Source organism: Mytilus edulis, chromosome 3 (assembly GCF_963676685.1).
Source record: "Mytilus edulis chromosome 3, xbMytEdul2.2, whole genome shotgun sequence".
Classification (NCBI taxonomy): Eukaryota; Metazoa; Mollusca; class Bivalvia; order Mytilida; family Mytilidae; genus Mytilus; species Mytilus edulis.
In genome coordinates this window covers 14,713,572-14,857,750 of record NC_092346.1, presented here as the reverse complement: position 1 = coordinate 14,857,750, position 144,179 = coordinate 14,713,572, and the positions used below count along the sequence as shown (strand labels likewise).

Below are 144,179 nucleotides of genomic sequence, written 5' to 3'. Positions count from 1 at the left end.
ATTATCTGTCCGTGTTCTGAAGTTTCAGAGTGACCATTGGCCTGCAGGATAGTTATGAAATTAAAAAAGCGTTCATTCTTTGAATTTGACAAAAATCATACAAATCTGTGTCAAGCACTTAATCTATCTTATCGGAGGGGGGATAGGAGGGGTCCTGATACCGAAATCCCGGACTTAAAAACACTAAATCCCGAGGTCCCGAATTTAAATAAATTTAAATCCCGGATCCCGAAATTGAAAAAAAAAAAGAATTCCCGGATCCCGAAGGAGTAAATCCCGAAATCCCGAGCTTAAAAACACCCGATCCCGGAGTCCCGATAAAGCTCTTACCCCCTCCTCCTCTTATTGGTGTTCATAACCTGAAATTTCGATTTTGTCTCAAAAGGCACAAGTAGGAAAGGAAGTTTTGTGAGCTCAACTATTATCATTTTCTTGTTTTTTCAAAAATACAAATACAGCAGTTGATATACTATGATTCAAAATTCATAACAAATATACCAAAATCAATTTTCACATTATCACATCTATATATTGACACTCGCTGGTTTTTTTTATAACAGGATGTTTTTCTGGTACTAAATGATTATCTTTTTACCTCATAAATTAAACCATTGCAACTTATTTATTTGATTGTGTACAAAGTGCATTAAAGTGGAGTTTGTAAAGTGGATCAGTGTTTTAATACAAATAGGAGGTACATAGCTATCGGTATGCGTTTGGGTAAAGAATATAGGGTTTTTTTTTACATTAGAGTTGTCTATCTTTTGCCAGAAAAGGGTAATGAAACCGAAGGCAGCAATTCTTGTTTTATTGAAATGTTTTCTATTTTGTATTTTCAATGACCAGAATGGTTTTAGAAGGCTTTAGTAATTTTATGTATTATTCATTTTCCTCATTTTACTTGTTCATTTTTTAGAACTTCACATATTTGTAGGCGGAGTACGCCTATTAATATTTTAAATATTAATAAATATTGTAACTACTGTTGTTTTATTGCTTGGCACTATTGGTAACGATTTCAAGGTAACTTTTATATATAGTATAACAATCAACACAAATTACAACTAAAATAGAGTTACTATGCATATAATGTTATCGATCGTTACCATATGAAAGTATAATACACGACGAAAGCAACAGACTAAATAGATCTAAATAGGTTGGTTAAAAAGAAGTTTAAGAAGTTGCTATGCGAATATAACATAACGTACCCGCCACTATTTATGTATCTATAGGCTGTATTTGTCACAGGAACACATCAACTCTCCGTATATCAACCGTGTATTGCCAAAAGTATTCGCCACTTGTGATTTTTCGCTATATATTTCATATCAAACTACGTTAAAAAAAATTATTTAGAGTTATTTCTGGTAAGATTTTTATCAACTTAGTACCTTAAAAGCAAGCGTATTACTGTCCCAAGTTAGGAGAGGGTTGGCATCTTCAAATGAGTGTAACCCCGTCACATTCTGTATGTATCTGTCCCAATTCAGGAACCTGTTATTCGGTGGTTGTTGTTTGTTGCAATGTAACATTTGTTTTGTGCATAACTACTAGGCCGTTATTTTTCTGGTTTGAATTGTTTTGCCTTTGTCATTTCGTGGCCTTCAATTTGCTGACTATGCGGTATGGACTTTGCTCATTTTTGAAGGCCGTACGTTGACCTATAGTTTCAGTGGTATTTGGTTTCTTGTGGAGAAATGTCTCAATGGCAATCATACCACATCTTCTTATTTCTATGCTATTTGTATATTTGGTTATATTTTTGTTGTGGAGCGTTTTCAATTTGCTATGTATATTTCAATGAAATAAAATTGTAAAAAAGTTATTTTAAAGGATGTAACCTGCTCATATCACCAAAAAAATCAAAACAATTTACGACAACACTAAAACCAAATATGGACAATTCTGTGTATTACGTATCACACATGGTTTGTCGAAATCCTACAATACATGTTTTCGAAAGCATGTGTTTTTATGACTATGTAGAAAAAAGAACAAAGATGACAAATACTTTTAGCCATGTACTTTAGGTCAGAGACATCCAGGAAAGAAAAACAAATAAACGATGATTAAGGAGGCGACCATATTGAACAAGTTGAGAATTCAATGATTTTTTTTTCTAATAGAAGGTCATTTGATACAACGTTTACCAGCACTATGCCAATTAAATATTTTTTTTAATACAAAGTCATTTGACAACAACACTTTTGTCAAATTTGATTAGTTTTGATTATATAAGAAGTTTTCAAAAGGAATATTTTCAATTTTTAGCAAACGCAACTGCCTTACTTGACCAAGAGTTAATTCAACACTCTCTTCTAATTAATTTTAAAACACTTGTATGGCAAGCCGTTCTCGTCAAAACTATGTTTAAACCCTTTTTTCGAAAAAAAAAAAAAATACACACTGAGATTTTAAAAACCTAAAATAACACACTGAGAAATCGAAATTACACACTGAGATTTAAAAAACCTAAAATAACACACTGAGAAATCGAAATTACACACTGAGATTTAAAAAAATAAAGAACACACACTGATAATTCAAAATTACACACTGAGATTTTAAAAAGACGCACTGAGATGAAATAAATTGAAAAACACACACTGAGAATTGTTAATTACACACTGAGATTTCAAAATACACACTGAGATTAATATGCAAATTACTAATGAATATTCATGAGATGAATAATTCAACAGATTAATATCTTGATCTGAAGAACTCTTGTCATTATAATGAAATGCGATTCTTTCAACCAACATTCGTAATAAATTTCAAGACTTAACATCGCTCATATTCATAAGTTTGTTGCCTATAATTCAGATCATTACTACCAGTAATTAAACATGTGTCCCTTTTCAAAATTCTTCCAACTGTTTCCCTGATTTCGCTAGTTTTTAAAATCTTTTATATTTTTGTTACGTTTATATGCTATAATAGACACTTGAGTCAAAATTTCACTGCATTCTTTTGCAGATTGTTCCAATGTTTTCTTATAATTTTAATAAAGTTTTTCACCATTTGGTTATTTTGTAATAAGAGTAAGTGGGTATTTTTCTTGTTCTTGTATTTCTAAAGTTTTTTTTATAAATAATTTGGAACCAAATCGAAGGACTAACGAGTTCTGTCCCCTTGTTGTTTTAAGCTTGAAATAGATTCAGATTAAGTATGCTAATTAGATATGTGCGCATAAAAAGTGCGCACAAATCTCAGTGTGTAATTTTAAATTCTCAGTGTGTAATTTTAAATTCTCAGTGTGTAATTTCAAATTGTCAGTGTGTGTTTTCAGTTTATTTATTCTCAGTGTGTCTTTTTGAAATCTCAGTGTGTAATTTTCAATTCTCAGTGTGTAATTTTCAATTCTCAGTGTGCGTTTTTCATTTTTGTTATCTCAGTGCGTCTTTATAATGTTTATGAAATCTCAGTGTGTAATTTTTAATTCTCAGTGTGTAATTTTCAATTCTCAGTGTGTAATTTTCAATTCTCAGTGTGCGTTTTGAAGTTTTAAAATCTCAGTGTGCTTTGTTGTAATTCTCAGTGTGTAAATTTTTCGAAAAATGGTTTAAACATAGTTTTGACGAGAACGGCTTGCCATACACTTGCCATTGTGTGATTAGGAGCTGACATTAACACTTGTTTATGGACGATTTAGAATTTGACAGTAACACTTGTCTTTTGGTGTTTCACAACTTGACAGTAACACATGTGTTAAAGACTTGACGGTAACACTTGTCTTTTGGTGATTCACAACTTGACAGTCACACACGTTTTCAAGACTTGCTATGGTAACACTTCTCTTTTGGTGATTCACAACATGACAGTAACACATGTGTTTAAGACTTGACGATAACACTTGTCTATTGGTGATTCACAACCTGACAGTAACACATGTGTTAAAGACTTGACGGTAACACTTGTCTTTTGATGATTCACAACTTGACAGTAACACATGTGTTTAAGATTTGACAGTTACACTTGGCTATTGGTGATCTAGAACTTGACAATAACACTTGTCTATGGTAGAACTTGACAGTAAGACTTGCCTATGGGTGATTTAGAACTTGACAGTAACAGTTGTCTATGGGTAATTTAGAACTTGACTGTAACACTTGTCTATTGATGATTTAGAACTTGACAGTAACATTTGTCTATTGGTGATTCACAACTTAACAGTAACATTTGTGATTTTGACTTGACAGTAACACTTGTCTTTTGATGATTCACAGCTTGACAGTAACACATGTGTTTAAGATTTGACAGTTACACTTGGCTATTGGTGATCTAGAACTTGACAGTAACACTTGTCTATGGTAAAACTTGACAGTCAGACTTGCCTATGGGTGATTTAGAACTTGACAGTAACAGTTGTCTATGGGTCATTTAGAACTTGACTGTAACACTTGTCTATTGATGATTTAGAACTTGACAGTAACATTTGTCTATTGGTGATTCAAAACTTAACAGTAACACTTGTGATTTTGACTTGACGGTAACACTTGTCTATTGGTGACTCATAACTTTACAACAACACTTGTGATTTAAAACTTGACAGTAACATTTGTCTATTGGTGTATAATAGCTTGACAGTAAATCTTGTTTATAAGTGATTTAGAACTTGACAGTTACACTTGCCTATTGGTGATTTAGATTGACTTGTCTCATTGACAATAATACCACATCTTCCTTTGTTTATGCTATTTGTTTTTTGGGTTATATTTTTGTTGTGGCGTGTATTAAATTGTAAAAAGTTATTATAGCTGTAACTTGTTGATATAACGAGAAAACAAAAACGATGAACGACAAAAGTATGACCAAACATAGACAAATATGTGTCTTTAAACACATGGTTTGTCGAAATCCAACAATACATGTTTCTGAAAAACACGTGTTTTGATATGACGATGTAGAAATAAAGAAAAAAGACAAGTATTATTAGCCATTAACTTCATGTCAGAGACATTTATGAAATGAAAAAAATAAACGATATTTAAGGAGGTGACCATATTTGGCACTAAGTCTCTTATAGCAAAATTTAAATCAGTATCTCTTTCATTTTAAGGTGATACCTAACACCTTGACTAATATTAATTTGGCTCGTTTAATTTTTCATAAAGTTTTGACAAAATGTTACTTTGAACCTTTGACAAAAATATAAAAATTTCAAAAAATGTGAACCAACCACTTTATCAGAAAAATTTCGTTGGTTATATTGCAGTTTGGCAAACACTAATTTTGATCATTGAGAAGCTTCTCAAAACAACATGGTTAAAACGTTCAGCTGATTTTTAAAGAGTTATCTCCTTGTAGTGTTAGGTACCACATTAGTTGCATATTTCTTTTATATAGTCTTTAATGGTAGTTGTTTGCATGTCCCCCCCCTGTTTCTAGTTAATTATAAATTTTTCTTGAACGAATGTCGGATTTCGAATCCACGAACGCTTGGGTAAAGCATTTCGGTTGAGTAATTGGTAGTTTTTTTGCACTTAAATGTCCATTTCTATTTTTAGGAGGGTCTTTTAGACAATGTAGCATATATTGAATGCAAACTTATATTTTATGTTCAGATAGTTAACAAAGCAGACAGTGGAATTCAACATTCGTTTTCCTTAGCCCTCGTGAAATGTGAATATCATTGGGTGAACAGATCTTCATATCAACCTCGGGCATAGGAAATAAATGTATAATATTATATGAAAGATAAAGATATTTCATATTCACTGGGGTAAAGCTGATGACCGTAACTGCATTCACGGTCATCCCAAGATGTCGGATGAAAAATTTGGTCAGTTTCTGTGTTGTCTGTTAAAGTGTTTCTATATCATTTTCTTTACAAATCATACATTGAAATGATGTAAATTTATAAAAGAATCACTCGGAAATCACTAATTACTTCTGAGAAATGTGCATGAAACGGGAAATTCGATTTGAAAAAATCGCCAAGATGACCGTAAATCACAATCGAGATGACCGTAACAGAATCAGCGATTCATAACAAGGCTGACCGTAACTGCTTTTAAGATGACCGTAATTTGTAAATGATGACCGTAACTTTTAAAGGATGACCCTCAATTCTAAGAAATATCCGTAATTATACAACTATCTTTTTGTATGAAATGATTGCCAAAAGACATGCAAATGAACAGGAAGGGAAAACATGCCACAAAAGCGCGATAAAATGACACCTTACAAGCATATTTAAAAACAAAATGGGGTGCACAGCCTTCAACTGCTCGACAAAAGATTTTTGTTTGTTTCTGGGATTCCTTTTAATGACATATAATAAATACACATTTTTAAAAATGCCAAAAAATTGCATGTACACCCATTGATATTATATCGTCTTTCATTTTGTCGTGCAAATAAAATAACAGAAACATTTTGAAAATATCATTCGAATAAACTAGTGAAGGTGAGCTCCAGCAAAGTAGATCCTTAAAATAGTATTGTACGAAAAGCGTATCACAAGGCGGAACGTTGTCAATTTGTATATATGCAGAAATGTTATTCATACAGTCAGGATTCTACTTCTTCAAAATTATCTCCCCATTACGCCAGTTCATGCCCACAATCGTAGAAATGGAAGCCATTGTAGGGATGACGCTCTGCCAATTTTGCTCTTGAAAACTGATAAATTTATCCACATAGCACCATTACGATCGATCGTTATATGTCAGTTATATTTTAAAAGACAAATGTATCTACTAGCTAATGAGCATTAGTTAATGATCTTGTCTGCATTGATTCAACTTAAAAATATTGTCTGTTCGGATGTCAGATGGAATTTTTGAAAATTCTTAAGCATTTAAAATAATTCTAATTAAATATTTCGTGGAAGGGCAGACTAAACATTTTCAGTGGTTGAAGATTATAAACCCTAGTTATCACACACAAGAAAATCATATTTTTTCGAAGATATCCATTTTCATCATCCAAATTAAAAGACTGTCGTCAAGTACTTTTAGAAAAAATAGCTATTCGAACACACCTACTCTGTTTTTGTGATTTTTATTAGATAGGTATCTCACTTGACCCATATATTTCATCTTTTCGTACTGTCATTTTTAACCAGATTTTTGTGACAAAAATGTCGGTTATTGATTTGGGGATGGCCGGGCGGGCGGTCGGGCTGTCGGGCGGGCGGCAATCAAATGTTGTCCGTGCATTAACTCATGAACCGTTCAACCAAAGCTTTTAAAATTTTAATATGTTATTACTGACAACGACAGCAAACCGGATTTATTAACATTTATTTGTGTCCTGGCAATATCACAAGAACCATTACTGATGAATGGTGAAAGTGAAAATCGTCAATATCAAATTTGACCTCCATTTTGTCATCAGTATCAACATATTAAAATTTGAAAAGCTTAGATTGAATGGTTCATGAGTAAATGCAACAACATGAATGGAAACGCCATTTTACGATCTTTCAAGAACCATAACTCCTGAACGGTAAAAGTCAAAATCGTCATTATTGAACTTGACCTCTATTTTGTCATCAGTAACAACATATTAAAATTTGGGAAGCTTAGGTAGAACAGTGCATGAGTAAATGCACGGACACGACTGGAAACTCATTTTTCAATCTTTCAAGAACCATAACTCCTGAACGGTAAAAGTCAAAATCGCCATTAATGAACTTGACCTCCATTTAGTTGTTAGTAACAACATATTAAAAATTTACAGTCAGTCTTTACAAATTACGGTCATCCTTTACAAGTTACGGTCATCTTTTTACCAATCACGGTCATCCTTGTTTTATGTTACGGTCATCTTGAAAATATTTTGATTATGATTTACGGTCATCTTAACGATTTTTTCAAATCGAATTTCCCGTTTCATGCACATTTCTCGGAAGTAATTAGTGATTTTCGAGTGATTCTTTTATAAATTTACATCGTTTAAATGTATGATTTGTAAAGAAAATGATATAGAAACACTTTAACAGACAATACAGAAACTGACCTAATTTTTCATCCGACATCTTGGGATGACCGTGAATGCAGTTACGGTCATCAGCTTTACTCCAGTGATATTAGACATTTGCGGAAACTAGGCCTATGCATAGGATTACACTTTAGACTTACGATTACAGGTGACAAAAACAATTAAGGGGTCATCTCAAAATACAAACAACAAACCAACAATACATATAAAAATAGCAAACGGTGTCTTCTATAAAAAAAAAGAAGATGTAAGCAACACGTTAAATTGCATTTCCGATGCGCTTTTCTGGATTTCCCATGAGGACCGCACAAAGCCGAATATTTGAAGACAAGGATTTATAAGGACCGAATGTGTAGATAGATGTATGATATTTATATATGTCTCATGTCTATCTCTAGATTAGCCTTCCGTGACAAGGTAACACTACGACTATTGAAGTTATATTTAAATATAGCGGATGTGGTCGAGTGGTCTAGAGCGCTGGACATGAGGCTAAGCGATTGGTGCTGTAGTGTATCAAAGGTGTGAGTTCGAATCCCGCTGAGGGACGAACAAAAAATTGTCAGTAGAAAATCTAACTCTAACACTGTTTGGAGTAATTTCAGACTTATATATATATATATATATATATATATATATAGCAAAAGTAAATAAACACGGTGTACAGAATGTATATAATAATATTTTTAAATTTGCAAACTACATTTCACATCAAATAATAACAGTTCGTTAAAATATTGTCACTAGCGCTTTCATGCCTTCTGGCAATCTTCAGGCGACGTTTTAACAATGTCCTTGACGACACTGCCGTTGGTAACGTTTATTACGTTACAATAACGATAAGGGGAGATAAATCAAACGTGTTTAAGTAGATCCGTTTAATTTTGGCTGAAAGTCCTTTATAAAGTGTGCTTCCTTTGCCAGTCTTTTATATTTGTTCGATTCGTTCATTTTATAGAACGGATATACGGTAAATTTTCCACTACTGCACGTTTCGAAATGTTCGCTCACATCTTGCATTCGTGTGGATGGATCTCGTATCTGTTGTCTGTGAACACGAACTCTTTGACAAATTGAGTTACCAGTCTGTCCGATGTACCATTCCTTGCAAGTGCTGCATACAATACAGTAAATAAGGTTTACCGTTTTGAAATTCATGTCTGCATTTGGAATAATGGTTTGGCCGTTTTTCAATGTTATTTGCGGGCCGGTTGCCATGTATTCACAAAGACCACATCTAGGGTCATTACATTTTGAAACGTTGTATTGTATTCCATTTGGGTCATAAAACTTAGCCCTTGTTAAAATCTTTTTAAGATTTAAAGGCTGTCTTTTACTTTTCAGGAATTTTTCTGTAGGGAAAAGCTTTTTTAATTTTTTCGTTTTTTGTAAAACTGGCAAATTTGCTTTTATGACGTTGAATATGTCAGGATTGTACGGGTTATGAGTGCTAACAAACGGGATAAGTTCTGTATTACTCTCTTTGCGTGCTGTGGACCTGAGTTCCGTCATTGGTATAGCTTTTGCCTTTTCTATTCCCTTTTCTATTAGTGGGTTTGGATAGTTTTGTTCTTTCAAAAACACCTTCAGTTCATTCAAACGTAATTCCTTCGTGAAATCATCACTCACAATTGTACATACACGTCGTGCTAGACAAAACGGGATGTTTCTTTTCGTATGTGAAGGATGGCATGAATGAAAATTCAGGTATTGGTGGGTGTCCGTCTTCTTATAATATATATCTGTGGTTAAGGTTGTTCCATTCTTTAATATTAAAATATCTAGAAATGGCAGTCTTTGTTCGCTAGATTCGATGGTAAATTTAATCGAAGGATGTAATGTGTTTATCAGACTATGAAACTTCTCTAAATTGTGACTTTTGTTTAAAATGATAAAACAGTCGTCTAAGAATCGCTTCCATTCCGATTTTACGTACACTTTAAAAGCTGTATCAAATTCACTTTCAACTTGTTGATACATTTTATCCTCCAGAAATCCCATCACGAGAGTTGCGTATGTGGGAGCAACTTTTGTTCCCATAGCTGTACCAGAGATCTGTAGATAATATTTTCCATCAAAGAAAAAGGTGTTATTATCTAGTATGATTTTCAATCCCTCCAACAAAAAATTATTCGAAAATCTTTGGTCGATAATGTGCCTATATGACTCTAGCCAAAATTTTACAGCATCTAATCCTAGTTTGTGCGGTATATTGGTGTAAAGACTTGTTACGTCGAAGCTTACCAATATTGCATCTTCTTTGACTTCGGCTGGTAAATGATTTAAAAAATCAAAATTATCACGGATAAAACTAGGTACATATTGGCATAAAGGTTTCAAAATTAGGTCAATGAAATGGCTCAATCTATGAGTTGGACACTGCGGTCCAGCAACAATAGGCCGAAATTTTAAATCTTTTGGTGAATTTATTTCGATATATGCGCAATTTTGTTGTTGAACTGCTGTTTCTACTTCCTTACTTTTGTGGATTTTAGGTAGTCCATAAAAGTTGCTTGTCTTTACCTCAAATTTTGTAAGATAGTCAACTTCCTTTTCAGTAGTACAATGAGGAAATTTTGAAATAAGTTTGTTTATATTTCTCTTAGTTTTCTTTTCCATATTGTCGTTGAGTTCCCGATAATATTGTTTATCATTGAGCTGTTCCTGAATTTTGTCTCGGTAATATATTCTGTCCATTATTACTAATGCACCACCCTTGTCAGCTTCTTTTATAATTATCGATTCATCTTTTTGTAATCTGTATAAAGCTTGCTGTTGTTTAAATGGTAAATTATTTTTTACTTTGTCCTGTGGCTTCGGTATTAATGGAAAGTTTGACAGATGATTAATGTATAAGTCTAAATCTTTATTTTTTCCTTTTTCCGGTGTAAATGTAGATTTATTTCTTACAATTGATTCGTCAGCTGTCTTTGATTCTTTATCCCCAAAATGATTTTTTAGTCTTAATTTTCGGCAAAATTCTTTGATATCCACTGAGAGTGTATCAGTGTCAGCTGGAGGTGTTGGAGTATATTTCAATCCTTTATTATTTAACACTTTCATTTCATCGGAATCAAGTTTGCGATTAGACAAGTTAATTATTTTTGGGTCGACCCTGTTACTTGTTTCAGATTGGTTTCGGAACGTTCCTCTATTTGGTAGGCGGTTTTGTTCCGACCCACACCTAAAAAATGAATCCGTTTTGTTCTCCGTTCCACATCGTTCTTGTCTACATTTTTGTTCTTAGATGGTAGACTTTTATTTCGATTGTTTGGAGTCTGGTTTCTATTAGGTTTCAAGTTAGGTCTTTTCATATTTGGTTTCGAAGTTGGTTTTTTATCACGATTTTTAACCACTTCGGAATACAAGGGTTTAGTATTCTTTGTTTTTGGTCGATTTTTACTCCTGCTTCTTGACCGACTTTGTGATTTGTTTTTTGTCCACTGTGTTCTTAGTGGTGTTTTACTTCTCTGCCTTTGTTCGGTAAAATTCTTAGGTTTCCGTTGTTTTTGATTCTTGGATTTTTGTTGCTGGTTCTGTGGATTTTCTGGCTTTCCATAATTTTCTGCATATGATTCCAGCCACTTCTGTTTTTCACTCCAGCGTTTTATAGACTTTTCCTCTTCATTAGAAATTTCTTTTGACCATATCTCCCTCAGTTTATCGGCAACACTGTTTGTTGAAATTTGGTCGATTTCTTGGTTGATAAGATTTTCACTTTCCTGGTATTTCTGTTCGTATCTTTCTTTTTTCGCTATTAAAAGAGATACTTCCGTATGGATTCTTTGAATCGTAAGATCCCATCGTAATTTTGTTTCCATTTCTGGTTCTCCTTTTATTTCCTTTATTAGAAATTTTTGAGGAATAATTGGTATTTCAGCGTTAATCCAATCATTATATATGTTAGCCTGTTTTTCACAGTTAAGAGAATTCCAAAAGTTTTGCTTACGTGCATTAAGAAGGTGTTTCCATATTTTAGAAATTTGTTTCTTTTTTCTGTAAGCTTCTTTTTCAATTGAACTTCATTTAATTCTAACCACATTGGTGGTGTTGATTCATTAGACTTACTTGAGTTTCGGATTGTTTCCGATATATATATTATCAGCAGGAGAAATAGACTTTCCCCGCGAAACAGGGTACTTTTAATGCAATGGTCAGTATACGAAAACCAGCAAAAATATTTGTCAGATGATACTCTACTGCACGATTACAACTTTGTATCCGCAACTGTTCCGTTACCGACTTAGATAGATTGTGATTTCTTTACACAATTTCTTCTCGTCTACTACACTTTTGAATTTTTTATCCCTAACAATCAATTGAATAGATTTGGGTATAAACTTTGTGTAGAAATGAACAACGTCGCAGTGAGAGATCACGGGCTGTTCCGGGGGTTGGAACACCCTTTTCTTGCCGATCAATGCTTTTGATTAGTGACATTTGGTCGGACAACCACCCCCCCCCCCCCTTTCCACCCCTTTATCTTGGGTTGGAATCCTCTTTGGAAAATGGCTGGATCGACCCTTGCGTCGTCAGGGCCCTCTATATTACAATTCCATGAAAAAAGTACCAGTCTCGGAACAGGGGTTAAATTTAGCTCATCTTTCGAGCATACCAGTTTCACCTATGTTCATGGAGGATAATTATCGACACCAGGAAACAAAAACGTCCATACTTAATGATTCCCAAGATTTTTTTTATAATAATTGCATGAAAGAAAAACAACTTTTGTTTGTCTTTTTCTGTTTGTTGCTGTTGAAAACATAGATAGCAAAGTTTTAACTATTTGAATACACCTATTCTTACATTTGAACTGAGTCTGGCAAACAGTCTAAAATATATTTCCGACACAGAAAAGCTCGTCGATAACTGTTTTTTTTTTGGGGCCCCGGGGGGTTCTCGAATAGTTTTTTTCTATTGAAACCAAAACGTAGACAAAAGTGTTTGTCCTATTAAGGAAAAATAAAAGATTTCAAAATTATACCGAACGGCAAATGAAATTTAATGAAGAATAAATAGCTCAAAAACACCCGTCCGCTGTATTTCCTCATTCTCTTTAAAACAAAATAAAAGAGAAAGTATGTATTAGCGCGTCTGGCGTATTAAATTATAATCCTGGTACCTTTGATAACCTTTTTAGCATAAGCATGCTAACATGTTCCGTTATTGATTGTACCTTTTTTAAACTTACACAAAGTATTGCTGACTTTTTGTCAGCAATTGTCCCAATCTATCAACAGCAACGACAATTTTTGTGTCTCATGTGAAATTTTCTAAAATAATGTTAGTTCATTCTATCATACTTCGTACAATTTCAGCATTTTCAACCTTGGATAACAACGTATACAATAATTAATGTTAACACATTGCTGCAAATATATTTGAAAAAAAATCATTGTTCAACTACAGAAAAACATCCCTATCGTTAATACATTGTTTTGGATCGATGGTTTATTTTTACACTTTGAGAAAGCCCAAGATTTAAATTCCACCTGTAAGTGTTATTGTAATCGTAATCGTAGGTGTATGACAGGGCGTGTTTTATTGGTCTCTTCTGTACATCTCCAGAATGTATTCTGGTGAAGAGTTCAAAAAAATGAATCTGGACCTCTTCTGGAGATATTCTACGGAAGATCAATAAAATAAAAAAATTTAATTGCCGTCGAATACAGCAGGTTCTTGTTATGTTGGATGAATTAAATTAAGTTTACGATTTTTTAAAGAAAATTAAGATACGTCCAGTAGACATGACTGTGAAATTGTGCTCTGTTCGTTACAATTTTCTTTATGCTTTTCTTCAATTCAATGTTGCTAAACAAATCAGGCTTTATCCCCCACTATTTGATTTTTAAGAACAATCTTATCCTGCACAAGAATTCGTTAATATTTGTCTGGAATATGACTCGGATCAATTTACAAAAAGGACATCTTAGTCTATCTATTTATTTTTTAAAGTAACCGAACTGGATTATTTTTGTATAAAGCAAAGCTTTCAGGAAGTTCTCAAAATCATTTTTTTCTGGTGGTCCTTGAAGAAAATCTCCTCAGGTCCTAACTATTATTTCTAATGCAAAATTTCGATGGTCAAAACCTTCGGACTACCACTTTTCAAATGCTTTCATTATATATCGATCCATATGTTAGTAAGCAACGTAAACCAGACGTTTCCTATACTTTTCTTATTAATAAATTTTAACAGTTGGTTGTGTACTGATTGATACTTCAGTCTGGGAGAACAAGATTTATTTCAGAACTAGTTGCAACTAGCTTTGAACAAACTTCCAGTAATTGCAAATACTCTTTGTTCGATGTTTTGAGTCTATAGTCTTAATGTTAGTTGGCCGGTTTCTTTTGAGTATCTCGTACCGATCTTTTCAGTTAATCAAATTGCAACTGATTTGCACAGGTTGTTCTTATATTGTACTGCTACACTACTGTTTCAGCTTCGAGGAGGATCGAGCGCTCACAAACTAGTTGTTGTACTGTTAAATCACTGTCCCTGGATAGGAAATGGTTGGGATCCCGCTACTATGTTTAATCCCGCCACATTCTGTATGTATGTGCCTGTCCCAAGTCAGTAGCCTGTAAGTCAGTGACTTACAGGCTACTGACTTGGGACAGGAACTCGGTGGTTGCCGTTTGTTGCTGTGTTACTTCTTTGTTTTTCGTTCACTTTATTTTATACATTAATAAGGCCGTTAGTTTTCTCCTTTGAATTGTTTTACATTTGTGATTTCGAGGCCTTTTATAGCTCACTATGTGGTATTGGCTTTGCTTATTGTTAAAAGCCGTATGGTCAGGTGACCTATGGCTGTTAATTTTTGTATCATTTGGTCTCTTGTGAAGAGTTGTCTCATTGGCAATCATACCATATCTTCGTTTTTATATAATCAACTTCTGCCATATTCTTTATGAACCTGTCCCAAGTCAGGAGCATGTAGTTTAGTGTTTGTCGTTGGTTCATGTCTCAACTCATATTTGGTATTTTTCAAATTGTTTTGTTTTGTATAATTAGGCCGTATTAGTTTTATCGTTTGAATTGTTTCACACTTTCATGGCGTTTTATAAACGGCTTTACAGTATCGGTTTTTTTTATTGTTGAAGTCCTTACGGTTTCCTGTTATTGCTTTCATCCACTACTTCATATTATGATAGTTGCGTCATCAGCAATCAGATCACATCTCTTCGTTTTTATATTATATACCCGACTTTTTCTCTCGTGTTTTCCTGAACATGCATGAAATATTTGTCACTGGGCGTTAAAAATTAGCATCAATTTTGTGTTAAATAAGAAAAAACCATCTGATATTTATTTATTTGTTGGGATGGGGGACATGAGATTTTCGTTTATGAATATGGTTGCCTGGTAAGAGCAAAACAAAAATAGGCATGATTAGCGACAAATTAAAATGAATAATGATGTCCTCTTTCCTTCTTCATTCCTCATCTATTGATTTAAACTGACTACTAACCCAATCATGAGTATTGAAATTAGCGTTAATCACTAATGAAAATATAATAAAGAAAATGTAAAAAATTAAAAGTTCAATAAAATTGTAAAGTTTAATAAATAAAAGAAAAATTGAAATGAACTAGCAACCTCAATCAGGCATGCGCCGGAAAGTAATCTTCAAAATGTTGATGGTTTTCTGTACCTAAAGAAGAATCAAAATCCCGTCTCTAGAATTTCAAAGAGTTGTCCCTTAACTGTTACTGTCCGTGTAGTTCTTATATTCATCCAGCTTATCGTCCTACAGATATGTCCTACTAAGGCTGTCATACCATAAAAACGTTTATAACAAAGCTCACATTCTAGTATATCTTCATTAATTAATTTATGAATGTCATTTAGACTAAACGACGCCATGTTTGTTTTGTGCCTCTGCTGTCTAAACCACCTATTTAAAAAGAAGAGGTGGAAGAGAGCCAGAAGATCTTCCCAATGCAAAAAAATAGAAATGGACCTCTTCTGGCTCACTACCGAAGAACAAAAAAACACGCCCACAGTTTCCGCAAATGTCTATTATTGTCGATGTGACAACTATCACTCGAGTTCAAATGACGTAGATGTCAGCATTTAAAGGTTAACATACAACATTTAACAAGTAGCAAAACCGATTCCGAATAATCAGCCATAAAAGGCAATGTCATGACAACTTGTGACATAACGCAAAAGAGAGAACAGACAATTTTGTTTACAAAACAATAAATGAAAATCAAATAAGACAACAGTAACAAACGACATCCACTGAAGTACAGGTTTTTAATACTGACCTTTTTTTAGGCAATTTAGAAGCATTATTTCAAAATTAATAATCTGAACTGGTTACTATCCACTACACTTGACAGTAAAACTTGTCTATTGTTGATTTATAACTTGTCAGCTACACTTGTCTATTGGTGATTTATAACTTGTCAGTAACACTTGTCTATTGGTGATTTATAACTTGTCAGTGACACTTGTCTATTGGTGATTATAAACTTGACAGTAACACTTGTCTATTGGTGATTTAGAACTTGTCAGTAACACTTGTCTGTTGTTGATTTAGAACTTGTCAGCTACACTTGTCTATTGGTGATTTATAATTGTCAGTAACACTTGTCTATTGGTGATTTATAACTTGTCAGTGACACTTGTCTATTGGTGATTATAAACTTGACAGTAACACTTGTCTATTGGTGATTTATAACTTGTCAGTAACATTTATCTATTGGTGATTTATAACATGACAGTAAAACTTGTCTGTTTGTGATTTAAAACATGACAGTAACACTTGTCTATTGGTGATTATAAACTTGTCAGTAACACTTGTCTATTGGTGATTTATAACTTGTCAGTAAAACTTGTCTATTGGTGATTTATAACTTGTCAGTGACACTTGTCTATTGGTGATTATAAACTTGACAGTAACACTTGTCTATTGGTGATTTATAACTTGTCAGTAACACTTATCTATTGGTGATTTATAACATGACAGTAAAACTTGTCTGTTTGTGATTTAAAACATGACAGTAACACTTGTCTATTGGTGATTATAAACTTGACAGTGACACTTGTCTATTGGTAATTTAGAACTTGTCAGCTACACTTTTAGAACTTGTCAGTGACACTTGTCTATTGGTGATTTAGAACTTTTCAGTAACACTTGTCTATTGGTGATTAAGAACTTGACAGTAACACTTGTCTATTGGTGATTTATAACTTGTCAGTAACACTTGTCTATTGGTGATTTAAAACATGACAGTAACACTTGTCTATTGGTGATTTAGAACTTGACAGTAACACTTGTCTATTGGTGATTTATAACATGACAGTAAAACTTGTCTATTTGTGCTTTAAAACATGACAGTAACACTTGTCTATTGGTGATTATAAACTTGACAGTGACACTTGTCTATTGGTGATTTAAAACTTGTCAGCTACACTTTTAGAACTTGTCAGTGACACTTGTCTATTGGTGATTTAGAACTTGTCAGTAACACTTGTCTATTGGTGATTAAGAACTTGACAGTAACACTTGTCTATTGGTGATTTAGAACTTGACAGTAACACTCGTCTATTAGTGATTCAGATCTTGACAGTAACATTTGTATATTGGTGATTCAGAACTTGACAGTAACACTCGTCTATTGGTGATAAAGAACTTGACAGTAACACTTGTCTATTGGTGATTAAGAACTTGTTAGTAACACTTGTCTATTGGTAATTTAGAACTTGACAGTAACACTTTTCTATTGGTGATTTAGAACTTGACAGTAACACTTGTCTATTGGTGATTTAGAACTTGACAGTAACACTCGTCTATTGGTGATAAAGAACTTGACAGTAACACTTGTCTATTGGTGATTAAGAACTTGTTAGTAACACTTGTCTATTGGTAATTTAGAACTTGACAGTAACACTTTTCTATTGGTGATTTAGAACATGACAGTACACTTGTCTATTGGTGATTAAGAACTTGACAGTAACACTTTTCTATTGGTGATTTAGAACTTGACAGTTACACTTGTCTTTTGGTGATTCACAAGTTGACAGTAACACAAGTTTTTAAGACTTGATATGGTAACACTTCTCTTTTGGTGATTCACAACATGACAGTAACACATGTGTTTAAGACTTGACGGTAACACTTGTCTATTGGTGTTTCACACCTTGACAGTAACACATATGTTTAAGACTTGACGGTAACACTTGTCTTGTTGGTGATTTACAACTTGACAGTAACACATGTGTTAAAGACTTGACGGTAACACTAGTCTTTTGGTGATTCAAAACTTGACAGTAACACATAAGTTTAAGACTTGACGGTAACACTTGTCTTTTTGGTGATTTACAACTTGACAGTAACACATGTGTTTACGACTTGACGGTAACACTTGTCTTTTGGTGATTCACAACTTGACAGTAACACATGTGTTTAAAACTTGACGTTAACACTTGTCTATTGGTGATTTTGAACTTGAGAGTAACATTTTTCTTTTGATGATTCACAACTTGACAGTAACACATGTGTTTAAGATTTGACAGTTACACTTGTCTATTGGTGATTTAGAACTTGACAGTAACACTTGTCTATGGTAGAACTTGACAGTAACACATGTGTTTAAGATTTGACAGTTACACTTGTCTATTGGTGATTTAGAACTTGTCAGCTACACTTGTCTATTGGTGATTTAGAACTTGACAGTAACACTTTTCTATGGGTGATTTAGAACTTGACAGTAACATTTGTCTATTGGTGATTCTCAACTTAACAGTAACATTTGTGATTTTGACTTGACAGTAACACTTGTTTATTGATGATTCAAAACTTAACAGTAAAACTTGTGATTTTGACTTGACGATAACACTTGTCTATTGGTGACTCATAACTTTACAGCAACACTTGCGATTTAAAACTTGACAGTAACATTTGTCTATTGGTGTTTAATAACTTGACAGTAAATCTTGTTTATAAGTGAGTTAGAACTTGACAGTTACACTTGCCTATTGGTGATTTAGATTGAGTTGTCTCATTGACATTTTTGTTGTGGCGTGTATTAAATTGTAAAAAGCTATTATAGCTGTAACTTGTTGATATAACGAGAAAACAAAAACGATGAACGACAAAAGTATGACCAAACATAGACAAATATGTGTCTTTAAACACATGGTTTGTCGAAATCCAACAATACATGTTTCTGAAAAAACCACGTGTTTTTATAGTACGATGTAGAAATAAAGAAAAGTGACAAGTACTATTAGCCAGAGACATTTAGGAAATGAAAAAATAAACGATGTTTAAGGAGGCGACCATATTTGGCACTAACACTATTGAATGCAAACAAATATTTTATGTTCAGATAGTAAACAAAGCATAGACAGTGGAATAAAACATACATGACGTTCATTATCACTGAACTAGCATATATTTGATTAGGGGCCAGCTGAAGGACGCCTCCGGGTGCGGGAATTTCTCGCTACATTGAATACCTGTTGGTGACCTTCTGCTGTTGTTTTTTTTTCTATGGTCGGGTTGTTGTCTCTTTGGCATATTCCCCATTTCCATTCTCAATTTTATACTACATCTTCTAATTTCTATATATGCTATTTGTTTATTTTGTTTTATTGTTTTTGTGGCGGATTGTCAATTTCATATCTATATTTCAACCAAATTTGCTAAACAAAACATTGTCATTTCGGGGGCTTTTATTGCTGACTATGCGGTATGGGCTTTGCTCATTGTTGAAGGCATTACGGTGACCTATATTGTTATTTTCTGTGTTATTTTGGTCTCTTGTGGAGAGTTGTCTCATTGACAATCATACCACATCTTTTATCATTATACATCTTATATATATGACCAAATATAGACAATTCTGTGTCTTTAAACACACGGTTTGTCGAAATCCAACAATACATGTATTTGAAAACACATGTTGTGTTTTATATGACTAAATGGAAATATAGAAAGGTGACATGAACTTTTAGCCATCTACTTTAGGTTAGAGACATTAAGGAAATGGAAAAATAAATGCTGTTAAAGGAGGCGACCATATCGAACAAACTGTGATTCAATGATTTTTTTTATAGAAGGTCAAATGATTGAAAGTTTATCAACACTATAACAAATAAATTATTGTTTTTATAGAAGGTCATTTGGTCCGAGACCACAATTGTATAGTCCCTAGTGTTGACAGTGGGTTACTTGCCATTAATTTTTATACCCGTTCTAAATTTATTTCTCCATGTTTAATGCCTCATATTGCAAGTAGAGGGGTGAAATTACACTGTAAAAAAAATTGGGTCCAGAATTTTAAAGGAAAGTAGTGATTTGGTCCAGGTGAAAAAGGTTCAAAAATAGCACTTCGGAAGCTGTCAAAAGATTTCAAGACGCCCTAAAGATACAATTGTCCATATTTTGAGTTAGAGGCGATGAAGTTTTGTATAATTTTGATATAATTTGTCCCAAAAGTAGTACAACACACTGTAAAAGTTTCTTTGAGAAAACGCAGGTGGGATTTTTTTTACTTTCATTTATGTTCTAATAGAAATGCACTACGAAATAATTGTGGTCTCGGACCATTTGATAGAAATTTTACTAACAATGAGACAGATTAGATTAGTTTTGATTTTTCCAAAGAATATTTTCAATTTTTAGCAAATGCGAGCTGTCTTAGTTGACCAAGAAAAAATTGGCACTTGATCTCTTTAAGTTAATTTCAAAACACTTGTCTATGAATGATTAGGAGGCTGACACTAACACTTGTTTGTGGGTGATTTAGAACTTGACATTAACAAATGTCTATTGGTAGTTTAGAGCTTGACAATACTTAGATATAAGAAGATATGGTATGAGTGCAAATGACACAACTCTCCATCATACTTGTCCTCGGTCTATCAAAAACTTGACAATAACACTTGTCTATGTGTGATTTATAACTTGACGACGGCACTTGTCGATTGGTGTTTAAGGACCTGATAATAACACTTCTTAATGTGAGATTAAGATCTAGAACCAGACAATAACACTTGTTAATGGGCGATTTGGAACCTTGTTAATGAGCGATTTGGAACCTGACAATAATACTTGTTGATGGGCGATTTAGAGTCAGATCATAACACTTGTAAATGGTTGATTTAGAACCTGACAATAACACTTGTCAATGAACGATTTAGATCCTGACAATACCACTTAAAAATGGACGATTTAGAACTTGGCAATAATTATTATTAATGTGCCATTTGTAGCCTGACAATAACATGTTTTAATTGGCGATTTAGAGCCTGACAGAAGCACTTGTTAACGGGCGGTTTAAAGCCTCGCAATAACACTTGTGAATGGGCGATTTAGAACTTGACAGTAACACTTGTTAATATAAAATTTAGAACTTGACAGTAACACTTGTTAATGAAAAATTTAGAACTTGACAATAACACTTGTTAATGAGGATTTAGAACTTGACAATAACACTTGTTAATGGGCGATTTATAGCCCAACAATACCACTTGTCATTCGGCGATATAAAGCCTGACAATAACACTTGTAAATGGGCGATTTAGAACTTGACAGTAACACTTGTTAAGGGGCGATTTAGAACTTGACAATGACACGTGTTAATACTTTATTGAAAAGCACTTTACGCCCATATGGACCAATGGCTTAAAACATTATACATAATATACAGTTTACATAAAACAATGAAAATAAACAATGGACACACTTTGAACTATAATTTGTCTTTTTTTTTAAATCAAGATATATATATATATATATATGAGAGATTCAAATTATATCAAGGACTCCCTGCCCTCAGTCTTAGTGACTTTTTTAAAAAGGAGCCTAATTTGCAAGTGTCCTGTTTTGTTTCAGGATTGAGAATATGTTTTAATTTATCTATATCATTTAAGTTATTATATTTATTTTCATTTAAAAATTCTTTTCTTAATTGTTCATTTATTTTACATTTAAAAAAGAAATGAAACTCATCATCTAGTACATCACAATGTGTACATAGTCTTAAATCTCTGGGAATTTTCCTGTATCTTCCAGTTTCTATTAATAAGCAGTGGTCACTTATTCGAAATTTAGAAATTAGTTGTCTATATTCAAAGTTTTGAGAAAGTAGGTATGGTTCAAAGTTATAGCTTTTCTTTATTTTTTTAAAAAGTTGGAGTTTGCTATTCTCTTGTAAATTTAAAATTTTATCATTATATAAATTTTCATAGGAGTTTTCTAGATTTTGTTTGTATATTAGCCTATTATTTTTATCCTTATTTTGGTTAACAATTTCTAAATCATTTTGACTTCTGACATGATTTACATAGGAGTACCAAGAATAAATACCTGCATTATGTAAAGTTTTTGCCAAATTTAGTGTCTCTTTTAGTAAGGGACTAGTTTCTTCCCTTAATAGTCTATCATGAAAAAGAAGAGTTTGTCTTTTTATAAAGCAATCAATAGGGTAGCTGCCTAATTCAGATCGAGCAGCTATATTGCAAGAGCATTTTTTTACTCCTAAAGTTAACTTATTAAATTTATTTAGTACTTTATCAGGTGGACTTTTGTCAATGAAATTTAGAGTATCTACTTTTTTGTTATTTTTATCTCCTTTAATTGAAGCTTTATAAAAGGATGAGTATGCATCCATATACCATATTTCACTGTTATAAGTTAATATTGGTCTGACGAGAGAGTTAAATAAATGGTTCGACAAATTAACAGGAGTCTGATGAATCGAATTACAATATGTTTTTATAGAATACATTACTTTCATAGATTTTTTGGCTAATTCTTGTGCTGAATGAATAAGATTTCCATTCTGACTAATGATATTACCAAGAAATTTAAACTTTTCCATTTGCTCTAATTTATCACCATTATAATTAAAAGAATGGTTAAGATTTTTCCTATTGTTACTTGTGCTTAAAATCATAGTTTTAGTTTTTTTACAATTTACAGTTAACTGCCATTTATCACAGTATTGAGACAAATGGTTTAAACTTGACTGAAGACCCTCTTTAGTTTCAGACATTATCAAAATATCATCAGCAAATAGGAGGCTTCCAATATTTGTCTGTTCTATTTTCAAGGGATCACAGTCATCCTGTTTAAAAATTTGAGGTAGATCATTTATGAAAATATTGAATAGGGTGGGACTTAAAGAATCCCCTTGTCTTACCCCTCTAGTTACTTCAAACCAGTTAGTGAGTTTATTATTAATCTTTATTGAAGATTTAGTGGTTGAATACATATTTTTTATTACTTGATACATTTTACTGCCGATACCCTGGGACAAAATTTTATATAATAAAGCTGTTCTCCAAATGGAGTCAAATGCTTTACGTAAGTCAACAAAACAAATATATAATGGTTTCTTTTTTAAATTTAAATATTTATTAATCAAAGTTTTAAATACAAATAGACTATCTGTAGTTCTTAATTTAGGAAGAAATCCAAATTGTTCCTGGCTAAATTTGTTTTCCATATATTTAATTATTCTGTTATTTAAAATTGAGCTAAATATTTTGGCAATACCATTTATAAGAGATATTCCTCTGTAGTTATTTGGGTCTTTGGAATCTCCCGACTTAAATATTGGCACTAATAGAGAATATTGCCATGTTTCAGGGGAACATCCTGAATCAAGAACAAGGTTATATAATTTTGTGTAGCATTTAATAGTTACTGGACTACAATATTTAATCACCTCATTTACAATGGAGTCTGGTCCAGGGGATTTTTTCATTTTAAGGGATTTTATAACTTTATTTACTTCTGATATAGTTATTGGGCTATCAGTTATTTCATTAAATCTATTTTCACTCTCTTTGTTTTTCAAAAAAAGGTTTATCTCATCTTCTGCTTTGTCGCAAGGTTTGTTCCAAAGACCTTGCTTTTGAAAATGGTTTGTTAGGTTATCTGATTTCATATTAATTTCTGTGGTATTCATATTATTTCTTAGAGATTTAAGTAGTTTCCAAAATTGTTGAGGGTCTTTAGTTTGAAGATTTGATAGTTTTTCAATCATTTGTTGTTGATATTGGATTTTTTTCTTTTTACTTGCTTTTTTTAAATATTTTGCAGTTTCAAAAAATTGCTGTTTTAAATTTCTATCAAATGGTTTATGTTTTAGTTTTTTACCTAAATTATTGATTTTACTTTTTAAATCTTTTAATTCATTGTCTGACCAAGGGTTCTTTTTTATTTTACTTTTCTTTTGCTTTATTGGAACTTTTATTATACATGTTTTAGAGGCTACATTATCTAGAATTTCTGTTAATGATTTTGAAGCTTCATTTATGCCTTTTTCATTTCTTACAAAGTGGGTGATTTCAAAATTTAAAATCTTATTTTTCACTTCATCAGAGTTTAATGCTTCATACATCTTACCATGTGACACATCAGTCCATCTGTATGTTGTGAATTTTTTCATATTATTATTATTAAAGTCCTTTTTATTTATATATTGTTTTATATCACATTTTAGTTTAAATGAGATCTGTACATGGTCCGATAAAAAATTCAGATCAGAGGTACAAAAATATTCTACTGAGGGCAGGAGATCCTTGCTCAATATTGCATAGTCAACTGTGCTACAGCCATTTTTAGAAAAATATGTGTGATAACCCAACGAATCTCCTAAATATCTACCATTTAAGATCCTAAGTCTTGAGGATAAACACATGTTCAGTAAATTATTACCTTGTTGGTTTAAAATATCTAAATTATTTCTTTTAATAGGAGAATCTAGATCATAGTCTTGGGGTAACATATCCTGTAAAAAATGGCTACTATTATTTTCATTTTCAATGTAGTCAGCTTGTTCCCCAGTTCTGGCATTAAAGTCCCCAATTAGGGCTATATCCCCATATTTTGAATAATTTGCTATCTCAGCCTCTAAATTAAGTAAATCATCTGCAGTGTGTGTTGAATTTAATGGGGGGATGTACACTGCACAGAGATATATATGTGTTCCTGTCCCAAAAAATGTTTTATTCAGTTTAAGCCACATTCTATTTGGTGACTGAGAGCCATCCTTTAGATATTCTATTCCTGGATATATTTGTTTTTTTATATAAACTATAATGCCCCCGCTATGTCTCTTAGACCTTTTTTTTTTTTCCCTAGATTTTGAGATTGATACAAATCCATTTATTTGTGTATCTGCACTTTCTCCTTTCCATGTTTCAAGAATTACATTTATATCAGATTTAATATTTTCAATAAAACTAGGGTCCATGTATTTATCCCCAAGACCATGAATATTCCAAGACGCTACTGATAAATGCTTTTGTTGAAAAGTCATAATTACAAAAAAAAGTGAAACAAGTTTTAAATTCTGGTGGGATAGTTCCAAGAGTTTTACTAAAGTATAACAGTTATCTCCCTTTGTACATAATGTGAATATATTACACACTTAATGTTATTCAATAGTATACATACAAGTGAAAAATATTTTCATTTAAATATATATGTCAATTATATATAAATATTCTTAAAGTTTCAGAAAAAACTTTCAAGCTGTAACTATTTTCAATTAAAACTTTCTAGATGTACTTGTACATTCAAATGTATTATTTAAATTTTAGTGTAAATATTGTTCTCTAAGTGCTTAGCTTATATATATCTATGTAAACCGAACAATGTAAATAAATTCTTATAAAATACAGCAAATGTATTTCTTTGTCCTTATGAACCATAAAATATGAATAATTTGAAAGGGATCCTATTGATCCTATATACATGTAGATGAAGGAATTACTACTATTAGCTACAAATGTCAAAATAATACAAATGTATTGTCTTTGTTTTCTTTTTGTTTCAACAAACATATAAGCATAGGTCAAGCAAAACATATTGTACTTCCTGTACTACTAAAATAAACAATTCAAAAATAATTAAATCTTATGTTTTCTTTCTTTCTTTTTTCTGTATAAAAGAAAGTTAAAATATTAGAAGCCTTCAGCACCTCATCGAATCTTTCGACATCAAGTTATCATTAATTCTGAACAAAAATTTAAACAGTACCTTTCAAAATTTGATAAACTGTACATGATAAATACAAAACAATAAATTGTTACAAAGCAAATTTAATTTTCAGAGTTATTCATGTTGTTTATGATTTTGCAAAAATATCTAATTAAAAGACAATTTTCTTAATAGTTGTTTCATCAGTATTTCCATGTTGTCATTTTCATGATTCACATTGTTTCTCTCCTCTGATTGGTACGGGTAGTTTTGATCCGTTTGAATGTGTCTATTTTGGTATTCCCTCTCATTTGGGTATCTTTGATATTCTTGTCTCAGATGTTCCCTCTCATTTTGGTAACTTGGGTATTCCCTCCCATTTTGATATTGGTTATCATTATAGTTTGCATATTGGTGTCCATTAGAGTATGACTGATGACGGTTTTGTATACCATATTGGTGATTATATCCTCGGTTGTACTGGACTCTTTCTCTCCTTTGTTGATTGTTACCGGAACTGATTCCTAATATTGGGTTCAAAATTTCCTTTAAATTTCTGACGTACGTAGGGACCCCCTTTTCCAATGACAGATGTATTCCATCCCTGAAGTCATTTCGTGTCATGTTTTTCTGTCTAATGATTGTAAATCCATATTCTTCAGTGTGATTTTCAAGGATTTTATTAAAGTCTAGCCTTTTTTCATCAAATTTTCGTGTTTCTGTTCTATTTTGGTAGAATCGAGGCAAAATTTCTCCTACAAAGATGTTGCAGTCAGGGGGCATACTCTCTTTTGTTTCTTTCAATAATTCCATAAAAGGAGGAATAACTTGTTCTACACTGTCCTCAAAATCTAAATCATTAGAACCCACTTGTATAACAACATTGTTGATAGGTGTTTTGTTGCTTTGTGATTGAATAAAGCTTCTAGCCCCTTTTATTGTTTTTTCTTTCAGTGTATTAATTTTAACTTGTTTATTTCTGTATATTTTTCTTGGCTCTAGATCTTTTACCACTGATGTTCCTATAATCAACACGTCTATATTTCTTTGTGGTTCGTTTGATTTTGATGAATTCAATCTGTTGATATTTTCAATCCTCTCACTTTTATGTTCTGACAGTTCAGTTTTTTCTTTTGTTTTAGATTTATCACTTTTTTCCAATTTATCAATTATTTCTTTTAAGCATGTTTCATCAATTTTTTCAGTTGAATGTAGAATTTTGGCTGTATTTTTATCCTGTGTGGTCAATATTGTTTCACACTTTTCTTTGATACATTTTTGAGTTTCCATGGTAATATTGTCAACAGCTTTAGAAATATTTTTTTCTGTAAGTTTTCTTGTTTCTTTGTGTTCCTTTTCAACTTTTTCAGAAATTATAATCATTTCAGATTTAATTCCTTTTGTTATTGTTGACATTTCTGTAATTTTATGACACATGTTGTTATTAGACATTTCTATAGATATCAATTTATTCGCAAGTTCATTTACTTTGTCAATTGTTTGAAATTTTTCAATAAAGAGCAGTTCCATTTTATGTAATGTTTCTTTGATTTTATCAATATCTTTTTTACATTCACAATTTCTTTGGTCACGAGTTGATTCGTCTTCCTTACTGTTTGTATCATTTGGGATACATGTATAATTACTTCTTGTAATGTGTTCATCCTCTACTTCACTGTTCTTTTCTGTGTTGTCAGTATCTTTATCATGAACATCAAGTAAAGTTTTGGGATTTGTTTCCTCAAAGTCCTCATTGTCATCACTACTATGATTGGTAACTGATATTTCTTTTTCTGAGTTTTTATTATCAATAATTGTAAAGTTCGGGGGCCTCATGTTTTTGATTTTCCCATCTAGAATTTTTGGATTATCTCCCTTTAAACACATGTTGGCCCGAGACCACAATTAATTCCTCTATCATTTCTTTATAACGTTTTGTCGCATTAAAAAAAATTTGCCTATTCTTTTTGTCTAATTTTTTGTGTGTGTAATGTACAGTACAAGTCCAAAAATATGTCCAAGTTTCAGAAAAATTGCACGTATAAAACTTACAAATTTAGCCAATACACATCCATACCCCTATGGACAAGTCAAGAGATGTTCCGAAAACTGTAAATATCACCTTTTTGCACCTGACCTAATCACTCTTTCCATATCAAAATCAGTTAAAATTAAACATCTAAAAATTTATTTCACCTCTCTTCTTTCATTTCCACCTTATAAAAGCTAAGAAATGTTTGAGAAAAGGAAAGAAAAAAATTTAAGAAGAAATACACTATAATTAAAGGGAACTATATTCGTGAACAACGAAAAGCGGGGTCATTAATTGTGGTCTTGGGCCTATTAGGGGCCAAAAACTTGACCAATTCCAATAAAACTTGGCATGATTTAAGCTTAGTGTATTATGAGTCAGTTTACAAAGTTTCAAAGCCATATGATATATATTATAGAAAATGTGGCATTTTTTATATCTCAACTTTTGTTGCTGAATTGTGACGTTGAAATAGAACAATTTCAACTTTCAAATTTTGGCTTCAAAAATCCCCAAAAAACACCAAATTGCACTTTTTAATGTCTCAATGGATAAGATATTATCTACTCAAAGTACATGATAGCATACTTAATGTATGAGACTTATAAAAATTTGAAAAAAGTTAATTTTATATGTGCCTATGCCTAAAAATAGAGGTTTTCAAATGAAGTGAGGCCTTATATGAAATGTAATATTTTCCACTTACAACAATTTTCTGAAGTTGTTAAATTAAAACAAAACATTTTACATATCATAAATGTTCTTTTGATGTAAATATAAGTTTCAAATAGCATAACACATGAGTTTTACATGGTCTTAAGCAATGTCAAGCTTAAAATAACATGTTGTCAATTTGGGCCGTTCCCTATATTTCCATATTAAATTGCATATAAATGATATTGGAGATGGAAATATGCTTCTTTTTGCTCAAATCCTTGCTGAGATATGATCAAATATGAAGCCTGGATGTTACAAGACTGTTGCTTTTAACTATGTATGTAGACAGTATGGTCTGATGCAAAGTTTTTTCAATTTACTGTTCAAAACCTGCATGAAATTTCAATCTTAAAATGCCAATATTTTAACCACCAGCCATCCAACAGAAGAAAATAAAGGTATTCTGTGAAACAGACAAGTTTAAACAACCAGTAATAAGTGCTTTTGATATAGATTCAGTGCAATCTGTTTAAAGAAATACAATTTTTAAGTGCATAGAACTTCATATTTCACTTGCTTCGTACGGACCGTTAGACCTAGACTATTAAAACAGCACATTTTGCACTCTTTTAATGCTTTTATCCACTTTTCTTTGTGTTCAGAGTTCACAAATGAGTAAAACACATGAAATAAATACCACAAACACAAATAGATATCAGAAACAAAATTTCAGAGAAAAATTAAGGATGCTGCTTTTGCAAAAATATTGAAAAAAGTGAAAAAGCTACTTTTTGGGCATATCAGCTGAAAAGTGACTTTTTTTACAAATTTCTATGAAATAAAAGTGGAAATCATTTCTTCTCATATAGTTTGACAAATCAATACCAATAGATCATTCAGAGAAGTTGTCAAAGTATAAATTCAAAATTTGCTGAAATGCACCTCTTAGGCCCGAGACCACAATTAATTCCTCTATCATTTCTTTATAACGTTTTGTCGCATTAAAAAAAATTTGCCTATTCTTTTTGTCTAATTTTTTGTGTGTGTAATGTACAGTACAAGTCCAAAAATATGTCCAAGTTTCAGAAAAATTGCACGTATAAAACTTACAAATTTAGCCAATACACATCCATACCCCTATGGACAAGTCAAGAGATGTTCCGAAAACTGTAAATATCACCTTTTTGCACCTGACCTAATCACTCTTTCCATATCAAAATCAGTTAAAATTAAACATCTAAAAATTTATTTCACCTCTCTTCTTTCATTTCCACCTTATAAAAGCTAAGAAATGTTTGAGAAAAGGAAAGAAAAAAATTTAAGAAGAAATACACTATAATTAAAGGGAACTATATTCGTGAACAACGAAAAGCGGGGTCATTAATTGTGGTCTTGGGCCTATTAGGGGCCAAAAACTTGACCAATTCCAATAAAACTTGGCATGATTTAAGCTTAGTGTATTATGAGTCAGTTTACAAAGTTTCAAAGCCATATGATATATATTATAGAAAATGTGGCATTTTTTATATCTCAACTTTTGTTGCTGAATTGTGACGTTGAAATAGAACAATTTCAACTTTCAAATTTTGGCTTCAAAAATCCCCAAAAAACACCAAATTGCACTTTTTAATGTCTCAATGGATAAGATATTATCTACTCAAAGTACATGATAGCATACTTAATGTATGAGACTTATAAAAATTTGAAAAAAGTTAATTTTATATGTGCCTATGCCTAAAAATAGAGGTTTTCAAATGAAGTGAGGCCTTATATGAAATGTAATATTTTCCACTTACAACAATTTTCTGAAGTTGTTAAATTAAAACAAAACATTTTACATATCATAAATGTTCTTTTGATGTAAATATAAGTTTCAAATAGCATAACACATGAGTTTTACATGGTCTTAAGCAATGTCAAGCTTAAAATAACATGTTGTCAATTTGGGCCGTTCCCTATATTTCCATATTAAATTGCATATAAATGATATTGGAGATGGAAATATGCTTCTTTTTGCTCAAATCCTTGCTGAGATATGATCAAATATGAAGCCTGGATGTTACAAGACTGTTGCTTTTAACTATGTATGTAGACAGTATGGTCTGATGCAAAGTTTTTTCAATTTACTGTTCAAAACCTGCATGAAATTTCAATCTTAAAATGCCAATATTTTAACCACCAGCCATCCAACAGAAGAAAATAAAGGTATTCTGTGAAACAGACAAGTTTAAACAACCAGTAATAAGTGCTTTTGATATAGATTCAGTGCAATCTGTTTAAAGAAATACAATTTTTAAGTGCATAGAACTTCATATTTCACTTGCTTCGTACGGACCGTTAGACCTAGACTATTAAAACAGCACATTTTGCACTCTTTTAATGCTTTTATCCACTTTTCTTTGTGTTCAGAGTTCACAAATGAGTAAAACACATGAAATAAATACCACAAACACAAATAGATATCAGAAACAAAATTTCAGAGAAAAATTAAGGATGCTGCTTTTGCAAAAATATTGAAAAAAGTGAAAAAGCTACTTTTTGGGCATATCAGCTGAAAAGTGACTTTTTTTACAAATTTCTATGAAATAAAAGTGGAAATCATTTCTTCTCATATAGTTTGACAAATCAATACCAATAGATCATTCAGAGAAGTTGTCAAAGTATAAATTCAAAATTTGCTGAAATGCACCTCTTAGGCCCGAGACCACAATTAATTCCTCTATCATTTCTTTATAACGTTTTGTCGCATTAAAAAAAATTTGCCTATTCTTTTTGTCTAATTTTTTGTGTGTGTAATGTACAGTACAAGTCCAAAAATATGTCCAAGTTTCAGAAAAATTGCACGTATAAAACTTACAAATTTAGCCAATACACATCCATACCCCTATGGACAAGTCAAGAGATGTTCCGAAAACTGTAAATATCACCTTTTTGCACCTGACCTAATCACTCTTTCCATATCAAAATCAGTTAAAATTAAACATCTAAAAATTTATTTCACCTCTCTTCTTTCATTTCCACCTTATAAAAGCTAAGAAATGTTTGAGAAAAGGAAAGAAAAAAATTTAAGAAGAAATACACTATAATTAAAGGGAACTATATTCGTGAACAACGAAAAGCGGGGTCATTAATTGTGGTCTTGGGCCTATTAGGGGCCAAAAACTTGACCAATTCCAATAAAACTTGGCATGATTTAAGCTTAGTGTATTATGAGTCAGTTTACAAAGTTTCAAAGCCATATGATATATATTATAGAAAATGTGGCATTTTTTATATCTCAACTTTTGTTGCTGAATTGTGACGTTGAAATAGAACAATTTCAACTTTCAAATTTTGGCTTCAAAAATCCCCAAAAAACACCAAATTGCACTTTTTAATGTCTCAATGGATAAGATATTATCTACTCAAAGTACATGATAGCATACTTAATGTATGAGACTTATAAAAATTTGAAAAAAGTTAATTTTATATGTGCCTATGCCTAAAAATAGAGGTTTTCAAATGAAGTGAGGCCTTATATGAAATGTAATATTTTCCACTTACAACAATTTTCTGAAGTTGTTAAATTAAAACAAAACATTTTACATATCATAAATGTTCTTTTGATGTAAATATAAGTTTCAAATAGCATAACACATGAGTTTTACATGGTCTTAAGCAATGTCAAGCTTAAAATAACATGTTGTCAATTTGGGCCGTTCCCTATATTTCCATATTAAATTGCATATAAATGATATTGGAGATGGAAATATGCTTCTTTTTGCTCAAATCCTTGCTGAGATATGATCAAATATGAAGCCTGGATGTTACAAGACTGTTGCTTTTAACTATGTATGTAGACAGTATGGTCTGATGCAAAGTTTTTTCAATTTACTGTTCAAAACCTGCATGAAATTTCAATCTTAAAATGCCAATATTTTAACCACCAGCCATCCAACAGAAGAAAATAAAGGTATTCTGTGAAACAGACAAGTTTAAACAACCAGTAATAAGTGCTTTTGATATAGATTCAGTGCAATCTGTTTAAAGAAATACAATTTTTAAGTGCATAGAACTTCATATTTCACTTGCTTCGTACGGACCGTTAGACCTAGACTATTAAAACAGCACATTTTGCACTCTTTTAATGCTTTTATCCACTTTTCTTTGTGTTCAGAGTTCACAAATGAGTAAAACACATGAAATAAATACCACAAACACAAATAGATATCAGAAACAAAATTTCAGAGAAAAATTAAGGATGCTGCTTTTGCAAAAATATTGAAAAAAGTGAAAAAGCTACTTTTTGGGCATATCAGCTGAAAAGTGACTTTTTTTACAAATTTCTATGAAATAAAAGTGGAAATCATTTCTTCTCATATAGTTTGACAAATCAATACCAATAGATCATTCAGAGAAGTTGTCAAAGTATAAATTCAAAATTTGCTGAAATGCACCTCTTAGGCCCGAGACCACAATTAATTCCTCTATCATTTCTTTATAACGTTTTGTCGCATTAAAAAAAATTTGCCTATTCTTTTTGTCTAATTTTTTGTGTGTGTAATGTACAGTACAAGTCCAAAAATATGTCCAAGTTTCAGAAAAATTGCACGTATAAAACTTACAAATTTAGCCAATACACATCCATACCCCTATGGACAAGTCAAGAGATGTTCCGAAAACTGTAAATATCACCTTTTTGCACCTGACCTAATCACTCTTTCCATATCAAAATCAGTTAAAATTAAACATCTAAAAATTTATTTCACCTCTCTTCTTTCATTTCCACCTTATAAAAGCTAAGAAATGTTTGAGAAAAGGAAAGAAAAAAATTTAAGAAGAAATACACTATAATTAAAGGGAACTATATTCGTGAACAACGAAAAGCGGGGTCATTAATTGTGGTCTTGGGCCTATTAGGGGCCAAAAACTTGACCAATTCCAATAAAACTTGGCATGATTTAAGCTTAGTGTATTATGAGTCAGTTTACAAAGTTTCAAAGCCATATGATATATATTATAGAAAATGTGGCATTTTTTATATCTCAACTTTTGTTGCTGAATTGTGACGTTGAAATAGAACAATTTCAACTTTCAAATTTTGGCTTCAAAAATCCCCAAAAAACACCAAATTGCACTTTTTAATGTCTCAATGGATAAGATATTATCTACTCAAAGTACATGATAGCATACTTAATGTATGAGACTTATAAAAATTTGAAAAAAGTTAATTTTATATGTGCCTATGCCTAAAAATAGAGGTTTTCAAATGAAGTGAGGCCTTATATGAAATGTAATATTTTCCACTTACAACAATTTTCTGAAGTTGTTAAATTAAAACAAAACATTTTACATATCATAAATGTTCTTTTGATGTAAATATAAGTTTCAAATAGCATAACACATGAGTTTTACATGGTCTTAAGCAATGTCAAGCTTAAAATAACATGTTGTCAATTTGGGCCGTTCCCTATATTTCCATATTAAATTGCATATAAATGATATTGGAGATGGAAATATGCTTCTTTTTGCTCAAATCCTTGCTGAGATATGATCAAATATGAAGCCTGGATGTTACAAGACTGTTGCTTTTAACTATGTATGTAGACAGTATGGTCTGATGCAAAGTTTTTTCAATTTACTGTTCAAAACCTGCATGAAATTTCAATCTTAAAATGCCAATATTTTAACCACCAGCCATCCAACAGAAGAAAATAAAGGTATTCTGTGAAACAGACAAGTTTAAACAACCAGTAATAAGTGCTTTTGATATAGATTCAGTGCAATCTGTTTAAAGAAATACAATTTTTAAGTGCATAGAACTTCATATTTCACTTGCTTCGTACGGACCGTTAGACCTAGACTATTAAAACAGCACATTTTGCACTCTTTTAATGCTTTTATCCACTTTTCTTTGTGTTCAGAGTTCACAAATGAGTAAAACACATGAAATAAATACCACAAACACAAATAGATATCAGAAACAAAATTTCAGAGAAAAATTAAGGATGCTGCTTTTGCAAAAATATTGAAAAAAGTGAAAAAGCTACTTTTTGGGCATATCAGCTGAAAAGTGACTTTTTTTACAAATTTCTATGAAATAAAAGTGGAAATCATTTCTTCTCATATAGTTTGACAAATCAATACCAATAGATCATTCAGAGAAGTTGTCAAAGTATAAATTCAAAATTTGCTGAAATGCACCTCTTAGGCCCGAGACCACAATTAATTCCTCTATCATTTCTTTATAACGTTTTGTCGCATTAAAAAAAATTTGCCTATTCTTTTTGTCTAATTTTTTGTGTGTGTAATGTACAGTACAAGTCCAAAAATATGTCCAAGTTTCAGAAAAATTGCACGTATAAAACTTACAAATTTAGCCAATACACATCCATACCCCTATGGACAAGTCAAGAGATGTTCCGAAAACTGTAAATATCACCTTTTTGCACCTGACCTAATCACTCTTTCCATATCAAAATCAGTTAAAATTAAACATCTAAAAATTTATTTCACCTCTCTTCTTTCATTTCCACCTTATAAAAGCTAAGAAATGTTTGAGAAAAGGAAAGAAAAAAATTTAAGAAGAAATACACTATAATTAAAGGGAACTATATTCGTGAACAACGAAAAGCGGGGTCATTAATTGTGGTCTTGGGCCTATTAGGGGCCAAAAACTTGACCAATTCCAATAAAACTTGGCATGATTTAAGCTTAGTGTATTATGAGTCAGTTTACAAAGTTTCAAAGCCATATGATATATATTATAGAAAATGTGGCATTTTTTATATCTCAACTTTTGTTGCTGAATTGTGACGTTGAAATAGAACAATTTCAACTTTCAAATTTTGGCTTCAAAAATCCCCAAAAAACACCAAATTGCACTTTTTAATGTCTCAATGGATAAGATATTATCTACTCAAAGTACATGATAGCATACTTAATGTATGAGACTTATAAAAATTTGAAAAAAGTTAATTTTATATGTGCCTATGCCTAAAAATAGAGGTTTTCAAATGAAGTGAGGCCTTATATGAAATGTAATATTTTCCACTTACAACAATTTTCTGAAGTTGTTAAATTAAAACAAAACATTTTACATATCATAAATGTTCTTTTGATGTAAATATAAGTTTCAAATAGCATAACACATGAGTTTTACATGGTCTTAAGCAATGTCAAGCTTAAAATAACATGTTGTCAATTTGGGCCGTTCCCTATATTTCCATATTAAATTGCATATAAATGATATTGGAGATGGAAATATGCTTCTTTTTGCTCAAATCCTTGCTGAGATATGATCAAATATGAAGCCTGGATGTTACAAGACTGTTGCTTTTAACTATGTATGTAGACAGTATGGTCTGATGCAAAGTTTTTTCAATTTACTGTTCAAAACCTGCATGAAATTTCAATCTTAAAATGCCAATATTTTAACCACCAGCCATCCAACAGAAGAAAATAAAGGTATTCTGTGAAACAGACAAGTTTAAACAACCAGTAATAAGTGCTTTTGATATAGATTCAGTGCAATCTGTTTAAAGAAATACAATTTTTAAGTGCATAGAACTTCATATTTCACTTGCTTCGTACGGACCGTTAGACCTAGACTATTAAAACAGCACATTTTGCACTCTTTTAATGCTTTTATCCACTTTTCTTTGTGTTCAGAGTTCACAAATGAGTAAAACACATGAAATAAATACCACAAACACAAATAGATATCAGAAACAAAATTTCAGAGAAAAATTAAGGATGCTGCTTTTGCAAAAATATTGAAAAAAGTGAAAAAGCTACTTTTTGGGCATATCAGCTGAAAAGTGACTTTTTTTACAAATTTCTATGAAATAAAAGTGGAAATCATTTCTTCTCATATAGTTTGACAAATCAATACCAATAGATCATTCAGAGAAGTTGTCAAAGTATAAATTCAAAATTTGCTGAAATGCACCTCTTAGGCCCGAGACCACAATTAATTCCTCTATCATTTCTTTATAACGTTTTGTCGCATTAAAAAAAATTTGCCTATTCTTTTTGTCTAATTTTTTGTGTGTGTAATGTACAGTACAAGTCCAAAAATATGTCCAAGTTTCAGAAAAATTGCACGTATAAAACTTACAAATTTAGCCAATACACATCCATACCCCTATGGACAAGTCAAGAGATGTTCCGAAAACTGTAAATATCACCTTTTTGCACCTGACCTAATCACTCTTTCCATATCAAAATCAGTTAAAATTAAACATCTAAAAATTTATTTCACCTCTCTTCTTTCATTTCCACCTTATAAAAGCTAAGAAATGTTTGAGAAAAGGAAAGAAAAAAATTTAAGAAGAAATACACTATAATTAAAGGGAACTATATTCGTGAACAACGAAAAGCGGGGTCATTAATTGTGGTCTTGGGCCTATTAGGGGCCAAAAACTTGACCAATTCCAATAAAACTTGGCATGATTTAAGCTTAGTGTATTATGAGTCAGTTTACAAAGTTTCAAAGCCATATGATATATATTATAGAAAATGTGGCATTTTTTATATCTCAACTTTTGTTGCTGAATTGTGACGTTGAAATAGAACAATTTCAACTTTCAAATTTTGGCTTCAAAAATCCCCAAAAAACACCAAATTGCACTTTTTAATGTCTCAATGGATAAGATATTATCTACTCAAAGTACATGATAGCATACTTAATGTATGAGACTTATAAAAATTTGAAAAAAGTTAATTTTATATGTGCCTATGCCTAAAAATAGAGGTTTTCAAATGAAGTGAGGCCTTATATGAAATGTAATATTTTCCACTTACAACAATTTTCTGAAGTTGTTAAATTAAAACAAAACATTTTACATATCATAAATGTTCTTTTGATGTAAATATAAGTTTCAAATAGCATAACACATGAGTTTTACATGGTCTTAAGCAATGTCAAGCTTAAAATAACATGTTGTCAATTTGGGCCGTTCCCTATATTTCCATATTAAATTGCATATAAATGATATTGGAGATGGAAATATGCTTCTTTTTGCTCAAATCCTTGCTGAGATATGATCAAATATGAAGCCTGGATGTTACAAGACTGTTGCTTTTAACTATGTATGTAGACAGTATGGTCTGATGCAAAGTTTTTTCAATTTACTGTTCAAAACCTGCATGAAATTTCAATCTTAAAATGCCAATATTTTAACCACCAGCCATCCAACAGAAGAAAATAAAGGTATTCTGTGAAACAGACAAGTTTAAACAACCAGTAATAAGTGCTTTTGATATAGATTCAGTGCAATCTGTTTAAAGAAATACAATTTTTAAGTGCATAGAACTTCATATTTCACTTGCTTCGTACGGACCGTTAGACCTAGACTATTAAAACAGCACATTTTGCACTCTTTTAATGCTTTTATCCACTTTTCTTTGTGTTCAGAGTTCACAAATGAGTAAAACACATGAAATAAATACCACAAACACAAATAGATATCAGAAACAAAATTTCAGAGAAAAATTAAGGATGCTGCTTTTGCAAAAATATTGAAAAAAGTGAAAAAGCTACTTTTTGGGCATATCAGCTGAAAAGTGACTTTTTTTACAAATTTCTATGAAATAAAAGTGGAAATCATTTCTTCTCATATAGTTTGACAAATCAATACCAATAGATCATTCAGAGAAGTTGTCAAAGTATAAATTCAAAATTTGCTGAAATGCACCTCTTAGGCCCGAGACCACAATTAATTCCTCTATCATTTCTTTATAACGTTTTGTCGCATTAAAAAAAATTTGCCTATTCTTTTTGTCTAATTTTTTGTGTGTGTAATGTACAGTACAAGTCCAAAAATATGTCCAAGTTTCAGAAAAATTGCACGTATAAAACTTACAAATTTAGCCAATACACATCCATACCCCTATGGACAAGTCAAGAGATGTTCCGAAAACTGTAAATATCACCTTTTTGCACCTGACCTAATCACTCTTTCCATATCAAAATCAGTTAAAATTAAACATCTAAAAATTTATTTCACCTCTCTTCTTTCATTTCCACCTTATAAAAGCTAAGAAATGTTTGAGAAAAGGAAAGAAAAAAATTTAAGAAGAAATACACTATAATTAAAGGGAACTATATTCGTGAACAACGAAAAGCGGGGTCATTAATTGTGGTCTTGGGCCTATTAGGGGCCAAAAACTTGACCAATTCCAATAAAACTTGGCATGATTTAAGCTTAGTGTATTATGAGTCAGTTTACAAAGTTTCAAAGCCATATGATATATATTATAGAAAATGTGGCATTTTTTATATCTCAACTTTTGTTGCTGAATTGTGACGTTGAAATAGAACAATTTCAACTTTCAAATTTTGGCTTCAAAAATCCCCAAAAAACACCAAATTGCACTTTTTAATGTCTCAATGGATAAGATATTATCTACTCAAAGTACATGATAGCATACTTAATGTATGAGACTTATAAAAATTTGAAAAAAGTTAATTTTATATGTGCCTATGCCTAAAAATAGAGGTTTTCAAATGAAGTGAGGCCTTATATGAAATGTAATATTTTCCACTTACAACAATTTTCTGAAGTTGTTAAATTAAAACAAAACATTTTACATATCATAAATGTTCTTTTGATGTAAATATAAGTTTCAAATAGCATAACACATGAGTTTTACATGGTCTTAAGCAATGTCAAGCTTAAAATAACATGTTGTCAATTTGGGCCGTTCCCTATATTTCCATATTAAATTGCATATAAATGATATTGGAGATGGAAATATGCTTCTTTTTGCTCAAATCCTTGCTGAGATATGATCAAATATGAAGCCTGGATGTTACAAGACTGTTGCTTTTAACTATGTATGTAGACAGTATGGTCTGATGCAAAGTTTTTTCAATTTACTGTTCAAAACCTGCATGAAATTTCAATCTTAAAATGCCAATATTTTAACCACCAGCCATCCAACAGAAGAAAATAAAGGTATTCTGTGAAACAGACAAGTTTAAACAACCAGTAATAAGTGCTTTTGATATAGATTCAGTGCAATCTGTTTAAAGAAATACAATTTTTAAGTGCATAGAACTTCATATTTCACTTGCTTCGTACGGACCGTTAGACCTAGACTATTAAAACAGCACATTTTGCACTCTTTTAATGCTTTTATCCACTTTTCTTTGTGTTCAGAGTTCACAAATGAGTAAAACACATGAAATAAATACCACAAACACAAATAGATATCAGAAACAAAATTTCAGAGAAAAATTAAGGATGCTGCTTTTGCAAAAATATTGAAAAAAGTGAAAAAGCTACTTTTTGGGCATATCAGCTGAAAAGTGACTTTTTTTACAAATTTCTATGAAATAAAAGTGGAAATCATTTCTTCTCATATAGTTTGACAAATCAATACCAATAGATCATTCAGAGAAGTTGTCAAAGTATAAATTCAAAATTTGCTGAAATGCACCTCTTAGGCCCGAGACCACAATTAATTCCTCTATCATTTCTTTATAACGTTTTGTCGCATTAAAAAAAATTTGCCTATTCTTTTTGTCTAATTTTTTGTGTGTGTAATGTACAGTACAAGTCCAAAAATATGTCCAAGTTTCAGAAAAATTGCACGTATAAAACTTACAAATTTAGCCAATACACATCCATACCCCTATGGACAAGTCAAGAGATGTTCCGAAAACTGTAAATATCACCTTTTTGCACCTGACCTAATCACTCTTTCCATATCAAAATCAGTTAAAATTAAACATCTAAAAATTTATTTCACCTCTCTTCTTTCATTTCCACCTTATAAAAGCTAAGAAATGTTTGAGAAAAGGAAAGAAAAAAATTTAAGAAGAAATACACTATAATTAAAGGGAACTATATTCGTGAACAACGAAAAGCGGGGTCATTAATTGTGGTCTTGGGCCTATTAGGGGCCAAAAACTTGACCAATTCCAATAAAACTTGGCATGATTTAAGCTTAGTGTATTATGAGTCAGTTTACAAAGTTTCAAAGCCATATGATATATATTATAGAAAATGTGGCATTTTTTATATCTCAACTTTTGTTGCTGAATTGTGACGTTGAAATAGAACAATTTCAACTTTCAAATTTTGGCTTCAAAAATCCCCAAAAAACACCAAATTGCACTTTTTAATGTCTCAATGGATAAGATATTATCTACTCAAAGTACATGATAGCATACTTAATGTATGAGACTTATAAAAATTTGAAAAAAGTTAATTTTATATGTGCCTATGCCTAAAAATAGAGGTTTTCAAATGAAGTGAGGCCTTATATGAAATGTAATATTTTCCACTTACAACAATTTTCTGAAGTTGTTAAATTAAAACAAAACATTTTACATATCATAAATGTTCTTTTGATGTAAATATAAGTTTCAAATAGCATAACACATGAGTTTTACATGGTCTTAAGCAATGTCAAGCTTAAAATAACATGTTGTCAATTTGGGCCGTTCCCTATATTTCCATATTAAATTGCATATAAATGATATTGGAGATGGAAATATGCTTCTTTTTGCTCAAATCCTTGCTGAGATATGATCAAATATGAAGCCTGGATGTTACAAGACTGTTGCTTTTAACTATGTATGTAGACAGTATGGTCTGATGCAAAGTTTTTTCAATTTACTGTTCAAAACCTGCATGAAATTTCAATCTTAAAATGCCAATATTTTAACCACCAGCCATCCAACAGAAGAAAATAAAGGTATTCTGTGAAACAGACAAGTTTAAACAACCAGTAATAAGTGCTTTTGATATAGATTCAGTGCAATCTGTTTAAAGAAATACAATTTTTAAGTGCATAGAACTTCATATTTCACTTGCTTCGTACGGACCGTTAGACCTAGACTATTAAAACAGCACATTTTGCACTCTTTTAATGCTTTTATCCACTTTTCTTTGTGTTCAGAGTTCACAAATGAGTAAAACACATGAAATAAATACCACAAACACAAATAGATATCAGAAACAAAATTTCAGAGAAAAATTAAGGATGCTGCTTTTGCAAAAATATTGAAAAAAGTGAAAAAGCTACTTTTTGGGCATATCAGCTGAAAAGTGACTTTTTTTACAAATTTCTATGAAATAAAAGTGGAAATCATTTCTTCTCATATAGTTTGACAAATCAATACCAATAGATCATTCAGAGAAGTTGTCAAAGTATAAATTCAAAATTTGCTGAAATGCACCTCTTAGGCCCGAGACCACAATTAATTCCTCTATCATTTCTTTATAACGTTTTGTCGCATTAAAAAAAATTTGCCTATTCTTTTTGTCTAATTTTTTGTGTGTGTAATGTACAGTACAAGTCCAAAAATATGTCCAAGTTTCAGAAAAATTGCACGTATAAAACTTACAAATTTAGCCAATACACATCCATACCCCTATGGACAAGTCAAGAGATGTTCCGAAAACTGTAAATATCACCTTTTTGCACCTGACCTAATCACTCTTTCCATATCAAAATCAGTTAAAATTAAACATCTAAAAATTTATTTCACCTCTCTTCTTTCATTTCCACCTTATAAAAGCTAAGAAATGTTTGAGAAAAGGAAAGAAAAAAATTTAAGAAGAAATACACTATAATTAAAGGGAACTATATTCGTGAACAACGAAAAGCGGGGTCATTAATTGTGGTCTTGGGCCTATTAGGGGCCAAAAACTTGACCAATTCCAATAAAACTTGGCATGATTTAAGCTTAGTGTATTATGAGTCAGTTTACAAAGTTTCAAAGCCATATGATATATATTATAGAAAATGTGGCATTTTTTATATCTCAACTTTTGTTGCTGAATTGTGACGTTGAAATAGAACAATTTCAACTTTCAAATTTTGGCTTCAAAAATCCCCAAAAAACACCAAATTGCACTTTTTAATGTCTCAATGGATAAGATATTATCTACTCAAAGTACATGATAGCATACTTAATGTATGAGACTTATAAAAATTTGAAAAAAGTTAATTTTATATGTGCCTATGCCTAAAAATAGAGGTTTTCAAATGAAGTGAGGCCTTATATGAAATGTAATATTTTCCACTTACAACAATTTTCTGAAGTTGTTAAATTAAAACAAAACATTTTACATATCATAAATGTTCTTTTGATGTAAATATAAGTTTCAAATAGCATAACACATGAGTTTTACATGGTCTTAAGCAATGTCAAGCTTAAAATAACATGTTGTCAATTTGGGCCGTTCCCTATATTTCCATATTAAATTGCATATAAATGATATTGGAGATGGAAATATGCTTCTTTTTGCTCAAATCCTTGCTGAGATATGATCAAATATGAAGCCTGGATGTTACAAGACTGTTGCTTTTAACTATGTATGTAGACAGTATGGTCTGATGCAAAGTTTTTTCAATTTACTGTTCAAAACCTGCATGAAATTTCAATCTTAAAATGCCAATATTTTAACCACCAGCCATCCAACAGAAGAAAATAAAGGTATTCTGTGAAACAGACAAGTTTAAACAACCAGTAATAAGTGCTTTTGATATAGATTCAGTGCAATCTGTTTAAAGAAATACAATTTTTAAGTGCATAGAACTTCATATTTCACTTGCTTCGTACGGACCGTTAGACCTAGACTATTAAAACAGCACATTTTGCACTCTTTTAATGCTTTTATCCACTTTTCTTTGTGTTCAGAGTTCACAAATGAGTAAAACACATGAAATAAATACCACAAACACAAATAGATATCAGAAACAAAATTTCAGAGAAAAATTAAGGATGCTGCTTTTGCAAAAATATTGAAAAAAGTGAAAAAGCTACTTTTTGGGCATATCAGCTGAAAAGTGACTTTTTTTACAAATTTCTATGAAATAAAAGTGGAAATCATTTCTTCTCATATAGTTTGACAAATCAATACCAATAGATCATTCAGAGAAGTTGTCAAAGTATAAATTCAAAATTTGCTGAAATGCACCTCTTAGGCCCGAGACCACAATTAATTCCTCTATCATTTCTTTATAACGTTTTGTCGCATTAAAAAAAATTTGCCTATTCTTTTTGTCTAATTTTTTGTGTGTGTAATGTACAGTACAAGTCCAAAAATATGTCCAAGTTTCAGAAAAATTGCACGTATAAAACTTACAAATTTAGCCAATACACATCCATACCCCTATGGACAAGTCAAGAGATGTTCCGAAAACTGTAAATATCACCTTTTTGCACCTGACCTAATCACTCTTTCCATATCAAAATCAGTTAAAATTAAACATCTAAAAATTTATTTCACCTCTCTTCTTTCATTTCCACCTTATAAAAGCTAAGAAATGTTTGAGAAAAGGAAAGAAAAAAATTTAAGAAGAAATACACTATAATTAAAGGGAACTATATTCGTGAACAACGAAAAGCGGGGTCATTAATTGTGGTCTTGGGCCTATTAGGGGCCAAAAACTTGACCAATTCCAATAAAACTTGGCATGATTTAAGCTTAGTGTATTATGAGTCAGTTTACAAAGTTTCAAAGCCATATGATATATATTATAGAAAATGTGGCATTTTTTATATCTCAACTTTTGTTGCTGAATTGTGACGTTGAAATAGAACAATTTCAACTTTCAAATTTTGGCTTCAAAAATCCCCAAAAAACACCAAATTGCACTTTTTAATGTCTCAATGGATAAGATATTATCTACTCAAAGTACATGATAGCATACTTAATGTATGAGACTTATAAAAATTTGAAAAAAGTTAATTTTATATGTGCCTATGCCTAAAAATAGAGGTTTTCAAATGAAGTGAGGCCTTATATGAAATGTAATATTTTCCACTTACAACAATTTTCTGAAGTTGTTAAATTAAAACAAAACATTTTACATATCATAAATGTTCTTTTGATGTAAATATAAGTTTCAAATAGCATAACACATGAGTTTTACATGGTCTTAAGCAATGTCAAGCTTAAAATAACATGTTGTCAATTTGGGCCGTTCCCTATATTTCCATATTAAATTGCATATAAATGATATTGGAGATGGAAATATGCTTCTTTTTGCTCAAATCCTTGCTGAGATATGATCAAATATGAAGCCTGGATGTTACAAGACTGTTGCTTTTAACTATGTATGTAGACAGTATGGTCTGATGCAAAGTTTTTTCAATTTACTGTTCAAAACCTGCATGAAATTTCAATCTTAAAATGCCAATATTTTAACCACCAGCCATCCAACAGAAGAAAATAAAGGTATTCTGTGAAACAGACAAGTTTAAACAACCAGTAATAAGTGCTTTTGATATAGATTCAGTGCAATCTGTTTAAAGAAATACAATTTTTAAGTGCATAGAACTTCATATTTCACTTGCTTCGTACGGACCGTTAGACCTAGACTATTAAAACAGCACATTTTGCACTCTTTTAATGCTTTTATCCACTTTTCTTTGTGTTCAGAGTTCACAAATGAGTAAAACACATGAAATAAATACCACAAACACAAATAGATATCAGAAACAAAATTTCAGAGAAAAATTAAGGATGCTGCTTTTGCAAAAATATTGAAAAAAGTGAAAAAGCTACTTTTTGGGCATATCAGCTGAAAAGTGACTTTTTTTACAAATTTCTATGAAATAAAAGTGGAAATCATTTCTTCTCATATAGTTTGACAAATCAATACCAATAGATCATTCAGAGAAGTTGTCAAAGTATAAATTCAAAATTTGCTGAAATGCACCTCTTAGGCCCGAGACCACAATTAATTCCTCTATCATTTCTTTATAACGTTTTGTCGCATTAAAAAAAATTTGCCTATTCTTTTTGTCTAATTTTTTGTGTGTGTAATGTACAGTACAAGTCCAAAAATATGTCCAAGTTTCAGAAAAATTGCACGTATAAAACTTACAAATTTAGCCAATACACATCCATACCCCTATGGACAAGTCAAGAGATGTTCCGAAAACTGTAAATATCACCTTTTTGCACCTGACCTAATCACTCTTTCCATATCAAAATCAGTTAAAATTAAACATCTAAAAATTTATTTCACCTCTCTTCTTTCATTTCCACCTTATAAAAGCTAAGAAATGTTTGAGAAAAGGAAAGAAAAAAATTTAAGAAGAAATACACTATAATTAAAGGGAACTATATTCGTGAACAACGAAAAGCGGGGTCATTAATTGTGGTCTTGGGCCTGTTAATCATTTTCTTAATGTTATCGAATTCCCGTTTAATCCAACCTTGGCACTGAATTCCTGGAACTAAACATTTGTACGTAGTGTAAAACAGTGTAATGGTTAAAAGTTTATTCCCTTTGTAATGGATTTGAACCACCGACTTGAAGAGATTTGGGTCCAAAATCTTCTCCGAGAACGGTTTGCTTTCATCGTTCAACGTGAGAAGTCTTGATTTTTTATCATAATCAGACCATACAATATTAGTTTGAGGGTCTTTTCCTGCATCAGTGAAATAACGTATTAATAAAGTTCTTCTCCAATACCCGACTGACTTTTTATTAAGCTCAAAGGTAATCTGGCGTTGATCTCTTTTTTGTTGGATACCGGTGTCGTCTGCCATGTTATTAATTTGGTTCATGTAAATGACTTTTTTACAATTATTAACGAAAGTTCTTGTGATATGTAGTTAGAATTTGTGATTGGTTTGTTTTATAACAAGCTTATTAAGTCTTAAACAGCTTGGAATCCACCAGAATTCAACTTTTTTCACCTGCCTGATTTAGCGTGTCCACTCACTGTGGCGGCCATTTTTTTTTTTATGGGCGATTTAGAACTTGACAATAACATTTAATAATGGGCGATTGATAGTCTGACAATAACACTTGTTATTTGGCGATTTAGAACTTGAGTAACACTAGTTAATTTACGATTTAAAACTTGATAATGACACTTGTTAATGGGCGATTTAGAACTTGACAATAACACTTGGTAATGGACGATTTATAGGCTTACAATAACACTTGTTAATTGGCGATTTAGAACTTGACAATGACACTTGTTAATGGGCGATGTATAGTCTGACAATAACACTTGATAATTGGCGATTTAGAACATGACAGTAACACATGATTATGGGTGATTAAGAGCCTTACATTAACATTTGTCTATAAGTAATTTAGAACTTGACGATAACACTTGCCTATAGATAATTTAAAGCTTCACTATAAAAAAAAAACAACACTTTTCTATGGTCGATTAAGAACTTGACAAAAACACCTGTCTATGGGCGAGTTAAAACTTGATAGTTACATGTCATTGGTTGATTTAGAACTTGACAATAATAATACTTTTGTCTATTGATGATTTAGAACTTGACAATAATAATTTTGTCTATTGATGATTTAGAGCTGGACAGTAACACATGTTTATGGACGAATTTGAACATGTCATAAACATGTCGGCTTTCTAATTTAGAACTTGACAGTGATACTTATTAATGGTCGAGTAAGAGCTCGACAGTAACACTTGTCTATGCGTTAGATAGAGCCTGACAGTTAAACATGACTTGTGTTTATATGTGATTTGTAGCTTGACACGTAGCTTTCAAATAAAACAGTTGTCTAGGGCGAATTAGAGCTTTACAGTAAACACACTTGTTTTTTTAAGCCACTTAGAGCTTGACGGTTAAAAACAAGGGTATTTCAGCTATTTGGGACCTGACCATGACAAAGAATCCTCGCTCAAAACTTAGTTGACCTCTAACGGAACCCAGAAGTTAAATATTCGATTTAAGTCGACAAATTAATTTGTGACCTGCATGTACGCGTCGCTAAGAACCAATCGTGTACCAAATGGTAAATATTTAATCATCCGTGTTATTTGCTCTATGTGATGTTTGAAAACTTTTAAAGGGAGGAAATTCCTAGGCATGATACAAACACTTCTAGATGGGCGATTTAGAGATTGTCAATAACACTTGTCTATTGTTTTAGACCGGATGTTTGTCTCTAGATGTTTTAGATATTATTGTCACCTTGATGTTGTTTGTTTGTGCATCGTCTCATTTACGTATACAATTTTTTTTTTGTTATTTAAACATGCAAACCGTCTGTAAACCAACTAATAGGTTCCAATTACAAAAAAAAAACAAAAAAAAAACCAACTTACAGCTTATAACAAACTAGTCCGCCATATTACTGATAGCAAGTAGAAATGGAACTTGTGCGTGTCAGTAAAACTCTCGCCAACTTATTGTCTGGAAACATTTCATACTACCCTCGCCCACTCATTGTCAAGGAATAGTAAGTAGTACTTTCAGCTAAAACCTCGCCCACACAATGCTGAGGAAAAGTGTATACTACGTGATATACCCAACGTATTCTGAAATTCTCTGTTATTCAAACATTGCCGAGAATAGTTAATGCTACGTGATTTACCTTACGTATACCAACATGCTCTTGTTGTTCAAACATGCAAACCGTCTGAAAACAAAATAATAAGTTCCAATACAAAAACCATAAAAGACAAATATTTCAGTTGTACCTAATCTAATAATTGGACACATGGCAAAATGAAGGGTACTTTATTCACCACGTGACCTTTGTCCTTTTGATTAAAATTACTTCCCTTAGTTTAAGATTGAAAATATAAAGTATGTGGATAACTCAGTCATTTTCCGTCATGGATCTAAAACTAATGTGTCTTTGAAAACTTCCTGTGGCGGATAATTACAAAAATGTTGCCGTGTACTTAAAAAAAAAGGGCTTCCAAAAATAGGGCGTAGCTTTATAAAATACTTTAATTTAGCCTAGGATCCGCAATATCGAGGGTGTTTTCAAGTAATACCAATATGAATGGTCGACCCTTTCCCTCAAACTGCTACATCTATAGTAGTGGAAAATTAAATTTTGATAATTTTGATCATGGTATTGTATGCAATACAATGTCCCAAAGCGACAAACAAATCTAACGTATCAAAGTGAAAGACTCGATTTTTATCTAATTAAAATAAAAATTAATATTAAAAGCAATGGCTAGCTAAATAAAATCTATGAACGGTCGGCACTGATTTAAGTAGTGTCTCCTTCATGACAGTCTTGAACATTTAAACTCAATTTAAAATAAAGGACACTGCTATATATTTTCAATGTTTAGTACCGGTTCGATATCACTGGATTCAACAGTTCAACAAATAACCTTATGCGAAAAAAACAGAGGACTTTTTATGTCAGAATACAGTCAAACATCACAGTCCATACTGATCTGTGTCCACACTTGTTGGAATAACAAAATATTTATAAAAAAAACTGCAATCCAATAACCCTAAGGAATAAAGTCACCCTCTCTATCAGAAACTGATATGTCAAGCATATTATTTGCCATATATAGTACCTCTTAGCCGCAAAAATCACTCGACCAAAGACGTCGAAATTCAAGCTTGATCAATAGCATTGTACAATATGACTATTTACCAAATACCTCATCACTGGAATTAGACATTAATAAACAAAAATGCTGGAAAACTGATATTTTAAACAACTATTCTTTATAAAAATAAGAAGATGTGATATTGAATGCCATTGAGACAACTATCAACTAAAGTTCAAATGAATTGAATGTAAGCAATTATAGGCAACAAAAAGGCCATAAACAATGATAAAACCACATTGTGCATAGTCTGCTATAAAAGGCCCTGGCATGAGAATATAATGCCTCGTTTAAACGTACGTGCATTGCAATTCGTATTAAAATAATCGTAAGGACGTAAATCGTTTCAAATGCGAATTCAATGATTTCACACGTACATTTAATTCAAATTGAAATCGAATCGAATTCGCTAATCGGGTTCATACACTTTTATTTTATAATTTGAATTGATTCGAATTGGCTAATTAGAAATGCGTTTTTGTTAATACGTAAAATAAGTTAACTTGGTCGGCGTAAGACCATATACAAAACATATAAAATAATTATTTCATGTATTACAGAAAAAAAGAGAAATTCCTCGAAAATCGTAGAACTGGAACATTTACCACCAAACCAATCTGATCATAATTAAGAGCTATCACAAGTTACGTACGTGCTAATGAGGATAACGAAATTAGAAATCTATATTTTGACTAGAATTTACACCAAATATTGAAACATGACAGAACAAATTGCAGAATTCTTACTGAACAGACCGGACTGACGGACTTCAGACAGACGGTTGGGTGGATGACGTGCAGATCCTTAGATTCGTCGTTTGAGAATTAAATAAAGAGTTGGCCTAGAAAACAGTTAGTAATGTTTCTTCCAATAATTTTGCCGGAATTTTTGTTTTATCAAATTGAAAATTAAATGTAATAATTTCTTTTCCATTTACTTATGCTTACACTTTTTTATACCAATTTAAAAATATATCAATTAATTGTCTTCATCTTAAATCAGTGCTTTAATATTATTATATTCCGATCTGCGTTTTTCCAACCTACCCATAAACAGGTTGATTTGTTTTCTGGGTGCCCAAAACAAAAACCCACAATGTCTCGTTTCAAAAATTAAAATGGTTTCCCATGGGATAAGTATCTCCGACAGTATATACTACATTGATTTTTCCCGTAACGACAAATGAGATACGTCAATATATTAGAACATATATATCATACGAACTTGACCGATAATTGACCCTAGGTATAAAGACAGGTTGACCCATATATATTAATTAATCAATAAAGTGTATGACTCTCATTATTGCATTTTTATATCTTTCTGCGTTTTTGATCGTTAGCAGCCACAATATAAACTCCCAAATATAATTTTAAATTGGCATTACTTTATACGAGATTCAAACAAAACCCACTAAATATTAGAAATATAAAATATTGATTTCCCCTTTATATACCTCAGTGACCAGGTCATAATGACAAACCTTCGTCCTCAAATAAACCAGGATTAACCCTTAATACTCAGAATAAATATATCATATATGGACATGTCATATTTTCGTACTACATGTATTTTAGAGCTTGAGAAAACAAGAACTTGGCAATAAAAAAGAGTTTATGTTTATATGTTAGATAGACAGTGTTGTTTCCAAAAGGTCACGTTGGGTCAACTTGTCAGACTGACCACAGGTATATACTAGTCAGATGTAGCCTAAACAGAAGGTAAGTCAGTTTTATCTTTGATTTCTCATTTAAGAATTTTCTAACTTACCACTTCTCAAAATAGGTACCAGGGGAACATTCAAAATATAGAACCTTACAATTATATGAAGAAGAAAAAACATATTAAGTTCTGAAACTACGGTCGAGGTTAATTACGTAAATATGATTAGTGGCGATATAGAGCCTCATGGGGTTTTTAATTATGTGATCATGTTGATTATTAGATTACCAAACCAAATACGTCATGATTATTTGATAATCTAGGTCTGTATTTTTTATTATTTAATTATCTTCTTTAAAAAAGATAATCAATGATTATGTGATTATATTGGCCTAAAATTTCGGGTTATGTGATTACTTAGACACCCCCATGAGGGACCTCGATATATGGTCTCAAAAATGTCTAAGATTATAGGAACCTTAATCCCTGTAACATGAATGTCTGTATACAAAATAGAAATCGACTAAATAATAAGCCACATTGTCTTCCATGTTCCTAAAATAAAGGTATAATTGTAAAGACGCAACGTCAGATATTGCTACCATTTGTGTAACAGAAAAATGACGTTAATTAAGAAATAATTCATGGGGGCTTGAATATATCGTGATTTTACCACGGGTTGGCCCTTTATGACAAATATTTTACCCCTGAGCGATAGCGAGGGGTAAAATATCGGCATAAAGGGACAACCCGTGGTAAAATCTAGATATATTCAAACCCCCATGAATTATTTCGATTCTGATAGGACACATACGGCAATTCTTTTGGATCGAAGCGCTCTAGGTGTAGGCAAATATTTGCCGTTCCCATAAATAAACGCACTAATAAACTAGCGTAAAAGAACGGAGCAAACTGCATTAGTGACATGCTTAAACTATTTAAAATAATGTATTTAGACAGTTTTGAATGAATTTGAATGATAATTTATTTATATGTCTTATATTATGTACAATAAAGGGCTTTTGCCACATTTTAGCATCATTTGTGTATGTTTCCTTGTGATGATTTTCGGATTCACAAGCGTGTATTTTCCCGTAAAATGCTTACATTCTTACGTCATTGTTCTATGACGTCGGGTATCTCATTCATAAAAAAGCATATGACGTGGGAGTACAATCGGAACAGCACTGGCAATATATTCATATTTTACCACGGGTGTGTACTCAAAGCGTTTGAAGGACGTCATGTTAGAACTCAAGATATTCAATTTTACTGCTAGTAATTATGTGTTTTTGGAGGAATATTGCTGCATTATATATTCAACCCGAGTATGATTTTATTCAAGCAGTGACATACAATAGCTTATAGTTATGATACTGTAGTTTTCCTACTTTTTGATCGTCTTATAGATGTGTATTTTTGTAATGTGTGCATCATTTCGTTTTGTTGAAAGCAGGACATTCATATTTAGTGGAGGAAGGAACTCGCGAATGCAGTTCAACGCCGTCCATAGCATATTACGCTTGTGGCGACGTCAAATTATGATAACGGACAAACTGCAACACATTTAATTAATCCGTATTTTTTTATAAATAACCCTGTAATCTTAATGTTATTTGGTGTACCAACTTCAACTTTAAAAGTACTTTTTATTAATCAATACTGATAAGAGAAATTAGAATTCATTATTATGGGACTTATATTAACCTACTACATGTATTGGTGAAATATTTATTTCAATCTTTTACATTAGGTCATGAATACGGATAAGGCCAAACAATATATATACTTGTTTCTTGATCCCTGGTAGAAAAGATGGAAGTTAGATAGGTTTAACTACATTCTAATGAAACTTTCTAGACGTCACCTGTCATGATCTCTAAATGCCAGGATGTTTACAATTGTTAACTATATAAAGTGTGTTAAGGACGAGTTGAAGCCCGACATCGGGTGCTGAATTTATTGCTGTGATGGCATTCGTTTGTTTTGTGCTCTTTGGTCAAGTTCTTGTTTCTCCGTTTAAATTCTTAACTTTATGCCTTAATATAAGCAGTCAAAATCGGGGAGACAGAAAATTAAAGAACTTACTATCTATATGTAGTTTTATGTACCGATGGTATATAAATTTTATGGTACATGATCGAGCTATATAGAGAAGTCATAACCAGTCCGTTACTGTGTAATGTCGTGTTACTGATTCTATTTTTGGATTCATTAGAAGTAACGGCTGAACGAGGATTATTTGTGGAGCAGGAGCTGGTATGGTCCCGGAGCACCTCAGTTGACCCTCGGTTTTATATATATATAGATAGATAGGGTTATTGTTAGTCGATATGTACTTTGATAATGTTGTTTGTCTTTTATTTCTTTTGTTGATTTATGGTATTTGCCTGCCCAGTTATTTTGTTTAGAAGTAAATAAGTTTAACTGTGCATAACAAATTGGATATTCTATATGTAGTATATGTTCTACATGCGATCTGTGTTGAACCATCTTAGAATCACATTATGCATGTGAAATAGTACAGCTAAAGCAAATTGTCCGATTTGTACGAGTTGACAAGAGTTTCAATTGAAATAGGTATTTTCAAACGGGTTGTAATGCCAGACAGTCCGATCTGGGACTATTGCACTATATATAATTACGTCCCAGGTCCGAGTAAATGAAATCGATTGCTCCTTTATATTGCAATACCATTAAAAGAAATAATTAATCTAGAAATTGCTTCATTTTTGTGATATTCCTCTCCGAGATCAATTCTGCATGGCTTCGTTTATAAATATTTTGCAGTCAAGTAAACTGTCGGAAGCATGCAACAATTCTTAGTATATTGATATTACATGTTAAAAATGTTACGATTTAAAATTTCATACAACAGTCTCGCATACTAGTGTACGAAATATTTATTTTGAGGTATATGTACAGTAAATGTACTGCGTGACATATTTTAGTAAACTTTTGCCCACATCTTTGGCTACTTGAACTATAACTGAACCCGTAAAAAGTAATGCATTGGTCTCTTGTTATCCTTTCTGTTTTTTATATTATTCATTTTCACACTAGATGCATAACAGTTACTACTGAATTTTGTCCTTTTTTGGTACGGAATGAAATATCTAATATCGTTTTTTTTAACACTTTCTTCAAGCAATTATTAATTGCTTTCACGTCTTCTTTTTTAAAATATCACAAATAATGCGTCATGTTTATCCTAATTGTTCTAAACTTATCCATGTTAAAACTAGTATAGACAGAAAGTACCGATCTGAGAATATACAAAGAGACTAAAAGTACAGATCTGAGAGTACTCGCTGAGAGTACTCAAAGTACCTATCTCAGATAACTCGATATACACTCGTTTTGAATCGTTTTACATTGTCATTTTGGGGCCTTTTATAGCTGACTATGCGGTATTGGCTTTGTTCATTGTTGAAGGCCGCACCGTACGATGACCTATAGTTATTAATTTCTGTGTCATTTTGGTCTCTTGTGAAGAGTTGTCTCATTGGCAATTATACCACATCTTCTTTTTTAATATATACAAAGAAACGATCTGAGAATACTGTCAGAGACACAAAGTACCGATATGAGAGTACTCGAAAAGACTCAAATTATCGATCTGAGAGTACTCACAGAGACACAAATTTAAAGTACAGACCTGAGAGTACTCACAGAGACACCAAGTACCGATATGAGATTACTCGAAAAGACTAAAATTATCGATATGAGAGTACTCGCAGAGACACAAAGTATCGATCTGATAGTACTCGCAGAAACACCAAGTACCGATCTAAGAATACCAGTAGGGAAAAGTACCGATCTGAGAGTACTAGCAGGGCACCATGTACCGATCTAAGCATACTTGCAGAAACACCAAGTACCGATCTGAGAGTACTCGCATAATCACCAAATACCAATCTTAGAGTAAATGCAGTTGAAATGCTCGGCTTCTTAAGCTATAAGGCTGTTATAAGTTCTTGCTTATGTTATAATGCCACACGATGTTCTTGCAAGTGTACGGCTTCTTGTAATATAATACCGTACGATGTTCTCGAAAAAAGCCTAACATGTTTAACCCCGCCACATTATTGCTGTTTACAGTTTATCTCTATCTTTAACAATATTTAAGATAATAACCAACAGTTCAAGGGCAGCAACCCAACAACGGGTAGCCTGAATGGTTTGTAAATTTCAGGGCAGATATATCTTTCCCTAATGAACAATTTTATCCTGTCTTTTTTTTTATATAGATAAGTATAGCAGGGTGGAGGTCAATATCGTAGCAGCTAGTCTATAGCTACACGTCCAATAGTCAAAATATACGTAGCACTACGTAGCAGCTACGATATTAAACGCGGCCGATAAACTTTGGAACATGCTTTGTCGTTATCGGCGACTCGATACCATTGATAACGTCGATATTGCGGTCATAAAACTTTCGAGCACGATTTTTGTACTCAGTCTCAAGAATTAACCAATCAAAATGCTGGATTTCATGTTTCGAGCATGATTTTTGTGCTCCGAGCACTGAGCAAAGTTTTATGCCTGATGAATATAATATTCATAGTGTTAACTCATTAAAAGAAAATTTTAGTTGAGGAAACTTTTAAGTCTCATTAGAAATCGCACAACATATTCTTATTTTTATATTACTAAATTTTCAAAACTTAATGTAAAACATTTAAATTAAACTAAATAAAAGCAATAGAAAACATGAAGAAATTTTATAAATGTCGATATGTATTCGATAATAAATCGATATTCAATATCAAGAACATTCAAACCACTAGGAGAAACTAAATTGTCTTTATGAACAACTGTCTCAGATAAACATTTGGAACATAAACATAAGGCACAGAGAAGACTGTCGATAACGAATCGAAATCGACACTTTAAATACCACTGCTGGTGGACGTTTCGTCCCCGAGGGTATCACCAGCCAAGTAGTCAACATTTCGGTGTTGACATGAATATCAATAATATGGTCATTTTTATAAATTTCCTGTTTACAAAACATTGAATTTTACAAAAAAAACTAAGGATTTTCTTATCTCAGGCATAGATTACCTTAGCCGTATTTGGCACAACTTTTTGGAATTTTGGATCCTCAATGCTCTTCAACTTTGTACTTTTTTGGCTTTATAAATATTTTGATATGAGCGTCACTGATGAGTCTTATGTAGACGAAAAGTGCGTCTGGCGTGCTAAATTATAATCCTGGTTCCTTAAGGCTTTGATAACTATTTACACCACTGGGTCGATACCACTGCTGGTGGACGTTTCGTCCCCGAGGGTATCACCAGCCCAGTAGTCAACATTTCGGTGTTGACATGAATATCAATAATGTGGTCATTTTTATAAATTTCCTGTTTACAAAACATTGAATTTTACAAAAAACTAAGGATTTTCTTATCCCAGGCATAGATTACCTTAGCCGTATTTGGCACAACTTTTTGGAATTTTGATCCTCAATGCTTTTCAACTTTGTACTTTTTTGGCTTTATAAATATTTTGATATGAGCGTCACTGATGAGTCTTATGTAGACGAAACGTGCGTCTGGCGTGCTAAATTATAATCCTGGTACATTTGATAACTATTTAAAGGAAACAAAAGATTCTCTAAATGGTTCTAGCCTGTTGTCTAGTATGAAAAGATATTTCTCGTATCATGAAGTGTGATATGAAAAAGCGATACGAAAACTGAGTTAATTTTGATTGGCTTATCCAGTATTTTTAGGATACGATCTTACGACATTTCCATTGGCTATTTGTTAGGTTTATGGTGACTTTCAAAGGTCAAGACGATGCAGTTTTCGTCAGTGTCAACGGCTATATATGATTTCTTCAATAATATTATTTACAAAACACTCACACTTTTCACCTGAAAATCTTCTTATTGTTAAATTTTATTACATTCATGAAATACAAAAAGTTTTGAATGTCTGATGTTAAAGTTTGTGTATGGAACAGGACATATTATGACGTCATACAGGTATGTGCAAAAGACTCTGGGGCGGATCCAGCGATCCAGCCATTTCAAAAAAAGGGGGGGGTGTATTCCCAACCCAGGATAAAAGGGGGGTTCAACTATATGTCCCCATTAAAATGCATTGATCGGCCAAAAAAAGTGGTGGGGGGTTCTAACCCCTGGAACCCTCAAACCCCTTCTTAGACCGCCACTGAGACTAGACCAATATTGAAAGATTAACCATTACAACTCTTTTCCGTATGCATGTAGTTTAAAGGTTTGGTTGGCTTGCTTGATTTGTTTGTATAAATGTTTGCACAAGCATCCAATAGCATTATGATTATAAAAGCTGAAGAAGATCGAAGAAGCACCTATCTATTGGGAAACAACTTTTGGGATTTTGGTATGGGTTGATATAAGACCATATAAGATCTCGTTATTTACTCAAACAGAAATAACAAACTAACCGAGGCTCGATTATTTATATATTGAAACTAAGTAACTCGAGTTGATATCAAGCGAAATGCGTTCTCACTCGTTATGAAACGTATGAGTAAAGCATTGGGAGAAAATTCAATAGTCGATACTTACAACATAAACGGATGATTTATTACAGCTTATTTCCTACTGCTTGTAGAGTAAAACTTTGGTATGCTTTGAATTGTTTTACATTGTCTTATCGGGGCCTTTTATAGCTGACTATGCGGTATGGGCTTTGCTCATTGTTAAAGGCTGTACGGTGACCTATAGTTGTTAATGTCTACATGACATTTTGTTTTTTTGTGGATAGTTGTCTCATTGGCAATCATACCACATCTTTTTTCATTATTGCTTGGTCTGTTTGTATAAACGTTAATTCAAGGTCTCTTATTAACATCTTCAAACAATATATAGAAAAGCAAGCAAGCTAATCAAAGTATTGCTTTACATGCATTAGGAAATTAGCTGTAAGGCGAAGAGAAGATTGTCGATGGCGAATCTATATCAGTGATATCGTTCAGAAGAAACTGATGAAAATCATCAGAGTTGTCGTTAACACTAAATTGATTATTTGATAGTGAATGTTTTCTTTGTCATAAGGGACGATGACCAGTTTCGTTTGTTGGGCATGACATTTTTTGTTCACAGTAGAACGAATATTTCGAAATTATTTGCCCAAGTTTTTGAATCAATATGGGAAGAGATATTTTCTTATTTCTACTTTCATTAAATGATTGTGTATGATATATAATATATACATGTATGTATTTATTTCATATATTACTCACTTTTTTTGTATTTGTCAGAAACTTATTGTTTAGAGTTCATATGACAATAATTAATATTTGAATAATAGAAACAAATATCTCGACTATTTATTGAATTTCAACACTTTTAAGGGGTTCCAAAGTATTTCAATTTTTGTAGCATTAAATTGGTGAAGTTATCTATTTGTTTTTTTTTTATTTATTACTCACTTTTACCAGTTATAGGCATGTTTGTAAGCCATTTGCACATATGGGCGTGAATTGCTTTTCAATAAAGTAAGTAAATTAATAATTGATGAATATGAAATCGATTGAAAATAATTTTAAGCATTGAAGGGAATAACATTTAAAAGTGTGATATAGTTGGGCGATCTGAAAAATAAAGTAAGAAAATAACTAAGAAATTAAGTGGGCGATCTTAAAAATTAATCTAAAAAAAAGGGGGTGGAATATGTGTGTAAGAAAAAAAATATGGTCTTGAACAGGTTGTTGTTCATTTATCAAAGATTGCAATTGCCTCTGTCATCATTTGAAATAATGCAGCTTATTGTTCCGTTCATTAAAAAGTGATTTTACACCTAGGAGGGTAGACATCACTGCATAAGTACGTTATAACTTTTTTACTACCGGTATATGATGTTTTATTTTTTTTTTATTTTACAAAATGATCCAATGTATAATCATGGAAGTATTATATTGTCAATATAATACTTCCATGGTATAATTAAATTAAATCTTCGGACTCGATCATTTTTTATGCTTGGTCGCTGCATGGGACATAAGATCCCGATTACACTGACAAAAAGATCGATCTTTGGTCCAGTGTAAACGGGTAAGATCGATCTTCAATCGGACTTAAAAAGTCTACCTCTAGAGGTGGTTTTAAAAAGATCGATCTTATTTGAATCGATCTTTTTCTTTGGTGTAACGCTTAGATCAATCGCGATCAATCTTTTTCCAGGTGTTTAGTTTGTTATAGTTAGACTTGAAATTAAAGGTCAGACCGGTTCTTTTTATGTTCAGAGTAAACACACTGGATTAAATAAGATCTTGCTTGTGCAATGTAAACGCGAACAGGGCCGCTTTCAATATCGTAACAGCTACGTAGTGCTTTGTAGATTTCGACTATTGAACGTGTAGCTATTGACTAGTTGTTACATAGGTATTGATAGCAGCTACGATATTGATAGCAGCTACGTAGCTGCTATCAATATATATGTAACAACTAGTCAATAGCAACACGTTCAATAGTCAAGATCTACGTAGCACTACGTAGCCGTTACGATATTGAACGCAACCCTGGTCTTTTTTAGATCGATTCGAATAAAGATCGATTCATTTTTGTTGCCACTGTAAGGGACGACATCAAAAGTTCAATGAAGGATAAAAAACTTAATTCACATAGTTTTTTCACTGACCCCCCCCCCCCCCCCCCACCCCCCTCTTAACTTAATTTGGGAAAAATTGATTGACCCATATGGATATATGTAAAAATCAATGTCGGATAACCAAATCTTGCAGCCGTTCAACCCCCCCACCCCCAAACTATTTGAATTAAGTTTTTTATCTTACATTGATCTTTTGATGTCGTCCCTAAACGGGGTCTCAGATTGCGAAATGATCAAAACTGACTGCATGTTAAGTTTATTATTTCAAAGTTTGATTTAATATCTTAACTCTTGGATTTAAATAAATTGTATATGCTTTATGCTTAAAAACAAGTTTTAGAATTTAGATTTTTTTTAAAAATACCCTTCTTTGCTATGCTCATACGAACCAAAAATTTGTATTGGTAATGCAAACCTTAATAATGCCAGTCGTTGTATTCCGCCGATCTCCGACTAATCTCGATCCGATTGCTGCATTAAGGTTAGAAAAATGCTGACCAGTACGGACCAGGATCGACCAGGTGTTGTTGAATATTGTGGTGAGTACCGTTTCGTGATTTGTGGTGTCCTCTTGTGGATCGAAAAAAAAAATCAGGGTTGAGTTCTACATGTTGATGGAGCATGATGCCTGGCTATTTTAACATTTCATTGCACTTGAAATAAAAAAAAAACAACATTTTGTTGTGTCTGCAGTCCTGTCACATATGCGTACGTCTAATCATGAAATTCCACTTATTCTTATTAATCATGAATCGCTTGATTAAATTAGAAACAACAATTTTTATTAAACAAGTGGCGCGTGTGTCCAACTCCATCTTTGATTTTGAAGCAGCGGATAATAATTGGTCTAGAGTTGTGCAAATTTTTAGAGCAGAATGTAATTTATGTGTATGACTTTTTATGTTTAAATCGAATATTATTTGTTTAATCATATTGACGGATGTATTTTCTTTAAAAACCGCAATAGTTTGTTTGATTCATCCCCCCCCCCCCCCCAACTTTTTTTCAAATAAGGAAAGATAACTCTGATTAAATAACTTTAAAATAGAAAGTGTTGTGAATTAACCTATTTCAATATGTAGTAAGAAAACATGACCGGTGACCCCATTTTTTCTTATCTGAGGGCCAGAGTCATTCGTCTTAGTTATAAGCAGAACTTAGTTTACAGTTGACGACTTTTATTTTGTTAGGCAGAGTAATTAATTTACCCAGATGCGTGCAGGAGTCGCCAAGAGCACGCATGTGCTAAACGGACACCGATTTTGCAACCCAATAAACATATATATATACAAATAATAAAATAACAATCCAGTTAATATAAACACACATTTCTAAAAAAATATTTGATCTAGTCCTCCTCGTGGCTGATGCAAATGAACAAATCTACTAAGCGTTCATCTACAATGCATCCCGCTAACATGCTTAACCCCGCCGAGTTCTGTATGTATGTGCCATGGTATGTGTCACTCCCAAGTCTGGAACCTGTAATTCAGGGGTTGTCGTTTGTTGATGTGTTACATATTTGTTTTTCTTTCATTTTTGTACATAAGTTAGGCTGTTAGTTTTCCCGTTTGAATTGTTTTACATTGTTATTTTGGGGATTTTTATAGCTGACTATGCGGTATGCGCTTCGCTCATTGATGAAGGCTGTACGGTGACATATAGTTGTTAATTTCTGTGTCATTCTGTCTCTTGTCGAGAGTTTTCTTATTGGCAATCATATACCACATCTTTATTTTATATTACAGTGTTATCAAGTGCATCATCAATTTGTTCAAACTACAATCTGTTCATGCAGTGGCGGATACAGAACTTTTCGCTCCGGTCATGCTTCAGTGATTCCCTATATAATCAACCATTTTTTTCCCACGAAAGGGGGAGGCCGGGACTCCCTGGATCTGCCTACGCTGTTTATCATTAAAACTACCTGCAAGATTAATTTACTTTTTGAGATGAAAAAATGGTATTAATACATTCTCTAGCGCAACTTGTTTGAAAATTAATATTAGATTTTGAGATGAATATGATAAAGACAATGGCATAACACACATGTAAACAAGTTCCCCACCCAAGTAGCCCTCTCTCACACACATTTATACACACGTTACCATCTATTTGATCACATCATTTATGTTCTTGATTGATAACACGTAAATCATGTATATCAATATATAATTGTATATTTGTACAAAGGTTGAGTGACAGGCAATGCTAGAACATTGATCGGGTCATACGTACATAACTTACACAGGTATAACGGCCTTACACGACCTCGGTCAGGAGGTCACATGTATATTGGCCTTGTCATGGTGCATTAGAAACGATCAAATAATTCACCAACAGTGCACTTTTTTGTGTTGTACATAGATGTAGAAATTGCTAATGGATGTGTGTGGGGGAAGCATTATTCTTTTGTCTTCGAATATACATTTAATTATACACTTTGGTGTATTTCATTTACTGGCATTACCTTTATGAAAATATGTATATTATATATTAATTAATTACTTGTTGAGAATTATATATTTTTCAAAAATGTAAAAAAAATTATATATTTACACGAACACCTATGTACTTTAACAATTTGAATCAATATTAAGTCTTATTTCTGATAAGATAAGATAAGATAAGACAGTTTTATTCCAATTAAAGGGCCCATGAAGAGCAAAGCAATTTATTATTACAATGTACAATGATTTTTATAATTGTTACATGTTCTCAAATTATATGCGCACAGAACTAAAATTTTGAAAATTATTGCCTGGATACTTATTTAAAAAAAATCATACTTACGACAATTCAAACTTCTACCGGATTAAAACTAGGTTTCCTTATAGTTGGGGTTTCTATTTTTGACGAATTTTGTTAATACATTTTAATATAAAATAAGAGGATGTGGTATAATTGTTATTGAGACAGTTGAAATGACGTAGACGCAACTTTAGGTCACTGTACGGTTATTTGTACACAGCTAGTCTACTTTTGCATATGACTTTTAATTTTTAGTACTATCTCTTTACTTTAAAATTATTGTAATATTTAGGTACTTGTATTTTACAGTACTTGATTTGTACTAAATATTTTGGTACAGAAATCATACAATATTTCATGTATGAAAATCCCAATTTTAAGAGATTTGAAATAGAAAAACTTTCAAAATGCTGAAAATGTAACGGGGAGAGGGGGGGGGGGATTGTCTCAAAATTGTCTCCAAGATCAATAATAAGGTAATAATAAAAGTATATTAGTTTAGAATCTATTGATATTTCAATTTCAAAAATGTCATTAACTTTCTATTTTCACCTTGGTAATGAAATTTGTCATACTATTCTGACATGATATTAAAGATACTATGTTCCATAAACATTATTTTAATATCCACGTATGCCATGCATGATTCAGATATGTCCTAATTGGTGAGAAACAAACACAGAACACCATGCCGGAAAATATTAAACATAAATAATTCTTATATGATTTGCATATCTATAAATACTTGAATTGGATTGGTCAATTAGAATATTTATCTTGGTTTACACTTCGATAAACCAAGGTTCCGAAACTACTTTCGTAATCTATTCATGCGCGATCATACTGAACTATTAGTTCGGTCAAGAAAGACAACTCGTACTAAAAAAGGGGAGGTAACTCAATTTTCATATAAAGGGAAACGAAATTTTTGCACGCCAACTTGTGTACATAAATAATTAAATATCGGATCACAACGGTTTTGAATGTTTGACGATCGATGTCCACGCTTAATTCCAATAGTATAATAATTTGTCATCTTAATAGAAAACCGAGTTTAGAATCAAATTAGGATTATTACATATATTATATAGTTATAATAATTTCAATTAGTTTTTATTATACGAGATGCGTAATTATTGTGTAACATACATATTTCTTATCTTTGAACACTTTTCTAAACATGCAAATTCTGTTAAGAAAATGAAAAGTATTTGATTTTAAAACAAAAAAAGAAATAAATCTGCCCACCTAAAACATTGTATTTTGCCATGTCTGGTTGAAGGACTTAGTAAATATATTTTGAATCTCATACAGACACTGCATCACATCGGTACAGAGAAAAGACACTGCATTACATCGGTACAGAGAAAAATTCTAAACTCATATTAACTCAAAAGTTTGTTTCTTTTTTCATCTTTAAACAGCAAGATGGCGAAATGCATATAAAATCTATTAAATTTTGCAAGTTTAAAATAGAGAATGATTTCAAACAAAATCGATTTGACTTCTTTGATACTTGAGGTAAAAATAAAGAAAAAGTTTTATAAAATAAAATTTTGTTGGATATCTATTTCCAGTTTATGATCTTTTTCATGTTTTATATGTAAAGATAGTAAGGTAAACATAAATAAACAGAATTAACACCTTTATGTTACTGTTTCGTGAACGATGACGTCCTACTGATTTTATGGTCATCATACTGATACTTTATATATTTCTTAGTTTTAAGAAGACACCTTTAACCAATTAATTGTAGGGTGTGTTATAACTTTGGATATTGATAAGGGTAAATACAGAAAAGCGCTTTGAACGCATCACAATCATTAAGTGATATTTTCAATGTTATATAAATACATTAATCCTAAAAGTTTTCATTCGGTTTTTTTTTATAATTTCATTTTACATTTAGCAGACACGTACAAATTGATTCGAAAGACTGTGTCATGACTAAACAATTGCGGAAATTACAGTCAGCTATAAAGGCCCCGAAATGACAATGAAAAACAATAGTCAAACGAAAAACATAACGGCCTTATTTATTTTAAAAAACTAGCTTGGTTAAAACAAAGCAACATGCATGTCGATGAAAAGAGATTCATAATTATTTCTGATGGGATTGCATGCAATTGATCTCAGTTGAAAAAAAAAAACGTCAACCTAACATAACATACATTTGGTCAATGAAAAAAAAATCAAACATCATGTCAGTTTCACAGTTCCAATTTTTTTTATCGAATTTAAAATGTGATTTGTCCGTTCTTCAAGCAAGACAGTTGTTTTAACTATGGACACTTAACAAAAGATTGACTTATAAGTCTACATTGTCTTTAAGTTTATAATGAGGAATACGCGTGTAAAGGGAAGAAAAGTCAATTTGTACTCCTTACAGAAGGTACAAAATGTATGTTTATTTTATCTCACTTGGGCCTTTTTTTTTTATTCATCTTTTTAATTAAATTATGATATTGCATAAAGTATAGTAGATTCTAAAAGAGAGATCCAATTTTTATAATCAAAACCAAACTATAGTGTCAATGTTTAAATATTGCAATTCTGGACATAATTTCATTATATTGATTGTTATTTTTGTCTCTTACACCATCTACTACTAGGGAAACAAATTCGGCCCTGTTGACTTCAATTTGTTTGGTTAAACTCTTCCTGGTTTCAAATGTTAGTATAACTTGATTTTCGTGGTAAAACCTTTTAAAAGGTTGCATACATGTATTTTTTATTTGACACAATAGATGTAAACCTCCATGCTGCGAGATTTTATGATTTTAGTCGTTGTGTATTCAAGTAACAATCCATTGTGTGATTTTTACGAATTAAACTTTTTCAAAATATATAACAGTTTTGAGTATTTTTTTAATTTATTTTCATATTCGTTTTAATGATTATTTCATAATAATGATTATTTCCAAAGAAATATATGTAACGGATCTCAACTAAGACAAAGTATTTAGTAAACACGGGGTATCTTCCAAAATACATGTAGCTAACTTAGCCAAATCAAAAACTCGTCAAAGATAAAACTCTGAAAGTGTTCAACTTGAAATGATAAGAAAAGTGTGAAAAATTAACAATATTTATACACGCATCACTCCCTGTAGAGAACAATCAAAGATACTTGAATCACACAAATCAATATTGGTATCCCGGGGTGTGTAGATTTATGCAGTACATGTAGTTGTTAAAAAGTTAATTAGTAAATATTTCTGTTAAAACATATTTCAAACTTTATCATACTTCTGAGTAGTGGGATGTTTAATATGTGGGTTTTTTTCAGGAAAGATAAATTATTATTGTTAGCAGAGACATATACTACAACAATTAGTATATGTCACTGTTGTTAGTTAGCTTACAGTTATAGAAAAATCATGAAATATAGTTATTGAAATTTTAATAATTCAAGAAATCATAGCCATTTTTTCTGTTAAAAAATATAACTGGTGCAACCAAAGAACCTTATCCAATTGATGTTTATGCATGGTCACGATTGAAGCTTATTCTTTTATTCGAAGGAGGATTTTAATTTCCACATACATCCGTTACACCAGTCTTTTGTCAAAGTTTTTCTCGGAAGCTTCCAGCAAATTTTTTTTTGTCATTGTAATGAAAAATATATTGAGATTGTTAATTGTTGAAAGTTCACTTTTCAACATAATGATTCCTTTGTATACTTTATCCTCTATGATCATGATTGAAAAGGGGAAAATACACAAAAAACGTATACCTTGTGTATTGCAAGTATGTCTACTTTAATGTCACATGTAGAGTAAACATGTATATTTTCAAAATTATATTGTATATCAGAATCTTAAAAGATATAATCAGACTAATTCATAAAAGTATAAGTTTTTTTTCCGATGACTTCGTATCCAAGCGTGTAAAATTCTCTTTTCCATGACAATTTTCAATTTTCAACCATAAAAAGACGGGAGAATTACAAAAGTTAATTTTTAGACAAAGATACCATTTTATTTCCCTGTCTTTTGAGATTATTAAAATATCCACGCGAAAATAAGAAAATAACGAATACTATTTTTTATTGAAGCAAACAGATGTCAGGGGTTCGCAAAACAATGCCTTCTCTGTATACATTAAAAGGGCTACTTTGCTATTTATGGTAGCAAATTTAAAATCAAAAGTGACGGATGTTTAAAATATCTTATTTTCATAAAATTTACATCATTAAACAGTTCAAACCTTAAAGAAACTATATTTAACCACGCGAAGAAGAAATTCAAATGTTAACATAAAGTAATACGGGTATAAAAACTATTTGCCCATACAAATCTATAGTAAAAGTAATCGCTGTATATGGACAATTACTAGCGCATGCGCATTAAAGACCGAACGAATTCTTGTACATGACACATTCTTGCTAGGATACTGGGATTTTCAGCCAAATTGAGATTATAAAACAATTACATACCAGTTGTTTCTATTCTAATACATATATAACAAAAAAAAAAAAAAAAAAAAAAAATAAATGCCGTAAAGCTTCGAAAATGTATAAAAATAAAATTTAATAAAATTCCGCGAAATTTCATGAAGAATTTGGCGAATTTACGTCATGGCAAAACACGACGTCACAAGAATGAAAGTTTTCAAGGGAAAGATTATTTCGTAACGTGTACGCTTCAAATTCGGATAATATCTAATTAAAATGAAGTTTTTGAGGTAGGTGCTATTTCATTTTAGATTCTGTTGCATTTATCGGACATTTATGGTTTTTAGAAAGTCAAGATGGCGGCGTACTCCTTATAGTTACGACATGCCATTGTGCTTTTGATGGTAAATATAGTAGCCGTCAACCAAATAATATAAATTAAAAATGGCGTATGTTTGGCTGAAGAATTATAAGGATTAAACACATTTTTTCTAGAGGTTATTGATGTGTAAACCGGGTCTCTTACTCACAAACTTTACATAAAAGTCCTTCGGACTTTTATTCAGTTTGTGAGTAAATCGCCCCGGTTTACACATCAATAACCTCTAGAAAAAATGTGTTTAATCCTATAATAAAAATCTGTGGCTGATCCATAAATTTTCATAAAAGTTTTTGATTCAGTGATTCCTTATATAAAGCTCGTCTGCTTCGTGCCTTTGTCGATTTTTTAATTGCTCAAAAATCATGTACTGTTATATGCATCAAGTAGACAGCAACTAAACAATTAAAATCAGTATATATATTATAGTATATATAAAACAAACAATTTAAGTTTAATAAAACCAGTTTAAATGCGTGAGTAAGACAGCAACCGAACAATTATAACAGGGGTTTAATTCAAAATTAGGTGTGTGCTTTTTTCAGCTGTTTGTACATTTCTTCACAGACGATTATCTAAATATAGATATAAGAATTTAAGATGTGGTATGAGTGCTAATGAGCCTGACACCTCTCCATCAAAGTCATAATTTGTTTAAGGAAACTATTATAGGTCAAAGAACGGTCTTCAACACATAGCCTTTGCTCACACCGAACAGCAAGCTATAAAGGTCCCCCGGACAAAAATGACTAGTGTAAGTCCATTCAAACGGGAAAACAAACGGTTTAATCTATATAAAAAAAACAGAAACAAGAAACATTTATGAACCACATCAATAAACGACAACCACTGACTTAGGACAGTTGCGAACAAATTCAGCGGGTTTAAACGTATTATTAGGAACCAACCTTCACCCTTACCTAAAACAAAAGTGTAACATCACAAGATAGAAAGACACTTAGCCCTGTTTATGACTATATTTGGTATTAATGTCTACCTGAGATGATAAATATAGTATTGCTGTTTTTGTTTGAATCTCTAATTTTCTGACATTTGTATCCTACTGCTTCTTGGCGTTATTGTCATATTTATGCAAAGGTCAGATTCTAGAACTAGTTAACTTGCTTTTGATAATATATAAAGAAGAGGGAAAAAGGCTTATAAATTAAGGTATACTCTTGATTCATTGCCATATACTCGACCAGGCTCTCCTCCTAGTGATTTAGTATTCAGACTTTTCATGCTATGGTACTCGGACCACTCGACGATTCTCGTGTAATTGCACTCCGACTTATCATGCTATTACACTCAAACGGGGCTCTCATTATATTGTGACAATTATACTCATACGTCTTATGCTATTGTACTAAGACCTCTTATGCTATTGTACTCATAGTAATGTTCAATTAATCATATAAATTTTACATAAAAGTCAAGAGTACATAAAACATTCAAGTTTGGCTTTATCCCGTTTGAGTGAGAATGGTTCGGCTCCCCCCTTTCCGCTGTACATCCTCAAATCATCCATATACAAGTGTCATTTGATTTATAGCTGCTCATAATCAATTTTGGTTGGTCAAATGCACTAGATCCATGATTTGCGAATTTTTTTATTTTTGGCATTTATGGATGATAACCTCTGCAAAGTTGGTAAATTTGATTACCATTTTTGAATATTTTGGGCATTTTTTGTGTATAAATATGTCGATATTCAAGATCCGTGTCTCTCGTGCTAGATTATATCCTTTATTACTGTCTGGCTACAAAAAATAAATAGGATATAGTATTTGTGATAGTTAAGAAACTGGATTGTTCTAGTAAATCGGTTATTGACTTAATAATTTTTATACTTCAGTCTAATGTATGAATTTGTAGTACACATGCATCTATCTTGTAACTACATGTGTTGTACCTTCTTTAAGGAGAATAAGCATGCTGTTTGAGTTCCCATTTAATTATTTTTTCCTCAATTAAACCGTACTGGTCAATCAATATAATGTACGCGATATAAGGGTCACCTCAGGTCAGACTACCATACATCTTCATTAGATTTAAACATTGTTGGTGTGTTTTTTGTGAAGTTTTGATTTTTCCCATGGTCGTGCATGCAGATGTCGTCCAGTCTTGATCCAGTGATTGGTCAAGAATTGACGGACATTACGTCTCGTTGTATAAGTTGTAAGTGGACGGTGATGACCTGCCGCTGACCTGAGTGTCTGTTCTGTTTATAGGATTATTAAGTTCAATATTCTATTTAATCTTATCCAAAGATTTAAATTTCTAACACGGTAAGAATAAGTACTTTAACAAATTCTTAAATTTAGGTAAAGTTGATTGCAGTATATTCGTTTTTTGTTATTAATTTTTCATCATGTTTCGTTTTTAAATAATTCATTAGTTATATGTTTTTATATTATTTATTTATTTATTTATTTATTTATTTATTTATTTATTTATTTATTTATTTATTTATTTATTTATTTATTTTATTTATTTATTTATTTATTTATTTATCATTTTTTTAATTAATTAATTTATTTTTATTTATTTATTTACTATTTATTTATTCATAATTTCTCATTGTTTGCATCCTTCTTAAATCATTGATACATTTACTGTTGGAATTCTTTTGTTTACTTGATATAATTTTTATATTATTTGCTTCTGGTGACAAAAACTCTAAGTTCGTGTTTTAATTTAGATGAACATAATTTTTTTCTTATTTGTTTTAACAGAGACATATATACATATATGTCTCTGGTTTTAAATACATGCCAGCTAAAGTTTCACGTAAAAGGACGAGGAAAGAATTACAAGTATTTTGCAAAATTGAAATAGATGAACATTATTTTCTTTACAATGAATAAAAAACATCAAGTTCATAAATGATATAACAGTAAAAAAAATATTTCTAAAAACGAAAATGTTCAGTTATAAGGAATCGAAAAATCTCTTTTCTAATAGTATCCGCAATTCGCATGTCAGTTAGCTGTTGACACGAATACTGTGATTGATTCATGCTTAATTTACGCAACATCAGCACAAACAGGATATATCGCGGCGAGCGGTAAATTTGGATTAATTTGTTTTCGCGGATAACAATTTTCGTGGTTTGGGAAGAACTATCATTTTCGTGGATATTTGATTTCGTGGTTTTGCCAAGGTCTGCATACATTCTAATAGAAAATTTAAAATTCGTTGTACATTGGAATTCGTGGTTTCTTGGTAATCACGAAATCCACGAAAATTGGTATTCAATTGTAAAGCAATCATCAATTCGTATTTGTTTCAGCAGCTGCATGACATAAATCTTTTTATACGATCGCAAAAATTTTAATTTTCGTCGTATATTGTTTTATTTCTGTACTCAGGAAAGTTGCAGCCTTAATTTTTATGGATAAAAAGGCACGAGTTAAATCCCACGAAAATAGTTGGGTTATCATGTCATCTCAGATAAGCATTGGGTCATTACGTTCCTTGTATTGAAAGTTTGACTTTGAAAGAAGAAAGACTCTTCTGTCCTGGTCCGAGCACACAGTTATCGTCCTTAGATTTTCGATGTCTAAAAAAAATTGTGTGCTGAATCTTTTTGTTGAGTAGTCATTTGGTTCAGTCAAAAAAAGGTCAAAATTGAATTTATGACCCTTGTATCATAGAATTGTCAATATTTTAAATGAGGGGTAGGCTGCGTCCAATATCGTAGCAGCTTAGTACGTGGTGCTAAGTAGATTTTAACTATTGAACGTGTAGCTATAGACTAGTTGTTACATAGATATTGATAGCAGCTACGTAGATGCTACAACATTGAACTCAACCCTGGTTGGCTTTTCTGTAATTTTGAAATCGTTTGTCCCAATATTAGTTCACTACACTAAAAAAAAATCTTTTTAAGATAGAGCAGGTGCATTTTTTTTTTAATTTCATTTATCGTCTATTGCACTACGAAATAACTGTTCATATATAGGCCACCTTAGTTAAGCAGCTTACCACACAGATCATGCAAATGGTGATACAAGCATGAAACTTTGTAAGAACATGCCTTTAGGTGTATGTAATCATATTAGGGGGGTAGCCATGAAAAAAAATCATCTGATCATGGCGGCCATCTTAGATTTTCAAAATGACGTCTTTACAGGGAAAATACATCATATTTATGGCCCGTTTTGCTTGTATTGTATCCAAAAATGTTACAAAATGGAGTAAATCCTTGTTATATAAGATATATTATCACTTTCGGTCAAATATCGGTCAATAACCAACTCCTGGTTTTATGAATATCCCGAATATGACTGTTTTATAACCCGAATAATGTCAGTTGTTATATTCCACAAATCTTCGCCTAATCTTCGATTGCTACATTAGGTTCGATAGGTTATAGGCCAAAAGAGGGTGCAATTTTATTCTAGTTACTTTTTTGAGAGTGTGTGTTCTCATTGTTATAAGACGTGGCTCGGTACTTGTCTATCCAGCGTTCATATTTTTAGTTACGAAGTTTTATTAGCAATTCGGATCGGATATTGATTTGAAGGAATTATATCCTTATTAAGAACACAATTCTATGCAGCTGATCGTGAGACGCCATTTTGTGTGTATCTGCCATGGGACTGTTACTCTTTGCAAAAACCAGGAAAGACAGCTAATAGATACAATATTTCAACATGGGTTATGTATTTCTTACGACCGGGTACTGGAAATATCAACTCAACTAGGTGAAGCTGTTGTTGAACGTTATTTGAATGAAGGTGTAATATGCTCGCCTTTATTAAAGGGCAAAGTGTTTACCACAGCTGCAGTCGACAACATAGATCACAGCCCAATCTCAACAACATCAAAATCATCTTTTCATGGGACCGGAATCTCTATTTTGCAACATCCAATGAAAGATAATCTCGGCGTTAGAAGGGATGAGTTGATATTACCTACACATAAACCAAAATCTAAAAAGGTACCTGAACTCCCTGCTGCTTATATGAATATGAAATCTGCATATCTTAAAACAAAACCTCTCATTCTGCCTGACGATATTACTAATATACTTAACCACGATTATCTGTTCATGAGTTTGCAAAATGAGTATGAGTGGTTAAATACGGTGAGGTTAACAAGTGAAGATATTACGTCCGAAAATATTTCATGGTCATCATTTCATTCTTCAGAAAGACGTGGACAAATTCGTTGTTATGTTTTGTGGATTACATATTGAGATGGCATGTTTTAAGGTTTTGGGTGATCTATTGCGGGATAGCGGTTGGATAGAGGCTTTATCAGAAGCAGATGTTGCATCCTCTGGGACGGCAGAATCGTTCTTGTCAAGTTCTAATACTCCTAAAACTAGACTAGCACATCAAGTAACCGCATGTGTATTGTTTGATTTACTGATGTCTGCTTATGAATCTTCTAATAACGAAGATCCTGATGAATCAATAGAATTTGACAATTTTATACAATGGTGTGAAGAAAGAAAAGTAGGTAGACTTCATTTTGAGTTTTTGTATTCGGTTCTTGAAATTCAGCTGTTGGTTTTTTCGTACATTCGATCATTACGAGAAGCGGATTTTGAGCTTTATAAACAAACGTTGTCTTCCTTGATCCCATACTTTTTTGGACCAGATCATATCAACTATGCTAGATGGCTTCCTATTCATCTTCGCAATATGGCTTCATTAGAAACAAAAAACCCAGATATTTACAGAGAATGTATTAAAGGGCATTTCACTGTTAAACAATCAAATCGTGTTTTCTCAAACATGGCGAAAGACCAGGCTCATGAACAGAATAACGCTATTGTTAAAGGTAATGGTAGTGCTGTAGGGCTGACTGAGGATCCCGCCGCTTTGCGACGGTGGATGGTAGCCGGGCCAGAAATCAGTAGACTGATAAGCCAGTTCGAGGAATATTCGTCTAGAAGAAAGAACACAGATGATAGACATCATGACAATTCTATGTCTATGTAAAAAGATTTCATTGACAAAGTGAGAAGTCTTAAGACTGTCATGAATGATTATGGAAATCCATTTCTTGAGGATTCTGAAGATATTTACAAGATAGACAGTAAAGATATTGTACAAGTAGGCACAGGGAAACTGTCACAAATTAAACAAATTGGATGCAATCAGTATGCTGACTTCAGAAACAGAATGCAGAACACGGCAAGCATCTATGAGCCTATCAAGAAAAATAAGTTTCTGTTGTTCAGTCGCCAACCAAAGAAAAGTTCATGTGAAACAAAAAACTTGCCCGAGAAGACTGCAGTTCGTTTTCAAGGCTTTTCATATCCTGTCAAAGCAGACAATGCGACTTGGAAGAGTTTTTCAGCCACGAAAATCAGAAATTTCCTCCATCTTTATCTCAAAGTGGAAAAATCAATATTGGCGCCAAATCACAGCTAATGGAAATCCTAGAAGCTAAGGGAGATTTACCAAGAGAAGAACCTCAGACAGACATGGTAGTTTTTGATGGTGCGGCTATGGTCAATTCAAGACCACCGCGTGAAACATACACTTTTGATGAATAAGCAAAAGATGTGATTTTGCCGTACTTTATCCACCTTACTTCAAAGCATGCCAGAGTAGATGTTATCTATGATATTTACATAGAAAACAGTCTAAAAGCACAAACACGTAAAGCGAGGGGTGCTGGATCCAGGAGGAAAGTTGTCGACACCAGTAAGACTCCGAAAGCTTGGTCAAGCTTCCTTCGAGTGGACGAAAACAAAACGGAATTGTTTTATTTCCTTGCCGACAACATTTGCTCGATTCAATCTGACAAAATTATTTTTGTGACAAAAGGCGAAATTGTTATTACAAATTCTGATGATGACCATGATGATCTCAGTCCGTGTAATCATGAGGAAGCAGACACAAGGATATTTGTTCAAAAGTGCAGCTGAAAAGGGTGTAAGTCTTCAATGACAATCAGCTCAGACACTGATGTAGTGGTTTTAGTGGTGTCTCTTTTCAAAACACACAAGTAGAAAAACTGTGGGTTGCCTTTAGAAAAGGAAAAGACCTGAGATGGCTTCCGATTCACGAAATCAATCATGCTCTTGGTCCTAAATCAGAAGCTTTGCCATTTTTTCATGCTTTTACTGGATGTGACACGGTCTGCGCTTTTCGTGGAAAGAAGAAATCGGCATGGCAGACGTGGGAAATATTTGATGATGTAACCGAGGTTTTTGAACGATTAAGTAAGAAACCTGAATTGGTCAGTGACGCTGATATGGAGTTGATAGAGGTATTGGTTGTGGTTGTGTACGACAGAACTACAACAACATTTGACATCAACGAATCCAGGCTTGAACTGTTTGCACGCAAACAAAGACAGTATGACACCATTCCACCAACTAGAGCTGCACTGCTTGAGCATATTAAACGAGCTACATACCTAGGGGTCATGTATGGGGACAGGCAGTCATACATGATAAACATCTACCTAGTCCTGGTGATTGGGGATGGATTAAGGAGAACGCAGATGGAATGTGGATTCCTCATTGAGCACAATTAGCAGTAATTGCTGCATCTTGTCAGGAGTTACACAAATGTGGCTGCAAAAATATTGTTTTGGTAGATGTAAGTGTTACAAAGCTGGCTTGACCTGTACAACATTGTGTTCCTGTAGCTGTTAAAACGGTATACATCGGACAATATCGTAGATTATTACACTGATCAATCCTCCAGCATGTCTAACATAATTATTGATATACCAAACGGACATTTTTATCATATATCTATACCATTATTATTTCACTTGAGTGTAAGAACTTTTTCCACCCAAACCGGAAGTGGTGATTTTTTTTACAATTGTTGTCTATTTGACATATTTTCATATCATTTTATTGTATTTCTAATAGTTTTCATGACATATATAGCGTTGAAAATGGTTAGGACAGTTTTTCAATCTCAAAGATTGAGCAAAATAATGTCTATTTTGAATTCAAGATGGCCGCCCTGAAAAAAATCGAAAACATGTTGGCTACCCCTCTAATATGATAAATTACTTCCTAATGAACGTCTATGCCAAATCCCTTGCTTGTATCACAATTTGCATGATTTTGTCAAATTTCGGTACTAAGCCGCCCCACTACCTGTTTTGTCATCATAGATAAACTCAGCAGATGTAGTATACTATGCATTTAAGAGGGGCGTAAAGGGTGGGTGGAGTTGTTTTGGGTTGTTTTTTGTTTTGTTTTTTTTTTTGGGGGGGGGGGGGTATCTGCACGGAAGAACGCGAAACAAAGTAGCAATTTCACTATGAAAGAACAATTAAAAATTTCTTGCAGGTTGATCTTTTTACCGATTTCACGAAACACAGCGAATAAGGAACCTTTTTCACGGCTGCACGTGAAATAAAAATGGCAAAACACGTTGTACGAAAATAACTTATTACCACCCTCTTTTAAGGTCCCTTTTGGTCATATCACTCCATATTTATAACCTTGGCTTTCGGATGTTTGGATTTGCAGGTAAATCAAGAAAAGCTCTTTGGAAGCACGAAATGCATACAGTGGCATTTTCATTTAGAATAATTAAGGGAAATGTGGGTACTACTATAGATTAATGAGACGAATTAATGAATCAACCAAAAGAGAGAGCATCATACAAGGCTTCTCAAAAACAGACAGATGACTACATATATACCAAGCTACAGATAGCCCCGGGTTCATGAAAGTTGTTAAAATGGACAGCAATGTCCAAAGATAACCAATCGACACAAGTTCTTTAAAGGCCTTTTATAGCCGACTTCACGATATTGGTTTTTCTCATTGTTGAAGGCCGTACGATTGCATGTAAAATGCTGGTTTTTTTGCGACCTCAAACTGCGACAGACCTGGAAAAGATGCATTTTTTTCGCCTGGGTTTAATCCAATCTAATTAAAAACCGATCTCTCATCGCTCCTGTTTCTAATATGTCGCTCCCACGCGACATATCAGAAAACGGGAGCTATGAGAGATCGGTTTTTAATTAGATTGGGTTTAATCTATAGAATGAAAACGAGTACACGGACCCTGATTTTGTAAAATTACATTTTGTAAGAAAATAATTTGTACCAAATTTTATGAACAAATCACCGATGTAATTTTTTTTTTAAATTCATACAATGTGCAGTCAAAATTTCGGGTGTTTTCCCCATAAATTATGAAAATTAACTTAAAATGAATAATAATACCAAAAAAAAACCTGTTACATAAATTTAAACCACATTTATGCTAAGATGATATTACACATGATTTTACAAAAATCCGTAAGTGTTTATCTTTTGAAACAAAACAAATAAGGTATGTCTGTTCAAAAGGTAAAAAAATTTCAAGAAAATAAATTTTGACCAAATGATTAAACTTGATTTTGATTCCATTTATCTCTAAAAGTAGCACACGAAGATATTTTTTTAATTTACACATTTGAATTGCCTAGGTTAAACAATAGCGTGTATGCCAATTATCGTAAAAAGATCACCGTGGAATCAAACCTGTATAGTATGCCCTAAAGTAGTTCAACTTGAATGATGGGCGAGTATTTCAAATGCCATCTTAAAATGATCTAAAATGAGGGTATTTTGGATATGACGACGACACACAGGCGGATTTAGAGTTTTTCAGCGGGCCCGGCCCCCCTTTTCTGGGAAAAATTGATTGATTTAATATATAGGTAATCACTGAAGCATGACTATAGCGGTCCCCCGTACTGGGGACTTTATTCTAGAAGATAATGGTCAAGTAAAAAATTGAAACTATACAGTCATAAAAAACGAATAGAAGAAAAGGGGAAACGTAAATCAGAGTATATGCCTATTTAAACTTAATAATGCTGCAATTGTAAGAGCATGGCCGTCAAAATAAAATCAGTCGAACTGTCAGAGTGACTCTTCAATGAACCGCCGAAGTTTCACGCCTTGAGGCTGAATATATAGTGTGTGAAATTAGCGTCAATTATTTTTTAACAGTTTTTTTTTGTTTTACGTCACACTTGAATGTTCCATCACATGGCCGACATATAAGCATAAAATTATTTAAGTTAAGATTTGGTTCCAAACGGAATGATTGTTCTATATGTCATACTATAAATTAGATATCTTAACTTTTAAGTGGTTTTATGCATGATATATCGGCCCTGTCACCAAGACTGACTGGTTTTGATAAAAAGTCATCTTATTTAAAGAGTGCGTTTTGTTTTGTTTTTGTTTTTTTAGGTAAGTCATTTTATATTTGTTCTTTTATGTAATTATTATTTTTGTTTGTTTGTTTTGTTTGTTTTGTTTGCATTTGATTGGTCCTAACCTTAAACGGTAATGTAAACATATCATATGGCCATTTTGTTAACTGTTCATCCTTTTCTAAATAGAAGAAAGTATAAAACTACTAAGATGTATGTAACTAATTATTAGCCAATCAAATGATTGATATAAATAAGGGGGAACACCTAACCGTTTATACACCTCAACATCATTCTAAAATCCGGAAATAACCACCGGTTGTTTTAAGTCGTATCCTTATCTAATATACTTTTTCGCCAAATTGGGGATCAGCTTATTCTTTAAAACGCATAAACTCTACCCCCCCTTTTTAAATGGTCGTTCCCTTATGTTGTTTTTCTTCTCTTTTTCACTGAATGGACGATTTAGAGCTTGACATATTGACATATTATTGTGCCAGCATCTTCCAAACTTCTACGGGTTTAGATGTTACTGGGTTATTGATCACTCATGACTAGGCGGAAAACAACTCTCATATCAAGGACAATTTCCCAAGGTTCCGGTGACTGTGACATGAACTCCAGAATTTCAATATTCTTTCCAGTTTGTAAATTAAACATCTATAAGCTCGGTCTCCACTTTGATCAAATGAAGAAGCAGTCTTTGTTTTTAATTCGAGTCATCTTGACATGTACATGAATGATAAGTCAGTGGTCATCTAATGGTTTTCACCTTTTTTTAATGTTTTTTTTTTTCTTTTTCATTATTTTGAAAGGCATTTACCGGAGAAATAATTTCTATTGTTTGGTTATCATATGCTCAGAATATCAATAGGCTTCATCACATCAACTCCCCACCACCCCCCTTTTTATTTGAACTTTTCTGACAATGAATATGTACTCATATATATATACAATATTGATTTAATTAAAATCAGTAAATAAGAATAATTTGAGCCGTTGGTTTTGATTGATAAAATTGTCTGGTTTTGAACTATGTCCTTCCTGTAAATTTCTTCAAAAAGCGTGTTTGTATGATTTTAATATTGATTATTGGTTTCAGTATGACCCTACCGCGCATGTCAGGGTCATCCAAGGATAAGTTCATCTGAGGTAAATACCGAGTTCATCTAGCGGGCACATAGCTATTTTTACATTGATATAAGCATTGGAGGTACATTGAACAGTAATGACCTGACGTTGACCCAAAGATTTCAATGCTTTTTTACCGTTTCAAAGCCTTCCAACTGGCAAAATAATGCATTAATCCTTTTACCTTTGTACAAAGCATTCAATAAAATATTATTTTGTTAAGAAAATGGGATCGTATGTAACTTTACGTAAAGGTCGAGAGAGTGGTCAGACCGAACCAGACTCGAGGGTCAATACTCTGACATAGGGTTAGGTAAATATCTAACACAGCCCACCGGCATTTAATATGTAGACAACTAAAGGTAAGCACTTCATTATTTTTTTACTTTATTTGTCTTTTTTAAACCCTGATTACAGAATTAATTTGAGATGACCAAAGATAGAAGAATTAGTCACTCGTTATGAATTTATTTAATTATTTATTTATTTTATTTATTTATTTAGTTGTTTCCATTTTAACAGTATATATGATACATCTAAAGGTTTCTATATTTTGAAAAAAGATATACTTTTCTTTTTAGATACGTTTGATACGTATAAAAATTGATATGTGTTAATATTTCTGAAATTTTCAATTTATAAAATAGGAAATATAAGATTCGTAAAGGCAATATGATTATTTTTATATGTATACTAGGAAGTGAAAATGTATTGTGAAATGTAGACATGTAAATATTTCAAGTTCCATAGCAAACTACAAAGCAATATTAAATATGTTCATGGATGAAAAGTACTGAAAAGGGGGACCGTTATAAAATACTTAGCCGTTTGAGATAATAAGGAAAAAATTAACACAGTATTAGGAGTAGAAAGAATGGATCATAAGATGAAAAATCTCAAACAACACTGGCATGCAATGGCAAAAAAAAACCACAGACAAACACCAGTTTAAAAATTATAACAGAAAACTTAGAAAAAATAAATTTACTTAAATATTGATATTTTAAAATGATTTATATAAGCTTTCTTTCTTTCTTTGTAATATTTTGTTTGGTTTCCTAACACTTATCGTTAAATGTTATGAAAACATTTAAGTTGATTTAATTTTCAAAATAAATTACTTCTATAAATTGAATTTTGTGTTAATAGGCCTCGGCAAATTAATGTGTTGACTTTCTTTTCGGTCACCTATATTTTTTTTCTTCTTCTTGATGTTAATAAGCAGTTTTAAAAAAGCCAAGGAAATATTCCAGGAATATTTTGATACTTTTTTAAATTTTTTGTATGATTTTATTGAGACGGAGAAATTATTGTTATGAATTCCAAATTTCAGAGAAAGTGATTGAAAATAAAGAACAAATAAGCGATCTATACGGGTTTAATCGTTTATTTCGACAATCTATTCCAGGAGTTACCATTGAAGGATTACGCATGACAGCAACAACTTTTAATTGACTTGACATATGTTAAACTTTAAAAAGTGTATGATATCACATTAAAACTATTGGACGTGGCCTTATATTGATGTGGCCTCATTTTAACTTTTGGACAATATGGCAGTGCTCCACTTTTAAATATGGATATATCTAATGTTGGCTCCCTTCAACTAGTGATACTGACGTGGCCTTTTGACTTAGAATAACTGTAACTATGAGTATTAACTGCCGAGAAAAAGGAGCTTATATGAAGTTCTAAATAAAATGCTTTTAACCTCAGGTTGACAGAGTAGATACATAGTTCCCACTTCAGTTTACGGTTTATATTAAATTAGTTTTCGAGAGGATATGATATTCCTAAATTAAATCTACATGTTACATCATATTGACTGCAAAGACTTGCGCATGAACTGTTTGCCACTGGACATGCAGTAAAAACATTAAACACCAGTGGGGCAATTTGAAGAGATATAATTTACAAATCACATCGAACAATTGATCAATTAAACACATGGTAGGATGTGTCATTTCACATATCGGACAATTAAACACATTGAGTAATGCATTACCAATAACAACCATCGATTAATGTATTATCAATTAAACATATCGAGCAATAATCAACTGAACAAACTGACTAATGTACCATCAATCACATGCATAGAGCAATGCATCGACAATTAAAACACATCGAGCAATGTCAACAATTAAACACATCGAGCAATGTCAACAATTAAACACATCGAGCAATGTCAACAATCGAGCAATGTCATCAATTAAACACATCGAGCAATGTCAACAATTAAACACATCGAGCAATGTCAACAATTAAACACATCGAGCAATGTCATCAATTAAACACATCGAGCAATGTCAACAATTAAACACATCGAGCAATGTCAACAATCGAGCAATGTCAACAATTAAACACATCGAGCAATGTCAACAATTAAACACATCGAGCAATGTCAACAATTAAACACATCGAGCAATGTCAACAATTAAACACATCGAGCAATGTCAACAATTAAACACATCGAGCAATGTCAACAATCAAACACATCGAGCAATGTCATCAATTAAACACATCGAGCAATGTTTTATTAATTACACACATCGAGTAATATGTATATCATTACACATATAGAGCAATGCAACATCAATTAAACACATGGATCAATGTGTCATTACACATATGGGGTAGTTTATGTTCAATTAAACAGATGGAACAAAGCATCATCAATTATATACACATACAAGTCAAGTTATCATCGATTAAACACATAGAACAATATATCCTCAATTAAACACATAGAACAATATATCATCAATTGAACACATAAAACAATCTATCATCAATTACACACACGGATCAATCTATCTTCAATTCAACAGTTATTATTCGCCTAATGTACACTAGTATTATTTTTTCAATTTCTCTTATACTGCTGTTTTTGTGTCTTTATCATTTTTTTGTTGTTGTGAATTTTGTTTTGTATCGATCTGATGATTCAAAGTTTTGCTTTGTGTCGATATGATGATCCAAAACCTTTCATAGTTTGGTCTTATATTTCATTGTTATGCCACTGTCATTGGTAAGGGGAGGATGGGGCGTCTGAAAACATGTTTAACCTTAATTGTCAAGTCTGCAAACATGTTTAACCTTAATTGTCAAGTCTGCAAACATGTTTAACCTAGTCACATGGTGTAAGTGTCTGTTCGAAGTGAGGAGCCTGTAATTAAGTGGTTGTCGTCCGTTACTGTTACTATCATGAGTTTTGCTTAATGTTGAAGGCTGTTTGGGTGACCTATAGTTGCTAACATCTACGTCATTTTGGTTGACAGTAGTGTTATTGGCAAACATATCACATCTCCTTATTTTCTATTTAAAAAGATTGGATGTCGTGTTTACATAACTACTGAAGTTTAGTCATGAAGTACGTCTCAAATGTCAATACCATACTTTTTATCAGTTTTCTCTTTTGTATTCGTTTTCTCACATTTTTCATGTCGGGGTCCTTTTAAAGCCGACTATAAACGGTATAAATAGGGTATTTGTCATTGTTGAAGGCTGAACTATGACCTATAATTGCTTTTAACTTCGTCATTTGAACTTAGGTGGATAGTTGGCAATCATACTACGTTTCCTTATAAGACTAAGGTTGGTTGGACGAAAAAAATATGTTTCCCTGAAAGTCTGAGATTAATACACTTCAGACTTTTAGAGTTGTATAAAATTTAATTTCAGTTTGACATACACTCATTACACACACCCCTCCGTTTAAAAAAGGCGACATAAATACATGTTTGCTGCGCTTTATAATTAACAACTGCAATTATTGAAAATTGTCAAATACAAAATAACAAAATTTTTATATAACATATTTTCTAAAGCTGCTAATGCGGCGTAAAGCAACCAACAATCAACCAATCAATATTTTTTAAAGTTCATATTATTTTTATGCAAACATCAATATTATGTATTTATAGTACATGTGTCGTGTGAAGAAAAGGTCAGTCGTTTTCGCTACAAAGTAAAAATAGTTCCCTATGTTTAATAATGGCAAATTATCACATTTTCGTATAAGTTTTACGAAATCATGATGTAATGTTTGTGTATGTGAATGTCATGCTGCTCAGCGAGGGTCATTAATGGGAACAATAAATATTATTATTCATTACACTTATTTTCGTACTCTTATATCCTCAAAGTAAGGGAAATTATATCGATTCCCAACTTTATTTACCTCTATCCTACAGGAAATAAGAATAATATTTTCTGGATAAGGGCACACACTTCCACAATATGAAGATGAAGATAAGCAGTGTGTATTCTGCCGTCTGTCGAGAAAAAGTTAACCGTCCTTTCCAATAACTTCTGAGAAACTTGGACTGTAATACATGCTACTTTAAAAATATTTAGCATGCTTAGCATCACAACTTCTAATTGAAATCAATCAAAAGCTTGATTTATCTTTCAAGTTCTTCGATCAATTGTGAATTCAAAAATACTACACATCTACGACTACTGTTCAAATTTAAACAATTACATCTATCTGTTGGCAGACTTTTCAAGGGAAAGGGTAAAAATTGAAAGTACTGAAACCAAAAATTTCACATAAAAAAAGAAAAATAGATTGGGAGGGGTGCTTTTTTTACCCTCCAAATTTTTATCATAATTGTGAAATTTTCTTCATTGATCAATTCAACATCCTTTAACACATGAATGCTGCTATTTTCTTATATAAGCTGTATTTGAATAGTGTCGAATACCAGTTATAACTGGCCTGGAATCCTGGTTCACTACTCGACAATTACTGACACTATTCCAAGAGTGGGTTTCTTAAGGATGCCAGGCTATAGTTACGAAACATTTATACACGATTGATATTCCGCCGAACGACATACATGTATACAAAAGGTGGAGGTTGGAGTGTACTCGCACACAAACATTGAGGTTTCCCCCCCCGCCACGAATATGGTCCGCATTTGTCTTTAATGCTTTAATATGTTTTAAGTTTTTCCTTAAATGAATTGAAGGAGACATGAAATACGTCTATGATGAGACAGCAACCCCGAGAAAAAAATAGAGAACACTTTAGTGTTTATACAATATAGTGTCTAAATTGTTGAAGCGTCAAGTTGACATCTAGGAGGCTTTTTTTGCAGTGTCATTTTAGAGTATATCATATTCGTATCATGGAGTATTTATAAGGACATATTTGTCTATAAATGTCAATAATTTTAAGGTATAATAAGGTTGTCTGATGGTTTTTCATGTCTCAGATCTGTCAACTACAACTGGAACATATTATTAATCATATGTTAAAAGTTCATTTTTTTTTCAGGTCAGGATAAAGTTCACGTGATCAGACGATAGACATATAATGCCCATAATTCTTTCAGTATAGCATGCTCATACTAGTAAATGTTTAATATTTTTATAAAACTTTAAACAAACTGAATTAAATTGATGGTGCAAGTTGACCAGATACTGTCCGTTTCATTTGGTAATTTATACTTCCGTATCTTGGTTTTTGCCTTGTGTGTCTTTATTCTGTAATATCTTTGTCAATTAGTTGTCTATCCCCGGGTACTGGTATACTAATGTACACGAGTCGAAAATTGAACTAAGACTCTGAGCTTCACTTGACCATTTTCGTCCAAGAGTTATCGGACTTTGTACGTAAACAATATTATGACTCTTATGTTGTATCAGTACTATGAAGATTTAGTCGGTTTTCTAAATGCACAGCTATGCTGATGAAAAGCTTTTTAGCTACAACACTTTTAAAGTTGCCATGTTTTCAGAGATATCTGAATTTTATTAAGATTATCTGAGCGGAGAATTTCTCCTTTAAGTATGTAATGATATAGACGAAATCGAATTATTGGTCCCCGCATATCTATATCTATATCTATGGAATTGGATTTTTTTTTTTGGGGGGGGGGGGGGGGTGGTATTTCATGTTATTTGAATTATTTTTTTGTTTAACGTATTGTCGTCTGAATCACTTTTTCTTTGTTTACAAGCCGGCAATGTGCAGTATACTATTCATATACTGAATTATCATAGGAATGCAGAAAGTCGAGATTTAATTACTATTGTTTCGAATAGCATAGCATTGTTTTCATCTTTTTATATCCGCTAACGGAGTTGCTGTGTCATACACAACCGATTATTTCTTTGGTGCCCCTCTGACGTAATTGGTCATGTCAGGGAAAGACAAATATTTAAAAGGTTAAATGAATTACCAAGTTTTCTTATATATTTTCAGATGAAATGGTGATTGTGATTATAAAATCTGTGATATTCAAATATGCCGCCACCGAAAAAGCCAAAAAATGGCCCAATTACAATGGAACAGTTTATGGAGAGGGGTGATTTGAGTGACGATGATCGCTCTCGGAAAGAATCTTTTTCGGGGGAATCAGATGTCAGCGTGTCGGGACTCTCCACTAGAAGACCGTCGGTTTGCAGTACCGATGGAATCGATACCTTCACTAACCAAGCGTTTTCAGACGACAAATCGCCAGGTCTCAAACTTCTACGAGATCTTATCTTAAAGAAACAGGAGGCGACAAAAGATTGTAAGGATGGACTAATACCAAAAAGTGAAAATAACATTTTAAAGAATGGAATGACCGAAAATAAATGTGATAATGGAGCTCTCCCTCCAACTGCAGAAGAATATGAAAGACTTAATTCTGACAAAAAGGATACATGTCGAAGTAATTCATCTGGAAGTCCCGTACTTCTTTCTGGAGAGGAAAAAATGTCTCTTTCACAAACTATACAGGAGAGTATCAGCAAAAACGAAAAGATTTTAAATAGTATAGTTGTTTCTTCGTTAATGCCAACCGTTCCGAGGCCCCAGGGAATTCATTCAATGTCGGGCTACCTTTCTCCCTACTTGTATTCCCGTTCAATGACAGCCGTGAATCCGTATTTATCAAATGAACCTCGAGATTTGAGTACTAAGCTACATACAAATCCCCGTTTGACTGAAAGTTTGTACGGAAGTGATCCTGTGTCGGCATATGGAACTGGACAATACGGACAAGTCTCCCCAGAAAGAAAAGAATTTCTAGATTCCAGGAAAAATTTAGTGGGGATTTTAACAGAATCCCGTTATGGACAAAATTCAGTTGGTCTGCGAATTCCTTCATCAATCCATGAGAGAGATGCATTTTCTTTTTATTTAAATGGATTCGATTCTGCAAGGTAAGCTGATTTACTTTAAATTTTAAATTATTTTGTTTTGTTAACTCTTAGTTATAAACTATATTACAAAAGCCGGGTTAAATTGATGACAACTGGAAACTGCATATTTCGATAATATTGATAAATAAGTTTTATTTAGAGTCGGCATGGTTTACAAAACTTTTATAAACTTTGAGCTTTTACCGATATCTTCGTTCAGTGAGTTGTGGTATATTTTTTTCATGTTGGGGACCTTCATAACTTACGAAACGAGGAGGAATTGTCTATTGTTCAAGACCTTTGTACGGCAGAAACTTCATGATTTTTATGCGTTAGTCGTACTCGTACCTCACCGGAGTTCATGTTATATTTTTGTTTGTGTACATAATAGAATAGAATATTTTTATTTTCCAAATTACAGGCCCATAAAGGGCATAAAATCAGATACCATTGATTGACATAATAGGTAACAACAATAATAGTTACAGAGTACATGTAGCATGTACATATATGCCGACTTTAAATACTTTTAAGTATCTATAATTGCTTACATCCACATCATTTGGTCTGCAATGGATACTTGTCACATTGACGATCATATCACATTTCCATATTTTTAAATCGTACATGATTAAGTTTGAGTTACTTTCCTTATGTCACATTATTTAAAAAAAAAGATAAATGTGTCCGTTACCTAACCGCTGTACTTGATTTAGTTTTGGTTACTTCCCTTAGATCACATTATTCCAAAAAAAAGTTACATTATCATTGCGAATTTTGGTACATATTTCTCTTCAAAAATTGTCAAAGTTTTCATTGTTCCTCTTATAAAAAAAATGTGTCTGTTTGTATAATAATTTACTTTATTGAAAAGCACTTTACGCCCATATGGGCAACATTATACATAATATACAGTTTACATATATAAAACAATGAAAATAAACAATGCAGAAATGTGAAGCCTGATATATAATTGAAAGGTGTTTTATTTACTGAATGTACTCATTGTTTTTTTCTCTCAGTAAATTTTTAAAAGTGTCACGGTTTCATTGGTCCTGCGTCATAATTATGGTAATCGAGCAGTGAATATATGACAAACAGGATATTGAATTTAAAGCTCTGATGTATTAGTCTCTGGTTGCATGTGTTATATGGCAATCGTGTGAATAATTTAACAATGCAAATAAAATAAAATAATATCCACCAAAATAAACGGTCACAGGAAGTCATCAAAGACCGAACAATATGATTGGAACAATCAGTTTACATAACAATAAAGACACATATGAAACTGTTAGGCTTGTTGACGTTGTGCAGTCTTTTTTTTATTGCTGACGTTTAAAACGCATAGTTCCCTATGAAGCGAAATCAACCTATATATAGTCATTGTCTTATGAAGAAGTTCATTGTAGTTCCTAATGGAATGTAGTGAAACACGTATATAAGACAAGTTATAACTGTTTAAATAGGAATAATTACATTGATTTACTATGGGGACTTTTACTGACGCGGGTATAAAGGCAACCCAGATTTTAGTGGGTTTTTATATGAAAACTTTCTTTAAATTCATACCCAAACTTAAATCAGTACAACCATAGCATGCTGCATTGGCATTATGTCGAGATTAAGCAATGAAAATCCAGGGCCACAAGAATGTTGCAGACAGGAACACGCCAACGTGTTTTGCTGGACAATTTCACGCCAGAAACCCTAAATACAATACTTTCAACAACGATACAGGCAGACTGCATGGACTTGTTATTGACCACCAATGACCAGATCAACCCGTAGTGACGACTCCCTGCCAATAAAATTTCATAACTCAACGCCATTTGCAACCTCCGAAACGTCATTTGCTAACCAATTTTGGTATGTCATGGTTGTCAGGCTGAGATAGTTAAGAACCTCTGTACATTACTGTACGAATATGGAGATAAAAAGTTAATATAGTGGTAGTTTAACGTTTCAGATATATTTATCTTGAGCGTGAACTTGTGTGAGCGAGCACTTCTTTGTTTTATATTCAGTACAGTTATGTCATCTACAATTGCTATTAGTTGATAGACATTTTGTTGACGTGAACCTCTTCTATTGTCATAATTACATTTACATATGAATTTAGGATTCTATTATTTTATCCAGACCGAATTGAAATCGCATAACTTACATTGATCTACATTTTTTATGAATGTACCTACGGTAATCATACACAAAAAAGCACGACAAATGATGTAAATAAAACATAATGCACAACAAGGAATGCAATAACCACCAAAAATATATTAAACTATACATGTATTTTGAGTTAATTTCGGTTGCATAACAGGATTAATTAAGAATCTGACCTTAAAAGTTAAAAAGGTTATTCTTGACACAGCGCTAAACATGATCCGATTTTTCTCTCTCGATTATAAATCAATACGCTAAAATTTGCTCCGCTGGTCAACTACGTGTGGGGTTCAAAAATGTATGTAGGGAAGTCAATGCTTAATAATCTTTATAGAACAGAACAGAACAGAACATATTTTATTTCCAATTAAGGGCCCACAAGGGGCATACAGAGCATACATGAATAAGGAAAAAGTATGATTGATTTGCATAGATACATAGATACAAACATTTTTTTTTACATACAGTGAATTACATACAGCTTATATGATTTCGATCGGTCGAAGAACAGAATACATCGTTAAGTTAAACACGTGTTGGATCTTTATTATAACATTAGACATAACTTTACAATACTCAGGTTAAAAACATGGTTAAAGCCCCTAAGGCAATTGTCTCTGAAAAAGGATTTGATTTTGCATTCTTTTATAGTATTTTAGGACATATTTTAGAGTTCTCGTGAAAAAAAAAAACAGTCTTGTGCAGTGGCGGATCCACTGAGAACTTTTCCAAGGGGGGGGGGGGGGGGGGGGAGGGCGGCTCAAGTCATGATTCAATGATTCTCTATATATAATCAACCATAATTTTTCCCACAAAAGGGGAGGCCGCCCCCCCCCCCCCGCCAGCCCCCTTGGATCCGCCTAGCCTATAGTGTGTTACCTTATTCTTTTATTTTTCTCTATTTTTAGTCCAAATAATTATGACGTCTTGAAAGGCTATTATAATTTTTTTCTTTGACAGCTTACTTCACCGGGGAGTAAGCTGTCAAAGAAAAAAATTTACCGAAGTAAGCTGTCAAAGAAAACAATTATAATAGCCTTTCAAGACGTCATAATTATTTGGACTACTCTATTTTTTCCCTATTCCCATTTCTGCAAACTCCATCCAGATTGTCGTTGGTTTCATCGTGGAAGTAATATTTATTACATGGTTTCGTCTTCCTCAGTGATGTCAGTGATTGCCGCTGTCTGCTATATTGAATTGAACAAAATATCTCATTATTTTTCTTAATAAGTGATGACACGGACCTGGAATTAGCACTTTTTGAAAATGTTTTGTCTGTTGTGCTAGCGCTTGTACGGGATGGTAGATATAATTTGTTCTAAAATATATCACTCTTCAAAATGAAGGTGATTTTAGTCTAATATTTTTTATGAAACATTTTCCAAAACCACGAAAGTCTATAAAACCAATGTTAAAACATGCAAAATGTGTTTGCAATACGACAATTTCTCTTATTTATAAACTTTATTTTAACTTCAAAAGAACTAAACCAATTAAAAGTCCCGACACATGGGCTGGGTAAGAAATAAAATAATAAGTTAAAACTGTTTCGTCTGCTACGACGCTTGTCCATTCTTGACGTTTACAATTACAAACTGACCAGGTCATAAGATTAGATGGTTACGGGTCACTGCACACTGACCAAGTAGCTTGTGTAGTGGCTGGAGTACACAGGTGAATGACCAATGTATTGACCAGCATATCGGTCGAATAATTCTATTTTATGATGAAGATTATTGAAACTTTTTATTTTTAAAAGATATGTAAAGTTGTTAAACGACTTGTGTACAAAATACATGTATGGAGAATACTTTCCTTGGAATGTAATACACAAACTGGACGTAGTAATGCTATGGCCGAAAGGTTAAACTTTCCTGATGAAGACTATGAAGATGCTCTCACAGTTTTAAAGGGATTTTCTGATAATAATTTTGGAATTGGTGCAGTTATAAGAATTTTAACAGATTGTGGAAATAATATGTCTGGGTATGTAGAGTGGTTATGTAACTTTTTGTGCATGTCTGTCTGTGTAGCCTGCAGAGATTTGTAATGGACTTGTGCAGGTCACCTGTTAAGTATGTTATACATTTGTACAATAGTCAATACACACATAACAATGAATCACTTGCCTCTATTATCATACTTGTGTAGTGTAACAGTATTTGAGCTTTTGTATATATTTTTTAAATACACATAATTTATAAAAAAAATCTTTTTCTTTTCTGAAAGGGCAACTGTGCATGCTGTATACATGTGTGGTCTGTGGATTCTCAGATGAAAACTTGAAATTTTTAATATTTAGAAAAAATAGTAGTTATATAATTACTATATAATTCTTTATTTTCAAAACAGACAAAAACCAATTTTGGTTATGACAAATACATTGACAAAACAAACACTGTGAATCCCATACATTTGATATTTTTAATAATCAATAAATGGATTGATCCCATTTGACTAAAATAATTTCGAAACAGAAGGAATACTTTAAATGCGTTATAAACATGTTACAATATATATGGTAAATTAAAAGTGCTGGTGTACCAATTGGGAATTTCATCAGGAAAAACATCTTTACATTTTTTTTAAAAGTTTTTGAGAATGCTTGAATAGAGTTGGTGAAGTGCATCACTATCTGATTGTGTCCATTGTACCTTGGAATATTTTTGATTTAGTAAGTTCCAGAATTATTGAAAACAGGAGTTATCTACCTTTATTTAAAACTTAGAATGAAAAGAGTAATAAAATTCTAATTAAGCTTTACAGGAACAAATGAAGAAAAAAAAAGAAACAATATATAGATAAGATACCAGGGGCGGATGCAGGAATTTTCAAAAGGGGGGGTGCTAACCCAGGGCACCCAGGGCAAAGGGGGGGTGCAAAACATATGTCCCGATACAAATGCATTGATCGGCAAAAATAAAGGGGGGGTGCGCACCCCCGGAACCCCCCCCCCTGGATCTGCCACTGGATACATACATGTATGTACAGTACATGTGAACAGAAAATGGCACACATGAAATGCTTATCATTCCATGTCATCTGCAATTTTTGTTCTATAACTTTTTTTAACATATTTTTTCAAATATTGTTGGTACCCCCAGAAAGCTATTTCCAAGTCTTTAAATAAAGTTTTCTAATCTGGAAAAATCTATATTAAGTTGGGGGGGGGGGGGGGGGGGGGAGGGCATATGGAACTATTTCTGTTTAGTGTTTTAAATCATATATACATTCTTATTTCATGTATTTTCCTTACAGAAGTTGTCAACATACATTTTATTCCGTCTAACTGAAGTTCCAATTAAAGTCAATTAAATTCATCCCATTCAATTTAACATTAAAAAAAAAAACATGTGAATTTATATCCCAAATCAGCATGATCAGGTGCTGATCCTGGATTTAAAAAAAGAGTGGGTGCCCATGGCAAGCCAACATTTGGTGTGATACAGGGAAAAATATATGCATTTCCACAAATGTATCATATACGTTTTTCTGTATATACATGTACAAAAAATGTACATGTGTACATAATGTATGAAGCACCGTTCAAGGAAAGGGATGCTTCCACCCTTAAAATTGAAAGTAGGCTACATTGTAAATATTCATATTTAGGTCGTTCAGTTGCAAAACATTTTTGTTTGGTGTTAAAAAAGAAATTGTCACATTAAAGCCTTGACCAAAAGATCAATATAAGAGGTCAATATATTCGTGACTTTGCCTTTATTGTTGTCTTTCTCTCATTTGCATAAATTAGTGTTTTCTTCATTTGTTCTTTTGATTTTCTTTCTTTAAATATCACCATCAGAAACATATCAGATCAATACAATTTTCTAATGACAAATTCTTTAGACAGCAAATATATTCCTGTCACACAGTGATGTTATTACAGATTGTATTCTCTAAAGATTATTCCAAGACCTTTTATTAGATATTACAAATGTATCTTAAAGACTGTCTTCAGCAAATTAATTTTTAGATAGTTCTTGTCCTTGAATGTAAACTTGTATACAAAATATCTTACAAAGCTTTGGGTGGAACAAGGGAAATTAATAACAAATAGAGCAAACTCCCATCTCAACCAAAATTTAAGGTATTTTGGATCAGTTGTGGTTTTTTTTCTCTCAGAAGATTCAACTTTAATACATACATAAGCAATTAAAAGATTTTCATTTATAAGATTAACATTATTTTTTCAGAAAAGACGTAAACATTTCATTTTGTTGTTTTTTTTTGGAGGGGGAGGGGGGAAATTGACATATGTTTTTTTTCATTCATATGAATATTTACACACATCTGGTGTTTTGATTATATGCTTTTATTTTAAACTGATTTTCTATGATCTAAAGTTCATGTATGAATTTTAAATGTATAAGAAACTTAGTAATGCCGATAAAATAATTAAGAAACAGTTATATCCTAGTTTCCATGGTAATATTGATAAGAGTTTAGAAAATGTGAGGTCATAGAGTAGCCAGCTGCAATTTGTAATCATAGAAGGTCAGTTTGACCTTTTCACACTGAAAATGATATTTAACTGTAGAAATGCATTAATTTCATGTCAGTTATATTTGATCTACTTGAGAAAATCTATTTAAATGTTGATATCTCTCTATGATCAGGCTTGACCAGTACTGTAAAGGCTTGACCACTACAGTAACAGTTGGTTTATTGTTATTTCTTATCTCTTTGTTTTCATACCATTGATTATTCATTTTTATTTTATTTTTGATCTTTGAAGTGAAGATTGACATGTTATCACATTTTTTAAACAAACACTGACATGACAGACATGACAGATGGCATTTTATGCTACCCCCAAAACATACATGTGTATCGGCTGAATATTATAAGGCCAAATAAAAATAACTGTGTGGTTTCAGTTACCCTATCTACCCTACATTATAGTCTTAATACTAGCCTACCCTAAAGGATTTTTGGTCATTTTTCAGAATGTTGCTTCCAAAAACTCAATGTTTGGGGATCTGCCCTTCGAACCAACATGGCTGAAATACCTGAAATGGCTGAAAATAGAACATGATGCCTACCTTAGCTTAAATTTTGTTTATATTGAAATTAAACAGTTCTTGAGCAGATATTTATATAATTAATGTACAGAGATTTCTTGAGCAAATATTAATATAACAGTGAACCCTTGAACAGATATTTATATTACAGTGATTCCCTTAGCAGCTAGATATTTATATAACAGGGAGTCCTTGAGCAAATATAAATATATCAGAGAGTCCTAGAGCATGTAGAGCAGATATTTATATTAAAAAGAGTCCTTGAGCAGATATTTATATTTCAAAGAGTCCTTGAGCAGATATTTATATTTCAAAGAGTCCCTGAGCAGATATTTACATGTATATTTCAAAGAGTCCTTGAGCAGATATTTATATTTCAAAGAGTCCTTGAGCAGATATTTATATTTCAAAGAGTCCTTGAGCAGATATTTATATTAAAAAGAGTCCTTGAGCAGATATTTATATTTCAAAGAGTCCTTGAGCAGATATTTATATTTCAAAGAGTCCTTGAGCAGATATTTATATTTCAAAGAGTCCTTGAGCAGATATTTATATTAAAAAGAGTTCTTGAGCAGATATTTATATTAAAAAGAGTCCTTGAGCAGATATTTATATTAAAAAGAGTCCTTGAGCAGATATTTATATTAAAAAGAGTCCTTGAGCAGATATTTATATTAAAAAGAGTCCTTGAGCAGATATTTATATTAAAAAGAGTCCTTGAGCAGATATTTATATTTCAAAGAGTTCAAAGAGTCCTTGAGCAGATATTTATATTTCAAAGAGTCCTTGAGTAGATATTTATATTAAAAAGAGTCCTTGAGCAGATATTTATATTTCAAAGAGTCCTTGAGTAGATATTTATATTAAAAAGAGTCCTTGAGCAGATATTTATATTAAAAAGAGTCCTTGAGCAGATATTTATATTAAAAAGAGTCCTTAAACAGATATTTATATTAAAAAGAGTCCTTGTACAGATATTTATATTAAAAAGAGTCCTTGAGCAGATATTTGTATTTCAAAGAGTCCTTGAACAGATATTTATATTAAAAAGAGTCCTTGAGCAGATATTTATATTAAAAAGAGTCCTTGAACAGATATTTATATTAAAAAGAGTCCTTGAGCAGATATTTACATTACAGGGAGTCATTAAGCAGATATTTATATTAAAAAGAGTCCTTGAGCAGATATTTATATTAAAAAGAGTCCTTGAGCAGATATTTATATTAAAAAGAGTCCTTGAGCAGATATTTATATTAAAAAGAGTCCTTGAACAGATATTTACATTACAGGGATCGGAGTCATAAAGCAGATATTTATATAACAGGGACTCCTTGAGCAGATTTTTTTATTACATAAACATGGAAATCGTCATGGATTCCTTTTATGTAGATATTTATATGACAGCAATTCCATAGACAATTAATTCTATTACAGGAATTCTATAGACAAACTGAGCCTGAAGGATGACAGCCTTGCGAGTGGTTATCCTGGGGAGTATTTACTCCCTCATATTATGCCTATAGACAATTATTTATATTGCAGGGATTCTATAGACAAACTGAGCCTGAAGGATGACAGCCTTGCGGGTGGTTATCCTGGAGGATATCTTCTCCCTCATATGATGCCTAGTCAGATTCCGTCCTCTACAACATCTCCACACGATGGTCGGATGTTAACGATGCTAGATGGCTCTTTATCATTCACCAATACTCACAAACTCAAGCATGAGATCATGTCTTCTGGTAGGTCTTGTCTTAAGATTGAAAAAAGGGGGGTCTACAGGCTTAGATATTCTCATGTTAACAATGCTTGATGGCTCTTTATCATTCACCAATACTCACAAACTCAAGCATTAGATCATGTCTTCTGGTAAGTCTTAAAGTCTTAAGATTGAAAAAAAAGGGGGGGGGGTTCAGGTTTAGATCTTAAATTTTGGACACTTTTTGTTGTCAAAAAACAATTATGTTTAATTTCTGCTGACAAGCTCAAAAATGTAAAGTTGTTATCTGGGTGAAACTTTTCTTTTTTTCCTATTTGTTTGCGCAGTGTACAAAGTACTTATAGTCATGAAAGTATGTGTTACACATGTTTCTTTACATTGAAAAAATAAAAGTACATTTTTTAGGCTAGATTATCATTTTTGGGGTTTAATAGCTTGCTTTTCAGTGTGAGTCAAGTCTCTGTGAGTGTGTTGAAGACTGTACTAGTCTATGACCTACAATGGTTTACTTTAACAAATTGTGACTTGGATGGAAAGTTGTCTCATTGGCACTCATACCACATCTTCTTTTATCTATGACAAGATGTTAATAATTTTTTAATTTAGCCATTGAATCTTGGATCCCTAACACTTCAAAAGTACAATAACTTATATCCTGTATATATATATGATTGTTAAAGAGTTGATTATGCTAACAAGGTGACCGTAGACTGTAATTATTGTGACATGCTGCCGCTGTAAATCAATATGTCTGTAAGAAGTGACACAGGTGCACCGTACAACACTGATCAGGATTAAACCTTACCATTTTAGGTTCTGGTCACAACAAACTGTGCCAGGTCTGCAGTGATAATGCCTCAGGATTTCACTATGGAGTATGGTCTTGTGAAGGATGTAAGGCTTTCTTCAAACGCAGTATTCAGGGTAAGTTATAAAACAATTTGACATAACATTCAACAGCAGTATACATGGTTAGTTAAAATTTTAAACATTTGATGTATCATTATCAAACTGCAGGGAAAACTTTCTAAAGTTAAACCTACCAAACAGGTAACCTTTGAGTGAATATTGTATCAGGACATGCATCAGCTGAAGTACAGCAAAAACTCTCCCTATCTTCAGTGGAGAGGTAATTTTCCTTTCAGTAAATCTGACACGATCTTTCAAGCATGCGTATACACTCTCCCTTTGATACTAAAGTGACTTTCTTCAGTTCTGCAAAGCAACTCTTGTTTCAGTGCAGCAGATACTCCCTAACTTTGAGTTTCACATGTTTAAGTACAGGTGAAACTCTCCCTTTAGTACATGTGAAACTCTCCCTTGAGTACAGATGAAACTCTCCCTTGAGTACATGTGAAACTCTCCCTTCATTACAGGTGAAACTCTCCCTTCAGTACAGGTGAAATTCTCCCTCAAGTACAGACAAAACTCTCCCTTGAGTACAGGTGAAACGCTCCCCTCAGTACAGGTGAAACTCTCCCTTTAGTATAACAGAAACTCTTCCTTCAGTACAGGTGAAACTCTCCCTTGGGTACAGGTGAAATGCTTCCTTGAATATAGGTGATTCTCCCTTCAGTGCAGGTATAACTCTCCTTATAGTTCAGGTGAAACTCTCTTTACCATTCAGGTGAAACCTTCCCTTTAGTACAACAGAAACTCTCCCTTCAGTGCAGATGAAAGTCTTCCTTCATTTCAGCAGAAACTTTCCGTTCAGTACTAAGAAAATCTCCCTTAAGTACAGGTGAAACTCTCCCTTTAGTACATGAGAAAATCTCCCTTAAGTACAGAAAAAACCCTCCCTTCAGTACAACATAAACTCTCTCTTCAGTTCAGCAGAAGCTCTTCCTTAAGTTCCGCAGAAACTCTTCCTTTACTTTAGCATGTTTAGTACATGTGAAACTCTCCCTTTAGTTCAGCAGAAACTCTCTTTACAGTACAATAGACACTCTCCTTTCAGTACAGATGAAACTCTCCCTTCAGTACAACAGAAACTCTCCCTCAAGTACAGGTGAAGCTCTCTCTTCAGTACAGGTGAAACCCTCCCTCAAGTTCAGATGAAACTCTCCTTTGAGTACAGATGAAAAGCTGCCTTGAGTCATGTGAGTACAAGTGAAACTCCCTTCAGTACAGATGACACTCTCCTTGTATATCAGGTGAAATTCTCCCTTTAGTAAAACAGACACTCTCCCTTCAGTTCCAGTGAAATCTCCCTTCAGTTCAGCAGAAACTCTCTTTACAGTACAACATACACTCTCCCTTCAGTTCAGGTGAAACTCTCCCTTCAGTAGAGGAGAAACTCTCCTTATAGTACAGGTGAGACCCTTCCTTCAGTAGAGGAGAAATTCTCCCTTCAGTACAGCAGAAACTCTCTCTTCAGTACAGGTGAAACCCTCCCTTCAGTTCAACAGAAACTCTTCTTTCAAAACATCAGAAACTCTCCCTTCAGTACAGGTGAAACCCTTCAGGTCAACAGAAACTCTTCTTTCAAAACAACAGAAACTCTCCCTTCAGTACAGGTGAAATCCTCCCTTCAGTACAGGTGAAACTCTCCCTTCAGTTCAACAGAAACTCTCCTTTCAGTACAGGTGAAACTCCATTCAGTTCAACAGAAACTCTTCTTCCAGTACAACAGAAACTAAATTAGCTTAATCATTTTCCTACTACTGTGGATTCATTTATTTTTATGGGTACCAATTTTCGTGGATCATAGAAATTTTACATGTTCGTGGTTATTTAATTTCGTGGTTTTGCAAAAATCCTATAGACAATTTGTTATTCGTTGAACATTTAGTTTCGGGTTCACCTTTACCCACGAAATCCACGAAAATTGGTATCCAACGAATAATACTGAATCCACCATGTCCACAGTATTCATTTTATGCTTTATAATCTCCATTCTTGTATGATCTCCATTCTCATATACATATGTATTTTTGTAAAGAACTTTATTTTATTTGTATGCATCCACTTATGATTGTATTATTTTCTCTTTGTGGAACCATAGGGAGCTACCATTTAATTTTTATGTGGGGGGGGGGGGGGGAAGGGGGTGTGTGATCTAGGATTAAATTTGAAAAAAATAGACAGGACAGGAGTTTTGAGTAAAAAGAAAAGGCTGAATGAGACAATTTGCAAAAAATGCCAGGATGACAATTTTGAATTTATGTAAAAAAATGACAGGATGAACTAATTCAAAAAGGCAGGATTGAATAGGGTGAAATTAAAGGCAGGGCAGATATTACAAAAATTTCATCCTAGCACCCCCTTAAAATCAAATGGTAGTTCTCTTAATCAAATAATGAAATCTGAGAATGAAATATTCTCAAAATATGTTTGTGCCAAATTGAGTTGAAGATACTGGCTCACTCATTTCAATATTTTTTAACTTCACTACACTTTGACCGAGATCTTTTTATAGCCACAATATTTTCTATAGTTAACAGAGCATATATAGATAATGTTATTTACGTCAACAGAGCATATAGATAATGTTATTTACGTCATTGAACTTTTCTGAATAACATTAGAACAATTTTTTTTAACCAATATTTTCTGTGTCACTGAATGTGTGACCTATATTTATTAATAGTACAAGGTCTATGACCTATATATAATAACCTTTAACAATCAATACAAGACTAGCAGTTTGTTTTGGGGAATCTTTTCTTTATTCATGCCTTGAGATGTTGTCTTCATGAAAGTATGTATTTTTAAATCTTTCATTTATTTATTCTTTTAGATATTCTATGACAGATTGTTTCTCTAAAAGGAGAAAATGCAGACGTTACATATGTACCAAATCCATGTTAATGTGATTTCCATTATAATATATTTGTTTATATACATGATACACAGTCTATAACATGTTCCTTAGTATGCTGTGTGTGTTGTCGTTAATTCAACTGATTTATAAAAAAGGAATTAGGATGGTTTGACATAATTAGCTATGAATGTAAAAACCTCAAGTTATATCGTCTTCAGTATTCTAATTTTTGTGTCTGACATTTTTATTGAGTGAACATTTTGTTTACAGGACCTGTAGATTATGTTTGTCCAGCTACCAATAGTTGTACTATAGACAAGCACAGAAGGAAAAGTTGTCAGGCCTGCAGACTGAGGAAGTGCTACGAAGTCGGCATGAATAAAGGTAAGATTCTAATAGTTTTGATAATATACACACCTATGGGAGACGGGACATTTCCTATATACAATGTGTTCAAGGTAATAGGACGTGCGTAAGAATGGTCACATTTTCTAGCTTTAAAAATGGGAATAGGTGGGGAAAACTGAAAATAAAAAATAAGGTCCAGTAGCCCTTTTCACAAAAAATCTTAAGTGTAAAATTAATCTTATGTTTAAAATATTTTAGTTAATTGTTAAGGTATATTTTAGACGATAAATTTTACACTTAAGATTTATTGTGAAAAAGACGTACTGCTGTGTTTTTTTATCCCCAAATTTTTCCTCTTTTAACACTTCAGTATTCCAACACACCACACAAAACCCAACTTATATGGTGAAAGGCCTTAGGGTTACATTTTTACCTACCTAATATATGAAATGCAGGTATACTTTATAATTATATGAAAAGGGTGGGATAACAGAACCCAGCAACACCCCCTTTCGTTTAAATATTGAAGTGAACCCCCCAAGATGGAAACATTGTAAATGAAAATTTAAAAGCCTGCAGACTTAAAAGGAGCTACAAAGTCAACATGAATAAAAGTAAGATTTTATTAGTGTTACTGTTAGTATAGACAATTATAACCTGAATAATTCAGTTTCTCCCCGTAATCGATCTCTCCTACTTGCGAGGGCCTGAATTCCTAGCACGATAAAAACTCTTCACGAATCCTGGATTTTGATTGGTGCCCTGTAGAAGAGGTGACCAATCAGCATTTAGCTCAATTTTATCGAGATAGTTAAATCCCGAGCTAATTCCGAATAGTTGAATGAAGATTTTTCATTGTCTATGCATTCAGGCGTTAATGTAGTAAGCGGAATATAACGACAGAATTATTCGGGTTAAGACAATTACAGAAGAAAAAGTTGTCAACCCTCCAGACTTAGGAGATGCTTATTAGTTAGCATGAATAAAGGTTAGATTCTAATAGAAAGTGTAGCAAAGATGATGAGAATAAAGCTTAGATAGTTGAAGCCAAGGCGAAATATAATAGAAAAGATTTCAGGCTCAAGAGACATAAAAAATACTGTAGAAAAATTTGTTAGGCCTTAGAGACTTAGAAAATTAAAGATAAAAGTAAGATTTTAAAAGTTCTAGCATTGACAAATACTGAAGAAAAAGTTGTAAGCCTCAAAGACTAAGAAAATGAAGGGTAAAGGAAAGATTTTAATAATTCTAGCATGTAAAATTAGATAGCTAGAAGACAGCATTATGGCATGTATTTAAGAAAAGAACTTTTTCTCTGCAAGTAGTGTCCATTAACAGAAATTTAAGATAATGCTTAAGAATGGTTTTACATCATGGTCAACATCAGTATTCCTGTAGCTCTATCAAGCCTTTTACAAATCAAATCTAAATATAGATATATTTTTTCTACTTTGAATGAGTACATTTATTATCTTGAAGGGAAATCAATATCTAAAGTTCTAAATTGAGTTACAAGAAGTTGAATGACCTAAAGGACAAATTTATGGAGCAATGACTTTAAGGACATATGATTGTCTCAAGGTAGTTGTCAGAAGGACGAAATTGTAAGACATATAAAGTATCGGTAGACCTTTTAAATATCAAAGTTAGAAATTGGATATATTTTATTTTATTTCTTTATTCAGCATTTTTAAAATTGGAAAAGTTGTGATCAGCGATAAAAATTACATTCAACTTTAGAATTGATTTTTATTCTTCGTTACTCTTCTGTGTGCAGCTATTATTTTGATAAAAAAAATCAATTCATAAAAATAAGGAATTTTTAATTTTTAATTTACAATAGAATTAAATACAATATATATTTTATGGTTTTTTGCATATTGGAACTTTGCCAGAGGTCATTGATCTGAAGGATCAATATCTGAATGGCTGTATACCTACACAGGACAGTGACCCTAACTCTTACGAAGTATTACGTCCTGCATAAATTATCTTTCCGTATATATACCAACATTATTATCATACCTGTTAAAAAATACGTTTGGGATAAAACTATAAAGTTGGATTAAATTATTATAAAGGAAATTATATGTTATATGTTCTTTAATTTGGTAAGTTTCTTATTTATATAATTATTTTTTTCATAGACCTTCATGTATACGTACCAAATAAAAAAGTTTTTTTTTTTTTTCATATAAAGTTTACCAAAAATAATGACATTTTAGTATTTCAAGCACTTGCATTTTTGTTAGTCACTGATTTTTTACTGACATTATACATGTAGTATAATTTACAACAAATGCCCATGCTATTTGCCCTATCATGGTACAACTTAGAGGGGATTTTTCTCAGAATATAATTTACTTACCTTATGTATATTTTTATATACATTGTACCAAATAACTTTCCAGTTTTACTTTCTCCTATAAAGATAACTTTGATATCCAAATGGACAGTTTACAGTAAATTTCAATAGATGAGGTCATGGGACATCCCACCCAATAGCATATTTTAAGGTTCTTTAGGTATAAAATGAAATTTATTAATAAGCAGTGTCACCCTTTTAAGCAAAATTGACTACATATTACAGTCAGTAGATATCACTAAAATGTGAAAGGAAATTTAAAATAAATGAGAAAAGCCTTTTATGTAAATTTCAAGAATCTTAAAAATATGTACAGATATGTTGTGTGCTTTAATTTTCTTTGAGATAAAATCTTAAAAACAAATACATGTACCCGAAAACGATGTCTCTAGTTAGGAAATGTTTTGAAACATCTCAAGGTGGTACCCAACACTTTCACTAAAATTAATTTGGCTCGTTTAATTTTCATAAAATTTTGACAAAGTATTTACTTTGACCCTTTGACAAAAATATAAAAGTTTCAAAAAATTTGAACCAAGCATTTTATCAGAAAAATTACACTGGTTATATAGCAGTTTGACAAACACTAATTTTGATCATTGAGAAGCTTAATATTCCCTTAAAAACACAACGTCATTAAAACCTTTAGGTGATTTTACAGAGTTATCTCCCTGTAGTGTTAGGTACCACCTTAATGAGGTAGAACAAACTAGTATAAATAACTGGAAACTAAAGGTTTTATCAAACATGTATGTATTTGTAATGTAAATTTTTCAAAATAGGCTTAATATAAATAAGGGTTACTGATAAATTTGTTTTAATGCTGTCACATTGCTAAGTAAAATGACTAAGGAGCCTTTGGTGTATACAGTATTGTTAAAATGGTACTAGAAGTCAATTAGTTATGTTGTCCCATTATTTTGTTGTAGGAACACAAAGAAAAGAAAGGAAGCCAAGTGCTAATAGTAAACTTCCAACAAAAAGAAGTCGAGCAGATTCTACTGATAATATAGTCAACTCTACAAGTGGCAGTCCTAATCCAGCAAAAGTATGTATTCATCAAAATATATAAATGAATAGGTTAACTCTGACGAGCATGACAGGGGAGAAGGCATGCCAGTTCTTTTGATAGGGAAAAAAACCTAGATCTACAAGTCTGCATCCTGATAAAGCTAAAATTCTGTATTTCTTCAAATACAGCACTTGTGGACTCTATAGACTTGTATGCAGACTTTGGCCAAAACATGAAATTAAATATCGAAAAAGCAAGTTTTCTTCAATCCAGAAAAATTGGTATCAACAGTTTAATAAATAAGAAACTCTAAACTTAGCTCAACTCAAAAGATCAGTATGAGGCACAAAATCCTAAATATTTTACACTCAAAGCACCTAGAAAAGCTTACTCACAGTTAAAGAAAGCTATTTCAAAGCCAATCACAAATTAATTATGTTCTCCCAGACTAAAATATCAATCAGCACACATCCAACAGATTCAGTGTAAAGAAGTCATAAACAGTGAGAAACAATTCACATCTTTATGTAACAAAGCGTTAAAATTTCTAAAACTGAGAAAAAAAACCACCCTGAGTGTTACAAAGTAAAGATCAAAGAATGCATCTAAATAACGTGGAGTTATTTATAGATACAGATGACTTTTGTAGTGTTTGATTCTGAATTTGAAATCTTTTTAAATCCCCATTTAGACATCAGGACACACGTACGGTTTAACAAAATTTAGATTTTAGAATTTCTTTTTTAAAAGTTTAAGAGAGAGCCTTCAATAAACTAAGTTTTGAATATGGAAAAAGAAACCATTTAAGAAAAGCGTCTATAAGCTTTAGAGGATTTCTTACATTTGCCTATAAGACAGCAAAGGTTATGTTGGTATGTAGATCTATATATATAATATTGATTTCAGAGTCCAAGAAGGTCAGAGACATCAGCCATATTAGACGCACTATCCAAAGCAGACATGCCGATCGTAGAAAGTTACCACAATCATAATATGCCACCATCCAGAACACATTTGTTAAATTCTCTGGTCAAATTGGCAGAGAGGGAATTGGTCCAACTGATCAACTGGGCTAAAAATGTACCAGGTAAGTGTGAAATTTATGTGAGTGAAGTGTCTAGACTTCATTTATTATAATTTGATTTTCTTTGTTTTCACACCACTTTTAAGCATTGCTTTTGGGCTATTTTTTGGTGGCCAGTTAGTACTGGTAAAATAAGCCGGAATGCTCGGAGAAAACCACAGACCTATAATAGGAAAATCATGTATTATGTTATTTGATACTACTGGTAAACATTGAGTCGTAAACTTATTGTTAAGATAATATGGTCAAAAGCCTACAACTGTTTTTTATGGGTCATTAACTTTAAGATGATAAAAAAAGATTTATATTGTGTAGGTTAATGCCATCATCAGCATATAACTACTTGTTTAGAAATGAGATTACATTTTGAAATTATCATAATGTATATGGATGTATTATAATTTATAACAACATGTATATTGAATCATTACACAAAAGTTATCAATCTTTTACATATAATTCAAAATTACATAGTCTTTTATCCTGCTATCATTTATCATTATGTAATACATGTACTTGCAATAAAAATTTATCCAAAATAAAAACAAAAAATAGAAATTGGTAGCTCTTTAAATATTAGAACATCAGCACTTTTTAAGATGGCATTGTAAGTATATTAATGTGAAGTTGCAAATATTTTAACTATATTCTGTAAAATAATAAGTTTTATCGCTATTTTGTGCTTTTTTCCTTTGATCTTTTCTTGTGATAATTTTCATATAATGCTACTCGCTTGAGATAGAAAAATTATCACTAGAAACTAAGCAGGCGCGTGGCATTGCTAATGAAATTGACATGAAATTGACAACGTCGTCATAGTTTAAGTAGCGATAAACAGATTATCATTGGTCATCTCAACTCGATTGCCTTTCTCGCTTTCGCCGTCCCGGCTCAAGCGAGAAAGGCAATCTCAGTGAGATGATCAACGATAATCCTATAAGTCTTGATAAGGATTTACCCTTAAAGCAAAATTTTCAATATGCCAATTCAAAGTAAGACATGATAGTTTTACTTGGCTCACAATTTGGATTTGAATCTAACCAGTCTTTACTTACTATAAAAAATTCAAAATACTATTTCTTATGGAGCAACAAATACTGATGTTAATAAATTGTTTTGCTTGACTCGGATAGGGATAAGATAAGACCACACTACTGACAAGTGGGGTGTTTCCTATTAAAGACAGCTACTAGCTAAGAACATCAGACCTGCCAACTATCCCTATTTATCGGTATATATTCAATATATAACAATGCTTAGATGTATATTTACTATTTCAGGTTATATTGATCTGTCATTGAGTGATCAGGTCCATTTGATAGAATGTTGTTGGATGGAGTTACTCTTACTAAACTGTACCTTCAGATCTATGAGTTACAATGGAAAGAGACTGGTGTTTGCTCCAGATTTTGTTCTTGACAGGTAAGTTCATTATAAATCAGTTGTAATTTGGGGATCAAAGTAGTTGGACTTAGAGGGAGTTGTTGTTCTGAAATATTACTTCATATCTATGAGTTACAATGGAAAGAGACACCATTTATTTCAGAATTTGTTTTCTTAGCACTGAAGAGAGAGAATTTTCTTTAAGGTGGATAAGATTTTATTGGATTGGATGCATTTTATTTTATTCTCCCAACATAACAGTTGAAAAAAAAAATTAAAGTATGTATTATCTAGAAATTATTTTATTTTTTAGATCACACTGGGAAATGATGGGTATGACAGAAATATTTGAACAAGTCAGTGCCGTGTCAGAGAACTTTATACAATATCAACTACACAAAAACGAATCACTACTGTTACAAGCTACAGTATTAGTCAATGCAGGTACGTTAATGTCTACACATATTCCAGGTTTTTAGATTTTCTAAATTTAACAGCAGACAATATCATGGAAGAATTTTACTTAAAGCTATAAAAATTTGGCTTGTTTAAATGTTAAACACTAAGATTATATACCCAAAATTAAATTAATGTCACATCTGTAGAATTTCTATTGCTATTATCCAATCACAATATTTTGGTGTCCATTTTGCAAAATAATACCCATAATACATTCGATTCTGAAATTTATAATTTATATAAAGAGAACATCTTTAATACAAATAATTGATGAGTCCATGTTATATTTTACAGAAGTCAGGAGGCTAACAAGTTGTGATAAAATACATAGAATGAGACAGTCGATTCTAGACGCAGTGGTGGATACTGCACAGAAATACCACCCTGACAATCTACGTCATGTTCCATCAATATTACTCATGTTAACGCATATCAGACAAGCAGGAACGAGGGCAATAGCTTACTTCCAAAAACTTAAACAAGAAGGTACCGTCACTTTCTCTGATCTGTTAAAGGAGATGTTAGATTCTCAGGACTATACTGAAATCAAAACGGAAAATCCAACAACATGAAATCGTTGATGTTCAAAACATCGTGGAACGAACAAAAAGTGCTCTCAGCGCCAACTAAATATCACCTCCTAGTGATAAAGACAACAGCACCAATGTTGTTGCTATTGTTGTCTTAAGTCTTAAACAGTGTGTGTCGTCATGGCAACATCATCATAACATCAAAGGTATCCCATTGTACCTCTAAATGTGAATGTCTAAATACCAAACTTCTATCATGGGATTGAGTAACAGCTACGGATCCTTTTCAGGGAAGATAACTCTGTTACTAACATCAGTCTCCCTGAAAAACATTAGTAATATTATCCTCAAAGGAACAAATATTCAATTCATTATCGACATTGACTTTTGTATATGTAACTTCCATATGTCTACCTCATATTTATAGATTAGAAAATCATATCTGCCTCATTTGCTGTGATATTACCTCAAAATATCTACCTCAATTTCAGAGAATCTAAAAGATATTTTAAGTTTGGTAATATTTACAGAGATACTGGAAAGGGCTTTTCCAATATAAATAATATTTTATATGGTCCTCTGTCACTCAAATTAGTAGAATATCAATATAGCATTGACTTACTCTGTAGTCTGCTCTGAAAATCATGGAACAGTTGACAAATGTCTAAGACTGAGGGTTTCACTTTACAAAGTGTAGTATAGCAGCTAAATTATTTTGTCAAAAATTTATGTGATGATATTTGATATAATCTGATCATTTCTGATTTAAAAACAGTCCTTGTGTACATATTTTACTTGATCACTAGGATCTGACAACTTTTCATTCTTCATAGGAATGATTTTCAATCAGTGAGGTATTTTTATGTAGCATAATGTGATCCTTCTTATTAAAATCAGAACAATATTACTTTATTATTGATTTTGAACTAAGTTCTTGTCATAAATGTTTTTCATACATTTTATAATACTTCAAAATATCAAATCAAATGTGTTATTGTTTTCACTAGGCAAAAAGATATTTTTACATATTTTTATAATTTAGAAATGTATTATATATTCTGTAGAAGATGATGATTAACCACATGACAAAATAGGAAGAAGTAAAATAATACGATATAGTTTCTATAGCTTTGCTATTTAGGGAATTTTTTTTAGTTTAGTGAACAGAAGGAATTTTATTGCTTCCATGGTAAAATGATAAAAACAAAAGTTTTAACGATATCATTGTACTGCTTTCAAAGCGTTGAAAGCCATAAGAATTTTTTCTTGTGTGCATTAAATGTTGCATAGGGTTGATAAATAATTTTTAGTTATATTTTCCTTTTCATTAATGAAAGTTTTATAAAATACTTTGTAAGAGAAATGGGTTTCATTTGTTTGTGGTCTGTGAAAACATTGTGGATTCCTGGGGGATTGATTCCATTAACAAATCAAAACACAAAGGAAAATGATTTTCCTATCGATATAAATTTCTTTGATTGAGGGAACCAGAAAGTCCATGAAAACTGGTACCCTGTTAACAGTAATGTTTTCACAGTATATAGATGTGCAATATGTATGATCTCATTTGAATTAAGTTACAATCAAAACAAAATCATCTATAAAAGACTTGTTTGCAACAAATTTATTACAACTTTTGTGATATAGTCTTTATTTCTTGTCTTGTAAGAGTTATTTCCCCTTTTATTTCATTTTCTATATTTTCATATCAACAACAGCTTCATTGACACTGGGGATGTTGAGTTGTTTAATAAGATTCAACAATAGTATTTTCACTACTTTTGCTTAGGAAATATTTATGTTACTAGACAAATTTATTGAAGATGCTTCTCAAAAAGGGAGATGACTCATACTTGTTAAGAAAAGAAGAAAGACAACTCTTTCAAATTTCTGAAATAGCTAAGACTAAAGTGGACTGAATATATTTGCTTAATGATTTACGCTTAAAAATGGTTATGAATCATATTTTGTTGACGATGTGTTATTGATATATTAGTGCTTTGTTTTATTTGTGAATTTATTGTGTACTGTTGATGTTTTAGTTATTAACTCTGTGCTGTATACTTTTTACCAAAGGTCAAATTTTGATTCTTGTTAAATGCAGTTGTTTTCAGTGTTTTTGTTGTCAAGTCTTGCATTTTATGTTTATTAAACAAATTATTAGATAACTAAAACTGTTACTCTGTCTTGAATATTTCATAATATATATTATTTTTGGTAAGGTTATCAAACTATTCTGACATAGGTTTTGTTTACCACATGATTAACTTTGCAAACTATATTTTAATCAAGTTGTCAGATAAAAAACCTGAGAACCACCGACTCACAATAAGTTCACAGTCAGTTAGGACAAGTTAAAATTTTGACTTTATATCTACACAATGAAAAGATAAGAATAAGTAGAAAATTGAAATGCAGTGATAGTTTGTTAAGTACATGTATACAATATACATGTATGTTATGAGGATAGTCTTGTACAACACAGTAGTTTGTTAAGGACATGTATACACTGTACATGTATACAATGTACATGTATGTTATGTGAATAGACTTGTACAGTACATTTGTTTGTTTTGTACATGTATGTTATAAGGATAGATTAAAAAGTTTAACAGTATTTTTGTTAAAGATAAGATATTGCAGTATTGGTGCTTAAAGTTGATGATTATTATGCAGATATTTTTATTTCTTTCTATTTGGTATTTGGTGCAGTAAAGTGCTGATTTCGTATGCCATGAGTGTTGATAAGTCTTTGGTGCAACTGGGACTATTCCAGAATAGACTGATTTACAGAAATTAGGTTTTTGGAAAGGTTTTTACGGGGTTTAACAGAATTGGGGGTCTGAATGAGGTTTACCAGAAAGTAGGGTGTAGATGGGGCATAACAGAAATGAGGATCTGGAAAGGAGTTTAACAGAAATGGGGATCTGGATGGGAATTCACAGAGGTGAGATTCTAGATGGGGTTAATGGAAATGGAAAAAAGTTAAGAATAGAGAAATATAGGCCAAAAAAAAAATAAAGAACAGAGCATAATTGGATGTAAAAATATAAAAAAAATACAGAAAAAAGTTGAGAATATAAAATGGAGAGACCCTGTCCAGATGCTCAGTTTGGTGTTCAAATTAATATATTCTCTAAAAGAGCCTTAAAACAGGATGCTGACATGCTCATAAGCAGTGTTTCATAGACATAGTACAACTTTCTTTAGAAAATTAGAATAGGCTCTATAGATGTGTTCTTCATTTTAAACCCAGGACAACTTTTGGGCATGTTGGTGTTATGTCATGAAAGGTTTTATATTATGTATACCAAGCAGACCATTTCAACAAACTAAAACACATTGAAATAATATTGTTAATATGAATTATTAAAATGTTTATCAAAATCTCTGATATTTTATATTTTAGTGGATATGACTGGTATCCCAAGTTAATTAAATTTGCTTTTGATATCATGGAGCTGATACAGCACTGTGATACTTGTATGTAAAACAACTTCAGATGAAAGTGGAGGTTATATGTTTATCGTTCCTAAGTAATAGGATGATCAAATAAGGATCTTTTCTGCGTGTATAACACGCTCTGTATGTTTGTAATTACCTGTCTTTATTGATTATTAATAAACTGTATATTGTTTTGTCATTTTGTTGCAAAAAAAATGTTTTTATGAAAGTTGCAGAAAAAATGAAGCAACGTAAAATGAATGTAGAGAAATTGAAATTAAAGAGATGGAAAAACAAATTATATTTGTGTTGTTTTGATTTAAAAAAAACCAACAGGTTATACAAATATAGTACACTTCAAGTTAGTATTACTTTTGTAAAAAATATTATATTCCAGTGGCAATAATTTTCTGTACCAGTGGCAGTCATTTTAATTCACATGTTGCAGAAATGTTCTGTTCAAGCCTCAGTCCTTGTCTGTCCCAGTCCTTTTGTGTCTGTACCAGTGGCAGTCATTGTCTGTCTAAGAAGCAGTCAATTTCTGCCCTAGAATATTTGTTCATGCTATTGTTAAAATATTTTTGAGGGACAAAAATAATAATTAGATCTCTGTTTACTCCAATTAGAAAACTCTTGTATCATTGGTCCTGTTGGATGGAGTGTAAGTTCTCAGAGGCAGATTTAAGGGGGGCCCAGGAGGGCTGGGCCCCCCTTTTTGGGAAAAAATTTGGTTGCTTATATAGGGAATCACTGAAGCGTGACTGGAGCGGGCCCCCTCTTAGGTCAGTCAGTGGGCCCCCACTAATGAAAATTTCTGGATCCGCCACTGGTTCTGCTCATGGAATGAATGTTATATATTTCATAAGATAGTAGACCTGAATGCTTCATGTATACTTATTCAAATACCTTGTGTAACAAAGAACTGTCTGTCATATGTCCACTGTCCTTGACCTCATCAGAGACCATAATACAATCATATACTACAATTTTATTATATGTCTCTGACCTCATGTTCATGGTTTAGCAACTGCTTGAAAAATAAATTTGACTCGGTTATGGTGTTATGTGCAATTTGCACTAATTATGAGTAATAGTATAACTATATTTGGTATTTGGGTTCCCTGAACGTCTACAATTTCCGTCGAACCGGATTCATCTGATTTCGACATCTTTTCATGGATCAGTGATCAAGGTTAAAGTTTGATGGTCTTGTCCGTATCTTACTAGTATATAATATGAGAATTATAACTATATTTGATATATGGAATGATTTTAAAGTGCACATATCCGAGCAGGACCTCATTTTCATGGTTCATTGAATAATGTTTAGATTTTGGTGGTTTAATCTATTTCTCAGATACTACTTAAGGGTCAGTATATTCAGTGTATGGAATGATAGTAAGGTGTCCATGTCTGTCTGGGTGGCTTCATCTGACCTTAAGCTTTATTTCATGGTACATTGGTCAACCAATCTAATTAAAATATTGATCTCTGATTACGTTATACTACATATATATTTTAATTAGATTGATTGGTCAACGTTAAAGTTTCATGGTTTTGTCAGTTAAGCAGATACTAAAAGCAGTATGAAAACTTAAGTTGCAGTATAGAATGATAATAAATTGTCATGTCTGTCCCGGGTCCATCTGACCTTAACCTTAGATTCATAGTTCATTGGTCAATGTTGATTTGTCATGTTTTGTCAGTTAATCAGGTACTTCAAGTAATTATAGATCAACTATAGTTAGTGTATGGCATGATTGTAAGGTGTCTGTCTGCCAGGCTTCATTTGACCTTGATCTTATCATAAGTATTTATCATAGGCAGACGAGACATTTCAGCGTTTGCACTCGCGTGTAATAAACGCTACAGTTTTCAGTCTTAACTTTCTAGAATGTAAATACATTTACATACAAAATGCTGGCTATAATAAAAGACAGCCTTGTACCTTTGATATGTATTTCAAAGTTTTCGATCTCAAATACCAAAGGGACACTCAATATTTAAATAAAATGTCAAAAACAAACTAGACTTATAAACATGAATCTGAGACTACTATGTTATATTCCGTAAATAATCAACCCGGCAACCACTACACCCTAAATCCGTTCCTGTCGACTGAAACCACGAAAACTGATGCCCTCGAATAAAAGAACTAGCAACTCAATAACACACACAAATTTTTTTTATATAATTTATAATTTTAGTTTGAATGGAATACATCTTCTGATTGGCTGGTAGTTTTTTGTCTATCAACTCATAGACATAATTTTGTCCTGTGACCGTGACGTCATCAAAGTTTTTTCTTGATTTACTCTATATTCTTATGGTGGAATTTATAATAAACTTATAAGGAATGTAAAAACGCGCTTTGGACGATTGGAATTTCCTACATGTTGTTTTAATTTTCACTTAAAGGGTGAACTTTTTTCAAAAGCATTTTCAACTAAGGCACCCATTTTGTGCAGTCATTTTTTTCTTTCTAGTTCTCAACCCAATGTCTTGGCTTGTTTGTATAATATTGAACTTTCAGTCCCTTCAGCCTAGAGTATATTGAACTATAAGTTGAACTACATGTAAACATGTCACAAACCTCTAGTAGGGTGTTTGTTGAGATGATTTATTGACCATAATAACTTAATAAGTTCATCGTATTGCCATGACGTTATGGGAGGTTTGATGTGATATATTATTACACAAACAGACCATCCATCGATTCATTACTGGTTACTTCCCATTTCATTTATAAAATGATGAAAGACACTATCGGTTTTTATACGACTGCAAAAATTGAAATTTTTTTGGTCGTATATTGGTATCACGTTGGCGTCGTCGTCGTCGTCGTCGTCCGAAGACATTTGGTTTTAACTCTAACTTTAGTAAAAGTAAATAGAAATGTATGAAATTTAAACACAAGGTTTATGACCATAAAGGAAGGTTGGGATTGATTTTGGGAGTTTTAGTCTCAACAGTTTAGGAATTAGGGGCCAAAAACAGGTCCCAAATAAGCATTTTTCTTGGTTTTTGCACAATAACTTTAGTATAAGATAATAGAAATCTATGAAATTTTAACACAAGGTTTATGACCACAAAAGAAAGGTTTGGATTGATTTTGGGAGTTTTGGTCCCAACGACTTAGGGGCCAAAAGGGTCCAAAATTAAACTTTGTTTGATTTCATTAAAAAATGAATTATTGGGGTTCTTTGATATGCCAAATCTAACTGTGTATTCAGATTCTTAATTTTTGGTCCTGTTTTCAAATTGGTCTACATTAAGGTCCAAAGGGTCCAAAATTAAACTTAGCTTGATTTTAACAAAAATTGAATTCTTGGGGTTCTTTGATATGCTGAATCTTAACATGTACTGAGATTTTTGATTATGGGCCCAGTTTTCAAGTTGGTCCAAATCGGGGTCCAAAATTATTATATTAAGTATTGTGCAATAGCAAGAAATTTTCAATTGCACAGTATTCCGCAATAGCAAGAAATCTTCAATTGCACAGTATTGTGCAATAGCAAGAAATTTTCAATTGCACAGTATTGCGCAATAGTAAGAAATCTTCAAATTGCACAGTATTGCGCAATAGCAAGAACTGTCTAATTGCACAATATTGGGCAATAGCAAGAAATTTTCAATTGCATAGTTTTGCGCAATAGCAAGAAATATTCAATTGCACAGTATTGTCCCGTTTTCAAATTGGTCTACATTAAGGTCCAAAGGGTAAAAAATTAAACTTTGTTTGATTTCAACAAAAAATGAATATATGGGGTTCTTCAATATGCCGAATCTAACCATGTATTTAGATTTTTAATATTTGGGCCCGGTTATCAAATTGGTCCACATTGAGGTCTAAAGGGTCTGAAATTGAACATTATTTGATTTCATCAAAAATTAAATTCTTGGGGTTCTATGATATGCTGAATCTAACCATGTATTTAGATTTTGGATATTGGACCATAATTATAAAGCTTCAAAAATAAACTATGATTGAATTTTAAATGTAATATATTTTTGAAAGGGAGGGTTGTACCATTAAGTTTAGTTGATCTAACACAGACCGACGTTAAGTACTCTATAATAATAAAGTAAAGGTTATTCATCACAAAACCGTTAAAGTTTAATTGAAAAATCCACCGAAAAACACATATAAATTGAACAAAATCCCTGTCGCGTCACCTGTGTATTCAAGACATCTTAAATTATGCTTGACCACGCTAGTCTAGAGTGTATGATTAGTTATCGATTAAAGATGTCGTGGCCTTCATAGTTTCTATAACATTTGTGAACTCCATTTGACCTGAATTTGTTATCTACAAACACAGTAGCAGTTTGCAAATTTCAGCTTGAGGCCAAAATAATAAGAAGAAAAATGAGGACAACAAACTTGAGGCCAACATTTTTAATCAGACTTTATACTTGTCAGTTGAGAACACACTTGTAACTTTGCAGTATTCCAACTCTTCTAATCATTGATTTTAAATATAATTTGCGTCGTTTAACTTACAGAAGGTGAAAAAAATATAGAGTTTCCATTCCGAAGTCAAGAGTCACAAAGTGGGAGAGGATGCATCTTCTCTGGCCAAGGGTTATGCAGAGGAATGATATACTAGTATTTGGAAACATTCCAGACATTATGCACAAAACAAACATTTTATTTGAACTAGGTATGGGACAATGCTCACTCGGTTTTTTCCCCAAAAGATGAACTAAAAAAAACCAAACCAAACCAAAATATTGGCAGATTTTTGTGAAATTTTATGGTAAGTGACACAATAAATGACCATTTGACTGTCATGCTGGTTTTTAACATGTAGGTTTATAGTGGTTGTACTTTTTTGCTGTTTATGATATATATATATTTTATGGTCTTATATACATCATCAGTTTGTTAGGTTTATATTTCGGTTGTTTTACATTAACTTGCCATGGCCTCAGTTTTATAGCTTGCTTAGCGGTCATGCTGTGGTTCTTGCTTACTGTTAATGGAAGTACGGAGTCGGTGGCTATACAGTTGCTTACTTCTCTGTAATATGGTCTTAATCATTATTGGCTATTTCATTTTCGAAAGAAAGTGTTAGGTTAAAATAGGCCTGACAGTGCCAAACAACCTTTATGATGACAGAAATTTCAGATATATCTTGGATTTAAACGTGGCTGTATAAGAATAACTCTCGAAATCCCAACAGGCATGACAGGTGGGGTTCTTGCTTATTGTTGATAGACGTATGGTGACTACTAGTATATAGTTTTTGACTTCTCTATAATATGGTCTAGTGGAAAATTGTCTTATTGGCAGTCGTACCACAGCTTCATATGTGTATACATCTTCGCTAGCCAAGGGTTACGATCCACTCCCGCTCTCTTCAAGGGAGCGGGAGTGGATCGTAACCCTTGGCTAGCGAAGATGATGTGTATATAGTTCTGACTTGTTGCAGCCACTTTCGAAAGAAAATAGGTGTTACAGTGCCTAATCACCTTCATGAATGACCAAAATGTTGGATATATCTTTGAATTTAAATATGGCTATATAACATTACCTATTGAAATTTCAACAGTCGGAGTTTCTGCTATATAGCTGTATGTGTCATCGAGAGAGATTATCATAATAAAGCGTGCATATTCAATTTAACTATCTGATTTAGACCGGATATATATATATATCCCGAACATTCAGTGTCTCCACATGGCTTGTTTTAAAGTGTCATTGAATGTGTACTTGTATGGGCAACACGACGTCGTGTCACAACGGTGTAGCAGAATCTTCTTACTCTTCTGGGTCACCGGAGGTCACTCCCGGTTTTGGTGGGGTTCTTGTTGTTCATTCTTGGGTTTAGTATACTGCGATCACTATACTAGACGTTAAGCAAACAACAAGCAATCACTGTTTATGTCGACTGTGCAAGTTCAGAGAAACCTGTGCAGAATATTGACAAGGCATATATTTCAATTCAAAATTCAAGTACAAAATAATTAAAAATATAAATAAAAATTCACACATCTATTTACAAGCATTTAACTACAATGAATGTCTTCAGTTCTAAGATCTAGATACTTTTCATTGTAGTTCAGGGAGAAACCATTTGATTTGTATTGAGGAAGGCCGGGGAGGGGCTAGATTGAAATGAGGGGGGGGGGGGGTAGGACAGGAGTATTGAGTAAAAAGAAAGGCAGGATGAGACAATCTGCCAAAAAAAAAGACAGAAAGACAGAATGACACTTAGAATAGAGTGAAAAATAAAAATTCAGGACAGATATTGCAACTATAGAAAAAAATGCAGGACAAAGGTTGTCATCCAAGCCCACCCACTAAAAAAAATCAAAAAAATCAAAAGGTAGCTCCCTTCACACACACACACACCTTGAGGTATTTTCTCTATTACGAAAATCGTATATTTTTCTATATATTAAGAAAATCGTTATCATTCTTGACCAAATTTCCGAACTCTCAATAAAAAAATAATTACTTTACATAATATTTTCAGTTAATAAGAAACGCGGACCTGATAGAGAACGTCTTAGAAAGTTGGCGTGCTTTCGAAGACGTCCGCTTCAAATTAATGTGATAAATTCACGGCAATAGCATGTTTCAATATAACCTGGTATCAATGATCAGTCAGAAATAGAGAGCCATCGCGCTGAAACGTAAACCAGTCAACAAACCGGTATTTTTACACATGTGTACATGTATGTCCTGATTCTTGAACATTGATTTTCTAACTTTGCAACAGGATGCCGTTCACAATTTGTCCATTTGACCACAAAGTTATAGCTGCAGGATCTCTGTCTATCACCACTGGAATCGCAGTTTTCACGACTTATAAATGGTTATCTGAAAGAAGGCGAAAAGCTCAAAGTAACGTTTATGAATCGGAAAAATTAGTGAACGAATACCTTGCTTTTCATTTTGCAAATGAGAAGAACATTCGCCTAGATCTTATTCCTTCAAGTGCTCTCGACTTTCCTAAACGATGTGCTGATTTGTGTCTAAAACACTCGGAGACTCTTTTGAAGGTATGTTTATATAAGAGGATTAAGTTCACTGGTTTGATGAAAGGGAGACTACTCGAAAGTTTCAAAATCATCCTAGCCTTCATATATGGCCTTGGACACTTTTCTTCAGCTCATTGTAAGAAATTTTCAATTAAATTCGTAATTCTTACGAGGGGTCTGGTTGGGGACATTAAATTTTTTCTTTATATTTAATAAATATTTACTTTTTATTCCATAAAATTCTATGACATGAAAATGATATTTCCCTTTTTTTTTTCTAAAATTATATTTTCTGTACAACATACATTTCTGTAATCAGTATTTTATTGGCGATTTTGTTATCATTTTTAGTTATATTTTGTTCTTTTGCACCCCTCATTCTTTATTCATTTCTTTGATTTTTTGTTATGAATCTCTATTTTGTAAACACCACCCAGACGCTATTTATGTTTTGAAAGGAAAAAAAACCACCTTTTTGATAAACTTTATAAAATAAAACCAAGACTAACAAATGATTAAAAACATTTTTGTTTTGTCCTGAGAAAAAAGTATTCAATTTATAACAAATAGTGGTAATTATAGGTTAAAAAGAAGCTTTTCTTTATAAATACATTTGTACATGTATTATCAAGGTTTGAAAAATATCTCTTATAGGAAAAAATGATATTTACTTTTTTTGGTGATATCATCTAGCTGAAAGTTGTGGCCACTTCCTAACAGCAAAATTGGCCATCAGTTTTATCTATGATATTTTTTGCAAATCCCCCCAAAAATGTTATCTATGTTTTTTGTTGCAAATCTCCCCCCCCCCCCCTCCCCCAACCAAATGCATTTGTTCAGAAGAAGAAAAGTATTCTTAAATTGTTTAAACAAACAAACACTAATCTGCTGTCAACACCAACATGACCAAGATTGTGATTCAAACTGTGCTCCTGATCACGTACATTGTATATTTGTGTTCATTTCCTCCACATCTTTAGTTGCCAGTTTTGCTTCCAAATTTATAAAACTAAAATTGACTTCAGAACATTACAAAGTGGTTGAAAATTGAATATCTTTTCTGTCAAAAAAAGAAAAAAAGAATTATTATCCTTTATGTTGAGGGCTGAGGACAATTGACTCGTATATCAAATAGATAGACATTTTGTTTTCTTTGTGCCCTAATTTGCTGTAATTGCCACAAATCACAAGCACAAAAATGCATTTGAAAAAAAAATCTGTTGTGTTGTCTATTACTGTGAAGTTTCTGTCATTTATAAACATAACTAAGACAGCAACCCTAAAACACATCAAATAAAAACAGCAATTTATTTCTTATTTGTACATTGTATTATTTTGCAGTTTAATTCCGTTTCACGAGCATTAGATATAGGATGTGCAGTGGGTCGATCATCGTTTGAATTAGCCAGGAAGTTCCAGGAAGTCATTGGTATTGACTATAGTCAAGCTTTTGTTGATGCTTGTCAACAGTTAAAGGACCAAGATAGCAGAGTCTACTTCATCACAGACGAGGGAGAGCTAACGACAGGCTGTTCTGCTAAAGTTGCTGAGGGCATTGTAAGTTTTAGTCTATTGACATTGGATGAAAAATCGTCAAATGAATTTTATTCTTAATTAATTTACTGTAATTATTTTAATGCAGAAAATAAAACTCACAAATTGAAAAAAATAGTAGAAAAGGAGTTATAATATCTCTTTGTGCAAAGTGATATATGGAAGCGCAATTTAATTGACACAGATGTACACATGACACACATAGCCTGACTCAGACTTGGTACAATGTACATACAATATGACATGAACAGATTGGTATTAAAAAATTGTCCTCCTTACCTAAAAATTATTTTGACAAAATACAAATGCATCCTGAAACTGGATAAAGGGAGACAAATCTAATACCATTTTGTTAGTTATTAGTAATAATTGATATTTAACACTGAACTCAAAGGGATTTTGAAGAGTGAAGTTTAAAAAAGACTATATAGCTGTCTTTTTTAATATGTTTATGAGATATAAATTTGAAATTTTTTTTTGTCAATGTAACATAATGACTGTCAAAAGAATTGACTTTGTTATTATAGTACTCCTGGTATAGATCACAAAGCAGTCATCAAAAATCAAAATAGAAGATTAGAGTCAACAACAAAACATTGACAAGTAATTATTTTTTGTGTTTATCAATAATTTTGAAAATTCTGCATTTTTATTCAATATTTGTCATGACATGTTAAAAATCTTCAGTTTGTTCAAAGTTTTAATTTATTCCAGGATAAAAGTAGATGTTCCTTTCAACAAGGTGATGCCTGTGACCTGCCACATGACATTGGAAAGTTTGGATGTGTATTAGCAGCCAATCTAATTTGTAGACTCCATACTCCAGTAGACTTCCTCAATAGAATGGCTGATTTAGTTATTCCTGGTGGAATTTTAGTGATTACCTCCCCTTATACTTTCCTTGAAGAATTTACACCCAAGGTAATTACTTATTATTTTCATACATTGGCTAGAGGTATAGGGGGAGGGTTGATATCTCACAAACATGTTTAACCCCGCCGCAGCTTTGCGCCTGTCCCAAGTCAGGAGCCTCTGGCCTTTGTTAGTTTTGTATTATTTTTAATTTTAGTTTCTTGTGTACAATTTGGAAATTAGTATGGCGTTCATTATCACTGAACTAGTATATATTTGTTTAGGGGCCAGCTGAAGGACGCCTCCGGGTGCGGGAATTTCTCGCTACATTGAAGACCTGTTGGTGACCTTCTGCTGTTGCTTTTTTCTATGGTCGGGTTGTTGTCTCTTTTGCACATTCCCCATTTCCATTCTCAATTTTATAACAGTTTTCTAATGGTGTGGGTTTTTTTGTGGTTTTTTTTTAATCTTTATTTTTGTACATCTCCTTTTATCATATTTTAAAATATTTCTTGATGGGTTAAATTCTGATTAAATTCCTGGTTATGGTCTAAAATATAGAAAAGAAAAAAAATATGGGGTATTCATCCATGACACAAAATATGTGCACAACAAAAATCACAAAAAGTTGTGAGTTTGAATTCTACTCATTGCAGGTGTGTTCCACTATGCAATAGTAACATAATTAATCAAGATTGTAGGTTTCCTGCTGATGGTCTCTGGCAATACTGTGGATTCATTATTATTTGTAGGATACATATTTTCATGGGATTCCTGGGTACAGGTGAACCACGAAATCAAATGTTCAACAAATAGCATGTTTTCAATAGGCTTTGTATTCAAAGATTTGCAAATCCATGAAATCAAATATCAACAAATATGGATAATAATGCAAATTTTCAGCAATTCTGGAAAATTGATACCACATATTCTTTATAGAATTCAAATAGAGAAAAATATTCAACTAGTGACCAAACAATACAATAATTCACGAATGGGCGTAGCGCATGAGTTATAATCAGTGTTGTTTGGTCACGAGTTGAATATTTTTCAATATTTGAATTCTTTAATTAGTTATTCTTTTTATTACATTGGCAAATGGCTTTTTTTTTAAGAAATTAATGTAAAACATGTAAGGAACTATATCTTTTGTCTACGCATTCACAATTTGTTTTGATCCGCCGTTATCGACGTCTTGACAACGCCTATTATTGTATGACGTCAGAGAGTGAAATAACCACGTTTATTTCACATGTGAAATTATCGGTTTTTATTTAACTGGGAAATCAATGTAATTCATTGCAACCAATGTAATAATATATATTTAATCACTCTTACATTCACAATGAGGACAGAATTGACTGATTTATCTTTAATCATTTGATGTTTATTTATTTACCATATTAATTTAGATTTTTTAATTATTTTTTTAAGAGCAATTGGTTAGGAGGATATATAGGTAAAGACAACAAGCCTGTTACAGGGAAGATGACCTTGAAAAAAGTTTTAGGACCAGCATTTGACCTTGTCGATGAAGTAGATATGCCTTTCTCTATTAGAGAAACAGCAAGAAAAAATCAGTTGACTGTTGCTGAAGCCACTGTGTGGAGAAGAAAAAATGTTTAAAGTCGAAATAATATAGTCATTATTACTTTTAGAAGAAGGACTAGAACAAAAATTCTTTCGAAAAATATCTTAACAAAACAATTATCTTAAATGAGTATTAAAGTCACTACAAACACTTCTTTAATTTATAATGTGCCACACTTTTGGTTCCTTTCTGGGATGATGTGTCTATTTTTGGAAGTTGCTGCTTAAAAGAAAATATACTTTTTAAAATCAACTGAATAATGAAAATTTTATAAGAAAAATATATTCCTCAACTGTGTTTAGGTGCATTGGCTGATACGGGGGGCGGGTGTTCCGGGGGTTGATTGGAATATGATTGGAAAACTAATACACAATTATTCAGGACATATTTCAAAATATAGCTATTTAATATTTTTTTTATAATTTATAAAGTATTAATGAGATGGAATGCAGCTGGTATACATGTGTTCAAATATAAAATTAGATTAATTCTCAGTAGTTATCTCCCCCTGAACAAAGTCACAGATATGAAGGGGAGATAAGTAGTCTCCTGTTGGTCAAATTATCTCCCTGGAAAGGGAAACAGTTCACTCATGTTTTGCATTGCCTTAGATGATCATAGATACACATAGGACTATATCCTTATTATATATTTATAGTTTGCATGAAAGTTTGTTATTGAGACTTAGAAATTTTGCCATCTTATATTCAAATTTGTGTAAAAATTAAAAAAATTAAAAATTTTAAAAATTGGCTAAAATGTTATATGTTCTTATTCTATGTTTTATGCATATTATTGTTTGTAATACATGCTATCAGTCTTCATTTAGGGACTTTTTATATTGGTTTTGTATTTAATCTGAGGAAAACAGTGTTGTTTACATTCTCTTCCTTTGGTCTTGGATCATTTAGTCTGGTGCACAGTTGCCTAAATAGCAATCATACCACAGAAGTGCTTTTCCAACTCTTTTCAAATGAGGCCTTGGCCCTAGGCAAATGGTAAAAATGTGTGATATCATGTATGAATTTTGAAGAAATAAATCATTGTGTTCTACATATTTTAATGATGATATACATGATTTCAAAATTCCAATTTTCTTTACGTTCTATTTTCAACATATCAACCATTTTTTTTAAATTCTCATGTGAGAGTTTTCCATGGCCCTCTTTATCCTCATTATGGTATTCAGGTGATCCTGTATCAGTCTATTTCTCTCTGGTTTACAGATGTTATTCATTGGACTAAATGTTCTTAGTTCCACTACTGCAGTAGAGACTGGTATACATAGGGAGTAATAGAAAAGTTGGTAGACATGTGGAAATTATGCATTCAGAACATTGTCATTCTGAGCACATCACCTGGTATTTTATTTTTTAGGCACTGTCCTGTCTGAATCTAAAGAAAAAGAACTAATCTATAGCAAATACATGTACAATTTGTGTACCTTCTCAACATATCTCTTTTTCAAGATGTCTAAAACAGAATTCGTAATTGATTTATTGTTTTATTTCTTCTTGTCCTAAATAAACATGTAACATTTACCACTCGATGTTAAACAAACAAAAATGAATGGATAATATGTGTTTAAGATATTATATTGAAATATTTTATTGTTATTGTAGTTTTTATTCACAAGAATGCACACGCTCAATATAATATCTTAATGAATAATTAAACAGGTCATATATTTCACTTGAAAATGTCGTTTGCGCAAAATCGCCGACTCAGCGGTCATAGCTGAGGGGAGGTCTCCCTCTTTGTAGGTTTCAGAGGTTGGCAGGTATGCCACCCGCTCAAATGTCTCGCCATCGTTACAAACTATTGATTTAATGTTGATAGTCCTAAATATAAAGCTTTGCTACAACTATCACATAAACTTAATATGATCCAATAAAATATAATAAATTATGTATCCAAGATATACCATACTGGATATACATGTAAACCTTGCAATCATTACATACACCAAATATACTTCAAATATAGTTGACCTATCTCGCATAGTATCTAAGAAACAAACTTAACCAGGACAACATTGATCAATGATCCATGAAAATAAGGTCATGGTCAGATAAACCTTGCCAGATAGACATGTACTTCTTTAGATATAATTGACCTATCGTACATAGTATCTGAGAAACAAATTTATCCAGGAAAACATTGATCAAGGAACCATGAAAATGAGGTCAAGGTCAGATGTGCCCTGCCTAACAGACAAGTACTTCTTTAATTATAGTTGACCTATTGCGTATAGTATCTAAGAACCAAACTTAACTAGAAAAAGATTGACCATTGAACCATGAAAATGAGGTCATGGTAAGATGATAATTACCAGACAGGCTTAATCTTAAAATCATTCCATAAACCATAGTTATAATAGCCATCATCTATGACTATTATATCTATGCATATACCAAATACAGTTTACAGAAGAAACAAAACAGACTAAAAATTAAATATTGAGCAATGAACCGTAAAAATTATGTCAAGGTCAAAATGATAAAACATGTCAAACTTACATTTAGATCATAAAATATTTTCCATTTTGCATAGCCTTAGATGACAGTCCAATACACAAAAACTTTACTTTAACCAGTCCACTGAACCGAGAAAACGGGATCAAGGTTAGATGACACACGCCAGATGGACATGCACACCTTACAAACATTATATTAACCAAATATAGTAGACCTAGACATAGTAACCAAATATAGTAGACCTAGACTAATTGCCAGAATAGAAGGGTTCGATAAAGAGTCTGAACCGATAATATTAGGGAGCTACCATTTGATTTTTATGGGGGGGCTAGGAGGAAAAATTTTGTCCTGCATTTTTTTTTAGCTGTAATCTCTGTCCTGCCTTTTTATTTTTCACTCTGTTCGGTCCTGCCTTTTTTTTTTTAGTTTATCCTGACTTTTTTTTACCTAAATTGTCGTCCTGACTTTTTTTTTTGCAAGTGTCTCATCCTGCCTTTTTTTTTTACTCAAAACTCCTGTCCTGCCTATTTTTTTCAAATTTCATCCTAGCCCCCCCCCCCCCCCCCCCCCCCCCCCCCCCATAAAAATTAAATGGTAGCTCCCTTAGTTACGAATTTTCGAAGGTCCAATAATATTCGTGTTTACGGTTACGTTGAATTAATGTTACGTTGTTTATACTTTTAACTTCAGCAGGAACTTTTTTAGTATAGAAAGTCCCTGACTTCAGTAAGAGACCAGTCTCTGCATCTGTTTAGTAGTGCGAACACAAATGGCTAAAATAAAGTTCAATCATGGAGCATGGCAGACATTTGAAGTTTCTATAAATCCAAAAAGGGATATTGTAGAGTTGCAAAACGGAAGTGCTAATTGCTGCATCGCTCGTTTGCGATGGCTGCCCAGAGTGGCCAGTTTCGCCAAAAAAGCGTCGGACTGAAACATGCTCCCAAAACAACATATCTGGGATGTTTAGAAACAGAGACATATATATATTTTATTTAAAAGTGATAATGGAAATGGGGTATGTGTCAAGAGACAAGCCGACCATAGAGCAGACATCAGCCGAAGGCCACCCATGGGTCTTCAATGCAGCGAGAATCTCCAGCACCCGGGAGCGTCCTTCAGCTATCGCCTCAACAAATATGTATACTAATTCAGTGATAATGGACGTCATACTAAACTCCGAATTATACATAAGAAACTAAAATTAAAAATCATACTAGACTAACAAAGGCCAGAGACAATGGCAGTTCTACCAGAGATACATATATACATGTGTATATGTCTCTGGTAGAAACTGCTATTGTAAATAAAATTTTAAAATTGTATGCAATAATGTAACATTCTTATAAAAATGTTCATGTACTATTTCCAGCACAGTGGCGGATCCACAAAATTTCATAAGTGGGGGCCCACTGACTACCTAAGAGGGGCCGCTCCGGTCATGCTTCAATGATTCTCTATATATAATCAACCAAATATTTCCTAGAAAAGGAGCCCAAGCCCCCTGGGTCCCCATAAATCCACCTCTGCAGCATACATTAAGATAAAGATAAAGATAAAGATATTTTATTTCCTAATCATAGGGCTCACAACAAGCATGTAATCACATAAACGATAAAGTAAAAATTAAATAAAAAACCTTTCTCTCCCATTCGCATACACTCACACATACAACTCTCGTTCTGAGTAAAGCTGATTGATTTAACAGTACAACATGTAAATGAAAAAAATGAAATACAGTAAAAATAACGATACATTGAAGTGCATTAAGGTATCAATTATACATCATAACCGTAGACATAAATATTATTGTTACATTCGTAATTAATAGGTTACTTGTCCAACATTGAATTCCGTCAGTTAGTTTCCAATGTATTAACCATTACTTTTACATTATTGTCACATTTCAATGTAACCATACCCAGTGCTTATTAAATATTTAACAGTCCAACCTTTAGAAGTAGTAAACAAGCAGTCTGGGGAATCTCATTCAAAGTCTGTACGATCACGGAAATTACTTGAATGGAATTGGATTAGAAAATTAAGGTCAGTTTATCATTTTGGTCTTATAATAACATGGGAATTAGTTATATACCAAGAACCGCAGTTTTGTTACAATTTTGGATATAGTTTCTAAAACTGTTCTCGAAAATATCATAAAGTCTAAATAATGTCTGTTCTCTTACCTCTTTGATGGTCCTGACACTGTTAAAGTTGAAGACCCAGATGCGACAGTATATTTAAGCATCTCGCACATGAGAAGGAAAAACGTAAGGAGATTTGGTATGATTGCCAATGAGACAAATAAACACCAAAGTTCAGATGGAGTGGTTGTCAGCACTAGTAGGAATCGTACGGCCTTCAACAATGAGTAAAATCCATATCGTTCAGTCGGCTACAAAGGCTCCAACATACACGAACCAGTGGCGGATCCAGAGGGGGGCGTAGAGGGCGTACGCCTCCCCTTTTTGCTTGCACTTCTTTTTTTGTAAAATGACTGTGATCAGACTAGACTTCGTGAAGTTATCCATTTCCCGTGTATTTAATTTTCATGCAACAATTCTTTACTTATACAGATATTTTCCGCTCGTATTTATGTAATATATTTTTGATAATGTCAAAGTCAGTCATGTGATTCGCTAGAGGGAAGCTGACCCGTGAAGTGCGTCGAAAAAAAATCACTCAGTCATTTTGAAATTTGCAAGTAACACATTGCTTAGGCGGAGGATGACAAGCATAACACCTTCAAAGCGACAAAAGATTGAGCAAGAATTCGGGTTATTCCACGAGACAGAAAGTAATACTTTATATTTCACTCTCTGACAGGAAAAAAAGTATACAGCAATATTATTTACATACGAAAGCATGTTTAACTCCACACGCCCGAGCCTATTAATATAATAGCTGAATAATGTTCCAAAGTCAGTAAGCTCTAGATAGATGTAAAGTTTAAGGTACGGACCATTTGGTTTGAGGAGGCAGTCTGAGATATTTGAAACAAAAAGTTCTGAGCATGAAGTTTGCCTTAAACAAAAATTCTGGCCATATCAGGATTAAAAGCAATATTCTTTTCAATTTTTTTTTTTTTGCTTTAAGAAAACAAAAATTTCCAAAAACATTATTTAGCAATAAATGAACAGGATGAATAAAAAACGAGCGTAATTTATTTGGGGCCGGGGGTTACATGTACATCCATATCTGACCGGAATGTCTGTTTCGCCAAACTGATATATTGAATACTTTTTTTCAAGGCCCGCCTGCAGCCTGCGGTAGGCACTTAAAGTTAACCATCGAGAGACGTTAACCACCGAGAGTCGGTTTTTAGACCCGCCCAGTGCACCTAAGCACGCCTACTTTTGGAGCTCTTTAGTATGAAGATAAGAAAAATATACGAAATTACGGAACTGTATACCCTGTTTTATCCTTGTTGTTGGTGTTTCTTGCGCATGCGCACAAAGCACGGTGATAGTTACGGTTACTGATTCAGGAACCTTGTATATTATATATACGTTTAATAAACTGGATCCTTGTTGTGTTCAGTTATCGATACACTACGATGGAATTACGGACCAGTTTAACATAAACATGGTAAATAGATAGACAGCTGATAATCATAATTGATTAAGAAATAACCTGGAAGAAGAAATGAGTTAACTATTGATTACAACAGAGACGAGAATGCCATCGTGTTTGTTCTGCTAAAAAAAAGCAGGAACATTGGAGTTTATGGTTAGATTTTAAATATTTATTGTCTCCAAACTGGGTAAATTTGATATAGTAACACCCCCCCCCCCCCCCCTTTTTTTAAATAACTCGGAGAACCACACATCTCGCTCGCTTAACAAAGTAACAATAAGAAATAATTATTGTTAGTTTCAAGAATAATTAATCGTCAAAACTTATCCCCTCCCCGACATCAAAGGAAGTTAAATGTATTATCCCCAAATTAGACCAAATTTTTATGATATAAGGACGTCTTGACAGGCTATTATTTTATTTTGTTTTGTTGGTTTTTTTTTTTGCTTTGACGTCTTCCTCCTGTATGAAAAAAAAACATAATAGACCCCCCCCCTTTTTCCCCATAATATAGCTTTTTAAGAAGTCATAATTATTTGGACTACCCCTGAATATATTTCAGACAGACTCTTCTCTAAAAAAATGTAAACGTGATTTGAGAGAAATCTTTGGAATAGTTTTTTAAATGATTTAATTATTATGTCATGTATATAATTGACATTAACATAGTTATAAACTGAGACTACTAGTATAACACATAGTGTTATAGTAGTCTCAGCTATAAACTTTCCATTGTATTGACCAATATGACTAACTCATATGCTCTTTCCCATAAATGTCACAATATCAATATATTACAGTAAAACTGATAGTTTGATGACATTGTTTAAGACTATTGACCTCAGGTCAGCCTAAACTGAGTTTAAAACTGTAATTTATTCATTAAAACAGTTCAAGACATGTACCTTCTGAAATGTGATTGCATCCAAATTAAACCTAAGGCATAACATACTTAGGGTGCAGGAAGTGCCACCAAATAAATACTGATTTGTAAAATTAGATGATGATATTTGTGAAGTCAAAGATATTATAGCTAGTTATAACTGGTTTTAGATATAAATCTGAGTAAAAGGTTGATTTATATGTGCTCTTTCATGTTTAGATTATAATTTAAATTTAATCTTTTGAAGTTTTTTTTATAATATTAAGACATTAAAATCACAATTATTTATTTATACACAAAAAAATAATGTTTGTCCTTTTTTAGTTGAATGACTGTACACAAACATTATACACACATAATTTTGATAATTCTGTAATGGTTTTTTTCTATAGCCCCAGAATGTGACAAAAGACTTATTAATCCAGATTTACAAAAAATAGAAATAGTTCAGCTACCATAAGACTGCTATGACAAAAAATTTGCAATTTCCAGAATTTGAGGTAGAGTATAGTTAGGAATAGTTTGATTATGCAGATGCTTAGTTTGCCATAAACAATTATGCCCTTGATACAAAAGCAGAGGAAACAAAAAAGTATGAAAATAGTTGAAAAAAGTAATCATTATTACCTAGTCATATACTGTAAATAGAAAAAGAGAAAAGCACTGGTTATGATTTGGTATTTTTAATAGCATTATCATTTGTCCACAACTTGGAATATATACTGGATTGAGCTTGACATTTATTTAATATCATTGACACATGGTTGCAAGAAATGAAAGATGGTAATTTAAACCTAGCAATTTTATTAAGATTTAAAAAAAAGCTTTTGATTTGGTAGAATATGATTTTCTTTGTTTAAAGCTCGACATGTATGGATTTAGTGAGACTACTGTTAGTTTTTTTAAGTCGTACCTGAATAACAAAAGGTATACATTTGTAATGTTAACTCTGAACAACAACATGTAAAATTTGGTGTTCCCCAATGTTCTATACCTTGTCCTCTATTGTTTGTGCTATTTATAAATGACCTTCCCTTATGCATTAAAAATTGTGAAACAGACCTATATCGTTGTATATGCTGATGACACCACTATTCATAAATCAGGGGGAAACATCTAGAAAATATAAATGATGATGTTCAAGAAGATTTATACAGGGTTGAAGAGTGGTGTAAAATGAATAACATGTTCATAGATGCAAATGAAACAAAATGTTTGATTACTGGAACAAAGCAGAAACTATTCAGACTTTTCAACCAAACTTGATAATAAATTAAAGTACATGTATTACAAAATTCTTCATGTGAAAAAATATTAGTTTCAAAATTGACAGCCCACTAAGTAACTGGAGAAATCAAATTGACCAAGGTTGTGCTAATATATCATCCAGAATATACCATCTTTTTTAAATACATTTTTTTTATATAACTGCAAGAAAACATAATACAATGGGTGTTCTGCTCCTAATTGACTACTGTTGTATTATTTGGGATGAATGTAAAAATTGAGGGATAACAAGAATTTTAAAAATCCAAAAAAAGGGCAGCATGATAAATTCTAGATGCAGATCCGTTATCCCTCTTGGTATATAGGAGCACTATATTCTATGTTAACCTCCGCCAGTAGGTATAAACAAATACTGTTGATAGACGGTATATAGGAGCACTATATTCCATGTTAACCACCGACGGTAGGTATAGACAAATACTGGTGATAGACGGTATATAGGAGCACTAAATTGTATGTTAACCACCGACGGTAGGTATAGAAAAATACTGTTGATAGACGGTATATAGGAGCACTATATTGTATGTTAACTACCGACGGTAGGTATAGACAAATACTGTTGATAGACGATATATAGGAGCACTATATTGTATGTTAACCACTGACGGTAGGCATAGCCAAATACTGTTGATAGACGGTATATAGGAGCACTATATCTTATGTTAACCACCGACGGTAGGTATAGACAAATACTGGTGATAGACGGTATATAGGAGCCACTACCGACAGTAGGTATAGACAAATACTGTTGATAGACGGTATCAAAGAGCACTATATTGTATGTTAACCAGCGACGGTAGGTATAGACAAATACTGTTGATAAACGGTATATAGGAGCACTATATTGTATGTTAACTACCGACAGTAGGTATAGACAAATACTGTTGATAGACTGTATATAGGAGCACTATATTGTATGTTAACCATCGACGGTAGGTATAGACAAATACTGTTGATAGATGGTATATAGGAGCACTATATTGTATGTTAACTACCGACGGTAGGTATAGACAAATACTGTTGATAGACGGTATATGGGAGCACTATATTATATGTTAACTACCGACGGTAGGTATAGACAAATACTGTTGATAGACGGTATATAGGAGCACTATATTGTATGTTAACTACCGACGGTAGGTATAGACAAATACTGTTGATAGACGGTATATTGGAGCACTATATTGTATGTTAACCACCGACGGTAGGTATAGACACATACTGTTGATAGATGGTATATAGGAGCACTATATTGTATGTTAACTACCGACAGTAGGTATAGACAAATACTGTTGATAGACGATATATAGGAGCACTATATTGTATGTTAACCACTGACGGTAGGTATAGCCAAATAATGTTGATAGATGGTATATAGGAGCACTATATCTTATGTTAACCACCGACGGTAGGTATAGACAAATACTGGTGATAGACGGTATATAGGAGCCACTACCGACAGTAGGTATAGACAAATACTGTTGATAGACGGTATCAAAGAGCACTATATTGTATGTTAACCAGCGACGGTAGGTATAGACAAATACTGTTGATAAACGGTATATAGGAGCACTATATTGTATGTTAACTACCGACAGTAGGTATAGACAAATACTGTTGATAGACTGTATATAGGAGCACTATATTGTATGTTACCCATCGACGGTAGGTATAGACAAATACTGTTGATAGATGGTATATAGGAGCACTATATTGTATGTTAACTACCGACGGTAGGTATAGACAAATACTGTTGATAGACGGTATATGGGAGCACTATACTATATGTTAACTACCGACGGTAGGTATAGACAAATACTGTTGATAGACGGTATATAGGAGCACTATATTGTATGTTAACTACCGACGGTAGGTATAGACAAATACTGTTGATAGACGGTATATTGGAGCACTATATTGTATGTTAACCACCGACGGTAGGTATAGACATATACTGTTGATAGATGGTATATAGGAGCACTATATTGTATGTTAACTACCGACGGTAGGTATAGACAAATACTGTTGATAGACGGTATATGGGAGCACTATACTATATGTTAACTACCGACGGTAGGTATAGACAAATACTGTTGATAGACGGTATATAGGAGCACTATATTGTATGTTAACTACCGACGGTAGGTATAGACAAATACTGTTGATAGACGGTATATTGGAGCACTATATTGTATGTTAACTACCGACAGTAGGTATAGACAAATACTGTTGATAGACGGTTTATGGGAGCACTATATTGTATGTTAACCACCGACGGTAGGTATAGACAAATTCTGTTGATAGACGGTTTATGGGAGCACTATATTGTATGTTAACCACCGACGGTAGGTATAGACAAATTCTGTTGATAGACGGTATATAGGAGCACTATATTGTATATTAACTACTGACGGTAGGTATAGACAAATACTGTTGATAGACGGTATATAGGAGCATTATATTGTATGTTAACTACCGACAGTAGGTATAGACAAATACTGTTGATAGACGGTATATGGGAGCACTATGTTGTATGTTAACCACCGACGGTAGGTATAGACAAATACTGTTGATAGACGGTATATACATTGTAGGAGCACTATATTGTATGTTAACCACCGACGGTAGGTATAGACAAATACTGTTGATAGACGGTATATAGAAGCACTATATTGTATGTTAACTACCGACAGTAGGTATAGACAAATACTGTTGATAGACGGTTTATGGGAGCACTATATTGTATGTTAACCACCGACGGTAGGTATAGACAAATTCTGTTGATAGACGGTATATAGGAGCACTATATTGTATGTTAACCACCGACGGTAGGTATAGACAAATACTGTTGATAGACGGTATATAGGAGCACTATATTGCATATTAACCACCTATGGTAGGTTTAGAAAAATACTGATAATAGACGGTATATAGGTGCACTGTATTATATGTTAACCACCGACGGTAGGTAGAGAAAAATAGTATTGATAGACGGTATATAGGAGTACTGTAATGCTTGTTAACCACCGATGGTAGGTATAGACAGGTACTGTTGATATACGGTATATAGGAGTACTGTATGGCATGTTAACCACCGACGGTAGGTACAGACAAATACTGTTGATTGACGATATATAGGAGTACTGTATGGCATGTTAACCACCAACGGTAGGTATAGACAAATACTGTTGATAGACAGTATATAGGAGGACTATATTGCATGTTAACCACCGACGGTAGGTATAGACAAATACTGTTGATAGACGGTATATACGAGCACTATATTGTATGTTAACTACCAACAGTAGGTATAGACTAAAACTCTTGATAGACGGTATATAGGAGCACTATATTGTATGTTAACCACCGACAGTAGGTATAGACAAATACTGTTGATAGACGGTATATAGGAGCACTATATTGTATGTTAACCACCGACAGTAGGTATAGACAAATACTGTTGATAGACGGTATATAGGAGCACTATATTGTATGTTAACTACCAACAGTAGGTAAAGACTAAAACTCTTGATAGACGGTATATGTAATAGCACTATATCGTATGTTAATCACTGACGGTAGGTATAGACAAATACTGGCGATAGACGGTATATAGGAGCACTATATTGTATGTTAACTACCAACAGTAGGTATAGACAAATACTGGTGATAGACGGTATATAGGAGCACTATATTGTATGTTAACTACCGACGGTAGGTATAGACAAATACTGTTGATAGACGGTATATAGGAGCACTATATTGTGTTAACCACCGACGGTAGGTATAGACAAATACTGTTGATAGACGGTATATAGGAGCACTATATTGTATGTTAACCACCGACGGTAGGTATAGACAAATACTGTTGATAGACGGTATATAGGAGCACTATATTGTATGTTAACTACCAACAGTAGGTAAAGACTAAAACTCTTGATAGACGGTATATGTAATAGCACTATATCGTATGTTAATCACCGACGGTAGGTATAGACAAATACTGGCGATAGACGGTATATAGGAGCACTATATTGTATGTTAACTACTGACAGTAGGTATTGACAAATACTGGTGATAGACGGTATATAGTAGCACTATGTTGTATGTTAACTACCGACGGTAGGTATAGACAAATACTGTTGATAGATGGTATATAGGAGCACTATATTGTATGTTAACTACCGACGGTAGGTACTGACAGTAGGTATTGACAAATACTGGTGATAGACGGTATATAGTAGCACTATGTTGTATGTTAACTACCGACGGTAGGTATAGACAAATACTGTTGATAGATGGTATATAGGAGCACTATATTGTATGTTAACTACCGACGGTAGGTATAGACAAATACTGTTGATAGACAGTATATAGGAGCACTATATTGTATGTTAACTACCGACAGTAGGTATAGACAAATACTGTTGATAGACGGTTTATGGGAGCACTATATTGTATGTTAACCACCGACGGTAGGTATAGACAAATACTGTTGATAGACGGTATATAGGAGCACTTTATTGCATGTTAACCACCGACGGTAGGTATAGACAAATACTGTTGATGGACGGTGCAAAGGAGTACTATATCGTATGTTAACCACCGACGGTAGGTATAGACAAATTCTGTTGATAGACGGTATATAGGAGCACTATATTGTATGTTAACTACTGACGGTAGGTATAGACAAATACTGTTGATAGACGGTATATAGGAGCATTATATTGTATGTTAACTACCGACAGTAGGTATAGACAAATACTGTTGATAGACGGTATATGGGAGCACTATGTTGTATGTTAACCACCGACGGTAGGTATAGACAAATACTGTTGATAGACGGTATATACATTGTAGGAGCACTATATTGTATGTTAACCACCGACGGTATATACATTGTAGGAGCACTATATTGTATGTTAACCACCGACGGTAGGTATAGACAAATACTGTTGATAGACGGTATATAGAAGCACTATATTGTATGTTAACTACCGACAGTAGGTATAGACAAATACTGTTGATAGACGGTTTATGGGAGCACTATATTGTATGTTAACCACCGACGGTAGGTATAGACAAATTCTGTTGATAGACGGTATATAGGAGCACTATATTGTATGTTAACCACCGACGGTAGGTATAGACAAATACTGTTGATAGACGGTATATAGGAGCACTATATTGCATATTAACCACCTATGGTAGGTTTAGAAAAATACTGATAATAGACGGTATATAGGTGCACTGTATTATATGTTAACCACCGACGGTAGGTAGAGAAAAATAGTATTGATAGACGGTATATAGGAGTACTGTAATGCTTGTTAACCACCGATGGTAGGTATAGACAGGTACTGTTGATATACGGTATATAGGAGTACTGTATGGCATGTTAACCACCGACGGTAGGTACAGACAAATACTGTTGATTGACGATATTTAGGAGTACTGTATGGCATGTTAACCACCAACGGTAGGTATAGACAAATACTGTTGATAGACAGTATATAGGAGGACTATATTGCATGTTAACCACCGACGGTAGGTATAGACAAATACTGTTGATAGACGGTATATACGAGCACTATATTGTATGTTAACTACCAACAGTAGGTATAGACTAAAACTCTTGATAGACGGTATATGTAATAGCACTATATCGTATGTTAATCACCGACGGTAGGTATAGACAAATACTGGCGATAGACGGTATATAGGAGCACTATATTGTATGTTAACTACCGACAGTAGGTATAGACAAATACTGGTGATAGACGGTATATAGGAGCACTATATTGTATGTTAACTACCGACGGTAGGTATAGACAAATACTGTTGATAGACGGTACATAGGAGCACTATATTGTGTTAACCACCGACGGTAGGTATAGACAAATACTGTTGATAGACGGTATATAGGAGCACTATATTGTATGTTAACCACCGACGGTAGGTATAGACAAATACTGTTGATAGACGGTATATAGGAGCACTATATTGTATGTTAACTACCAACAGTAGGTAAAGACTAAAACTCTTGATAGACGGTATATGTAATAGCACTATATCGTATGTTAATCACCGACGGTAGGTATAGACAAATACTGGCGATAGACGGTATATAGGAGCACTATATTGTATGTTAACTACTGACAGTAGGTATTGACAAATACTGGTGATAGACGGTATATAGTAGCACTATGTTGTATGTTAACTACCGACGGTAGGTATAGACAAATACTGTTGATAGATGGTATATAGGAGCACTATATTGTATGTTAACTACCGACGGTAGGTATAGACAAATACTGTTGATAGACAGTATATAGGAGCACTATATTGTATGTTAACTACCGACAGTAGGTATAGACAAATACTGTTGATAGACGGTTTATGGGAGCACTATATTGTATGTTAACCACCGACGGTAGGTATAGACAAATACTGTTGATAGACGGTATATAGGAGCACTTTATTGCATGTTAACCACCGACGGTAGGTATAGACAAATACTGTTGATGGACGGTGCAAAGGAGTACTATATCGTATGTTAACCACTGACGGTAGGTATAGACAAATACTGTTGATAGACGGTATATAGGAGGACTGTATTGTATGTTAACCACCGACGGTAGGTATAGACAAATACTGTTGATATACGGTATATAGGAGTATTGTATTTTATGTCAAACATCGACGATAGGTATGGACAAAATCCGACAAATACTGTATACAGACAGTGTATAGAAGTACTGTATTGTATGGTAAACACTGACGGTTGGTATGGACAATTTCTGTATCATGCATCAATTGTAAATAAAAGTATCATGTGAGTGACACAGGCTCATTGAACCTCTAGTTTTGATATTATTAATGTGGAGATCTGGTCTAATTTATCATTTTCTCTATTACATGCATGATAACTGCACCAATTGAATTGAAATAAAAGTGATAATATTTCTGTTGTAGGTTATCAAGATTTAGTGTTTCCATACAAGTGACAAAGATTGAACAACAAAAACATCTCAAACTTTACAGGACAGAGTAGACTTTTTTCACTGTGCTTAGTTTTGTCTTTATGTCTAAATTATGATACCTTTGAAAAAACCAATAAAATATGGAATAACATTTATTTCTATCTTATAAAGTGGAGTGAAGAAATAAGGGGTCATTGAAAACATAAGAATATATTGCTATCATATATGCAGATCAGCAGCCCATACATTTGCTATAGCACATAAATATGGGACCAATAATTTCAAGTTGCCTTTTAAAAAAGACCTTATTAATGTTATGCGAGATACCACCAAAAACCACTAGGTGTTGATCAAATGATATTGTAAATAAGAGGGTTGTCCAAAATATTTCCAACAGCTGTTTGATATACACTACCTTAATCAAACCACAATGGTAAAAAAACAGTTTTGGTCAGTCTTAAAAGAAGCAAATATAATTTAGAAAAAGTGCAAGCTGTTGATAAAAACTACAAATAACTGCCAGTCCTAAATGTGGGTGGAGATTACCATTTAGCACAAATGAGTTTCTGGACTAAAGAAAGTAATTTCGGCACAAACCGATTATACCCTTTCAAAAACTATGTGTAGTCCCTTTTATAAAAGTGGCAGATTATCTTTCTATCTAGAGTATCTATGACAACTAACTGCTGCTCCTAGTGACGTTAGTCTTTGGTTTTTGAAAAGATTGGATATATTGTCACAATTCTTTTCTAAGTTACCGGTCTGATAAACAGGAAGTAGCCAGATTAGCTACTAAATATATGCACACTGAAATACAGTCCCTTAAAATTCCCATGGCTGTGTACATGTTCAGATACGAACTATGAAAATTTTGTTTATATCTTTAGAGAAGTAAAATCAAGTATGTATGTCTTTAGTTTTGTCAAATTGCTGTCTTGTTTTGTCCTGTTATTAGGTAACAGTATTGATACAATACTGTAAAAATACGGAGATGTGGTATGATTGCCAATGAGACGCCTACATGTATCCACTCAAGTTCAAATAAAGTGGATGTAAGCAGTTATATGCAACCATACAGCCTTCAACAATGAGAAAAATCATATCAAATAGACCCTTGTAAATAGGTGTTGATCAAATGATATTGTAAATAAGAGGGTTGTATATTTCATGACGTTATAATACTAAACCCCTAACAGGAGGGATTGTGCCTGATATTCATATGATGAAGACATAATCTTTCAATCAGTTTAATTAAGGTCTGGTTCTGGCATGTCAATAACTGCTAGTAGTCTGTTGTTATTTATGTATTATTGTCATTTTGTTTATTTGCTTTTGTTTCATATTCTGACATCGGACTCGGACTTCTCTTAAACTGAGTTTTACTGTGCGTATTGTTTCGCGTTTGTTTTTTCTACATTGGCTACAGGTATAGGGGAGGGTTGAGATCTCAAAAACATGTTTAATCCCGTCGCAATTTTGCGCCTGTCCCAAGTTAGGAGCCTCTGACCTTTGTTAGTCTTGTATGATTTATAATTTTAGTTTCTTGTGTATAATTCGGAGCTTAGTATGACGTCCATTATCACTGAACTAGTATACATATTTGTTTAGGGGCCAGCTTACGGACACCTCCGTGTGCGGGAGTTTCTCGCTACATTGAAGATCTATCGGTGGCCTTCGGCTGTTGTCTACTCTATGGTCGGGTTGTTGTCTCCTTGACACATTCCCCATTTCCATACTCAATTTTATAGTATGATTTACATCTTCAATAATCACGAAACAATCAGAGACAAGTTTGGGTCTAAATCTGTATGTCCCACATAATCAAATTGACCGAAGAGAGAGGCGAAAGATACTAAAGGCTTATTCAAACACATAAGTCAATAATAAACTGACAAAACCACGGCAAAAAAAAAAGAGAAAGATTAAAAAACAAACAACAGAATGCAAAACACAACAAAGAACATCACAGACTGAACAAAACGAACCTCGCCAAAAAACTGGTGTGACCAAATGACTAATTTATCTCAGCCTTACATTATTTAGCAGACCCTTTATTATACCAAACCAAACAAAGTTCTTTATGGTACAATGTTTTTGATCCATCGGTCTGTCAGTCCTGTTCTCGTTATTGCAACTCCTCTGAAACCACATAACAGAGTTTTATAAATCTTTGTAGATAATGAGGAAATTATGAAATTATCAATTCATTGATTTCCTATATACTCCTACAACAGTTTGTCATAAAATCTGTCTAAAGACCACAACAGAGTTTCATGAATTTTTTAGATAGCTAGGACATGCTATGTAAATGTGCATATTGGCAGAAAATCATGATTAAAATTTTTATGCCCCACCTACGATAGTAAATGGGCATTAGTTTTTGTTGAAGGTCAGGTCCAATAAACTTGAAACTTAGTACATATGTTTCCAATAATATGTTTTTTTCTAAGCTTAATGCCGAAGAAGGTTTTTTCCCCTATTTCACGGTCCACTGAACAAAGAAAATGATAGGGCAAGTGGGGAACGGTGTACGATGGACACATTCTTGTTTTTGTCGAGCCTGCGACTTTTGTCGCAGAAAGCTCGACATAGGAATGGTGATTCGGCGGCGGCGGCGACAGCGTTAGTTCACTTCTTAAAAGCTTTATATTTTAGATGGCGAACGACCTGGATGCTCCATACTTTAAATACAGATGCCTTAAGTTTGGAAGTTTCCGTCTGTCACATGTCCATTGTCCTTGAACTCATTTTCATGGTTCAGTGACTACTTGAAAAAAAGTTAAAAGTTTTTGTAATTTCTCTCATATTATGGGTAACTATGTTTAGTATTTCCGTACCTTGGTCAGCATGCCCATCAGACAGTTTTCACTTGACCTCGCCATCATTTCATGGATCAATGAAAAGGGTTAACTTTTTGGTGGTCAAGTCTATATCTCAGATATTATATGAAATATGTCTTGTATATTTGGTGTATGGAAGGATTGTAAGGTGTACATGTCCAACTGACAGGTGTCATCTGATCTTGACCTCATTTCCTTGGTTCAATGGTCAAAGTTAAGCTTTTGAGTTTTGTTCGTTTTTTCTAATACTATATGCAATAGGTCAACTTTATTTGGTGTCTGGAAATATCTTATGATGTCAGCCTCGCAAGTCTCATTTGACCTTGACCTCATTTTCGAGGTTCATTGTTCGGTGTTTTTGTGCCAAGTGTCATCTGACCTCGACCTGATTTGTATTGAATGATTGTAAGGTGTAAATGTATTCCTCATTTTGGTCATATGACCTTGATCTCATTTTCTTTGGTCATGTTATTAATAAGTTTATGTGATAATTGTAGTAAAACTTTATATTTAGGTCTATCAACATAAATAAGGCGAGAAATTTCAACGTGTGTACTCTTGTTAGGAATTAGGAACTATGCCTTCTGAACTTAGAATTTCGGCCTAAATATACTTCTGCATATCTTCTGAAATTACACAACAGAATTTCATGCGTGTTTGAACTAAATAATCTGTTGAAATTTTGTTTGCTTAGTGACAATGTCGGGCTGTGAAGTATGTGAGCGTGCTCACAAAGGTTCTTTGATTACACACAGTCAATGCATTGTCTGTGCTTCCCAGATACAGTCTGTATGCATTTTCTTTGTTGTAAATTAAATTAAGTTTATGTATTGTACGTCGTTCTTAGTCTTTATACATTGTTTATATGCTTTGACTATGAGTCTAAGATACTTCTATTGTCGGTATATCTTAGATTTAGTCGGTTAACACTGTCTATGGATCAGAGACACAGTATGTATGCATTGTAAGTTGTTTCAAGTTGAAATAAAAGTCTGTATGTTTTGCCTGTTACTGCAAGATAAAGTGTGTGCACTGCCTGTGGCTCTTATATAGTCTGTATGCATTTTCTGTATGCTTTATCTATGGGTCTAATTTTTAGATACAGTCTGTATACAAACTGTATCTCTGACCCATATACAGTGTCCAAAAAAACTCTGTTTTAAGATCTCTAACCCATATACAGTGTGAAAATGATCTTTGGTTCTAAGATGCATTTTGTTTGATTGGCTGAATGCTTAGTATATACTGTAAATTCAGAAATTAATGCGAGGTTTTTATAATTGCGCAAAATGCGACAGAGTTGTAAACGCAATAATTTAAACTCGCATTTTGAAATATTCTATATGAATTAAACAGGATTTTTCTCAAAATCGTAAAAATAAAAATAGCATTTAAGTCTAAAATGACAAAATCGCAATAATTAATGCACGCAATAATTTCTGAATTTACAGTATTGGTTTCGATATATGGTCTGTATGTATTGTATGGATCTTATATATTTATATTTTTTTCCATCTGATGAGTAAGCCTTTTTCAACTGATTTTTATAATTCGTTCTTATGTTGTACTGTTACACCAAAGTTAAGTCCCAGGTTTTTGGAGGTTTGGGATCCCGCTAACATGTTTAACCCCGCCACATTCTGTATGTGTGTGCCTGTCCCAAGTTAGGAGACTGTAATTCAGTGGTTGTCGTTTGTTTATATGTTACATATTTGTTTTTCGTTCATTTTTTGTATATAAATTAGGTCGTTAGTTTTTTCGTTTAAATTGTTTCACATTGTCATTTCGGGACTTGTTATAGGTGACTATGCGGTATGGGCTGTGCTCATTGTTGAAGGCCGTACGGTGACCTATAGTTGTTAATTTCTGTGCCATTTTGGTCTCTTGTGGAGAGTTGTCAGTAGTGTTTGTGGGACAGAATGAACCCATAAAGGTGGACGTCGGACGCTGACGCTATATTTGGACCTGGGTGTGAACGCCGACGCCATATTTGGGCCTTAACGCGGACGCCATGGTCGACCATGAAATCGGGACGCGAATTTGAGGTTGGACCGTATGATTCGGACATCGAGACGGCTTTAAACTTGGACGCTATACCTTAATGTTGCATCAGACTACCCTTTAAAGTGACGTCATACCCTTAAAAGTGGACGGTATATTCTCGAAAATGGACGAGAATTTGTCTTTGATAAACGCTTACCCAACCCCTAGGTAATAAGTCTGTGATAATTCTGAAAAGAATCTTCTACCTCTTAAATAATTAACTGCTTATACATGTTTATAACAACTGTAAGAATTCTCCAAGATATACTATTTATATTAATCAGAAAAACTGTCACTCAATGCAGTAGGCGGAACTATTCCCGTGTAAAGAGAATTGGATTAAAATGTTTGATATCAATACATAAAATATTTGTCTTTATCTTTTTAATTTTTGGATTTCTTATCTTATTAACATGACAATCGTGAAACATTCAGTAGTATTGCTTTCTACGGAAGCCCATTTAGGACCTCCCAAAAATATAAAATTATTTGAATTCGAAATCACGAATTTAAATTGTTATCTCGAATTTTATAATTCGTTTTAACAGATTAAATTTGTGATAATGAATTGGTGAAAATCGTTATAACAGATCTTGTAATTCGTTATTAAGAATTAAATTCCTTATCACAATTTTTTGTAATTTGTGATAACGATAAATTCGTTATAACGATTTTATCGTTATAGCGAATTGTAGAATTTGTTTAAACTGATTAAATTTGTGATAACGAATTTGTGGAATTCGTTACCACAGTTTTTATTGTAATTGGTAATTTCAGATTAAAATTCATTATCACAGATTTTTAGCTCACATGGCACACAGAATAAAGAGAGCTTTCTTCCTCACTCTGCACCCATCGCTGTTTATTACTTTTACAAAAATCTTCTTCATTAAAACCTTTTTGACAAAGTGAAACAAACTTGACCGCAATCAATTTAGTTTTAACGCATTTTACACTATACCTAGAAATTTTTGTCGTGTAAACGGGTGGGTTTATTAGCCAGTGACCCAGTTTACACACCGAAACTCTCCGGGGGAAAATATGTCTAATTCTCATATTTCTTGACCGAAATATTTTTATTTTTAATTTTCTACCAAAGTTTTTTTAAGCGGTGAATATCATTAGTGTGTGTACCTGGATACATTTTACACAGATGCAACGGAAATAGTTTCGCCAACATGGTTTATCGAAATGTAAACCTAGGGATGAAAATCTTAGGTTTTACACTTCGATTAACCATGTTGCCGAAACTAATTCTTTGCTTCTGTGTAAAATATATTAATTGGCGATACACACGAAGGAAATCGCCTGTCTAAGAAGACTTTAAATTAAGAAAAAGGAATACAAATGTTACTGTCACGAATTATGGGTATCAAACACATTATTTATGCCCCCGCCGCTAGGCGTGGGAGAAGTTTAGTCTAGCCCTTGTCCGTCAGTCCAGTCCGTTTGTCGGGTACGTTCCCAGAAATGGTTTCCGTTTGCCTCAACCAAATGTTATAAATTCAACTTATACACTATGCCAATTACTAAAACACACAGATAAAATTTGAAATTGAAGGGCGTCTCTTTTATAGTTCGTGAGTTATGCCCCTTTACAAATGGTCAAAGACGTAGTGTTTATTCTGTAATTTCCGCTCTCTACATTTAGTTTGCCTCAACCAAATGTTATTGAATTAATACACAATGTTTATTAACACAAAACACTGAGTCTGATGATCAAGTTTGAAATTGGGTGACGTCACTTTTACCGTTCTGAACTTGTGCCCATTCAGCGCTAATTTACAAAAACAAAACAAAACCAACAAACAACCAAATTAAGTGTCCAATCAATTTTGCTAATTTTTAAAATAGAAATCGTTAAAACTAAATTGCTCGTGGTCAAGTTTGTTTAACTTTGACCAAAAGGTTTCAGTAAAGAGAAAAAAGCTAACTTAACCCTGTGTGCCAGGTGAGGTGGTTCAAATTTAGGTGAAAATGTTTTTAATCTGGAAACACAAATTACATTAAAAAAGAATGTGATAACAAATTCCACAAATTCGTTATCACGAATTTAATCCGTAATAACCATTTATACAATTCGTTATAACGATTTTAATTCGGTATCACACATTACAAAAAATTGTGATAACGAATTTAATTCGTAATAATTCGTAACGAATTACAAAATCTGATATAACGATTTCCAACAATTCGTTCTCACAAATTTAAGCTGTTATAACGAATTATAAAATTCGTAATAACGATTTAAATTCGTGATTTCGAATTCAAATTATATTTGTGGGAGGTCCTATGGGCGTCCGTAGCTTTCCGACTTATTTGAACCACTTAATTAATATCCTATGGTCCTGTTTAACATGACATCTCAAATAATTAGATTAAGAGATAAAGCACATCTGGTGATTAAAAATAAGTATCTTTATACACTTTCTTTCAATAACATGTTTACAGGTGTACACTTTTTTATTTGGTTCTAATTAACGGACACCAATTATAAAAATATAGTCTGTGACATTAAATAATTATCTTTATCTTTTAGATAAGCATGACAACCGTAAACATTGAGTAGTATTGCATTCCAACTCATTTCAACCACATATAATTACTATCATATGATTAGGATTTCAACCCAAATGATTAACTAAAACCACGTCTGGTCATTTAAAATTGTTTCTCATTTAACATAATCTTAACTATATATTTGAAAATTCCACGGTCGTAGTTGGTTTTTATCTTCAAAAATACACGGATAATATATTTAATCAATCAATATTTATATACAAGGAGTTTGGATTGGGTTTACAGAATAGAGAATAATGGACGAAAAAATAAATAAAGAATGATATGGGCGAGAAAAATAAAGAATAAAGAAATATGACCAAAATAAATATAAAGAATAGTGAAATAGGGACTGGTAAAATATATCGAATAGAGAAATATACGGCTGCTTAAATATAAGGAATTAAAAATTATGGGATGTTAAACTATAAAAAAATTATAAAGGAATACAAACAAATACGACTGTTACAGTATATAATTGCAGTAGCATTTTTTGTTTGTTTGTGCACGTGCAAGAATTATGTCCGTGCAGAGAAACAAGAACCGGTTTGAACCGGTATAAATGAGATGAATCTGGCTCTGTAGGTGGCCGGCTCTTAGCATACGGTCCAATCAAACAAGTTTTATGTCTATATAGTCCTTAACATAAAATTATGATGAAGATTACTAAATGCTTAAGGAAGAAAGATGATCAGGAGGATTCATTGATTATACAGAAACACAAAAAATTGTATTGACTATAAAAATTATTTCAACCGTATAGAAGATAAATTAGTCTACTGTACTTATACACAACACATTTTAGCCTATTGCAAGGCAAAATTTATGTTACTATCCAATATACCCTTTATCCCGCGGGGTGGCCTCTTTTACAAGACCTATACCTATTGTATTTATGGTTAACGTGTTCTAAACATTCATGAATTATTTGCCACTGGACGTTAAACAATCAATTACTATTTCCGTTTATTTCCTTAAATACGGCTTTGAGTATAACAAAGCTGTAAGAGAGATACTAAAGGTTTCACTGGAAGTAACACTATGGACGAGTTTTGTTTATTTATTAATAGCGAAAACTCGCTTTCATCCATCGTTTGAAAATAACGTACGTGGCAATTTCAAAGTGCGCCTTGCAAAACGCTATACGTTGGATGGATCGTGGGAATGTGCATTGAAGGTGTCGTTCATACCGGAATTAGAAGCCTAAACGAGACGTATGTACTTCTGTTCCGATTTCGTGCACCAGTCGTACGTTAGGGAAAATCTCTCCATATTCTCCAGTCGATACGATTAAATGAAGATATCACGGACGTGACGTTTGGGAAACCAGTCTATTTCACGGTAACCAGGAATGAATTGTATCACATCGAATTTGTTTTGAGATACGATCATCTTCAAATATGTCGTCTAAAAGATGACCATGTATTTCTCTTGCTATATTTTCGAAGGAAGTGAAGTAAATCTATAAGAGGAAACTACTCACTGTCATTTAGGAAATTACGAGTATGTTTAATTGCAATATTTGCTGTAAAGTGTATGTGTGGCCGCACGATCTTCAAAGACATATAAGAAGTAAGCATTCTTCCGATGAGCCACTATACCACCAAGGTGTTACCCAGCAGCAGCAAAAGCAGTAACAGCAGCAGCAGAAAAAGAAGCAGCAGCAGCAAAAGCAGCAGCAGAAGGCTTTCGTGTTTAGACACCCTTTCACCATGATTGTGTCCGGTCCAACCTCCTGCGATAAAACTTATTTTATTTTATTTGTTTCAACACATAAAAAAACTGTGAAGTCCTAGTCCAGACAGGATCGTTTGGTTGTATAAAAGGTGGCAACCTCTTTACGAGGAACTACAACGAACATGCAGTGCTTCCACGCGTTGAATTCATTCGTGGAATTCCTTTTGATCTCGAAAGGGACGATTTTTTCGATCCCAACATTCGAAACATGATCCTATTAGATGACCTCATGTCAACATCGGACAAAGACTCCAGAATTGAAATATATCATAAAATTATTAGTAATATGGATAGTGGGAGGGATGTAAGGTTTGTATTTTGTGATGTATCTAGAGCTTTCGATAAAGTTTGGCATAAAGGACTTTTATTTAAACTTAAACAATCTGGC

At 32.7% G+C, this 144,179-nt stretch overlaps 5 protein-coding genes and 1 long non-coding RNA gene across 11 annotated transcripts in view; 4 read left to right on the top strand and 2 right to left on the bottom strand.

Annotated features, from left to right (window-relative positions):
• The window catches only part of LOC139515861 (protein phosphatase 1 regulatory subunit 27-like), a 27,860-nt gene extending 26,877 nt beyond the window's left edge, over positions 1-983 (top strand). For all 4 annotated transcript variants that reach the window (XM_071305596.1, XM_071305599.1, XM_071305598.1 and 1 more), the window contains one exon: positions 1-983. This exon is cut by the window's left edge and continues 398 nt beyond it. The gene's annotated coding sequence lies outside the window, so the exon portion shown is untranslated.
• A 7,834-nt stretch (positions 984-8,817) lies between these two features.
• Positions 8,818-11,016, bottom strand: LOC139515064 (uncharacterized). The gene has a single exon (XM_071304623.1). It carries the CDS (start codon positions 11,014-11,016, stop codon positions 8,818-8,820), a length of 2,199 nt encoding a protein of 732 aa, XP_071160724.1.
• Positions 11,017-26,072: 15,056 nt separating this feature from the next.
• On the bottom strand, positions 26,073-27,791 carry LOC139515062 (repetitive organellar protein-like). The gene has a single exon (XM_071304622.1). It carries the CDS (start codon positions 27,789-27,791, stop codon positions 26,073-26,075), a length of 1,719 nt encoding a protein of 572 aa, XP_071160723.1.
• Positions 27,792-84,193: 56,402 nt separating this feature from the next.
• LOC139515859 (estrogen receptor-like) lies at positions 84,194-108,720 on the top strand. Of its 3 annotated transcripts, none has more exons than XM_071305591.1 (9): positions 84,194-85,136; positions 93,854-94,053; positions 94,845-94,955; positions 98,065-98,178; positions 101,437-101,555; positions 102,426-102,606; positions 103,884-104,025; positions 104,300-104,430; positions 104,740-108,720. In XM_071305591.1, exons 1-9 carry the CDS (start codon positions 84,232-84,234, stop codon positions 105,015-105,017), a joined length of 2,181 nt encoding a protein of 726 aa, XP_071161692.1. In that variant the 5' UTR covers positions 84,194-84,231; the 3' UTR covers positions 105,018-108,720. The 3 variants fall into 3 exon arrangements, with proteins under 3 accessions (XP_071161692.1, XP_071161693.1, XP_071161694.1); XM_071305592.1 differs by lacking the exon at positions 84,194-85,136 and adding an exon at positions 88,618-89,273; XM_071305593.1 differs by lacking the exon at positions 84,194-85,136 and adding an exon at positions 88,660-88,805.
• Positions 108,721-115,061: 6,341 nt separating this feature from the next.
• LOC139515857 (uncharacterized) lies at positions 115,062-119,559 on the top strand. The gene is made up of 4 exons (XM_071305590.1): positions 115,062-115,430; positions 116,751-116,966; positions 117,678-117,884; positions 119,250-119,559. The coding sequence occupies exons 1-4, from the start codon at positions 115,149-115,151 to the stop codon at positions 119,439-119,441; spliced, it is 897 nt and encodes a 298-aa protein (XP_071161691.1). The 5' UTR covers positions 115,062-115,148; the 3' UTR covers positions 119,442-119,559.
• Positions 119,560-125,394: 5,835 nt separating this feature from the next.
• LOC139515855 (uncharacterized) lies at positions 125,395-134,763 on the top strand. Its single transcript, XR_011662858.1, has 3 exons — positions 125,395-125,612; positions 126,735-126,842; positions 134,605-134,763. It is a non-coding gene; the product is annotated as an uncharacterized lncRNA (long non-coding RNA).
• Positions 134,764-144,179: the final 9,416 nt, after the last annotated feature.

Coding starts and splice junctions, on each gene's coding strand:
- LOC139515064 (XM_071304623.1), bottom strand. CDS start 11,016: ATGAAAGTGTTAAATAATAAAGGATTGAAATATACTCCAACACCTCCA.
- LOC139515062 (XM_071304622.1), bottom strand. CDS start 27,791: ATGTGTTTAAAGGGAGATAATCCAAAAATTCTAGATGGGAAAATCAAA.
- LOC139515859 (XM_071305591.1), top strand. CDS start 84,232: ATGCCGCCACCGAAAAAGCCAAAAAATGGCCCAATTACAATGGAACAG. Junction 104,026..104,299: donor CCAGATTTTGTTCTTGACAG/GTAAGTTCATTA, acceptor TTTATTTTTTAG/ATCACACTGGGAAATGATGG. Junction 104,431..104,739: donor TACAGTATTAGTCAATGCAG/GTACGTTAATGT, acceptor TATATTTTACAG/AAGTCAGGAGGCTAACAAGT.
- LOC139515857 (XM_071305590.1), top strand. CDS start 115,149: ATGCCGTTCACAATTTGTCCATTTGACCACAAAGTTATAGCTGCAGGA. Junction 115,431..116,750: donor ACTCGGAGACTCTTTTGAAG/GTATGTTTATAT, acceptor ATTATTTTGCAG/TTTAATTCCGTTTCACGAGC. Junction 116,967..117,677: donor CTAAAGTTGCTGAGGGCATT/GTAAGTTTTAGT, acceptor AATTTATTCCAG/GATAAAAGTAGATGTTCCTT.